At 41.3% G+C, this 144,179-nt stretch overlaps 4 protein-coding genes across 5 annotated transcripts; 2 read left to right on the forward strand and 2 right to left on the reverse strand.

Moving 5' to 3' along the window:
- Positions 1-6,153: 6,153 nt before the first annotated feature.
- On the forward strand, positions 6,154-22,379 carry HSP90AB1 (heat shock protein 90 alpha family class B member 1). The gene is made up of 12 exons (XM_083349460.1): positions 6,154-6,307; positions 8,361-8,507; positions 10,365-10,571; positions 11,632-11,791; positions 13,110-13,243; positions 13,854-14,177; positions 16,254-16,419; positions 18,342-18,532; positions 18,896-19,043; positions 20,359-20,627; positions 20,755-21,088; positions 21,812-22,379. The coding sequence occupies exons 2-12, from the start codon at positions 8,361-8,363 to the stop codon at positions 21,919-21,921; spliced, it is 2,190 nt and encodes a 729-aa protein (XP_083205586.1). The 5' UTR covers positions 6,154-6,307; the 3' UTR covers positions 21,922-22,379.
- A 3,189-nt stretch (positions 22,380-25,568) lies between these two features.
- SLC35B2 (solute carrier family 35 member B2) lies at positions 25,569-46,273 on the reverse strand. Of its 2 annotated transcripts, none has more exons than XM_083349461.1 (4): positions 46,175-46,273; positions 32,909-33,105; positions 31,151-31,311; positions 25,569-28,021 (listed from the first exon to the last, which is right to left on the reverse strand). In XM_083349461.1, the coding sequence occupies exons 1-4, from the start codon at positions 46,183-46,185 to the stop codon at positions 27,083-27,085; spliced, it is 1,308 nt and encodes a 435-aa protein (XP_083205587.1). In that variant the 5' UTR covers positions 46,186-46,273; the 3' UTR covers positions 25,569-27,082. The 2 variants fall into 2 exon arrangements, with proteins under 2 accessions (XP_083205587.1, XP_083205588.1); XM_083349462.1 differs by having other exon boundaries at positions 32,909-33,102; positions 46,175-46,254.
- A 3,417-nt stretch (positions 46,274-49,690) lies between these two features.
- NFKBIE (NFKB inhibitor epsilon) lies at positions 49,691-81,614 on the reverse strand. The gene is made up of 6 exons (XM_083350369.1): positions 80,928-81,614; positions 59,241-59,343; positions 57,021-57,249; positions 56,816-56,904; positions 54,960-55,208; positions 49,691-52,833 (listed from the first exon to the last, which is right to left on the reverse strand). Exons 1-6 carry the CDS (start codon positions 81,311-81,313, stop codon positions 52,759-52,761), a joined length of 1,131 nt encoding a protein of 376 aa, XP_083206495.1. The 5' UTR covers positions 81,314-81,614; the 3' UTR covers positions 49,691-52,758.
- A 29,923-nt stretch (positions 81,615-111,537) lies between these two features.
- TMEM151B (transmembrane protein 151B) lies at positions 111,538-125,112 on the forward strand (the record flags this gene model as incomplete). The annotated part of the gene is made up of 2 exons (XM_083353367.1): positions 111,538-111,633; positions 123,676-125,112. 2 exons carry the CDS (start codon positions 111,538-111,540, stop codon positions 125,110-125,112), a joined length of 1,533 nt encoding a protein of 510 aa, XP_083209493.1.
- Between the last annotated feature and the right edge of the window lie 19,067 nt (positions 125,113-144,179).

Consider the following 144,179-nt stretch of genomic DNA (forward strand, 5'->3'; position numbering starts at 1 on the left):
TCGGCAGTTGGGTCGGATGACTCAGATGAGGGGGAGGAGGGGGGTGTTGAAGAACTTGCTGATGATGGCTTTGAGGCTCCGCAGAGCCCCCAGCCAGGCCCCTCCCACCTGGTGGAGACCCAGCTGTGTGAGCCTGACAGCATGGATGAAGATGACCCACAGCTGGCCCTGTTCAAGGACGCCCGACGCAGGAGGCAGTCAAGTAGAGAGTAAACAGAGGAAGGCAATGGGGCTTCTCGGAAGGAGGGAGAGAGAAGCCACGCCCTGAACTCTTTATAAAGGACTTGTGTGGGGAGGGCTGGTTTGCTGAAAGCAACCGCTCAGATAGTGTTTCAAAGCTCCGGTATCTTGGTTCGTGTCTTGTTTGTTTTTGTAATAAATTTGGCAGACGTATTCCAGCCTCCTGCCGTCTGTAAAGGGGTTGCCTTTTCTGCAAGGCCAGTAGCAGGCTGGTACAGAACATCTAGGGAGTGAACGACAGCAAACAGGACAGATGGAAATGGGGCTCCATGGGGATTAGCCCTCAAGTTAGCTTGTATTCTGACAACCTCGCCTTCTTTCTTTTTTCTGATCCTGACTCTTCCACCTATTCCTTTAAGAGGCCTTGCTTCTTTTTGTCCCTGGAGCACGCTGCCGCCACCACCAACTCCTCCAAAAGCCCCTCTCTCTTCCTCTGGGCCTGCCGACAGCCTCATGCAGTTCCTTCGCTCCATAAGCTCCAGGTCCTCTCCTCGTCTGCCTCCTCTGGAAACAGCCCTGATTTGCAATACAATCCATCACTAGGCCAGCAGTCAGATCTTGCTACTGGTAGAAAATATTCAAACAGCGCCAACGACTTTTAACGGTCTCACCAACAGTTCTAAAACAACTAGAAACTCGCCATGCCAGCAAGGATTGTTGGTTGTATTGTCGTATGTTACCTTAGTTCCACCATGTTGCTCAAACACATTAAAATATTCCTGATCATGTGGCCTATACTAGCCCTTAATATCCCTCCCAAAAATATTCGCCTTCAAGAGCCAATGCAGCCACAGCCATTCCAGGCGCCGCCATCTTAGAATGTACTAAGAAATACTCCACAGTGGTAACCTGTTGCTTGAGCTATTGCTGAACCTGGGTCTCCTGATCTTCTGAAAGCCCAAATGAGAGAAGACCAGTACACCTAGGCCCAGTAACTGCCTAACTGGTGGAGTAGAGGCAGGGCATGGAACGAAGCTCCTAGCAGTCCACTCACCAAGCAGCCTAATGAGGTCTTTTGGATAGCAATTTATCGGGCTTAAAAGGTTTGTTCTATCCTTATCATAACCCTACTAAGGGGTAATCAACCATATGTGGCTGCAGCATTTAATACTATCTCATGGAGTAAGCAAAATAGCATCAGGTAGTCAAAATGCCACCTCTTCAATGCCTTTACATGACAAGCAGTTCAAAACTGCTATCAGCTTATCTGCTATGCTAGATGAATTTCTTGCAAAGAATAGAATAGAATTAGAATAAGAATTAGAAAAGGAATAGAGTTAGAGTTAGTTAGAGTTAGAATAGAATAGAATATGGAAGGGACCTTAGAGATCTCCAGATCCCTGCTCAAGCAGAACCTATAATATTCAGTGTCATGGTGATACCATGGCCATATAGCACGGGTGTCAAACTCGCCACGTCACGTCATGTGTCACAACATATTACGACTCTTTTTCTATTGCCGGCATTGGGGTGGGCATGGTTTCGGCATGGTGAGACTGGCCCATGGGCCAGCAGTTTGACACCACTGCATAGGAACCGATTTCCAAAATACTGGTTTTAGAGGCCCGGTGAGTCTCAAGACATATCTTGCAAAGCATGAGAAGGAGTTGCCTGTAGCTGCCCAGCACCAATGCAAAATAGCCATGGAAGGCAGTTAGCAAAGGAAGAGAATGAGGTGTGGCCACAGTTGTCTTCTAGTCCTGAGTATCTTTTCCCGTTACAATAGTGTGATTATTTCCTCTGCTTCAGGACCGGAATATCAGCAGCGAGATGTTCCTGTCTTTGCCTCCGAGACGTTAATTTTTAACCCAGCAGCTCACCCAGTCAGACAGGCTTGCTTTACCTACAGAAATTGCTTTTCCTGCTACCATTAAGTTGCAATAAAGAGCCCTATTCCCGAGGGCATCTGGCCACACTAATGAGGCATGCAATCAGGAGAATCCAGGATACTTAACAAATAAGCATACAACGGTGGCCAACCACTATGTTTCAAGCAGAATTTAATTGGCATATTTTCACTTCCAGGACATGTAGCATCTCAGGATAGGCAGAGCAACCCTTGGCAGTTCCGAGGGAAAAGCCAGAGTGCTGTGATTTCCAACTGGCTTTTCCAAGCTTTGAAAGCTTCTGAACCACCCTAATGTTAGATAGAGCCCGCCTAGTTAAGCTGCTCCACTTAGGAGTTGCAATGCAATTCCTTATTTAAGAAGAACTGGGGTTATTCTTCCTCGCTTTTGCCCCTTAATTTCATGTCTCAGGTTGACATCCAGCTGTACCGCCGGGTCTACGGGGGAAAAAAGGGAGTGCACACTGACAGCTTCCCATTGAACCTCAAGAAAGGCCAGGCTGGGAAATGAAGCGCCCTTCTCTCTCCCGAGGGGGGAATCTCTTGCCCTGCCGGCCCTTGACGCCCTTCTGGCTTTTGCAACATCAGCTGGAGGGGGCGATGCAAAGGGAATGCTCCCTAGTGCAGGGGTAGGCCATCTCGGCTCTTTTATGACTCATGGACTTCAACTCCCAGAATTCCTGAGTCAGCATAGCTGACATTTTTATTGTCCTTAAGTCAAGCTCAATGCATAAAGTAATATTCATGATTCCATATCACTTACTAGATTAAATAGGTGTACCTGAAATGAAGCTACAGGTTTTTTATTATATCTTATTAGATATGATGCATTACACAGTGACTTACTATAAACGTTGTGGGACATACCTCTAACTGAAATCTTCATATGCCACTTCATTGGGTACCTTTATTCCTCATTTTTCATTTTCATTTCCATTGTTAATTACTTTTTTCCCTTAGGCAATATTGTGCTTTTCAAGAGGATTTCTTTTAGAATACAGACTATATTTCTAGAAAATAATACTTTGTATTTTGTGCATTTGGCAGGGATAGACCTTTGGGGCAAGTAAATAATGCAGTTTTGATCCAATTGGTGAGATTTTGTATGTGCAGCAAGTATCATTTAATTTACAAGCATAGCTGACTCAGGAATTCTGGGAGTTGAAGTCCATGAGTCATAAAGGAGCCGAGGTGGCCTACCCCTGCCCTAGTGGGTGCACCTGCCCAGGCATCAAAAGCCCAGGAGGCAGCTAAGGTGATTTTTAAAAAAAAAAGAAAAAGAAAAAAAGGAGAAAGACAGATGAAGCTAGAGCTCCCTCAGGTGGCGATAACGGGAATTTCACGTTCTCGTGGGAAGGGCGGGAAAAAGGGCGGGAGGTTAAAAAAAAAAAAAAGCCGACTGTCGAAACGCAGCAAGGCGGGAGGGAGACTTCGCGCAGAAGCTACGGTCTCATCACCCACCGGTCGCCACCGTCTCCCTGCGCTAGCGTGGGAAGGATCTCAGAAAATAGTCCTCGACCGGCCTCCCTGGCCTGAAGCACGCCGAGCCGAGCCGTTTGGACGGACCCTGCTGGATGGCGCGCCCCGTGGGGATAACTCGAGGGCTTCGCGGAGAAAGTTTGCTTGAAAACCAAACGCAATAAAAAAAAAAGCAAAACGTCTCTGAACGGCGCCCAGGGCTTTCTCCAGCGAGGTCAGGCATCTCTGGCAAGAGTTCGGGGCCAGCTTTTCCAAGTCAAAAAGGTTGTGACGGAAGAGCCTTTTCCGTCGCAGTCACGCGAGCCCCATTTTAGGTCCCATTTTGACCCCCCCCCGCGCCGCCATCACTGCAGAACATCACTAATAGGAGATCGGAGAAAGTCTCCGCCCACCGCCCGTTCACCTTCCCTTAAGAGAGAAAGACCGGTGGGCCCCACAACAGACACACCACGCGATTAAAAAAATCCTTTAGATTTACAACAATGACCAGCGTTAAAAACGGATTCGGGAGCCATTCCATAGACCCCCCGTCAGGAACATTTTCAAGTTGATTTATTTTTTTTTAATCCCATTTCTCTATGGCAGGAACTGTAGAACTACCGATAATTAAAAATAGAAATTCTGTAAACGTTTCAGCCTGAGCCTTTCAAATCCGGCAGTTTTGAAACGATAGAAATTTTCATATTTCAATATTCTTCTCCAACCATTTCTTTTGTCTGTTTGTTTAAATATACAAGTAGCTGGTAAGCAGATAGAATAGCATCTTTATACAGCCAGGGTGCTTGTATAAAAACTCTGTATTTTATTACGCATTTTAGAGACTTGGAAGTCTACCCATACACCACATTTGTTATTGTGGGGGTCCTTGGAGTTTGGATGTTTTCTTGAAGATGTTTTATTACCTAACTGCATAACATCATTGCAGACTGATGATATTACCTAGATTGATAATGAAATATCTGCCGACAAGCACTAAAAACTTCACAGTGCAGCCCTGAGCTATAGATATTCTCTTTCATTGGAAATTTAAGTTATTGCTGAGCAGATCTCCTTCATCATGTGCTAACCAGGAATATGGATTATTGATTTCCGGCTGCTATTCTGCTGGTAGACAGGAAACTGATCTATAGTAACATTGTTAGGAAGGGCAATTACATCTGCAGTGAATTGTTACAGCTGGAAACACTGGGAAAAAGTTGAGGTTGAAAGTTACCAATCATAAAATGAGCTGAGGAATGGGGCTGATCTTTTAAGTGCAGCACATTTAGTCTTTCTGGTCTGACTGCAGAAAGGCTGAAGACTGGTGGAAACTTGGCTGGAGTGGAGGTGGCTGAGATTTTCTGATCTCTTTTTGTTTATGGGAAGAGAATTAAGAAGGTTAGGTTGAAACAATGTAACTTGGGGGCCCTTTGTGGCCCATAACCTCTGCTCTGAAGTAAAAAAAAATCAACCCAAAGAAAATGGGGTGAGATTTTAAGGGTGTTTATGTATCTAGAAGGATTAAGAAACCATTTTTTGCCCTTAAAATTTGTAAAATTGAAAAGAAAAAAAAAGTCGATCTTGAAAGTTTCAAATAGTATCACAAAATGCTCAATTCTGACATCCAGGTTTCTAAGCCCTTAAATTGCCAACCAAGTCTGCTTAGCAACAAACAAACCCACAGATGTTCATTCAGGGTTGGCTTCATAAAATTTTATGGAAGCTTACATTAGAACAAAGCTTCCATTTGTAATCCCCCCTTTAATACAAATGTTTTAATACCAGGTGGATTTTATACATTATAGATCATGGAACTGTCCATGAAATCATACCCTAAAGATATGTATGTAGGGCATTTCAGGAAAAAAATGGAATAAAGAGTACACTACAATTTCATTTTGGGGGGGTAATTTTAAAATGCATTGCAATTGCAATAAATAGACAGAGATTGCATAGGATACTGCAAGCTGCTCACTTAATTTCAGCTTAGTATGTTAGGTAAATCCAGTCCACTAAATCAGTTTATAGTTCAGTGTATTGTAAGCTGAAATATTTGGGTTAAACACCAGTAAGCACGCATGTTGTGCAAACCTAGCTTAAAGTGCTTAGTTTTCTGGGAAAGCATCCCCATGAATTAAATATTATTTTCAAGTAAAAGTAAAAATGATTAATTCATCAATCAAAGCACCTTGAAGGCGAATGAAAATTAGGTTTCGAAAAGCTACTGATATGGGCTCTTATAAAAAGCGGAGACAGTGTGTGCGCCATCTGAAGAACAGCACTCCCACCTTGTGGGAAGGATTACACCTCGTCCGAGACGATGCATCCATCGCTCGTCGAAACAAGAGGGAAAAATAAACTGCGATTTCATACTCGGATGCAAACGGACGCCCGCTTTGTGGGCTTTAAAAACGCGCCGCTTTTCAGCGTATAAGCGAAATGCGCGGATGTTAAAAGAGATCGGAACCCTCAACGATCGATCAGTCGGCTGAAATGATGTCTGCCCGTCCTTAAGACGACAAGAGATGGCATCACTGCAAACCGGAGAAGAACAAAGACGGTGGCCGTAGCCTCCATGAGAGGGTGCTGTCGATCGCGGAAACAGGCCCTTTTAAGGCGGACGGAGCAGAGGCTCGAAGGCTTTGCGAGAGCAGGCTCTATATAGGGCCGAGGGAGGCGACGACAGTTCCTCTCCAGGCTGCGCCGCGCTCTCTGTCGGAAGGTCACGCCGTGCTCCAGGCTCGTCTCCCGCCGTCGACCAAAGTAAGCGCGGCCTCTTCCTCCTCCTCCACCACCACCACCTAGAAACGGAACGTCGAATATTCTCTACGCTTTACAAAATGGAAGCGGGCCGGAAACGTAACCCCCCCACCCCGCGGGCTGCCTCGTTCGCTGCCTCCGGCGCAGTGAGGAACCGACCGGGAGGCCGGTGCCCGGGGCCACGTGCTCCCGGGCGCCAGAATTACGAGCGGAGCGCCTCGGGCGGCGGCTCCTAGCGGCGCCCGGTCTCAGCTGGCGGGGCTGGCTCTCGCCTAGGTCAGGGGTAGGCAACCTCGGCTCTTTTATGACTCATGGACTTCAACTGAAGTGCATGAGTCGTAAAAGAGCCGAGGTTGCCTACCCCTGGCCTAGGTCAAGGGGTCGGCAACCTTGGCTCTCATGGACTTCAGCTCCCAGAATTCCTGAGCCAGCTGCGCTGGCTCAGGAATTCTGGGAGTTGAAGTGCATGAGTCATAAAAGAGCCGAGGTTGCCTACCCCCTGGCCTTAGGTCACCGGCATGGCCGCCGGTTCGTGTTGATGCACGCGCGGCCGCGGTTGGGCCTAGTCAGGCGGGCCAGCCTGCCATGCTGGTGCGCGGAACCCCGGATTAGCGTCCGCTCACCGGCACGGTTGACGATTATCCGCCTCCTCGCGAGCAGGGAGAAATCTCTGCCTCGAGTCGGCGTTTGCAAAAGGGCGGCTTTTAATTCCCGTTCCTCGCGAGCTGTAAAAAGGTTGACCTCCAGCCTTACTTAATCGATGCCTGCTCTAAAATGCCCGAAACCCCGATCTAGATTTTAATTATTTAATTTAATTTAATTTTCATTTTATTTATTTTATTTTATTTTAGCCTGCCGCCTTCGGCTGGTGTGTCCTTGCTATTTTCGGTAATAGCCGTGGAGAGATTTCAGCGGGATTAGAATTAGGAAGTCAAAAGAACAAAGGGGGAAAAAAACGGAGGTTGGATCTCCGGTCGCCTTGCCAAAAAAAAAAACCCACAACAACAACGTATTGTGGTGCTGCTTCCTTTTGGAGCTTTGCTCTCTTTAAAAGGCGAAATAATCCTGCCTATAAATAATCCTTGTTCGAGGGTTGTGGGGGGGGGGAGGGGAATTTAGGGTGAAGGATGACAATGTGTTGGAAGTCAGTCAATCTAAATCTAGATTTAAGCTGGGCTGGTGGAATGTGTGGCTGACCTTGGGGAAAGAGTGGAAGAGATGCTGCTTAGGAAACAATCAGACAAAAGGGGCAGGAACACACACACACACCCCACATCCCCCCCCCCTAGTTTAATGGTCACGCAAAGAAATTTAGGAAAGATTGTCCTAGGACAGTTAGGCAACCTTGGCTCTTTTAGGACTTGTGGACTTCCACTCCCAGAATTCCTGATTCTACTCCCAGAATTCTGGGAGTTGAAGTCCACGAGTCGAAAAAGAGCCAAGGTTGCCTACCCCCCCCCCTCCTAGGATCAAGCAATTAAAAAGCAGCTGTGGGAAGCTTGTGCTTTCAAACTTGCAGATTATGCTAATGTGGCTTTACAATAAAATGGAATTAAATCCCCTTGCCTGTCTCGATTTACCTGGGAGGGCTGGCAGCTCGTCTGGAACAGCTGAACTTCAGGTTTCTGGTATGTTCTGGTTTTGTAAAGATGTTGTAACAGAGCTAAAAGTTCTTCTATAGCACCATGCTTGTTGCTAAAAGTAATTTTCTAGGGCCCTGGAGGAGATGGGAGAATAACTAGGGTTATGTTTTGTGCTGGAGAGGGCTATTGCCACTTATTAGTAAGAGTCATTTATAGAGAGGAAGAGGAAGGCATGCTTGTTTGCCGTCTGCATGCACATTGTTATTTTCAGTAACCTGTGGCTTGGTTGGTTCAGCTTGGGCTGAAATAACAAGCCTATCTTAGGTCTCAGCCCTCCATCTTTAAAGAGGGGCAATGCTAGAGGTCTGCCTTGCAAAGTGGTTGGCTATTACAAACCACAATATAAGATGCAACTTTGAATGTTGTGTAAAGAGATGTGAGTATTAGAAAGGGTGTGAACACTTGTTTTCCAGATGCCTGAAGAAATCCAGCATGGTGAAGAGGAGGTGGAAACCTTTGCCTTCCAGGCAGAGATTGCCCAGCTAATGTCCCTGATCATCAATACTTTCTACTCCAACAAGGAAATCTTCATGCGGGAGATAATTTCCAATGCCTCTGATGTGAGTATACAGACTTGGAGCTGGGGCAGAGGAAAAGTAGAAGACGAGTGCAGGGAAATTGGTAATACTTGGGAGTGGATTGAGTAAAACTAACATTTAAATCGCATCTCCTTGTAGTCCTTTGCCCTGATGTCTCAAGGGATAGGAGGTAAATCCAACCCATGCAGAAGACACCAGGTTGGGGGAAAAATATGACAAGTTATCTGGACAACAACGTAATATGAAACCCAACTATAATATCACACTATGGTGTTGTTCTGATTATTGGACTTCAAAACGGTGTTTTAAATATGATCAGAGAAATTGGTTAAAGAACATTATTTCAGATTTAAGAAATAACTAGCTCTTTAAGGCATGTTCTATTTAAATACTAGCCCAATAAGGCATTGGTGAAGAAGTAACATGTAAACAAATGATAGATTTGCTAAGGAAGGGCTCAGGGTTCTGGTCCTCCGCTGGGCTCAGCTTAATGACCAAGGAAGCCAGTAGGTTAGTAATTTTGCATGGCTACTTCGTAGCCTTGTATTTTTTTCCTAAAAGATAAGTACGCTATATGTTTTTGCTTTGATAATACTAGAAAAGAGAGCTTAACGGTAGGTACAATAATTGCAAAAATTGCTCAGTGTGTTATTTTTAATAACAGGAAATTGAGCTCTGATGTTCTATCCTTTGTAATATAAAGGCATAAGGAAGCATGGTGACCTTAGTATAATGAAAGAGAAACCAGTTGTGTTGCTAAATGTCTGCCACTGGGCATAAAATCAAATCTAAGTAGATCACACAAACGGTCCATCTGTCTCTGTGTTCTGTTCCTATTTGTAGCCAGCCACACGTGAGAATCCCACAAGGCTGTTACAATTTTATTCCTCTGTGATTATCTCAGGTTCTATAACTTCAGGATCAGTGCCCCATCTGTTCTCTGAAAGTCTGGAATGTAGTTCCTAGAATGCTTCAAAAGCTTGCTATGGAATTGCAGTGTTGACTATATTAAATGCAGGGAGAGCAGTAATACTAATAATCCTATTTTAATTGAATCGGCATAATTTTACCTTGGCTATTTTCATTAAATCAACATAATTTTACATTGACTATCTATTCTAGCCCTCCCTATTGTTTGAAATATGGTTTCAGTTTTCAATGTAAAATCAAGCCCATTAGGGACATATTATCTAAGACTTACCTCTCTCTTTCTCATTTATGGTTTGCAGGTAGCTGTGAATCAGTTGCCCTCTCTGCCATGTTCTGTAAATATGAACATGACTTTAATGAGTGATAATTAGTGGTGAACCCTAGTGAATTCCTTTAAGCCAAGATCATCACTTCATTTTATGGTTGCAGATTTCACAGTTTCATGTCCTTGCATGTTCTTTGTTTGACATTTACTTAGTCCCTCTAATTCATTGTATGGTATGAGAGGAGGGTGAGGCATTTGCCATGTCTGATTTTTTTTTATTCAAAGATATATTTTTAAAGCAAAATATATCTTTAAACCATTTTGATTAAATTATGAACTAAACTAAACTAATGCTCATTAAATTATGAGCTAATAAAGCAGAGCTAAATTACGATCATACATTCAGTGACCGAGTGCCACTGAATTCAAAGGGATGCCCTTCTGAATGGCTATTACAATTGTATTAAGGAATATGTCTTTTTCTCACTGCTAGGTTTCTCTAGAGTAAGTATATGAATCCTTGTGCTGTTCACAGGAGACATGCTTTGGAATAGGGTTTGTTTTTCTATCCTTTTAAGGTTTAAAGCCGAAATCTTGTTTCTTGAATTTCCTTTCTTTAAAATTAGAGGTAACATTCTTGAATGATAGTTAAAGTTTCACAAAACATACATTTTATAACCTAGGCTTTGGACAAGATCCGCTATGAGAGTCTAACAGATCCCTCAAAACTGGAAAGTGGCAAAGAGCTGAAAATAGATATCATCCCCAATCCTCATGACCGTACCATTACACTGGTGGACACTGGCATTGGGATGACAAAGGCAGATCTTGTCAACAATCTGGGCACCATTGCCAAGTCTGGTACAAAAGCCTTCATGGAAGCATTGCAGGTGAGTGGTTTCAATCCAGACTTTTGGTAATGCTTAGGGCCTTCACAGTGTGATCATTTTGTCATAAATATGTATATCCTCAAAATTGGTAATCACCTGAATTTCTTCATTGGTGGATTATGTATAGGATATAGTGTATTATATGCTATAATATGGCATATTATATTATAAACTGTGGTGTAGTATTATTTATCCCTATTATTATCTTCCTTGCTCTCCCATTTTATTGGGAGGATGATGATGATTCTGTACATGCAGTGCCTCTGTACTGGAGACAAATTCTTTTGTGTGTCTAATCCCACTTGGTCAAATAAAGTTCAGTTCAATTCCACTGACTGTAGAAAGGCATTTGCTAAAAGAGGCAAAATTGTCAAGAATAAGAATATTTCAGAGCTTCGTGTCTAAAGGGTAGTGGCAAAACTAGCAGGGGCATCAAAATAGGAGTCTGAGTAATTAACAAAAAAGAGACTAAAAGTTCACATTTAGCATGCGAAATTGATTTGGTGAAGCTAATTCATTTTAAGCAAAATAGCACTATGGACATGATTTATGCTACAGGAAAAGGGTTGTTGGATCCCTTTGACTGTTTGAGATACTGCTTGGCTTGTCTGTATTTTAAAACCCTATCAAAACATTTCCAGGACAAGAAATTTGCTTTAAAAGTAAATAAGCAAGGCATGGCTTTGCCTTCAGGCCTGAGGATCTAGGGGTGACGTGGAGTTTGTGAAATAATTATGGGAGTGTCAGCCACCCAGAGTCAGATATGCAAGGTGGGTGGCTATGCAAATTGAATAAATAAAATCAAACATTACAGGATATGGAATCCTATGTCCAAGGTGTGTTTTCACACTATTGGCATAGAATGTAGAATTCTCAAAACGTATGTCAGAGTTATATCCAATTCTTACTTGGAAATGCCAAATTTAGCATAAGATGTAGCTGAACTGAATTTCCTATGATAAAACATGCTTTTGTGGCTATGTCAAAACCTGTGTTTGTACTCTAGTGTGGTATATAGGTTACCGTTGCCTTTTGTAAACGTTGACATCTCTTTCTCTAGGCTGGTGCAGACATCTCCATGATTGGGCAGTTTGGTGTGGGGTTTTACTCTGCTTACCTTGTGGCTGAGAAGGTTGTGGTCATCACCAAGCACAATGATGATGAGCAATATGCTTGGGAATCATCTGCAGGAGGCTCCTTCACTGTTCGGGTTGATCATGGTATGTTGTGATCTTTGCTTTTGGAAAACATTTGCCACCTAAAAAGTGATAGGAGAGGAGGGAGAAAGAGGTTGAACCAGGGTTTTCAGTTGCTTTGAAGTAGCCGGAAGATTATGACAGCCCTGGTCATGACTAAGGGACATTGCTGCAGCATTCATTCTGGTTCCAGGACCCCTGAGTAACAGTGATGGGATGGTCAACGTGGGATATTTTTAATATTTTCAAAAATGGATTGGTCTGCATTTTTATTGTCCTTAAGTCAAGCTCAATGCATAAAGTAATATTCATGATTCCATATCACTTACTAGATTAAATAGGTGTACCTGAAATGAAGCTACAGGTTTTTTTATTATATATTATTAGATATGATGCATTACACAGTGACTTACTATAAACGTTGTGGGACATACCTCTAACTGAAATCTTCATATGCCACTTCATTGGGTACCTTTATTCCTCATTTTTCATTTTCATTTCCATTGTTAATTACTTTTTTTCCCTTAGGCAATATTGTGCTTTTCAAGAGGATTTCTTTTAGAATACAGACTATATTTCTAGAAAATAATACTTTGTATTTTGTGCATTTGGCAGGGATAGACCTTTGGGGCAAGTAAATAATGCAGTTTTGATCCAATTGGTGAGATTTTGTATGTGCAGCAAGTATCATTTGAGACAATAACTGCTTCAGATCACTATAGCTTTATTTTCAAAAACTCTGGAACAAAGTTGCCCTAATGTTTATCCAAGCTTAATATTCCGGGTTAGGTAAAATAGCCTGAAAGAGCCAATTTGGCTATTTAGCATATAAGAACAATTTGAATACTGCATTCAAAAGGATGCAGATCTATTTTTATTTATTATTCGGATTTGAATATATGACTAATGCTGAAATGATTGGTGATGTTCTGTCTTTAGAATATTATAGTGGGAATAACTGTGAGTTGTCTATAAAAACAACTTCCTAGAGTGAAAAAGAAAACTGCTCTGTAGGATTCATACGTATGGAATTTTACATGCATGCACATTCGCTTAAAAATATTTCCAGTTACAAAACCTGGGAACTTATTTATTTTTCTTTTTTTAAAAAAGTAATCAACACTATTCAAGTTTTATTCTGTCCTCTCGAAATTACCGTGTACAATTCTGGCAATACCCTGACATTTCTCCTGTATTTGTTGGAAATTGTAATGTTGGCTTTTGATAGAAACACTTCCATTTTTAAGTTCCAGCCTGGATTGTTCAGTTTATATTCAGAATAAATAGGCACAGTTCAGTGCAGTATCTGATCCTGTAAAATGGCTCTCTCTACCTCTTCTAGGTGAACCCATTGGCCGAGGCACCAAAGTGATCTTGTACCTAAAGGAGGACCAGACAGAGTATCTGGAGGAACGCCGTATCAAGGAAGTTGTGAAGAAGCACTCACAGTTCATCGGATACCCCATCACCCTCTATGTATGTATTGGAGAGCAACAGGTCTGATAGTAAATATCCTTGCTGCTTTTAGCTCTTTGCTCTAGCCAATTTCGCATCCATGCTGCTGAAGAGTACTTCCTGATCACTCCCAAGCTTGAGGGTCTCTCTTTTTTTCCTGTGCTAGCATTCGGGTTTCGCCACATTCCAAAATAGGCTTTGAAAGTAAGTCATTGTAAGAAGAACATTGAGTAATCTTGGGGAGGGTGATCAGAGCGGTGAAAGGTCTTTCAAACAGGTTTTTTGAAAACTGCTTGGGTTCAGTGACAAAAAAGGGCAAAAGAAAAGTGTGCTACTTCATGAAATTACAGACGAGTATTATGTTCAAGGGCTCAAAAGCATTTCTCCGCTTTGAATCCGAAGTTGCACTCTTACTTAACGCACATGCACACTTCAAAACCTGCGGCATAAATCCTCAAAGAAGTGTTAGAAAGTGTTGGAAAACAAGTTTGAAGCTCTAAGGAAAGGATGTGTGTCTCTTCCTGCTTGCAGAAGACTTGATGCGAGGGATGCTATGTCTTGTCTCCCATTTAACATGCCCCTCTCTTACTTATTCAGCAGACCTTAATAACGCCTCTCCTTGTCTTTGTAGCTGGAAAAGGAGCGTGACAAGGAGATCAGTGACGATGAGGCGGAAGAGGAAGAGGAGAAGAAAGCTGAGAAGGAGGTGGAAGAAGAAGCCCCCAAAGATGAAGAGAAGCCCAAGATTGAGGATGTGGGTTCGGATGAGGAGGAGGAGGAAAGTGGCAAGAGCAAAAAGAAGACCAAGAAGATCAAAGAGAAGTACATTGATCAAGAGGAGCTGAACAAGACCAAGCCCATCTGGACCCGCAACCCTGATGACATCACGCAGGAGGAATATGGCGAGTTCTACAAGAGCCTCACTAATGACTGGGAAGACCACTTGGCGGTCAAGGTGAGTGACTCGGGTGATGGGAGTCGAACTGTTTCTGGATGTCTCTTTGAGCAGGAGGTCTCTCCCTGTTGTGATTCAGGGTCAGCCTGTGGGTTCGGCAGTTGGGTCGGACGACTCAGAGGAGGAGGGGGGTGTTGAAGAGCTTGCTGAGGGGGTTGGAGAGCTTGCTGATGAGAGCCCTCAGCCAGGCCCCTCCCACCTGGTCACGACGGAGACCCAGCTGTGTGAGCCTGACAGCGTGGATGAAGATGACCCACAGCTGGCCCTGTTCAAGGACGCCCGAGGCAGTCAATCAGGAGTAAACAGAGGAAGGCAATGGGGCACCTCGGAAGGAGGCAGAGAGAAGCCACGCCCTGAACTGTATAAAAGGGGAATGTGTGGGAGGGCTGGTTTGCTGAAGGCAACCGCTTGAATAGCTCCTGTTTCATGGTTCGTGTCTTGTTTTGCTCTGTTTTATGTTAATAAATTTGGCAGGCTTAGTTCCAGCCTCTTGCCTTCTTGTAAAGGGGTTGTCCCTGCCTTTTCTGCAGGGCTGGTAGCAGGCTGGTACAGAACACTCCCAGTCAGCAGAGAGATGTCCAAATGGTAGCTGTTGGGCTTCTTTAGAACTGGCTGTGCTTAAGGTACTGTTTACAGCTGTCTGGTAGAGCCCTGGAACTTGACACGTGGTCTTGTTTGTTACAGAATATCTTCCACAATTTTCCATTTTTCGCAGCTCTCGGAGATAACACAACTTTCAGCTTCTCTTTTGTTCCATCTGCTTTCTCTTGCTGTTGCAGCTGAGAGAATATTTCAAGGTGTTCCTAACTGTTCCGTGCTGAGAGTGTTAAAGGCAGCTCACCCTGTGAAGGAAAAACTTTTGTTTTTCCCCTCAGTGCTTCTTCCGTTAATACCTGGCATGAAAAATAAACAGTAAATGTAAGACCCTGCCTCGAAATTGGGTGAATGGAAACAGTGGGAACTGCAGCACCGGTACATTATTCTCCCTCGTGTCAGTTTTTCCGTAATGTGATATTTAGTATAGTGCTTCAAGTCGAGAGTCGTGGGCGGAGGAGAGAATGAGACTTCCTCTCTCTTTTACTGGCTTTTTTGCCCTGTTAAGGTCAAATTTAGAAGATAATATTGAAAATGAGATCTTGTCTCTGGTGGTTGCTTCCCATATCAGAGCAAGATTCTGCCGTCTTCTGGCCTTCGGGAAGAGTTGGAAGTGGGCAAGAAGAGCTTCTGATATTAAGGATGGAGGCTGCTCTCCTGCTTCCATATTTTTAAGCAGATGAGAAGAAATCCTGACTTTTCTGCTGGCGCACAAGGATATATTTTTTTCTGACCCACATTTGTGTCAGAACTCATAATTTCTTTTCAGGAGATTTTGCCACGAATGTCTTTCCAGTTTAGGGCCCAGGCCAGAATGCAGCAGTTGAAGTAATTTCTCAGTGCCCAATTAACAGCTGGACTGAGAGAGCTGCGCTGGTTGCCATTTAGCTTTGGGTAATTCAAGGTTCTGGTTCTTTAAAACCCTACATGGCTCCGGACCTGCATTATCTGTGGAATTATTTTCTCCCACATTTCTGCCATCTGCAAGATCTGGGAAGGGCACCCTTCAAGTCTCTTCATATTGCCCTAATTTAGGGCTGCAAGGGCATGCCGTTTCTAGTGGTGCCCTTCTCTCTTTTGGAAGAGTCCACAGCCCGAGGTTAAGTCGGCGGCGGCCCTGCTGGCATCCAGGAAAAAGCTGCCAAGAAGCGGCTGTTCTAGAAAGCCTTTGGCAAATGATGGTGGCAGTTGTCATAATTGGTTGCCTCTAGTGTGTTGATGGATAGGACAGTCCGCCGTTGTTAGTGGTAATAAGTTTTTGCTGTGTTGCCTTTGTTCTCTGTGTTTTAGTTTTGTGTTATTAGTCAGCAGTTGAATAGTAAGTATTACGTCATTTTGGAACTGCAGCAAATACATTGCAGAGAGGGAAGAAAAAATGTTCTTTTAAGGGCCAGGGATGGGGTGTTTCTAAGTGGATGTCAGTCAATTGGAAGTCAAGTCAGGTGCTCACAGGTGCTCGTCTGTTCTTCCCAATCTTCCCAGCATTTCTCTGTGGAGGGGCAGTTGGAATTCCGGGCGCTCCTCTTCATCCCCCGTCGGGCCCCATTTGACCTTTTTGAGAACAAGAAGAAAAAGAACAACATCAAACTCTATGTCAGGAGGGTCTTTATCATGGACAGCTGTGACGAACTCATCCCAGAATACTTGAGTAAGTCCTGAAGCCTTCCTGCATTTTTCAGCTAGAATGACAAGTTGTTTAATTAGCCTTTGGCTGGCTCATCTGCATTAACAATCACCCTTTTCCCCACATCATCCATACGTAATTCAGTCACCCACTAATCCAATCAGGACGCTTTTAGTAACAGACAATGACAGTGATCAGGCTCCAAATCAATATCTTGGGAATACTCAACTTATGACCACAACTGAGCTCAAAATTTCTGTTGCTATGCGAGATGGCTACTAAGTGACCATTTTTCACACTTAACGACTGTTGTAGCATCCCCATGGTAGGCGATCAAAATTCAGACACTTGGCAATTGACTCACAATTTGTGACGGTTGCAGTGTCTCGGGGACATGCGGTTACCTTTTGTGGTACCTTCTGGCAAGCAAAGCCAGTGGAGAAACCAAATTCACTTAACAAACGTGTTACTAACTTAAACAACTGCAGTGATTCCCATAACAACTATGGCAAGAAAGGTTGTAAAATGGGGCAAAACTAAAACAGAAATTTTGGGCTCAGTTATGGCTGTAAGTCGACTACCTGTGCTGTGCAAGATTGGTGGAGTTATAGTAGGCCATGTTCGACCTGTGGGATCATCTTTGCCCTGTAGCCGAGGCCATTTTACCTAATAGTGATAGTTCATCCAAAGACTGGGTTTAGCAATGCCAGTGTTCTGGATCGAAGCTTGTTGTGCTAGTGATTTAATTCCTTGTTAAGACACTTGCACTGGTCTGTTTAAGCAAATTTAGTCACAATTAACGGCCCTTTCCAGACAGTGAACTCATAAAGCACCTGGTTCATCTGAAATACCTTTATTTTGCATGTAGAAGAAGATTACAGCAGAGAAGGTGTGGTCAGGTGAAGTCTGGACGGTACTTTAAGGTCAAAAGACAGTAACAGGATTACTGTCCGCATGGCTTGTGTTCAGATGTTACAATGGAGGATGGAACACAAGGGAACAAGGAGAAGGGGGAAGTCCAACCCAGAAGGGGTGGATCCTAGTACAGCATCATGAGCAGGATAGGAAATACATCACAAAGGGGAAAGGTGCTGGTAGACCCAATTAACATATTATAATTTCCCAAAACAGCCACGTGGTGGCAGCACAGCCAGTGTCCTACTATTGAACTGCAGTCCCTTCTTTTGCCAGCCCAGTGTTCTCTATGTTGTATCATGTTTTCTTCTGATAGAACTGACAAGAGCTGATTAGTTGAAGGGAAACAAAAAGATTGGCTTCCTTTGCACATTCCTGTTTATCCATTATTCCTTCCAAAAATTTGAAGCATGTATCCCTGAATTCCTTTTGTTTAAAAACGTGTTTGGTTGGATGGTGTAGATGAATTATCTGGCCTAACCTCTTTCCTAGTATCCATCTCGGCGCAACAAATAGCATGAATAGCTTTGCCCTGCCGGAGAAAGGAAAAGATGTTGGTGTATTCGGGATGTTTTAAATTTCCATCAATCTTGGTCAGCTTGGCCAATGCAAAGGGACTGGGAGTTATTTAGAACAATTGGAATGCATTGCATGGCTTCCTCTGTAGGGATATGGGAAATGTTTTGGGAAGAAATAGGTGCAGGTGATCCAAACAAGAGAATGAAACCTGACAATAAATCCAGGTAGAACAGAGTGAAATTCCTTTGTAAATTTCTATAGCACATCATTGTTGGATGGGAAAGAGTTCGTCACTTCAATGCATAAATTCAATCAGACATGAAATGTGAACAAAATGCACTTTAGGAGAAGAAAGGATAAATATGCATGGTATTTATACACATTTGTTTTTCATCCTCAAATCACTGTAGGAGTTTAAAAACCGTTCATCAGTCTGTTCTTATCCAGATTACGTCACCGCCGCAGCTGTTTCCCCACCCCCCTGATTTTGTTTATTTCTCTTACAAACACAGATTTTATTCGAGGTGTAGTAGATTCTGAAGATCTGCCCTTGAACATCTCTCGTGAAATGTTACAGCAAAGCAAGATTCTCAAAGTGATTCGCAAGAACATTGTCAAGAAATGTCTTGAACTTTTTGCAGAGCTGGCTGAAGACAAAGAGAATTATAAAAAGTTCTATGAGGCCTTTTCTAAAAATCTGAAGGTGAGAGTTCTGCAGCACAGTGGCAGCACAGTGATTCAAACTTATTTTTTTAGTTTGTTTCCTAACTTAACTATTTATTGAGCTATGCTATCTGTGAAATCAGTACTGCACAGCTAAGCTATTTAAGGTAGGTATCATTGGTTTTTTTAAAAAAATCCTTCTGTTTCTTACATAAAAAGAAAAGGATTTATAATCGTTTCCAGCTACCGTTTTTGGTTCATTTCTGTATTTAAATGAAAATTTTGACCATATGTACGGGGTCAGGATTTGTCCTTTTTAGTTTAGATTGCCCAGTTGCAATAGAGGTGGAGAGTCTGTATAAACCCTGATATATAAATAAATAAAAACTCATGTCACCTTCAGCTGGGCATCCATGAAGATTCTGCCAACAGGAAACGTCTCTCGGAGCTCTTGCGCTATCACACTTCTCATTCTGGAGATGAGATGAACTCCCTAACGGAGTACGTGTCCCGGATGAAGGAGAACCAGAAGAACATTTATTACATCACAGGTGAGTGACAGTTCATTGGCCCAGAGTCTAGGGGTAGGCAACTTTGGCTCTTTTATGACTCGTGGACTTCAACTCCCAGAATTCCTGAGCCAGCCAGCCATGGCTGGGCTCAGGAATTCTGGGAGTTGAAGTCCACGAGTCATAAAAGAGCCAAGGTTGCCTACCCCTTGGCCCAGACTGAACATACGTCAGGAAATGCTGTTTGCCCTGAACAGTCATCTTCTTGGCCTTGATCTTAGCTTCAAGACTTAAATTGAATTTTTTTTCTAGGTTCTTGGGAAGCCTGTAATACCATCTGTATTGCCTTTCTAGATCTTATGAAGTGGTGTGGGATGGCTGGGCTCATTCTCTAAACTTCAGGATTGCAAAGACCTGACCTGAAAATCTCTAAGCAGTTTTTAATTTAAATGTTTCAAGGAAGTAGAAGGCCTTTGAGAAAGGCTTGTGAATATTCATATTTTCATCCTCCTACAAATTCTATGTGCCACATTCAAGTTTCAAAACCACCTACTTTTTCAATGCTTTGTTAAAAATGGTGACTCACTGCCAGAATCTCCTTGAATTATGTTATGGTAATACGTACAGATGAAAATCTGCAAAAATTAACACACATAATAGAAAATGAAATTTGCATTCCCAAAGCCTGGAGGTTTCTGCAGTTGGTTTACTTTGTGCTGAAATAACTGGCTTCACACAGTTTTAACAGTGGATATAAACTCTTTTTTTAGTGCATTGCTTAAAGTTACAAAAGCCTTTTACACTTTTAAAGCACCCAGTTTTATTACGAGTTATTGATTCTTTGGGTATTTTAAATAAATACTGCAGAAATATAAATAGTAAAATAGAAAATAAGTAAATGAAAGAAGGAAAAGTGGCATTGCTTCCTGGTACCACCAGGTTTGGAAAAGCGAAAGGATTTGGGGCTTTTTAATAACCAGCGTATTGAGAGAATCAACACATATTGGAATACATTTGAAGATTAGGATAATTAAAAGTATATGCTTTGAATCCTTGCCCATTCTCAAAGTTTTCCAGTAACTCTGTTAACTTGGAACTGTACTTTTACCAAATTTAAGGGCTCTTGCTTGAGACAATAGTTTCGCTAACTAGATAGATGACTAATTACAAGTAAATTTTTTAAATCTTGGAATCCTGAGCCATCAACAAAGGGTCTTTCAGCAAGAACAAGGGCAAGGTCACTTACAGCGTGGCCCTTTATGGGAGTTAATATCTAAAAGGCAACTGTGCTGTGATATTATTGGATGTCCAAGCGTGTAACTGGAGATTTACCACTCCCACCTCTCTGGCACTGCAGGGGAGAGCAAAGAGCAAGTGGCCAACTCTGCCTTTGTGGAACGTGTGAGGAAGCGTGGTTTTGAGGTGGTATACATGACGGAGCCCATTGATGAGTATAGTGTTCAACAACTGAAGGAGTTTGATGGAAAGACATTAGTATCAGTCACCAAGGAAGGCCTGGAACTGCCAGAAGATGAAGATGAAAAGAAAAAGATGGAAGAGAACAAATCCAAATTTGAGAATCTTTGCAAATTAATGAAAGAAATCCTGGAGAAGAAGGTGGAAAAGGTGAGATTCTTATGTTGTTGTCGCCCCTTAACTCTGTCGATGTCATTATGGCTGTTGGGAGCATACCTGTGGCCCCCATCATACATTGTTGTGAAGTGCCATGACTACATTTGGCTTATCTTTCTAGGTGACAGTTTCAAACCGGCTAGTCTCTTCCCCCTGTTGTATTGTCACCAGCACCTATGGCTGGACAGCCAACATGGAACGTATCATGAAGGCCCAGGCTTTACGGGATAACTCTACTATGGGCTACATGATGGCCAAGAAGCATCTGGAGATAAATCCTGATCACCCCATTGTAGAGACTTTACGTCAAAAGGCTGAGGCAGATAAAAATGACAAGGCTGTCAAGGATCTAGTGGTACTTCTCTTTGAGACCGCATTACTTTCTTCGGGTTTCTCTTTGGAGGATCCACAGACCCACTCTAACCGAATCTATAGAATGATCAAGCTGGGATTAGGTGAGTTGCTAAAATCTTATCAGGAATTTGATACTTTTGTTACCTAAAGAGGGAAAACTTGACAAGTGACTGCTTCACAATATCAGTCTTTTGCCCTGATGTTTTCACCTAGGATGAAAACATCAGGGCAAAATACTAGTGGAAATTTGGCAATATAAACAGTGGATATTTGGGCTCCGCAAAAACATAACTTTTTGATTTGGGTAAGAGTATTCCTGGAAATCTTCCCATAAATTTGTATTAAACCTTTTAACAAGAAGAAATTTCTCCTGAGAGGGTAAAGAAAACTACACGGAGTGCTTCACATAACACTGCAGTCTCGTCACATTGGCTGGCTATGAAGCACTGCTTGAAATCAGATACCAAGCTGTGAAGCACCAAAAAAATATAGCCATGATGCAAACAGGAAGTTTGAAAGACCAGATGCTCACACACTCAGTGAGTGCTCTGCCTCAGATTCATTACATGTGCATATACATTGCTCTGCATAAATGTGGAGAATACATTTGCCCGCCTTCATGCTTAAATTGTAGAATAAACTCTGAGGCTAAATGCGATTTACTCACCGCCCTTAACATTTGTTATAACCATAAAGATATTCACAGTGGGCTTTAGAATTTTAGTATATTTGTAAACCTTTAGTCATACTAAGGTCATGGATGGGTAGCACTATCAGCCAAGGATTAAAAAATAGTTTGGCTTTACTGAATACTTTCCCCCTAGGAATTGATGAAGAAGAAGTTGCTGTTGAAGAATCCACTTCTACTGTATCTGAAGAGATCCCTCCCCTGGAAGGAGACGAGGATGCGTCACGCATGGAGGAGGTGGATTAAAGAGGAGGAGCTGATCTTCCCTCTTTCCTGCCTCTCCCCCCCCCCCTTGTTCCCTGTGCCATCACCTTGCTCAGGAAGCCAGGCAGTGCTAACTGCACCCTCAAGATGGTCTGTGTCTTTTCTAAATGGTAACTAATGTGGCAGGCAGCCTCCCACATTTATTTGGTCTGTCTGCTTGTTCAAACATGCTGCTTTAGGGGGGGAAGGTTTTTGCTCTCCTGTCCATGAAGATTTTGTTCTAGTTTTAGCTTGACCACCAAACATCCATCCCATGGTAGCTGAAGTAAACACCCGGAGAATGTCCTTCCCACTAATATAGCAGTGAGACTCCTACCCACCCACCCCCAATCTCTTGCTGCTCTTTGTTGTCTTGAGAAAGCAGGGACTTACAATTTGTTCACTGGTATTTGGTTTTGTTCTACTGGAATTAAAATAAAAGAATATGGTTTACAATGAAACGAGGTGGTTGATTTCATTATTATGGTTGGTCACATAATAAAGCCAGATATTTAGACTGGGTTTGGCATTGTTATCAAGTAACCAGGAGTAGCAGATGTTTGATGGTGTTAAAGGTATTGTTGCAGGATGCAAACTGTTCCAAATAAAGATGCCTTTTGCATTTGATTGATGGTGATTTGTTAAAGTTGATGGTGTTCCAAGTGGTGCTCCAGATGCTTTGATTTCACCCAAGACATCTTATTACTATTGGTACAATCTTTGCTTTCTTTTGCCACAGTCATGCTGCTTCTATTTGCAGGTCTTTGTCTGTTATGATTTTCTCCAGTTCTTTCTCATCTATTCTGCTGTTTCCAGGTCAGCGTCCACAATTATCACTCCAATGTCCACTATCAAGACTTTTGGGTCTTTCCTTATCAACAGTTGTTAAGTCTTGGGTGTTATGTGGCAGATGCTTCTCTGCTTGAATTCTAAAGCCCCAGAGCACTGTAGCTTCTTCATTTTCTATTACTTCTATTTTGTGGTCCCACCAGTTCTTCCTTGCAGGAAAATTGTATTTCTTGCAGACATTCCGATGCAGCAGTATTGCTGCTTTGGCATGCCATTGTTTATAGCTAGCTAGGGGGTGCACTATTTCTTCAGCTTCCTTGCAGAGGCAGCATAAATATCTTTTAAAATCTGCTGTTGCATGCATTTGTTCTTAAGGCTTGGTTTTATGAAGCCAGAATTAGCCCGTCTCCTTTAATGTTACTGCTTTTAGCCATTACCAGGTCTTTTTATCTGCTTTGCCTGCTATTTTTTAATATATTGGCCATTTTTTAATATATTGGCCTATTGTTCATCTGGTCTTTCTTCTAAGCCAGTTCGGTTTCTTTGGTATTCAGTCGGCCTTCATGGTATACTAGCTTCAGTGCATCTTCTTCACTGTACTTCAAATTTTCTTCCAAGCTCTATTTTCTTCTTCAATCATCTGGTGTACTTGCAACATTCCATCAACTATTTTCTTTGGCAAGTAGAATCTTAACATCACTGCATGGATGAAGGGCATAAATTATTGTCATCATTTTTCTTGTCTTCTTATTCATGGCTTTTAGTTCTGCTTGTGTCCAGTTTACTATTCCAGCTGTTGTTTTTTCTAATGACTGGAATTGTCCAGGTGATAATTGCCTTGATGTTATTTCATCCTGTGAGTTTGGATGAACTCACTTCTAACCTTGACTTCAGTATGTTTAATGTTTGTCAGCAGCTGTATTTTGCATGTTATACTGTAGAATACTCATTTGATCAGGTATTTGTAGTGATCTTCACTCATATTCTTAATGTTATTTTATTTCCAAAAGGCATCTTGATTCTTCAGTTTTCACTGTGTGGGTAATATACAATTAAATTCATAGTCTAAGGCAGATGAAGACTTAAGAATTATTAAGATGGGGACCTAAAAATATAAATAATTCCAAGCAGAATAGGGTGGGGTTATTTTTGTAAAATTAGGATATTCAGGTCCAATAAATTCAACCTGCTCATTTTCTAAAATTTTCTCAATTTGATGGCCCCAGTGGTTTATATTACGTTCAGATCCAAAACTCTGGCAATATTCCTGATGATTTTGGCAATTTGGTCATGATGCTGCTTTTAGTCAGTTTGTGAAATTTTGCTGCAGCCATTGATCAAATGGTCAATTGTTTCATCTTTTTCACTACAAAGGAGACATTTGCTACTGTTGTTATATATTGAATGTTTGCTTTCGTACAATTTGTTGGCAAAGCTTCAGCCCCTAGAACCAAGCCTTCAGTTTCTTCTTTAAATCCTGATCTTAACCAATTCCATGTGGGGGGTTTTTATTAGCTGTTCCTTCCATATATTTGCACAGAACCACAGTAGCTTTATTTTGGATGTTATACTGTAGAATACCCATTTGATCAGAAATCACATGTCAATTCTGGATACGCAGAGGTAGTTGAGGCACTAGGCTAGAAACTGGGAGACCTGGGTGATTTGGGAAATAGTCTTGCAGCTCTAGGAAGGAGGCAAACCAATTCCAAAACACCTTGTCAAAAAAGCGGCAGGGATTTTGTCCAGGCAGTCACCAGGAGTCAAAAACTGACTCAAAGCACTGCAGCCTCTAATTTCCAATGTACTTTTGATTATTATGGAAACAAACTAAATAGGGCTCTTAAAGGTAAAGGTTCCCCCGCACATATGTGCTAGTCGTTTCCAACTCTAGGGGCCGGTGCTCATCTCCATTTCAAAGCCGAAAAGCCAGCGCTTGTCTAAGGACATCTCTGTGGTCATGTGGCCGGCATGGCTAACTAGATGCCAGAGGTGCACGGAACGCTGTTACCTTCCCACTGTAGTAGTCCCTATTTTTCTACTTGCATTTTTTACATGTTTTCGAACTGCTAGGTTAGCAGAAGCTGGGACAAGTAACAGGTGCTCACTGTTACGCAGCACTCGGGATTTGACCCGCCAAACTGCCGAACTTCTGATCAACAAGCTCAGTGTCCTAACCCACTGAGCCACCACGTCCCTTAAATAGGGCTCTTAGCCCCAAAGAAAAAAAACTCCAGCTCCACATAGACAAGAGTACCTCACTTTCTATTTACCATTCACTAAGAGATCTGCATATCTTGCTAAACAAGCAAGTGTTTTGGTGGAAAATGAAATGGTGTATATCCAAAATTGGAGCACCATTACCTTCTTTCTTTGAGGGCATTCAATCTACTTCTTTTAGTCATAAATTCCCACTTTTGGATCTCTAGCTGGTTCCCTGGTCCAATATTATAACCATTCTATCTTAGGCTTTGGGAAGAAGTGTCACTTCCACAAGAAGTTATCAATGCCTCAGAACCTTTTAGGGTGATCTATTGGTCTAAGACTCCATACAAAATACATGTAATAGGGGCTGCAACCCTATCGTTTTCAATTTCTATACTGGGTTACCCATCATACAACAATAACTTCCACTCAAATGGGTGCATAAAGAGCCACATTGTAATTAGGAATTACTGCTTATAACAACTGTTGTGTGAAGTTATCTGTCCTTATTTGTTCTTGGATTAAAGGACTAGTTCACACAATTTTAGGGTGTGAGGAAATGTTAAAATTCCCAAGCAAGGGGCTAGGTTGCTTTACCCTATGCTCAACGTAATTTACAGATTACAAAACGTAGCCTGAGCCATTTCTTTGCTGCATATTTTAAATTTAATAAAATAAGATACCGTAGTTGTATTTCAAGAAATATTTGCCCTGCACAATTTCAGCTTGGCAGTTTAAAATTGGTAAATTGGTAAAATCCAGACATTCTGGGTGGAACTGGAAAAGTAACTCCAATGCTGTAGTGAGGTTTCAGAGCAACTGTGTTTGGACATATCCATCACTCCTGTCATGTACAACTTTGAGCTACTGTTTCTTAATTCCAAAAATGATAAAAAGACCAGGGAACTGCTTTGAGCAACAACATTCAAAGTTCTCACCCTCAACAGTTACAACATGCTGAGTGCACTGTGTAAAATGAGAGTGTCTATGCCAGAGCTCTGCAATACTCAAGTTTTCAAGGGAAGCCATCTTGTTGGAAGAATACAAGACTGGCCTATTTGTCTTGTATTGCTGGTTCCTCATGTAAATTGAGAAGCTGTAGCAAATTCTGCAAAGTCAAGATGTACAGCTGTACCATCTTGTCAAGGACAATGAAAAAAAAAATTGAACCTCTTCCAAAAACCTTTAAAAAGATAATGGATGTGCTTTTCTGAACTGCTTGCTACAATTATAAATCCCAGGAAAATGTTCCAAGAATTGACTCGAGGTTCTAGAAAATGGTGGACAGTCAGCTAGCAAAATGCAAGAACCAACAAAAGCAAAACTATCTAAACTTTTCAGCAAAATTATGAGCACACCAAACTAGAAAACGCAGAGGCAGTGATTTGAAAGAGCTCACTATTTCAACAAATCAAAATCTGTTGGATAGGAGCAAGTGGGCTGCAAATGGCTGCCATTATGCAATCCCAACTAATTTGATCTAATTATATATTTAAAAAAGATGGAAAGCCGGTATGTTAAGACATCTGAAACTTTTAAATGCTGATTTTGTCCTTCAGCTTTACCTCGAGTCTTGCTGAAAAATAAAAAGGGGGAGGTGAACATCTGGCATGACTGTACCAAAATATTGCCATGTCCCTATGGCTCTCACAGGCTGAAATCTTTTTAAGTGCAGCCCCCCCTCCCCCCTCAATTATAGAAAAAGGTTACCCGCAGTAAGAAAAGTCCTAAATTTCCTCTGGGAGCTGGGCCAGGTTGGCCTTCCAATAGTGAAGTCTGGATATTTTGTTCCGATTAGAACTTTTCAAAGTTTTATTCTTGATACTCCCTTTTCAGACAGCAGGATGGGAACTGTACAAAATCAACTTCACTTTGCCCTGATCATAAATAAGCCATCTCTTTAAAAGCCACAAGTCAGGGTTAGCCTATTAGGCTCATCTCCCATCTGTTCACTCAGGAAAGGAGCGTGGTACCACTTGTTTTGAGAAGACTGCTCAGACGTTAACAGTCAGAAGAAGCACTCCTTCAAGTCAACCCAGTATTTTTTTAAAAAAATCATCTGGGAAAAATTAATCAAGCTCCACCTCTTTTCCAGCTCTTTTAAGTTCATGACCAGGATTAAGCAAATGCTTGGGATCTGGTGGAGAGGACACAGCTTTTCCTGCCTCTCCTAAACCTTCTGTACTGTGCCCTCGCCAGCAGGTACTTTTTTTGCTCGCTTCTTCATGCGATTGCGGGCATAGACACGGAGGAAAAGGGCTATGAAAACCACAGCCACTCCCAGCCCACCCATCACAGTGACTGCATGGCCATAGATGAGGCAAGAAAGCAGGATGGCAAAGGCTTGGCGCAGAGTCATGATAATGGTGAAGACAGCTGCTCCAAATTGGTTGATGGTGTAGAAAATGAACAGCTGTCCAAAAGCGGAACACACTGACAAAAGCACAGCATGGGCAGCAAACTCTGAATGCCGTGCCATAAAGTTTATGGATTCTATCAAGGCACCTTGCTCCAGCAGCGAACCCACGGTGAACAGGCAAGAAAAGACGTTGACTCCAAACATCATTTGCACTGAGGACATCTTGTAGGTGAAGAGGGCATCCTGCCAATTGGAAGTGAAACTGTCAAAAGCAATGTAGCCCCCGAGGAGGATCACGCCAGAGAAGGTCGTGACGGTGGAGACATGCTTGTCGTGAGCACTAGAGAGCAAAAACATGCTAACCCCTACTGAAATGAGTGCTGCTGTTAAATATTCCCAGTACTCGTAGCTTTTGCGTGACACCAACTTGCCCATCAGCATGACCGGAATCACCTTGGAGGCTTTGGCTAGCACTTGTGTGGGGAAACTGATATACTTGAGAGCTTCATATTGGCACCAGCTGCTGAGAATGTTGGAGAGGGAAGCGAAAGAATACTTGTACATGGGAGCGCCATGACGGGGCTGCTTGATCAGAGCACAACAGAGGCCAGCCACAGTACAGGCCAGGATCCGGTTCATGAAGACGAGGAATTGAGAATCTTTGAACTTCTCTCCTGGCTCTAAGTCACTTGCTCCATATGACCTGGTCATGACACGTTCCTGGAGGACACCCCATGTCAAATAGGAGATCTACAGAGAGAGAAGAACGGTGATTAGCACAGCGACTATCAGAGAGGAAGTGACACATGGTAACCGTCTGACATTCTGAGTGGAATCTTCTAACTCTTCTATCTATCCAGTGATGGACAAATGGGCTGTTGTTAGAAAAATGCTTGTAAACACTTCATCAGCACTAACTGAAAGCTAAAAGCTAGATTTGACCCTATTCCCTTATCCCTTACAGGTAAGGCCTAGTCTGCCAGAAGAAAAGAATTGGCAGTTAGGCAACTGACATTTAAAAAAAGTTATCAGCACCCAATAGCCTGCTTGTCATTTTGCACAGGTGTAAAATGACGAAAAGAGGTCATAAGAAACTAGAATAATTTTTTTTAAAAAAGCAAGTAACCTCCTGCTAATCAAAAATTAGGGAACCTTATTTTAAAATATCAATAGCTTATCTATGTGAGCCAAACCTTTAGGTTTAAATTAAAAATGATTGGGTGAGATGTTACAGTCTGTGCATTTGTGTAAAAGGTGAATTCACAGAATCTTAAAGATTCTAAGTTCTAGATATTGCAAATTTCTACAAGTTTTCCTAGCATTCAGCATATACCACTGACTCAAGAACAATTTGGTTAGCACACATCATGTTAACCTCATTTCATTATTTTAACTAGTTTGTACAATAAACCATAATGCCTTGGTTCACAAATAATGCTAAACGATAAACTACGTTTACAAAGAACAATAGCTGAGATTTTCCTATTGTTGTTGTTAGCTGCGAAGTCGTGTCCGACCCATCGCGACCCCATGGACAATGTTCCTCCAGGCCTTCCTGTCCACTACCATATTCTGGAGTCCATTTAAGCTCACGCCTACTGCTTCAGTGACTCCATCCAGCCACCTCATTCTCTGTCGTCCTCTTCTTCTATTGCCCTCAATCTTTCCCAGCATTAGGCTCTTCTCCAGTGAGTCCTTCCTTCTCATTAGGTGGCCAAAGTATTTGAGTTTCAATTTCAGGATCTGGCCTTCTAAAGAGCAGTCAGGGTTGATCTCCTCTAGGACTGACCGGTTTGATCACCTTGCAGTCCCAAGGGACTCGCAGGAGTCTTCTCCAGTACCATAGTTCAAAGGCCTCAATTCTTTTGGCGCTCAGCCTTTCTTATGGTCCAGCTTTCACTGCCATACATTGCAACTGGGAAGACCATAGCCTTGACTATACGCACTTTTGTTGACAGGGTGATATCTCTGCTTTTTAGTGTGCTGTCTAGATTTGCCATGGCTTTCCTCCCCAGGAGCAAGCGTCTTTTAATTTCTTGGCTACAGTCCCCATCTGCAGTGATCTTGGAGCCCAGGAAAATAAAATCTGTCACTACCTCCATTTCTTCCCCATCTATTTGCCAGGAATTGAGAGGGCCGGATGCCATGATCTTGGTTTTCTTAATGTTAAGTTTCAACCCAACTTCTCTCCTTCTTCATCCACAACAAGAGGCTCTTTAATTCTTCTTCACTTTCTGCCATTAGTGGTATCATCTGCATATCTTAGGTTGTTAATATTTCTTCCAGCAATTTTAATTCCAAGTTTTGATTCATCTAGCCCTGTCTTTCTCATGATGTGCTCTGCATATAAGTTAAATAGGCAGGGCGACAGTATACAGCCTTGCCGGACTCCTTTCCCAATTTTGAACCAATCAGTGGTTCCGTGTCCAGTTCTCACTGTTGCTTCTTCACCCGCATATAGGTTTCTCAAGAGACAAATAAGATGGTCTGGTACTCCCATCTTTTTAAGAACTTGCCAGTTTGTTGTGATCCACACAATCGAAGGCTTTAGCATAGTCAATGAAGCAGAAGTAAATGTTTTTCTGGAACTCCCTAGCTTTCTCCATGATCCAGCGTATGTTGGCAATTTGATCTCTAGTTCCTCTGCCTCTTCAAAATCATGCCTGTACTTCTGGTAGTTCTCGATCCACATACTGCTGGAGTCTAGCTTGTAGGATTTTAAGCATTACTTTACTAGCATGTGAAATGAGTGCAATGGTGCGATAGTTTGAACATTCTTTAGCACTGCCTTTCTTTGAAATTGGAGTGTAAACTGATCTTTTCCAATCCTGTGGCCACTGTTGAGTTTTCCAAATTTGCTGGCAAATTGAGCGTAGCACTTTTACTGCATCGTCTTTTACGATTTTGAGTAGCTCAGCTGGAATACTGTCACCGCCACTAGCTTTGTTGTTGCTCAGTTTTTCTAAGGCCCACTTCACTTCACATTCTAGGATGTCTGGCACGAGGTCAGTGATCACCTCATCGTGGTTATAGGGATGTTACAAGAATGAGCTTAACATCCCTGATTCTCCTATTACATTAAGTTATCTCCATTACATTAAGCTATCTCAGTTATCTCTATTACAGATGAAAATTAACTTATTTGGACCCTACGTCATCTATATTTCAACTATGAGCTAACTACGCTGTCAAGTTCCTTTACCAATTGGAGAAATTAGTGTTGCTGCAATTTGCAGGTTGTAAATTTCATTTTATATATTTATACGTTCATTTCATGCAAATTATATTGTTCCCAACTTCTGTTGTTACAAAACAGGTACTTGGCTTTCTCATAAAGGTAAACCTTAATTTAGGGCCACAACTGGGACTAGAAACCTGGTTGCTAAGCAAATTAGTCATCAAACAAGATGTCATGTGACCACTTCTGCCTACCATTGATGAGAGAGAATCATGGTTCAGTAAGCAGAGTCCCAGAAAAAGAGCAAAGGATGCCCTGAGGTGGGGATGGCCTGATCCAGGCAGTGTGTGAGTTGAGGATGTGGTGCAAACTGCAGCCTCCCCTGGAAGCCTCAGCCATCTTCCCTTCTTTCATTTTGCACAAACTGCAGCCTTTTTGCAAGTACACTGCTCTCTGTCATTCACACATTCCTCCTCTGTCTCTTACCTGCACTGCACCCTTCTTCACTCCCATACACACCATGTCTTCCTTCCCTTTGCCCACTCACACTGTGCCCTCCTTGCCTTCTTCGCTCACTCTCTCTGCAGAGAATCTTCTGCAGACTCTCTGTAGTTGTAAGTAAAGAACTATCTGCAATTTCCTGTCAGTCTCAAAACTGGGTGATCCAAAACTGAGTGATCTAAAGCCTATCTGTTCTTTACCTGTAAGCCAGTCGCACAGAATAGCAGCTTAAAAACCTGACGGGCTGTAGATGACTCTACAGTCTCATTTCGAGCTGCTGAAATGGCATCATCCTGATGCACTGATTTGGCCTCATTGCCAAAAACACAGGATTTGATTACTGGAAAACAAATTCCACGGCCTAAGAAAGAAAAAGAAAAAAGAAAATCATCTACAGCAATCAATTATCTCAATGGCTAAAGGTAAAGATTTCCCATTTCCAGTTTTGTCCAAAGACATTTCCATGATCATGTGGCCAGCATGACTATATGCCGAGGCACACGGAACCTTGTTACTTTACCACTTTATTGGTACCTATTTATCTAGTTGCACTTGCATGCTTTCAAACCGCTAGGTGGGCAAAAGCTGGGGCAAGTAACAAGAGCTCACCTCATTGCACAGCGCTCAGGTTTCGAACCCAGGCCAACAGCTTTCCAGCTGACAAGCTCAGCATTTTTAACCGCTAAGCCATCGCCCCTTTCATTAATGCTAATTACAAACTTATTCCTACCAGCACTATCCATGTTAATCCAGTTTTATTTTCATTTTCTCATGTTAGTTGCTCCTGCCAAGATACATTTTCTTTATTTCTGGTGATATAGAAAGCCAAATTCATATTCCATGTCTCTTACCAAAATGGTTGCAGGAAGCAAATGTTACTCACAGGGCATAATAATAAAACAATTGAAAAAATAAAAAGATACAACTGAAATTACTGGACAATAAAATTTTCATTGTGCTCTAGAACACAGTACACATTTGGATGGGAATTTCTTGCACAGGGCACTATAAGAGGACTCTTTCCTGTTAATTTAAATGTGCAGGGAGCATCTTAATAGAATGGGGGGGGGGGGGAAACCAAGCAACCAAGTCCACTCCTTTGCTACTTTTATAATGAGATTTCCATCTGGCTGAATTTTGCCCACTTTGGCAAGCTAGCATTCACATTTTGCATTACCAATCCAATGGGGAGGCTACCCATGCATAGAATACCGCCACCACATCCACTCTTATCCAGAAAGAGTATAATATGTGAACCAGCTGGAGGCAGTAAAAGGTAATTTTATAACATCTACCAAGGTCATCTAGGTCTCTAGGACAATGCAGACTTGAAGGAAACTGTCAAGCGGTAGGTACACTTGCTGTTTGAGAGGATTGAGTACACTTATGCCTCGGGGCATGGAAGTCACCCATTCAAAGAGCTTCTGTCTTCCTGCAAGTCGGTTTCAGTTTTATTCACGTCATCTTCCCCACTAACCATTCCAACCACCAGTTCAGTACCTGAACAGCTTTATATACTTAACTGACAAAAAGACAGAAGGAGATGCATCCTATAGGTCCGTGATGGCGAACCCCTGGCACACGTGCCACAGGTGGCACACGGAGCCCCCTCTGTGGGCACGCGCACCGTCACCCCAGTCCTAGGCCTTCAGCTGGGTTTTATAAAACCTTTTTGCTTTAGGCCTCCACTGCCGTGCGCAAAAAAAAAAAGAGGTGCAATCAATTTCAACTTCTCAAAAAAGATCTCGCAAAGTTGGAATTGATTGATTGAACTTTTTAGTCCCACGCAGTCTGCCATTACCACCGCAGCCACGCCCACACAATTGGCCACGCCCACCCAATGGGCCACACCCACCCAATGGGCCCCGCCCACCCAATGATACATAAGTGGGTTTTGGGTTGCAGTTTGGGCACTCAGTCTCTAAAAGATGCAAAAGATCACTGCTATAGGTACTTACCTGTTTCAAGGTAATTCTTCTTCTTAAAATACTGTATAAGCAAAAAACCTGGCACAAGAATGCTTGCATAACCGGCAGCATTGACCAAAAAACGTAACAGCCAAAAGTCTCCCCAGGAATCCTGGTGAACAAGGGGGCCCGCTTCATCTGCAGCCACCGTTTGAAGAGCAGTTAGCGCAAGAGACAGGCAGAACCTGCTGAGAAGAACAAGTTAGCCGTAAGACAAAGGAAATCCACGTATCTCCCTAAACCAGGAGTAGGCAACCTTGGCTCTTTTATGACTCGTGGACTTCAACTCCCAGAATTCCTGAGCCAGCATGGCTGGCTCAGGAATTCTGGGAGTTGAAGTCCACGAGTCATAAAAGAGCCAAGGTTGCCTACCCCTGCCCTAAACACAGGAGGGGAGAACACAGAAGGCCTTCTTCCTCTGCATCTCTCTCCCTCTCCTCTTTTACTGGGCAAAACTAGGATAGCATTTACAGGTGGCCCTCAACTTACAACTGATAGTTCATTTAGCGGCTGTTCAAAGTTACAACGGTGCTGAGAAAAAGTGGCACCACCGTTGCAGCATCCTCACGGTCACGTGATCAAAATTCGGGCACTCGGCAACTGGCTCATATTTACGACAGCTGCAGTGTCATTTTTTCATTATTATTTTTTTGCAACCTTCTGACAAGACAATGGGGAAGCCAGATTCACTTAACGACCATGTTACTAAATGAAGAACTGCAGGGATTCGCTTAACAGCTGGGGCAGAAAAAGTCGTAAAACGGAGCCAAACTCACTTAACAAATGCCTCACTCAGCAAAAGAAATGTTGGGCTTGGTTGTTGGTCGAGGGCTACCCGCGTGCATTTTTTTTTCCCCAACAGATTTTCAAAACAAGTATTTCAAAACAGCTTTCAGCTTCCAGCCACACGTCTCAGCCATATTTGCACCTTAGACAACGCATACTGGAACAAGGAGGTCATCCCGGAAGTAAGAAGACCTTCCTACAAAGCAAACATTAGTAGCTGGAGACAATCACAATAAAAAAGTACAATCCTCACCATAAAGCTCACTATTTCCAGGCATGTCAGTGAAGGGGGGAGGGGGGAGAGTATTAAGAGCTATCTCTCAAGGGCAATGGAAAATAGCACCGGTTCTTTCATGAAACGATTGTATAGCTGCTAGTACAAAACCATACCATCTCTCTCGCTCCGTTGAGCGTATCGGTGTGGACCTCTGGGACTTACGATTCAGCAACTTGTGCATGAGTTCTGGAGGAAATCATAACGATGTATTTTCAGACGTCAGAATGAAATTAAGATATAGCAGGGGAGTAACATCTGTCTGTTGTGTAACTGCGTAATGGACCAGCCAAAAGAAATATTACACTATTCAAAAGGGGTAACTAGATTAATGTTGTACAAATATCCTCTATTGCAGACATGTCAAACACAAGGCCCGGGGGCCGGATCCGGCCCGCGAAGTGGTTTCATGTGGCCCGCGAATCCATCCTGGAAACAGTGAGGGAACGGCCCCCACTGCCTTGGCCCTGGCCCAGAGACCCTCCTTCTGCCAGAGACCCTCAGATCTGTCCCACTCTTGCCCAGGCCCCCATAGGCACCCTTGATGTGAATGATGTAGAGCTGGCCACGCCCACCCAGTAGGCCATACGCACTCTAGCCACGCCCACCCAGTAGGCCACACCCACCCTGGCCATACCCACCCAGCACCCTGAGGGTAACCGCAATGCTGATGTGGCCCTCAATGAAATTGAGTTTGACACCCCTGCTCTATTGTTCGCTCATCCTGTTCACTGAGTAGCACCTATCCTGATGAGAATTTTACAGCAGGCTTAAGGTTAATGATTGAAAAAATGCTGGAGACGGCAGCATTGAGTCTCCTCCTGAAATCTCTACATTCTCCCTCCCCCACACACACACACACACCATGCAATAGAGGCTTGGAGTTGTCCGTTTGCCTCCCCTTCTCTTTTCAGAATAAACCACCACCCAGAAGCAATTTCCCTCAATGAAACAGCTTATTTCTGAGCAGGCAGAGAATTTCTGCCTAACATAGTTTACTCCGCTACTGTACCAAATCCTGAAAGAGCTTTCAAAGCAGATTATGCCTCTAAATGAAACCGCAGCCCCTTCAACTGTTCCAATAGCACTTCCCTTTTCTTCCCATTAACAGTCTTGGGGAGACATTATTTCATTGCAAGACCTTTCGCAACAGAAAAGTTGCAAAAAGATACAACAGAAGCATGGTTTTGAGAAAATATCAACAGGAATTTATATAGCCCATGTCACTGTGAGGTTAATTTCAACATCTCTTGCATTATCTTTCTGTAGCAAAAATATCCAAGAAGGCAAAAAAATAACTGATAGATAAATGGTGAAATCTTCAAAATTCTGTTTGTTTTTTTAACGTAAACTATATTTTTGCAACTCCTGAAATTCCAACATTCTGGAGGGGCTTGAAGAGAGCAAGCATTACCCTGGATGAGAGACAGAAAACACTGGAGATGGTCCCTCCTAACAGTGAGAGCGGAGTAGTTCCCTGGACCCTAGAGAGACAGGAATGGCCTCAGGGAATGGAGGAGGAGGGAAGTGTTCGAGATGGTTGGAGCAAGACAAGTGGCCACGCCAAAATGTCTTCCCAAGCAGAGCAGTAGTTGAAAACAATAGAGCGGCTAGAGATTTTCAGAGATCTGCTGTACATAAATACTATTAATAAGTAAAAAATATTTGGCAGAATTTGTTGTTCTTGCCACACAGCAACTGAATGGATGATATTTATTTATTTTATTAGATTTATATACCGCCCTTTCCCGAAGGACTCAGGGCGGTTTACAGGGTATTTAAAACCAAACCAATACAAAAGTTAAAAACAATTTAAAAAGATTAAATTATCCCTAAAAAATAAAAACCCCAGTTAAAAATTCTCAGCCTGGGCCGGAGAGCTCGAAGAGCCAGGTCTTCAGGTCCCGGCGGAATGACCGAAGGTCAGGGGCAGTCCTAAGCTCCACGGGCAGCTGGTTCCAGAGGGCAGGCGCACCCACAGAGAAGGCTCTCCCCCTGGGTGTTATCCGCCGGCAATCTTTTACCGGCGGCACCCTGAGAAGACCCTCCCTGTGGGAGCGCACTGGGCGAAGGGAGCTTGATGCTGGCAGCAGGTGTTCCCTCAGATATCCTGGACCCAAGCCATTTAGGGCTTTATAGGTCATCACCAGCACCTTGAATCTCACCCAGAGGGCAACCGGAAGCCAATGCAGCTCACGGAGTAGAGGTGTTACATGGGAGTATCGGGAAACCCCCATCACAATTCGTGCCGCCGCATTCTGCACCAGCTGAAGCCTCCGAGTGGTCCTCAAGGGCACTCTGTGCTTGCGGCTCTGTGAAACTCCGATAATAACTCCTTTGTGATACATTGCACAAGGCTTGTGTCTAATATTAAGAATGTATTAAAATTATTCTAGTTTGTATCAATGACAGAGTACTGGGTCTGGTTGTGGGATAATATGATTTAAATTTCCTATTTGACACCGAACTGAAATAGATGGTCTTGGATTTGTAACACTGTATCGAATATACATAGAAGGACGCAGTGGCTTAGTGGGCTAGGATGCTGAGCTTGTCAATCAGAAGATCGGCAGTTTGGCGGGTCAAATCCCGAGTGCCGCATAGCAGAATGAGCGCCTGTTACTCGTCCCAGCTTCTGCCAACCTAGCAGTTCGAAAGCACGTAAAAATGAAAGTAGAAAACTAGGGACCACTACGGTGAGAAGGTAACAGTGTTCTGTGCGCCTTTGGCGTCTAGTCATGCCGGCCACATGACCACAGAGCCATCCTCAGACAAACACTGGCTCTTTGGCTTTGAAACGGAGATAAGCACCGGCCCCTAGAGTTGGAAACGACTAGCACGCATGTGCGGGGGAACCTTTACCTTTATTGAATATACATTGCATATTCAATACAATTTGAAAGAACATAATATAAACATCTAACAAGTGCAGTGCATCAGGCAAAAACAATATGTTCCAGTACTGGCCAGCCAAATATTTATGGGAATCTCACAAGCACAAGATAGCATCCCTTCCACTCAGGCCATCCAAAACCCAAAATGAATGGTTATTAGTAGCTGGCATTGGAAGCCATATAGAAACATTATAACTAGCAGTAATTGATGGCTTTGCTTTCCATGCATTTGCCTTTTAATGCCATTAAAATTATGGGCTGTTACTATGCTTTATGGCAGCAAACTTCATAATCTGATTTGCAGTCAAACGTTTGGTCAGGTTTCATTTTACTGACCTGGAATACCATTTAGCTCAGTATCTGGAGAGTCTGACTAGGAAGGAACAGACTCATTTATGAGTAACCATGAGCAGACCCCACCAATCCAGGAATGGGCACAACTGGTGCACAAGACTGCCCAACCCAGGGTTTCTCCTTTTTCAATCCTAGATGCAATAAGACTTTCTCATTCAGGTCTGGCACACAATCTGGTTTTTTTTTCCCTGGATTTGCAACTCTTCTCAAAAAGCAGGTAGCAGATATGACTAGGACAGTCTTTGCCCAAGTCCATCATGTACATCAGTTATGCCCATCCTGGACCACAAGATCCTCCAGATACTCATGCCCTGAATACCTTTTGTATGGGCTACTACAATATACTCTACATAAGGCTGCCCTAAAGACCATTCAGTTGGTCTAGTTGGGAGTTGAAATCCATGAGTCATAAAAGAGCCAAGGTTGCCTACCCCTGGTCTAGACTGTGGTGCTTCTGCTCTGCGAGTTACACTGTTGCCAGTTAGTTTCCAGATGCAATTCTTGGTTACCAGCTATAAAGCCCCTATGTCACAGAGTGTTGTACAAGGTGCAGTGACAGAGAAAGCCCACTTCCTGGATCCATCAGAAAACACTGTTTGATTGATGGGAACTGGAGAATGCCAAGAAGGGAGGAGGGGAGATGGGGTGTGTGTACTGATGTTGGTGTGACATAAGGCTATGAAAGAAACAAAAAAATGAACTGTCTGATTGAATAGGATAGGCAGAAATTACCAGTGATAACAGGTCCTCAGATGGTCAGTCTCATTTAAGCATCTTTTATAGCCACCCTTATGTCACATTAACATCAGTACACACATACACCAACATCCCTCTCCCCAAAACCCCACAACCCCATGTCAAGTTCCAGGTCCCATCAATCAAACATTGTCATCTGATGGGATCCAGGAAGTGGGCCTTCTCAGTCACTGCTCTTGTCGTTTGGGACAGCATTCCTCCATAGATTCATATAATTCCCACACTGTCTTCATTCAAAAGGTCATTAAAACATGATTTTTCTCCTAGGCATTGGATTATAATGGATGGAGGGGCGGGTGTTCTCGTAGGATTTTTTTCTGTTGAGCTGCCTCTTCTGGATGTCTTTTATCTCCTTTCTGCTTTCTGGTGTTTTGTGTTGCTTTTATTCTTCTAAGCCATCCAGAGTCATCATGAAGTTGGGTCATTTTATAAATCTAATAAATAAATTCGATTACTCTCCATTTTATTATTACGAGAGAAAATTTCTCAATCCATTTTTTCAACACTACATGTAATTATCAACTGTCACCACCATCAGCCCTCCACATACCATTCATTTACTATTCTGAAAGCCCCAGTTGCTCTAAATCAGCGTTTCCCAACCTTAGGAACTTGAAGATGCGTGGACTTCAACTCCCAGAATTCCCCAGCCAGCTATGCTGGCTGGGGAATTCTGGGAGTTGAAGTCCACGCATCTTCAAGTTCCTAAGGTTGGGAAACGCTGCTCTAAATCACGGGTGTCAAACTAGATTGCATCACATGACGTGTGACTCTAACTCTAATCTATTACAGTGAGGAAAAAAGTATTTGATCTTCTGCTGATTTTGTACATTTGCCCACTGACAAAGAAATGATCAGTCTATAATTGTAATGGTAGGTTTATTTTAACAGTGAGAGACCGAATAAAAATAAAAAACCCAGAAAAACACATTTCAAAAAAGTTATAAATCAATTTGCATTTTAATGAGTGAAATAAGTATTTGACCCCTTCGCAAAACATGACTTAGTACTTGGTGGCAAAACCCTTGTTGGCAATGACAGAGGTCAGACGTTTCTTGTAGCGGGCCACCAGGTTTGCACACATCTCAGGAGGGATTTTTGTCCCACTCCTCACAAATTTTCTATGAGATTAAGGTCTGGAGACTGGCTAGGCCACTCCAGGACCTTAATCTGCTTCTTCTTGAGCCACTCCTTTGTTGCCTTGGCCATGTGTTTTGGGTCATTGTCATGCTGGAATACCCATCCACGACCCATTTTCAATGCCCTGGCTGAGGGAAGGAGGTTGTTACCCAAGATTTGACGATACATGGCCCCATCCATCGTCCCTTTGATGCGGTGAAGTTGTTCTGTCCCCTTAGCAGAAAAAACACCTGCAAAAGCATAATGTTTCCACTCCATGTTTGAAAGTGGGGATGGTGTTCTTGGGGTCATCATAGCAGCATTCCTCCTCCTCCAAACACAGCAAATTGAGTTGATGCCAAAGAGCTTGATTTTGGTCCCATCTGACCACAACACTTTCACCCAGTTCTCCTCTGAATCATTCAGACGTTCATTGGCAAACTTCAGATGGGCCCATACATATTCTCTCTTGAGTAGGCAGACCATGAGGGCGCTACAGGATTTCAGGCTTTCATGGCGTAGTGTGTTATCAATTGTTTTCTTGGTGACTATGGTCCCAGCTGCCTTGAGGTCATTGACAAGATCCTCCCGTGTAGTTCTGGGCTGATTCCTCACCGTTCTCATGATCATTGAAACTCCACGAGGTGAGATCTTGTATGGAGCCCCAGACCAGGGTAGACTGACAGTCATTTTGTGTTTCTTCCATTTGCGAATAATCGCACCAACTGTTGTCACCTTCTCACCAAGCTGCTTAGTGATAGGCTTGAAGCCCATTCCAGCCTTGTGTAGTTCTACAATCTTGTCCCTGACATCCTTCGACAGCTCTTTGGTCTTGGCCATGGTGGAGAGTTTGGAATCTGATTGCTTCTTTGGACAGGACTCTTTTATACAGATAACAAGCTGAGATTAGGAGCATTCCCTTTAAGAGAGTGCTCCTAATCTTAGCTCCTTACCTCTATAAAAGACACCTGGGAGCCAGAAATCTTGCTGATTGCTAGAGGATCAAATACTTATTTCACTCATTAAAATGCAAATCAATTTATAACTTTTTTGAAATGCATTTTTTTGGATTTTTTGCTATTCTGTCTCTCACTGTTAAAGTAAACCTACCATTACAATGATAAGACTGATCATTTCTTTGTCAGTGGCAAATATACAAAATCGGCAGGGGATCAAATAATTTTTCCCCTCACTGTATAAACTAGAAGAATTCTAGAATCACTGGTTCTCAGCAAAGAGAATGAAACAGCCAAATAATGGTTCACCTTTGTTCTCTGACTAGCACTTCCCTGGCTAATGAAGTTTACAATACTGTTTCTCTATTCCAGCTTTCTGCAACAGACCAGTTAGTGTTACAGGTAAGCTCTTATTTCTGCCTGGCTGGCATCATCAGCTTCAGCATTAGACACGAAAGAACCTTTCAAAATTTCTAACCCACAAACTTAGCAGGAAACTTGAGCTCATACATTCATGTACTGTTTCCCATCTAATTGGATATGCATACTTTTCATGCCCCAGTAGTTAAGGGCAAGGGATATTTGTAATAAAACTTGCAGTCCCTTCCATTTTAGCCCTTCAGGCAACTACTGACATGGTAGATTACAAATCCTCACAGACTCAAATTCCAAATGCCAATGCCAAATAACCAGGGAAAGAGTAAAATTTCCTAAAAATGACCTCTTGTCCTTAAGTAGCCATTGTGTAACTATAGTTCTATGGATGCTTTATTAATCTCTTATGTAACAATCTGAACAAGAGTCAGAGTAGTTTAGGAATAGCAAAATATTTACAAATTCTGTATTAATACACACATATGAATGAAAGGTGAAGCCTGGTTTCAATTAAAGAGTTCAAGTATCAAACTGGAACATTAAAAACATCAGAGTTTGATTTGATCAGACTGGAGGCTATTTAGTAGGACATTATTCTCTTAAGCAGATATGCTTCAGGGACACTCATAAAAAGGACCTGAACATCATGCTATTTCTGAGAGTGAGATGGGTGGTGCCTAAATTTGGCAAATAAATAAATAAATAACTTCTCTACTCATTCTCCAGAAAAGCTACTTAGAATTTCAGAGCTAAGATATAATAACCAACTCTCCTCACTATTAGAAACCATCAATTTGCCTAGTCCCCCTTGTTAAACTCATACAAGTAGACAGATATCACTAAACGAAAGCAAATTTCATAGTCTAACTAGGTTCTATGTGAAATAGTATTAGTAATATTGCTCTAGATTAATGCAGAGTATAAATATAGGATCTTGTAGTGTTTCCAATCAAGTTTTAAAAAATTAACTATTTACTTCATCACGAACCAAGAGAATTCTTTCACTCTAAGGAAATCTGTTGTGTAATTTTTATTTGACTTCCAAGACTAGTTCTAAAATATAGCTTAAATTTGACGAGATTCCTAGTTGAATTAAATCTGTCTCTACTGCTGAGATATTAAAAATACAGCACAAAATTTCATAAGCTCCAAATGTAATTCTCATTGCTGCAATAAAAAGTTACAGTGGATACAGTTGCCAATTTAGTATTGCTTAATTTTTATAGCATAGTCAGACTTGGTTATCAGGAGCAATCATTATTTGTTGCCACAATTACGAGTTACCGTATTTTTCGGACCATAAGACGCACCGGACCATAAGACGCACCCAGTTTTTAGAGCAGGAAAACAAGAAAAAAAATTCTTTCTCCCTCTCTCTCTCTCCCTCTCTCTTTCTCTCCCTCCCTCTCCCATTGTCCCTTCCTTCCTTCCTTCCTTCCTTCCTTCCTTCCCTCTTTGTCCTTCCCTCTCTGCATTAGAGCAGTACCCGCGGAGGCGGCCCTGCAGCCCGGCTTTCTCTTGCAGAAAGCAAGCTGAAACGGAGTGAGGGAGATTGCCAGAAATGCGAATCGGCCGATCTCGCGCTCCTGCAAACTCCCTCGCTCGGTTTCAGCTTCCCTTGCTACAAGAGAAAGCAAGCTGAAACGAGGCAGATTGCAGCAGTGTGAGATCAGCTGATTCGCATTCCTGGCAATTTCCTCACTCTGTTTCAGCCTGCTTTCTCTTGTAGCAAGGGAAGCTGAAACCGAGCGAGGGAGAGTGCAGGAGCGTGAGATCGGCGTTTCTCAGCACGTGCCGATTCTTGCTCCACTTGCAGAGGTTGGGGCTGGCCATACGGATCACCTTCGGACCATAAGACGCACCCTCGTTTTCCCCCCCACTTTTGGGGAAAAAAGTGCGTCTTATGGTCCGAAAAATACGGTAATCACTGAAAGCTGAAATCACCAGCAAAGGATAATTTAAAAACAAAGAAAATCTAAACCAGAGGTGTTAAACTGCTGGCCCACGGGCCAAATGCATCATAGCGAAACTGCACCCACCCCATTGCCGGCAATGGCAAAAAAGTCGTGATATGTCATGACACGTCACGTGACGTTGCGAGTTTGACACCCCTGATCTAAACTAACAACCCATGAAAAACTGAGCTTTCCTATGATTGGCATTTTCAACAGATGGGCATTCTGAAGTGTGAATGCAAGAAACAATGCAAGGTTTTTTTACAAAAAAAATCACCAAAGTTGATTCTCATAGCATAAGAAGCCAAAGTTGACAGAACTTTGAAGAAGAGAACATGTAAATATATACATAAATGGATTTCATGTGACAATGAATCAATAGTTTCTTTTTCTTTATTTCTTATAGCTCTAGAGAAATCCAGAGTTTACAACACTATGGAATAAAATAAGCGGTGTCTGAATCAATAAAAAAGAGGGTACTGTGAACAAGAGCAAAAATGAATAGTTCTATAAATTTACATATACACATATAACACCAGTGCAAAGCCTATAAATATTAAGTAAAATTATTCGTCAAAACCTTTTCTTTGATGTTCCACAATAAAAATAACTTCCAAAACCCGCTAACACAAGTTTGTTCTGAGTGTGTTAGGAGTATTTTGGATGTTAGTATATGTAATATGGACATCATGAAATATTAATGGGTAGCATGAGAATGCATGATGAGAGGAATTATGCTGAACATTCAGATTAAAAGGAAAGATAACATTTGGAAGGTTAACTTTAACATGATTGATTCAGGGTACCATGTGTTCTAAAACTATTAAAACTAGCACTATTCATGTTAAACTAAACTTTGATATTAATAAATCAGGCCACTTAACTTGGGTGCTAATTTTATGGTGCGTGTATGTGTGTGTGTAAAGTGAGAGCCTGTGTAGTACAGTGGTTACGTTGCTGGACTAGGAACAGTGAAACAGAGATTCTAGTCCTCTCTTAAGCATGCAGGCTGGCTGGATGAGTTTGTGCCAGCAACTCTGTTTCAGTCTTAGAGTAGGAAGCTGAGAACCATCTTTCTACTAAGCTACTCTGAATCAGCATAGTAGATTATGGTTCATAAGCTTCAATGAAGATGGCTTCATCCTGCAGAGGACTAATTCAGGCTGACAGTAATAATATAAAATGAATCTTCTTTATATTCATGAAATTCAGTATTCATTGAAATTTGTTTTTCACTTTCATTCAATATAAGTTATTAGATAAAAGGGTAGAGGTAGCAAATCTTCTCAGTGTTGGCACTGTATTTATCTAATATGTTCCATAAAGAGGTTCATCCTATCCCTTCTCTACTAGATTGTCAGATGTCAAGTGATTATAATATTCTTTATAAGTATGTTTGCATGGTACCAAATTTATTTTGTATTTTGCTACTGGTTGTTGAGTTTATATTATTTCAGAGGACACGTTAATTTTTCTTTTAATCTGTTTTTTACTGGGGGATTTGTCAACAGCTTTGCAGCTTTGTGTAAAGAAAGTAAGATTCAAATATGGTTAAATCTAGCGGGAGACTGTTTTTGTGTTTCTGTAAATATATGTATTTCAGATCTAATGTTGTGCTAAGGCGTTGAGTGTCACTTGCACAACAGGCATAACTGTTGTTGGCAGAGGGGGTGGGGAAAACAAGTTGTACAAACTCCAAAATTACAGGTAATTAACCCAATAAATTCAGATAAGGCTAGATTTTTTTTCCTATCTAGAGCAATTCTTGTTTGGGGCTAAACTAATTCCCACCAGTCAACTAGTCCTCCCCACAAGGTAAACACTTTTTGCCTCTATGTCTTTTAGTTATTCTTGATTACTGGCAACTCCCTGGATAAGTAAGTTTAGGGTTTAACACGAGAATTAACTATCCCTTCCAACATACAGGATCACAAGAAAGAGAGATCTTATAAAAACAAACCTTTTCTTTACAACAATGTAATTCTGTAACCATTTCATTCCAGCAGCCACTTGGAAGGGGGGAAGGTAAAAAGGAAATAGAAATGGGTATTCCAAAACCTGTTAAATAATGGCACTGATCCTGCTGTTGCCAACAGAGAAGTTCCTCATCCCCCTTCCAGAGGAGAAAAACAAGAGGCAGGAAGTGGTAAGGGTTGCAACTGCCTCCTAATTCTCTTTATTTTTGGCTGGAAGGACTAAAAACTTGGCTGCTAGTCAACAAAATCCATTGTTGCATACAATATATGATACCAATCAAAAGTGACTGAATTCACTGGAGGACAGGATCACCAGGTTAGCCATGACATGTAAATAAAGCTTGTAGGATCCAATCAAACTATAGTCCTTGGCAGGAAAAAAACTGGATTCAAATCTCTTTAAAAACTAAGTGGCCTTGAAAAGGTGATCCTCTGGTTTTTCCCCTCTAATAAATGAAGGACTGAATGAAAATCAGTGATCAAGTCTCAGAACATATGCAGTACAAAAATTACACTGTCAACTTTGAGTATCATAGAAACCTTTTGGAAGAAAGGTTTAATATGTAAATCTTAACAATGAAGCCTCAACAAATAAATTTAATTTGTTAGTAATCATGCATTAAATTATACAGGCATAGCAAATACACTTTAATCACATCTTTGCACACCCAGACTAGCAGAACATTGTTTTTCTCCCACTGAAATTTTTAGCTATGTGACACATGGGTAATTCATAAATTACCTAGATTTAAAACTCTTGTTCCACAGGCTGTATTTGCAATTACTTAATGTGGGTCCAAACCACTGTCCTATTCAAAGGTTACAGCCCATCCATTCTGTTTCTAAGTTCCTACTTGTGCTTTTAGTAGGACAGAAGGTTGTTAGGAACAATGCGTAATTTGCAATTACATGAAATATTAAAATGCAGCAGGAGTCCTTTCAGAGCAGTCCAGTTTAACGGTACAATTATCCGCCCAGCTATTCATCAAATTCATCTGACCTGGTCTGATGGGTTAGGGTTGGGGTTTTAATATGTTGTAATGCTGTTTTAAACTGAGCTCAATATTTAATCATTTTTTAACTTTTGTATTCCGCTTTTTTTTTATATTTATTGCCCTGTACACCGCCCTGAGTCCTTCGGGAGAAGGGCGGTATAGAAATATAATTAAATAAAATAAAATAAATAAAATGACGCCGAAAGGCCAAACCTTGAACAAATGCGACTCTGTAGTCTCCATTCTTTACTACTGAACGCCGATTTCATCCCGCGTCCAGTCGGAAAAAGTTTAATCGCCAGCCACGGCTACTATCCACCTCCCGATGTGAAAGAGGGGGAGAAAAAAATGCTACCCAAAGTGCCCAGTTTCTATGGCAGCGTTTCCCAACCTTAGGAACTTGAAGATGCGTGGACTTCAACTCCCAGAATTCCCCAGCCAGCTATGCTGGCTGGGGAATTCTGGGAGTTGAAGTCCACGCATCTTCAAGTTCCTAAGGTTGGGAAACGCTGTTCTATGGAAAGGTCTCCACACCGCACACACAACCAGAACTGCTCTCAGCCTTGCCAGTGACAGAGAGAGTCCCCGTTAGATTCTCCCAGGGTTGGGGATGAACTAAGCATCCCGCGCTTTTTGCCGGGAGCGGCAGCCACGCCGCCACGGTCTCTTCTGCTCCCCGAGGCACCTCCGCCCCTTTTGCGCCCCCCTCCCCGCCCCAAACACCGGCTTCCTTGAGCTTTCCAGATTGCAGGCGTGGGTCGGCGCTTCCTCCCCTCGCCAAGGCCCTCTTCCTCCCGCGCCCGCCAAAGCGGCCCACCTGCGGCCCATGATGCCGGCGAGGCCGGTGCGCGGTGCTCCCAGCACTTCTTCAGGTCCTTCGAAAAGGGCCGCGCCTCCCTCCCGACGCCACAGGCCAAGAAGCAGCGCTTCGTCCGGCCGCTCGCGCCTCAAGAGCCCCCCCCCCACAGCGCCACCTACCGTCCGGAGGCCCCAGCAAGGGACCCGGTTCCCGAAGGGGAAGGAGCCCCGCGAGCGGATGATGGAAAGCCGGGCACGACTGGGACGGAAAGTGAACAGGCGGCCCCGAGCAGGAGGGGAGCGTTTCCATTTTACGGTACGACTCGGGGGGGGGGGTGCATTTCCAATCAAGGTCTCTCTCTTCCCCCGAGTGCTCGCTTTGCAAGAAGCAAGAGTTGCTTTGTTCCAGAGGTCTTCAAACTCGGCCCTTTTATGACTCGTGGACTTCAACTCCCAGAATTCCTCAGCCAGCATGCCTGGCTGAGGAATTCTGGGAGTTGAAGTCCACGAGTTGAAGTCCACTCGGCCCTTTTATGACTCGTGGACTTCAACTCCCAGAATTCCTCAGCCAGCATGCCTGGCTGAGGAATTCTGGGAGTTGAAGTCCACGAGTTGAAGTCCACTCGGCCCTTTTATGACTCGTGGACTTCAACTCCCAGAATTCCTCAGCCAGCATGCCTGGCTGAGGAATTCTGGGAGTTGAAGTCCACGAGTCATAAAAGGGCCGAGTTTGAAGACCCCTGCAAGGATGCTCACAAACGGCCAAGTCCGAGATGACAAGACGGCGAGCGAAAACAACGTCGCCCGTCCAGATTTGAAAGGCCGGTTGACTTTTGCACCCAGTAGCCAGAGGTTCTGCTGTTCAGTCTGCCTCTATGCCTCCTAAATTCATTTTGTTTCATATTTAGCATTTCTGATACCAGTGAGAGTAAATGCACTATTAATTTGGCATAGCTATGGCCTTCGCTTGCTTTTTTTTTCTCCCCCAGAAGAAATTGAAGTGCTATTGCTATACAATACTCTGATTCTGCTTAGCCTGACTAAGCAATAGAGAGCTCCAGACTCTCTCTGGTGGCCAGTGAGCATCTATTTTACCAGGTCTCTACTGTAGGTCAATTGTATTTCTGAGCTCCTGTAAACTTATGCTTGTGTCTTCAATGAGAATGGCTGATTATTGTAGTTACTCTTCTGTCTCCCTTTAAAAAATAAAAATAAAAATGTCTTTGATTTTCCAAAGTCAGGCATAACCATCCTTTCCTAACTACAAGGAAGCCAAAATGACAGAACATAGTTTAGGACAGGGGCGTCCAACTCAATTTCATTGAGGGCCACATCAGCATTGCGGTTGCCCTCGGGGGGGGGGGGTATGGCCTGGGTGGGCGTGGCCTACTGTGTGGGCGTGGCTAGAGTGTGTATGGCCTACTGGGTGGGCGTGGCTAGAGTGCGTATGGCCTACTGGGTGGGCCTGGCCAGCTCTACATCGTTCGCATCAAGGGTGCCTATGGGGGCCTGGGCAGGAGTGGGACAGATCTGAGGGTCTCTGGCAGGAGGAGGGTCTCTGGGCCAGGGCCAAGGCAGTGGGGGCCGTTCCCTCACTGTTTCCAGGATGGCTTTGGGGGCCACATGAAACCACTTCGCGGGCCGGATCTGGCCCCCGGGCCTTGTGTTTCACATGTCTGGTTTAGGATATCACACCCTTTCCTACTTGCATGGCAATGTCACAGATAACCACGTAAAGGGCAAAGTTTACATCACATTCAATTCTTTGCCCTCTCTTCTCACGGCAAATACCTATAGCATCAGGTCTTCTTCACTTATTCCTGGCTTCTCATTATGTGTCCAAAATAAAGCTTCATTTTTAGGGTGCTCCCAGTGAGCAGTCTGATTTTACTTTTTTTTTTAATTCCATTTATATCCCGCCCTTCTCCGAAGACTCAGGGAGGCTTACAAACTTAGCAGTAGCCTTCATTCTATGTATACGCCTGCTTATTAGGGCTTTCACACCTCCCCCAAGCGGCATTATTACAAAGTCAGCTTAATTGCCCCCAACAATCTGGGTCATATTTAAGTATGAGAAAATTTAGTACTTAAATTTAGTACCTAAATCAATCTTCAGATCACTGCCTAAGCCAATCAATTGTTGAAATTTATCAAAGCTTTCGGTATCTTATAAATGGCATATACTACCTAATAATGTAAATTAAACCATACAGGAAGAATTCATTGTAAAAAAAGCTGGTCTCTGTATCTATCAGCCTTCTCTGGCTGTCATTATATGCATAATTAAATTGATACTGCATTATAATGCTCAAAACAAAATGTGTGGGATCTGAATCTTTACTTAATAGTAGCTGACTGTTGATTTCCCCAGCAATTACCTGCAGAAGAGCTATTGGGATGCATGAAAGAACATATTTTATTGTGGCTATGGGTGGACAAAAGAACTTTTCTGTTCTTACTGTTAAAGAGTGATGTGTGTCTCCTCTTCCAGAAAATGATGTGTAGGCATGTGAAAATGTGTGGGCCGTTTCTGATATAAGATGTGGGCAATCTCTTGGGAGTCACAATGGAATCTAAATGTTTGCAGTGACATTCTACTAATATGCTTATGTGGAGGCTGAAAGAATTTCCCAAAATGAGTAGGTTATTATATATTCCACCTACAGTTTGGTGTGCAGGATGAAAGGTCGCAGTCACCCAGAGTCAGATTACACCAAAGATCTTCAAATGTAGCAGAGAGCTTTACCTCTTTACCAAGAATATGCAGTTAGTAAGATTTTTGAAATCTTGGTTTGCTTAGGTATCTCTTATTATCATTGAGACTGCTACCATATAATGTGGATCGTGCTACTGGTACATATCTTTCTAACAAATGGAACAAATAGAAAATGCAGTATAAAAGTGGTTTATATGGTGGCATAATAGGGCTGTGGAAAATATAAAGAAAATGTCCTGCAAAATGCATTGCTGTGAGTGAAGCATCCTACAACGATCATGTAGTCTAACTTTCTGCATTATGCTAGAAAATCAATTAAATCATCAATGAGAGGTAGCTATTAGTCTCCTCTTAAAAATTTCCAGAGATGGAAACTCCACAGCTATTCCATTGTTGTACAGATCTTACTCTCATGACGTTCTTCCCTACATTTAAGTGAAATTTAGGTAGCTGCAGTACTCTACTTATTATTTCTCTCCCCTGAGTCATTAATGCTGACTCTTTGAGTTTAGCTATCCCTACCAAGTAGCTATTTTTCAGATGAACTAATGCTGTAAATAAGGTCATATGGAGAATGTAAAAATGTAAAAATCAGAAGCAATATTTACATCCCTGAATTATTTATTAATGCTACTTCATCTTCAAAAAAGTTGTGAATTTTTTTTTAAAAAAAGCCAAGTAAAAAAACTTCCAAGTCACAAGTGGCAAAATCCAGGTTTGCAGGATATAATTTGTTTTTAAGTTGACCTCAATAGTCTAGAAGCCAGAACAGTCATGCAAAATAAAGGCACAGGCAAGAAGATATTAATTAATTTATTAAATCAATATATATGGCTGTCCTTCTCACAGATCAGATGCTGGATAATAATACATTAAAATAATATTTAAAAAATCACCCCAATATCAACAAAACACAAGAAACCTCTACACTGGTGACCAAGAATCAGTACTTAACATCACAATAATACCTGATTTCACAGGCCATCTAACATTTGTACTCTGCCTTACAGCACATTCAGGTGTTCAGTGCTTTGTGAAAGGCTGGCAGGGTTGAAGCCAATCTATTCTTGAAAAGAGGGGGGGGAATAGAGTTTAAAGGGCAGGTGCTACACCAAAATGGCCGGCTTCCTACACCCTATTTGATGGCCTTGTTTAATTGAGAAAACTTGGAGCATGCTTTGAGTTTCAGATCCTACAGGAAGGAAGGAAACAACCAGGGAGAGGGGTTCTGCAAATAGCCCTGTCCCATGCCACAAGTTATAACTTAATTTATAAGATAAGGAACACAGACTCTCCCGAGTACATTTGTCCCTGCCTGGACAAATCCTTGCAGATTTCTTGGCAAGAAATGGTTTTGGCAGAAATGGTTTGCTCCTTCGGCTCCTTCCTAGAGCTGAAAGAAAGTGACCAGCTCAAGGTCATCCAGCTGGCTTAGTACCCAAGGCTGGACTAGAACTTACAGTCTCCTAGGTTCTAGCCCAATGCCTTAACCACTGTACCAGCATTTGCTCCCTGTCCATTTATCACCAAATATCTAGAGATTATCAGTAGAATCCAATCTATCTTTTGGGCATCCCTGAACACAATTCTTTCCATTGGGTCAGGCAAGGAACCTATACAGTGTATAAGCTGTCATTTACTCTTAGATCACAAAATGCACAGTGATGTTAATTTCTGTGGATATAGGTTTACTCACTATAAGTACAGGTTGAACTGCTGCTTCATCCAGAGAATTAAACCGTTAGCATTTACAGAGAGATCTAGATTTTAATTTCCTCAAACATTCTAATTTTGTCTGTTTTACTCATACAAAGCTGCAGAGATCCATTGAGACAGCAGAATATTTTGACTGAAATGCATTTATAGTATACGTATAATCTTGCAACTTGTGGTTGGGAAACAAGCACAAAAGGAAGCTACCATTACAATCAACCACAAGATGGTAGCATATCTTACATCTAAGCAACTTACAGAGCCCTATCTGAAAAACAGTTTTATTTATTTTGCAATACTTTCTCTTCACCAGTCCAGCTGACCCTCAAATTCATAGCAGGGGATTCTTCATACACTGTGGTTTAAATCTGACTTGTACTTTTCCTTGCAATTCCGGCTGAAAGACTTGTCCCAGATAGAGAATATATTACATGATGAAAATGCATCTAGACCAACACATAAAAGCAGGATATTTATTCACTTTAAGAACCTTATTTTGTCACTGGAAAAAGCAAAAGTGGGGGGAAAAAACCAAAACCAAATGCATCTAGAAACCAACACATAAAAGCAGGATACTTATTCACTTTAAGAACTTTATTTTGTCATTTGAGAAACAAAAGTGAAAATGAAAAAAAAAATGACTGGGAAAAAAAAGCAAGAAGCAAGGCTGTAAAGTTAGAAAAGGATATAAAAATCAAGTGGGAGTGGGAAGGGGGTGGGGTGGGGTTGTGTTTTGTTTTTTAAAAATAAAATATATTGTAAAAACTTTTTAAATAAAAAAAATCAAGGACCTCTTTGGTAGAAAATCTTTTGTAAAACTGCCATTTCTTTTTGGAAATAGTTTCTTCTCTGGAAAAAAAGGAAAACCCAAAGCCTCTCCCTGGGACATCCCAGTTCATTGCGCCATCCAGGATTTGCCACAGTTACAGAGAGCCACTCCCAAGTAGCAAACAGAAGGAGGGAACTGGGAATTTCCCTGCTCCAGATTAAAGTTTCTATATTAGAAACTCTATTTCTTTGCTCTGACAACCCCCAACGATTTTCTTACTAATGGCATGATCTATGTAAAGTGTTATCAGATTGGAGACCACAATCAGCAAGGGCAGTGCTGTCTCCCAACAAATGCTTAGATTTGACAGGTCATGGCTTTCTAACCCACAGTGGTTCTGCATGTCCTTTCATGATAGTAATACCTTACCTGCCTATTTAAAATGTAAAGGAAATCTTAAGCACCTATGGCTTGATGCAAGCGTATCCAGTCATAAACTGAAGACAACTAAATGCAAAGCTTTAGAATGTGGGAAACAATTCCAATTTATGATAAATGCTTCTCCCATCAATTAAAACTGGAAAAAAATGCCCAAATGCCACTCATTAACATCTCTTTTGCAGCTTATGTTCAAAAGAAACGTGGAGAATGGGAACTTTCAGTCCCTAAGGAAGGGTGGCAGACCCTCATGACTCAGTAAGTTGAACTCAGTTTCAAAGTGCAAGGTCAAGTGTCCAGCATAAAGCTACCTAAATAATCCAAGAAGTTGGCACTTCCCTTTACAGCAGTAGTAGCAAATTGAGTAGAACAGTAATTGACCTTTGCTCTCGCCCTGAGAACATCAATTATTCCAAGGCAAAAGTGATTAAGACTCTACTTGACTCTATGAGCTTAGTTTTCAGGTTTTGTCAATCCCAGAGGCTGCCAGCTGAAACAACACAACATTCTGGTCCTGACAACTCTGTCCTGCCTCCATGGGAGGCAAAATCAGAGCTAAAGGGAGATGTGGGGCAATTTGGTGTCTAGACACTGCAACTGAAGAAAAGGAAAAAGAGTGAAATCTGAAATACCTATTCACAATATGATGTGTAATGCAATTCTTAAATAATTTCTCCAAATTTAGATAAACCAGGAAGAGAGAACAAGAATTGTACCACTTTATCCAAAGCTTGTGTCCCTTCAAAGAGGCAGCATTTCCACATTCTCATTCAGCATTTAAAGTCAAAACATACAAAGGAGTTTTCCTTTCTCACACTGGCTCCATAGTCTCGGAAAAAAAGGCTGTGGTTGTCCCAAGGCTCACATTACAACAAAAAAGAATGATTCATTGGTGGCCTGCTGTGCCACTGCCAGCCTCCAGCAGCAATGTTATCCTCCTCACAAGGTTAACTTTCCCCTTTAGATGTTAGGATGTTCGGCTGGAGCACATCACAGGCTTTCCGGAGATCTTCAGGTCATCAAAAGGCAAAAGCGTAAGGATCTGTCAACAAAAGCCAAATAATGATAAGGATTACCGGTCAAGAAGGTCGTGTACAAAAGAGCTAGTATTGCCATTTTAACACGGAGAAAACTCATCCTTGTGGTCGCTAAGAGTGACATTGACTCCATAACTTGACAGTGCATAATTAATCATGACTTCATTGAGGGACAGAAACACAAAGCACAAACAGCTTGCAAAGATTGTCAGCCATCTAGTGTGGTCAGACAGAGCAATGAATTCTGCGGTTAAGCCTTTCTACCCATTATGCAGGAAGATAATTTGTGATATTTTTCCTATGAAGAGCAGGATATTCACAGGAAATTTACTACATATGATCCCTTTCTATGTGTTTTGGGGACAAACATATTCCTGAAAGAAAACACCTCTGAACAGATCACCTATCTGAACACCCAAAGCTTTCCCAAACAAGGCTAAATTCATCTATAGGTAGTCAGGTAGTCTTCAACTTATGGCCACAACAGAGCCTGAAAAATAAGTTGTTAATTTGGGGCAGATATTAAATAAGACATGTGACCAGGACACTAGTTTGAACTGTATCCTAATGTATAAAAATATACTATTTTTTTAAAAAATATTTTTATGATAATCTAGCAACTTCCTCCACATCAAGACCATGAGTTTTATTATTTATTAAAGAATAATAATATTTTTCTAAGACAGGGGTCTTCAAACTTGGCAACTTTTAAGACTTGTGGACTTCAGCTCCCAGAATTCCTCAGCCAGCGTGGCTGAGGAATTCTGCGAGTTGGAAGTCCAGAAGACTTAAAGTTGCTAAGTTGGAAGACCCCTGTTCTAAGATGTCAAGAACATCAGACATTAGGCATTGATATCCTTTCTTTCCTAAAGGAGATCAGGCTTTAATGTTTTATTTTACAAGACTACCTAGGAGCTGAGGTAAGTCAGACAATATGACAGCAAATAGCTAAAGTGACAGGGAAGTGACAGGAATCCACTCTCTTAAGTACAATGCAGAACTCTAACCATTTTCTCTTAGAAGACCCCAGAGTGGCCCTCATCTCTGCACTGGGTTGGGCTTCACAGCATGAATCTGCATATGTAGGTGTCAATGTTTGCAGCCATGACAGTAGGCTAAGGGAGCCCAGTGACCTTTGACTTCCATTTCTATCAATTGCCTGTTTATTAATAATGAAGACAAACACTATTCGGCTTCAGAGTAAAATCTGGTACTCATTTTGTCCTACACGGAGCTCTGCTTTGCTTAGATCCTCATCTTCCTGATGTAGGAAGAACATCAGTTACCACCCTGATTCACTGCAGCTTAATTGATGACATCTGCTTATCCTGCCCTATGTCATTGCTTAGAACTGAAGAGGCTGCCATGATGGCAAAGCAGTGGCAACCCCAGAGGCAGACTAGCCAGTTTAGCAGCTCCTCCCTGCACGTAGCCTTTAAGATTAAGATCAGATAGATGTGAACTGCAACTTGGAAAATCAAAGATACAAAGAGGATCATGGAAACAAGAGACAACTGCTGTTACCAGAACTCCCAATTCTTGCCTCTTTGCTAAACATCATGTGCTAAAACGTAAGAACTACACAACTGGTATATCTGCCTTACTTTCAGATTGGGAGTAGGCAACCCACAGCTACAATTAGCTTCCCAGCACCCTGAGAGTGTGCTGATGAAATTCTGTAGCAAAATGGTCACATTCTAAAGGTGAAAAGTTTTGCAATTAACATTGGGACTGGGAAACTTCTACAAAGGATACTGCTTCTATTTATGCTCTGAAAACCATTCAAATACAACTCAAAATTGACATTTTTCATCTTTCCATTTTTTTTGCCTCGGTGTTGGTGTTTAGTGGAGGAATGAAAAGCCTCTCGGGTGGTATTAGCCCCTGCTCTTAAGCCCTTCAGCCTCAAAATTACATTCTAAAAAAATGACCAGTTCCCCTTTCCAATTCTTAACCTCCCTTTCAAGAGGCCAAATATTTAAATACTCCATGTTGTGGATGGCTTCTTGCCTACTAGAAAGTGGATAGACTGAAGTTGGCTTCCAGACTCTCAAAACGATGTTCCCTCTTATTCTATACCCGGCTCAGATTACTTGAATCTATTGCAAGTCATTCCAGGAGAAACACTCACATCATCATTGCCATCTGCCAGATCTTGAGCTGTCTCATTTTCCATATTCCGCAATAAGGTATCTGCTCCCGAATGGCAGAGGATTGCAGCAATGGCAGCATCGTTCCTGCCTACAGCCAGGTGCAGTGGGGTGCAGCCATTGTACATCTGTGAATCCACCTGGGCCCCCAATCGCAGGAGTTGTCTCACAGCCATCTCATCATGATTCTCCACTGCCAGATGTAGGGGTGTCTTTCCACTTGTGCCATCCTGAGAGAGCAAGAGATGGGGGAGTCAGTTATTTCACGAGATCTCATGAGCAAAATTCCAAAGAACGTCCCTTTCTGGGTAGACACAGTAAGAAACCTAGATTTCCTACTGCAAAAGCCTGCCACTTCTTGGTCTTTGAGTAAAAAAGATGTCAAGGTAATGATTTAGAAGCTAACCAGCTTGTATAATGTGAGATGAATGATGCAATGTTAGGAATGACTCAGCAGGAGTCTGTATCCCTTTAAGAGCTTGAGTATAAAAGGGATGGCCTTGTTGGTGTCTTTCTCTCTTGTCCGTTCCCTGCTGTAATTGCTGTGTATTGGAGTTTGCTGAATGACCAAGTGTATGTATCTTGTTTCTAGTGCATATTTGTAGATAGTGTAATATAAACCGCCATTTAATACAGACCATTGCTTACTGTATTTACTCCTGGGTTACCTCAGTGCAATAAGACTGTGCATGCTCTGACAAAAGACAACAGTGAAAATCAGCTCCAAACAAAATAAGAGAAAGTTCCTTTCTGGGCCATGGTGCAACTGAGAGATTCTAGCAAAATAAGAAAAGTTGAAAGTTCCTTTCTGGGCCATGGTGCACCTGAGATTCAAGCAAATTGCTCAAAGCTAGAAGAGCCTATGGTAGGGATCACAGTGGCATAGCAGTTCCTAAGTCAAAACTAAGTCAGGCATTCTCTTCCTGGGGATGCAAAAACTGAATCAGGAGGCTCCACTGAACTCCTATTCGCACACCCATCCAATAGGAAGTAATCAGGATTGTACATAATTCTGAAATGATCATGACTCCTTGGAATTGAATTTGACTCCTGGTGACTATGATCACCTGAGTGTCGTTTGGTTAGCAGCAATGCAGAATTGATTTGTTATTGCTTTATTCCAGGATGCTTTTTTTGTTGTTGTTGATTTGTTTGTTTGCTTCCCAGTCATCTCCACAGCCAGCCAACCACCTATCCTGATTTGAACCTGTTTAGCTTTCTAAAATCAATCTTCTGTGGATGGCATGTAATCACTAACTAAATCCAAATTTCACTCTAAAGAAGGTTTTATCCTGTAAGTTGAAAATTTATCCTATTTCATTTGCACAAAGGAAAGAAAGAGAAGATAGGCAATGCTACAGCTCATTTTTTTAACCTTTTATTCAGTTGTGTCCAATTCTCAGTGCAATTTAATTGGCAAGGATTTTCAGAAATAGTTTGCCATTGACTCCTTTCTAGAGCTGGGAGAAAGACGTGACTGGCCCCAAATCACCCAGCTGGTTTTGTGCCCAAGGCAAAACTAGAACTCATGGTTTCCCAATTTCTAGCCTGATACTTTATCCACTATATCAAACAGTAGATATAGAGAGTGCGACTGAAAAGGTGGAAGAGGGGATAGAGAAAGGCTAATTCACCTATGTGAATTAGCCTTTCTCTATCCCCTCTTCCACCTTTTCAGTCGCACTCTCTACATATTTAGTATTAGCCATCTCAATGCTTCTTACAAAGACAGATTTTAAATTCTGCCAGCATGCAGAATTTTCCACTCAGTAAAAAAATTTCAGAATTGATATACAGCACATGAGAGATGGAGCTCTGCTAGATGTTCCTAACTTACCTGCACATTAATGTCAGCTCCATTCTGCACCAGCAATGCCATCAAGTGAAGGTTACCTTTCAAGGTGCTGATGTGAAGACACGATAAGCCTGGAGTAAATAACATAAAACCCAAACAGCTCAAGAAACTTGTTACAGTGAAGCATTTAAGCGCTTACTTTTAGCACTCATCAGACCCAATGTGATCACTCCGCACTCTCCTTTACCTTGCCAGTTCTGAAGCTGCAGATCTTGTAGACTTTTTCTAGTCTGCATATCAGAAACTGATTTCTTCAAAGGCAGCAACAGCTCAACACATTCCAGACTCTGCTGCTCACAGGCCAAGTGCAGAGCAGTGTTCCCATTGCGGTCCTGCAGTGCCGGGTTCACCCCTTTCAGAATGAGCGCTTCCACCACTTCGAACTGCTCCAAATACACAGACAAGTGAAGCGGAGTCTGCAAATAGCAAAAAGAAGAAAAAAAAGAGGAATGTGGGCTGGAGAGGCATGGAGAGGCAAGGCAGGTATGCATACAAATCCAATAAACAAACTTGGATTCACATGGATTTTAACTGCATCACAAAAAAATGTAAAATTCAGCAGCGATGCAAGGTTTAGGATCTTGAAAATAAGATGGACAATGCCTAGGCCCGGGGTTCCCAACCTCTGGGCTTTGGCCCAATACCAGGCCTTGAATCATTCAAAACTGGGCCACAGAAGTGGTGGATAAACGTTCGTGTGCACACTCCATTTGCTTGAGCAGCAGATGCACATGCCCACCACTCATGCAAATGGAGCTGCGTGCGCATGCTTGCCCACCACTTGCGCAGAACCATTCCCTCTTCCCCCCCCACCCCCGCCTCTGCCGGCCCACAAAGGTAGAATGGTTGGGAACTCTGGCCTAGACAATCCTCTAAATCCAGAGGTTGGCCCTTAATATAATACCCAGTGATTAGAAGGTATCCATATTCATAATTGATTCTTTATTCCTTCCTGTGGTTAGCAAAATTCAGAAAAATCTATTCAGAATAAGAATCTTTTAAATAGCCAAATAATGAATAAGGCTGATAGATCTTTAGTGTTCTGTGTTTTTTAAAAAACAAAAATCACAATAAAACTTATTATCTACTGTAATATGAGGCAAAGAAGGACACTGATGATCAAGGTTATTTTGGAAGTGTCAGGGTTCTAAAAGAGATTTTCTTTATAATTTTTGGTTCTCTTTACATACTAAATTATTCTACATTGATGTGCTATTGTAATTGTCAGCACATGAGAGGTTAGCAGATGCGTCAGACTTGTAAAGTCATTTCTTGTGTTATTTAAAGAAACTTGGAATCTGTGTGTTTACAATGTATTTTATATTCCTTGTTAAAATAAATATGACACTTGTATAATACTAGAAATCAAGATAAGCAATTCATAGATGGATTAATAAAGGAAACTGTGAGATTTAGCACTGGTTCTAAAATTTATTTATCAAATGGTCAGTGGTCAGTATAGCTCAAATAATAATGATCATCCTTAACAAAGGGGTTATTAACTATTTAAGAAATCATAAAATTCAGATTATGTCTCAGCCACCTGTTTTTGGTATTTAGATATTCTATTTCAAGAGGAAAAATAAGGCAAAAAATAAGGAGCTACGCAAGCTTAAATAATATAGGTTAAATAATTTGGAGTATCCTGGTGAAAACATTTATTAATTGATTTATTATTAATTCTGGAGGAAAACGAAGGGCCTATACAAGCTTTCAATTCTGTCTTACATTGTTTTGCTGATGAAGACACCTTTGTATATTTTGTTGATTGATTGTGTGCCATCAAGTCGGTTTTTTGACTCCTACAAAGCAGTATTCTCATCCCAGTACTCATCTGGATTTTCTCTCCTTAATTAGACCTGAGTTTTAATCCTGCAGTCCTGCTTGTTGTGTTATTTTACTTTACTTTTTTTTACTTTTACCTTTACCTTTACTTTACTTCAGTTTCCCAATGACTAGGTAGGTTTATTTCCCCAATGACTTTGGGTGGCTTACAATTCAAAAAACATACCATAATCAAAATACTAAAAACATGTTAAAACAATCAAAACAGTAGAATGTTTTTTTTTATGTGAAGGAGACCATTAACTTCTGAGTGTTACAAACCTTTTGGCATAAGAAATAATAGAACAAAATTTCCAAAGAGTGTTACAGTTAAGTGGAATAGATCTTTATGTTTAAAACACCTTTAGAGTATAGACAAAAATATTTATTTATTTATCATCAAAAGCACTTTAACTTCCAGCCTTAGATTATTTATTTATTTAATTAGTTTTCTATACCACCCTATTCCCGAAGGACTCAGGGCGGTTTACAGGGCAGCATATATATTACCACCCTGCAACTTGCTCTCTTCCATCTAGAACAGAAGGAGCCCTGATCTTTCTTCATGTCTCTTACCACCTACTTGGAACAAATCATTCTGGAATTCCAAAACCTCCACGGGCATTTGGGCAATGCAGCAGAATGTGATAGATGGCATACAGTGGATGATTGCCAGGTGCAGTAACCTGAGAAGGAAAAAGATTAGTCATGCCAACCTGTAAAAATAAAGAATGACTTCCCTTCAAGCAGAGAAAACATTCTTACATAGCAAAGCCCCAGTTGCTGGTTTACATTTAGCTCTTAGAAGTAAATTAGCTGTCTTGCTTATTGGAAAATTGAGTCAGACCTATGCATGTGTAGTGTAACAATTTCCACATTACACCATTTCACAAGCCAAGATGTACTTTACACAGCAAAAGAGGTTTACTGTTTGCAAGGTGTCAGCCATTCATTTTTCTGGGGAGCTCTAGGAAGAAGAGACAGATATCTCTAAATGCATAGTAATCCATCAAAAAGTGAGGCACACATTCTCAAGAACTGTCCCAACAACTTAATAGAAAATGCCAAGAAATAAATACAGGGCCCTCAATATTCAAACCTAAACTGCAAGCCAAATATCTGTTTGCTTTTAAAGCACACATACGGTGCAGAGAGAGAGGGTGGGGAGGGTGAGATCCTTCTGGTTCAAAGACAGGCAGCAAAAATTAAGTAATGCCATGCAGAAAGGTTCTTTCATTCTGTCAATTAGATCGCATTCAATTTCATGGAAAAGGGAATTTCATTTCAAAGGAGAAAAAAAAGTTTAGTAAAAGTTCTGTCAGTGAAGATTGGTATTCTTGCACTTACTGAATAACAATATGGCTAAGGGGTATTTTTGAGTGTCTGATCCTTCATAGTAAATTGTCTTTACAGTGATCTGTAGCTTTTCTGATTACTGTTTGGTAATTACATTTTAACAGAAATGTGCCTCTTCTTCAGATTGGGAAATTGATTGAGCAGCCAGCCAGGAGACTTCAGAGTGATGAAAGAGGTATAATAGAAGTCAGCTGTTCTTGTACCACCCTTTATCATGACCAGCAATAAAAATGCAACCCAGAAAAATGCAAGAGAAAATTTCAGCCTTCCCCAAAATACGGTAGAAAAACAGAAACTTTTTTTTAAAAAAAGAAACTGCAAAATGGTTATAGCCCTGGATTGTTTTAAGGCATGCATGGAAAGGACTCAAATTTCTTCAACTGCCTTACAAGTAACATCTAGCTCTTGTTCAATGAGAAAGGGCAAGAGAAGAAGTGGTGGTATAAACTCATCTACAATACAGTACTTAGTTATTGTAAAATAGCTGAGCAGGGAATAAGTCTCAGTCAAAACAGCAAGGCTGGATTCCAAAACTTTACAGGAACTCTGGCTTCCCCACTCCATCATGATTACCCAGAGAAGGGCAGATGACAAAGGCAGTAGCAAATGTTACATCTTCATCAAGGATATCAGTGTATTAAGGGGAAATGATGGTTGCTGTAGTATTCTATCTTAAACACATGGCACAGAGGAAACTCAATTGTCCCTAGGTACAGATGCTTCATTCTGTTATCTAGAGATTGCATTCCAGAAAGAGAGTTGGCCACTATACCGCTCCAAACTGCTTTCTCCATCTTCCTATATGGTAGAAAGGCTGTCTGTCTATCTATCTATCTAAATCAAAGTTTATTTTTTCCTCCTTTCCCTAATACATCAGGAACGTTAAATCAGTTTAAAGCAGGGGTCAGCAAACTACATCCGATGGGCCAAATCCAGTCCTCTTCCTGTTTCTGATTCTGTCAAGCTCCTTCGGGTTGAAGGGAAGGGGCACAGGGTGCCTGGTTGTAGTCTATCAGCAGCTTCCTTGCTTGTAGGCCAGTGCCATCCAATGGCTACTGTGCTCCACGGTCTACAAACCTGCCAACTGTGCCTGCAGAGGGAGAGGAGGGACAAGACCTGGTCCTTTATTGCAGGGGTCCCCAGTCCGTGGACCGGCACCAGTCCACAGCATGCCAGCAACCAGGCCGCACAAACAAGCAAAGCCCCATCTGACGGATGTAGGCAGTACATGAAACCACACCCCCTCCGGTCCACGGAAAAACCTCTCTCCATGGAATGGGTTCCCAGTCCCCAAAAGGTTGGGGACCTCTGCTTTATTGTATAGAAAAAGTTTGCCATCCTCTGCTTTAAAAGCTTAGACTACTAAAGGACAAGCAGAGAAAAAAGAAATGTTAGTTGTACACATGATGAAGTTATAATCAGATGGAGGTGGGTTTTAGTTAGCTGTACCACCGCCTATCCACTCATACTTTACCATTTAAAGCCAATTCTGCTCATTTTCTTAGCATACAGTACCAATGGTCATTTTAATAATTTTATGCTAGATATGATATGCTAGTGTCCTTTTATAAACATGCTTTTCTAATAGTTAACATGCAACTGAACTCAGGAAAACTCAATTGAATCCTGTATATGCAATATGTAACTCCTGTCACAATTTGATAAAGTTGCTATTAAAAGAATAAAAAAAACCCATGAACAACAGCTGCAGATTAGAAGACAGATATTTGAATAAGAAAATGAAAAAATAAATAAGGATGCACACTGTACAAGGCTTGTTGGAGAGGGACTTACACAAGATTCGGAAGAACCTAATATGGCTAATAAATCTATGTCATATCTAATATTTTCAGTTTTTTTAAACTATTTAGCTACGAGCAGAAGAAATAATAAATGTCAACTGAAACAGATCTAAATTACTGCCCAATCAGATATAAGTATAGAGGGAGGGGGTAAAAACTTCGTAATCTTTTTAGTATAGAAGTTATACCAAATATTAACTAAAGTATGTAAATAAGCACAATATAATGAGTTGTTACTTTTTTTAAAAAAAATACTGCTGCTTTCAGGACAAGCTCTTTTTTTAAAAAGAAAATCACAGTTGTTTCCTATCTCCAGAAATAATTTCAGAATCAGTGCAAGATGCAATATTAGCATACAGTATGTCATCTTTTTTTAAAAAAAGGATACTAATATTAATTTGGTTCATATAACATTTTTCCCTGAAGTTAACCGACTTTGCAAAGATCACGGTGCACTTGCAAGTGGGTATTTAAAATCAAAGATTCATTTTTATTGTACATTTTTAAGCCCTTTGGTGTCCAAGGCATGTAAAAAAGGGGGATTTCCATCGAAGCAAGGGGAGGCCATATTTGCAGTTGCTGGAAAGGAAAGGAGAGGAGAAAGGAAAGGTGGTCAGCCTCACAAGTATCTAAAACAGTCCCCTGTGTGGACATATTATGGGCTTTTTCTTTTCTTTTTTGAGCTGTGCATAAAAGCATGAATGCTCTGCTCCATAAATAGAGCGGCTGCAGTTCAGGCAACCAGCCTGGGGGAAGCCCAAGGTCACATGGTGTGGGGAATTTCCTTGCCCACAGAGTTGCCTCAGCAACAGGATGGGGAGGGAGGGAGGCCAAAAAGCAGCCAATGAATGCACAGCTGCTTTTTCCAGCAGACCCAAATTGCTGGGGGGAAACAGAAAGGTAACCTTGCTCTGTCGGTGGCATCTACTTTGGCAGTGCTAAAGTTATAAGACTGCATTGAAAAATAAACCCTCCCTTCACAGACAATGGTTTGGGTTTGGGTTTTGCATAGCTACTGTCTTTTGCCACAGAAGTTTGTGAGGTTTGCCACGCAGCTGCACATTTCTCCAGGACGGCCTTCCTGGAGTTAAAGGCATAAAAATAAGAATAGTACCAATGAAGGAGAATATTTGTAGCTCAGGGTTGAAATGAGGGGTCCTTGGTGCTCTGTGAGCTTCCTTGTTTTGTTGCAGACGTTTCATTACCCTAACTGGGTAACATCATCAGTGCTAGTAAGGAGTGCTGTTTGCTGTCGGTTTATATTCTGGGGTTTCCCCTGACTAGGCTGCTTGGTTGGGCTGTTTACTAATGGCTCTGTGGCAGTTTCTTGATTGGGGTGCAAGAATAGGGTGGTTTTTTTAAAAAAACAACAACCCAAAAGTTGGCAATTCTGATTGTTCTGCCAGTCCCCTCAGTGATCTTCTCAAGTGCATGTAAAGCAGTATCTGCAGATGATCAATGGAAACTAGTTACGAATTTTTTTAAAAAACCCCATATATGGTAGTAAAAGGGAAGCTTCTGTGGATTGCTAAGTGAGTCCACTTCAATCTGGAGTTTTCCAGAAGATAGACAAATAACTGCCAGAATTCCCTGCCAGCATTCCTCTCCTATGCTGCATGGTAATTATAGTCCAACATATTTGAAAGAATCTGGGCTGGATCTGATCTGGGCTCTTTCTTGGCCATTATTGCCCTGTTTTTCAGTCATGGCATGGACTCCCACTTCTCCCAGAGAAGTAAGTCCTTGGTTTTAAGATCACTTTTTTCTAATCTGTTGTTTACCTGAAAAGCAGGATGACATGCAGCATAGACTTAGGGATATAGTTTACAACATCACACTATACTTTTATCACTATTATTCATTGCAGAAGCAGTAAAGGGGTGGAAGTGACACCGCAAACAGGAAGGCAATGGTTGAAATAAAGTTGCTCTAACTGGAGCTGGGAAGATTCAGGGTCAAGTCCCTTCGTAGTTATAAAGTCTTCTGGTGATTTGGGATCATTCATTCTCTCAACTTAGGAGACTTCACCACAGAATTGTAGGGCTAAATAGGGAAGTAACAGTGGGATGTGGGGAGGGAAGGACCAAGAACAATTATTATATCTCTTAATCTTGTACTGTATGTATTTATTATTTGTCCAAGTAGTAAATATAATTTGAGGGGGTCCAGTCTTCTTTGGCAGTCTATTGGAAAAGAAAAAGAAAAGAAGTTCCAAAACCAAAGTTTTGGAAAAACCAGGTTTTGGAACCAGAGGAAAGATGACATAAGTATATATCTCCATGAAAGGGGACTCATCTTTCCAAATTATCTTCAAGTCTTGGGATCTGACTTATTATCATGCCAGGAATCAACTGGTTCACCATCATATTATCCAAGGAAAACTACAAATGGAGGGGAAACTAATATGAAACAAATTCTTTAAACAGCAATAACCCATTTTCAACTATGTCTCTGAACAGCTTTTTCAGAAAAATAGGAACAAAATTGACCCAAGAATTTTTAATAACCTGAGCAGAATATTGTGTCAATCAGAGACCTCATTGGAGCTAAAAACAGCCTAGGAAACAAAATTAGTCAGAAGAGGGGTGACTGGGGAGGGTACATTCTTATTCAGGAGGAGGTAAGGGCTGAAATGGACAGAGCAATTATGCAAAGTTAGCAGGGCTGAATTATGCACATGCTTGAAGCTGGGGTTTTCTGGGGTTTAGGGGAAGGAAAACTTTAGTTCATTGGTTTTCTTGTTTAACTGCTCCAAGCCTATTTTAAGTGTACTTATGTCTCCCATCCTACAATGGTAAGACAAAATGCATCTTCAGTTTTCAGTAATCATACCACTGATGTTCGACAGTGCTGTTGGAGGGAGTTCAAGGAACCCTAAAAAAAGGACTCTGTACTTTGCATTAAAATATTCTCAAACCAATTCAAAGCTAAAATCATACTAGATATGGATGTTTCTTCAGACAGCTGGATGATAGCTAGAAGATAGCTTTTTATTAAGGTTTTTTTTAAGTAAGGTAAAAGCCAATATAAACTAAGGGAAAGAAAAGAGAAAAATCAAAGAGTGCAAGAAAGAAAGAAAAATAGAAAAGAAAGAAAAAAACTAAATAGTTGTTTTTGGTCTTCTAACTAATGAAAGTTGTAAAGTATAGGTATACATTTACCTCTTACTCTATCATTGTAACATAACTCTCTTCTTTTGATCATCTATTCTGCCTAATCATCTGAACCATAAACCATAAGTTCATTTTTTTCTGTTTCATGCACAAGCCTATAAGGGGTTTTCAGTCAGCAGTAAAGATAAATGTTGTCTCTTCTCTAATCAAAGAGAAGCCATTTCTGCAAGTCTCATCGTCTTCACCAACCATTCCTCCCTTTAGATAGTTTTCACTCTTAAGCAAATAATAATCTTGCTATACTTGACTTAAATAAAAACAAAGTTCCCGTGACTTTTTTCTAAGGTCCATTAGAACAGGGAATTTCCAAAGCAATTTGAAGTGAACTTTAGCCACTGGCTCCTTTATCTGGCAGAGTCAAGCTTAGCAATGCAAGAAAAACAGGATTCTGTGACTTCTCCAAGCATACCCACACAATTAGCAAGACCAGCCAGCTCTATTTTAAAAGAAGACTGGGCCATTGCAAGTTTGGGGGGATTTAAAGGGGAAGCAGCTTAGGAAGAAGCCGATATGATGCTATAGTACCGTAGTTAAGACTATAAGAAGTTAAGTCTATCAGTAGACTAGGCCTTGGAGACTCTTCATCCTTGAAAGTCACTATCACTAGTGACATTCTCTCTCTCTCTCTCTCTCTCTCTCTCTCTCTCTCTCTCTCTCTCTCTCTCTCTCTCTCTCTCTCTCTCTCTCTGAGAGAATCATAGTTGCGTGCCCCTCATGCAAGGCTGAAGTGCCAAGTTTTGGCCCGTTTGCAGAAGGCCAGGAGAGTGAGAGTATGTTCCATAATTCAGGGGCAGCAGCAAAGAAGGGTCTCTTCTTAGACCCTGCCAGTCAAAATACTTTGAAGGGTTCGGCAGCATACCTTCCCTGCCTAATCAGATGAGATGAGCTGATGCGACAGGGCAAAGTCTCTTCCATTGGAAGCCTGGCCCTATGCCATGTAGGGTTTTATAGGTAATAACCAACACCATGAATTGGACCTGGAAGCAAATCAGCTCCCAGTGCAATTTGCAGAGCAATTATGCTACATGTGCTCTTCTTTGGGCAGCCAATATGGCTTACCTGGCCACACTCTGCACCAATACGCTAGAAAAGCAGCGACAATACCCAGCTGCTCACTTTTCTCTTTGATTTGCAAAAGCAAAAAATTACATGTTTTGTTAAAGCACATAAATATCTCACATGCACAATTATCTGATTTCAAATACTTTTTTTTCTCTAGGAAAACAACTCTAGTTACTATCCAAAACAGAGGACATTTTTTGCCTGAGTAAAATGCATGGGATAAGTGCATCTGCAGAAAAGCCGCAAACTAAAGTGCATTTACACTAAGACAGTGAGTGGGAATGTTCCGGTGCCTAAGTGGGAAGCCCCTGATCAAACATATCATGAGGCAAGAAAGGGTGGGAGTGAAGCTTCAGCTGCTGTTTACTTGACCTTACCCTGGATATTACACTGTGAAGTGGGAAGAAAGAGGAACTAGCGATTGTACACCTGCTACCGAATAACCCAGTTGCCAGGCCAAGGTCGAAGCTGTAATTCCGCCCTCCCAAATTGGCTGAGTGAGATGAGAGGTGGAAGAGGAGCCCAGTTCTACTACCTGTATTCGCTATGCAAAGCTGTTAATGTAATTTTCTCATCGCTTTCCATCTCCTTAGCCTAGTGGCATGGAATCTGTGTTGATGGAATCCAAGAATAACATCTACATGAAACAGGCAAAGTCGGATGGCATTGTAGTTTCGATAAATTGCCAGAGGCTTTCAGTAGATCAGCTACAACGCTATCACTCAGAGATCAAAAAGCCGGAAAAGATACAAGCCTCCAAATTTATGAAAGGCGACTGGAATTCAGTTGAGGCTGGATTCCAAGTCCCATGTATTCCTCTATATCCTTCCTTTCTGAGACAATCTTCCAACATGCAGCTCACTACTATTCAGATTACAAAATAGCAGAGGTGCATTCAGCATTGATATTCAGACAGTAGCTCAGCAATTCTTGGTGTATTTCACAACTGAATAGTCTGCAAGAAATGTCAACTTCTTTCTAATGGCACTGTGGTTAGAGGAAGCCAGCCTTAAGGCAAAAGGGATCATCTGTACAGAACTGTCTGTTGTCGGGGCTACAACACAGGGCTTAAAATTTTGAAAGCAATAATTCCAACACATCTTTGAGATTGGTGTATTAGAGATTACTAATGCAATGTGTGGAGAATTGGAAGAGATTAATCAGGAGCCCTCTCTTATTCTGTTAAAAGTTTATTAAATAATATCATAGTAAGTCAGGTATTATTGATTCTGATTGGCAAGTGGACTCTAGGACCCCAGACACAGTTATTTCTACCACCTACTATTTCACCCTAACTAGAAACATTGAGCACTGAGTTCAGGTTGTTTTGGATCCAAGACAAATGTTCTACTGATTCAGTTCTGAATTGGTTCAATTCTGTTGGCTTAATAATATATGTGAAATTAGAAGTACATACAAGCCTTCCCAATATATATGCCCCTGGTTGTTTTAGCCTTCAATTCTCATTGGACTCAGCCAACTTAAAAAATACAAGAAATCACATTACTAAAAGCAAATTGTATTATGTGATTCTCCTGAAACTGGACAATACTAACATTTGAGCCATTAACAATAATAGCAAGAAAACAAAAGGAAGGAAGTATTGAATTTGTTGTTTCAACAATCATCTCTCGCAAAAAAAAAGCAGAAGGGGAATTCCATGCTTCCTTTGTGTTAATTTTTTTAAGGTCATCATTCTGACCTCTTCTGCAAAGGAATGATATTTTCCAGTAGTAACATTTGTAATATTTTAGCATTTATAACTCTTGTATCAGGAAATTTATATCAGAAAATTAGGGTCAACAGCACCTTTCACAAACATATTTACCGGTATGTTCTTTAAATGTCAAAACTATTTCAACCAGTTTCTGTATTCATTTCCTCCAATATCCTTCTCATATTCTGGAAACTTACATTCAATTTAGCAAAGAACACATTGGATATGTGAAGTTCTAGTGAGGTTAAATGTAGAAATAAATATTTATGAAAGGTGCCTACATCTTTGTTGGATAATGTGAAAAGAAGGAACTTGAGATAAAATGCAACCACATTAGAAGGTATAGGAATAGTGTCATATTTGATTTATTGTTGAAGTTTTCAGGAGTATCCTACTTTTCATATTTTGTTTGTTTATTAAATTTATACGCTGCCTGTCTCACTATCCAAACTAACTCTGGGTGGCTTATATCACTGTGTAATTACCATGCTACACATTAAATTCTGGGAAAGTGCTATATATGCAATCAGACTATGGATTACTGTCAACAATAAACAGCTCTCTAGCCTTATGGTGAATAGTGAGAATTTAATAAGTTTTCTCACTGAGTCACTGTCAGTTATATAACAAGTAAAGACAGCAGCAGGCCTATAAAAATAGCAGGTGGTGGTAATGGTTGTTATACCAGCCTTGTAAATAGCAGGAGAGTGTATAATGAGTCTGTTTGTTTGTGTTGTGCCTAAGAGTCAGTGTTGACTCTTGGTGATAAGTCCCTAAAAGTTTTCTTGGCAACATTTCAGAAGCAGTTTGCCATTGTGTTCCTCCTAGGGCTGAGGGAGAGGTGCCGGCCCAAGATCACTCACATGACTTTCTGTCTAAGGTTCCTGGTTTCTAGCTCATTGCCTTAACCACCACACCAAACTAGTTCTCATGACTATAATTAAGTATGCTAAAAGCTTAGACTACTAAAGGACAAGCAGAGAAAAAAGAAATGTTAGTTGTACACATGATGAAGTTATAATCAGATGGAGGTGGGTTTTAGTTAGCTGTACCACTGCCTAGCCACTCATACTTTACCATTTAAAGTCAATTCTGCTCATTTTCTTAGCATACAGTACCAATGGTCATTTTAATAATTTTATGCTAGATATGATATGCTAGTGTCCTTTTATAAACATGCTTTTCTAATAGTTAACATGCAACTGAACTCAGGAAAACTCAATTGAATCCTGTATATGCAATATGTAACTCCTGTCACAATTTGATAAAGTTGCTATTAAAAGAATAAAAAAATACCCATGAACAACAGCTGCAGATTAGAAGATAGATATTTGAATAAGAAAATGAAAAAATAAATAAGGATGCACATTGTACAAGGCTTGTTGGAGAGGGACTTACACAAGATTCGGAAGAACCTAATATGGCTAATAAATCTATGTGATATTTAATATTTTCAGTTTTTTTAAACTATTTAGCTACGAGCAGAAGAAATAATAAATGTCAACTGAAACAGATCTAAATTACTGCCCAATCAGATATAATTATAGAGGGAGGGGGGAAAACTTTGTAATCTTTTTAGTATAGAAGCTATACCAAATATTAACTAAATTGTGTAAATAAGCACAATATAATGAGTTTCCAACTAATATATGTTATTAAACATGTAATATAACATATAACTTTGGCTGCATTTGATGAAGTGAGCTGCAGCTCGTGACAGCATTTCTCTTTTAGTAAATGTTAATGCAAAAAGCTGCTACCAGGCTCCTTCTGACAATTCGTGGGGATCATCATCACCAGATGTTCTTAAGAGTTGAGCACAGTTAACTTTTTGTTAAACTTATATGCCAGCTACCTCTCCATAAGTGACTCTAGGCGGATGTACAGATAATGATGCCATAAACCACCTAGGCTTTAGAAACTAGCAGCAGCTCCAGTTCAGTGAATTGCGGTAAGAAGCAAGCACACAACCACTGCAGTTCTCAGTTAGAATATAATGATTCCAACTGGCTGTCCAGTTAAAATCCTGGCAGCCACCCTCTATAGCAGCATCAGTTTCCAGACTGATCTGCAAGGGTAGGCTATAAAGAGACGGGACGCTAAAAGCATGTCTCCTAAGAGCTACATGCAGCTTCCAGGCTGCAGAGCATTCCTCACAGTAATCCACTTAAGAGGTCCCTAAGCCATGGAAGAGTCCAACCAGACTGCCCTTTTGCAGCTATAGTGGTCATCAGTCCACCTGACAGAACACACAATAAGCAACAGGTATTACTTGGAGCTCAAGGCTGATCAGGTAATCCCTTCTCCTGTCAAGGATAAACTATCCATAATGCATATCCCAAAGTGCTTTTCAAAAGGCAGCTGCACTTTCTTAGCTTTTTTTTCTTGAAAAACAAAGCACTGGGAAAACAAAGGTCACTTTTTTGAAGACAGCAAAATCCACTTTATGGACAGAGAGGACCATTAGTTTAAAAGAGGGGTAAAAGAGACCATCTATGAACAGTCCTCCCTCAACAGAGGGAGGGAGGTAAAATGAGGTAGGTAAAATGAGGACCCAGATTGTTGGGGGCAATAAGCTGGCTTTGTAATAATGCCGCTGGGGGGGGGGGCGAAAGCCCTAATAAGCAGGCATATACATAGAATGAAGGCTATTGCTAAGCACATTGATTTGTGCTTAGAGTGTAAGCCACCCTGAGTCTTCGGAGAAGGGCGGGATATAAATGGGATAAAAAATAAAAAAATAAAAAAACAGAGGGGGAGGAATACAATGCCACCTATCGCCTGTCTACAACATACTCCTTTTAGCAATACCAAGAAGGCTCCACACCCATTTGCATTCTGAGGGTACAGATAAACCCCCAAGAGGCCTCAACGACTCTCAGAGAGCTAACCACCAACTGACCTTCGAAGTTTCTAAGTGCTAATGACCAAATGATTGCAAAGAATATCAGTCCTTCCATTCCCCATTATTCAGTCAGAACTGAAGAAGCTTCTTGGCTGAGAAGCGAAACATTTTCAAGCAATAACGAAGAAAGTTCAGTTGCCTTTTGGAAAGCCACCTTTGGGACAGCCTGGATGTCCCAAAGGTGGATAATCTCCTGGATAATCTCCATAGACATATATAAATAATGCATGTCTTGTTGCAATTCAGTTAATGTTTATGATCCTCAAAGCCAAATCTAGGAACTTCCATAGCCCAACTATCATGACACACAGAAATACAGCTAAATATCATCTGCCGATACCTCACTGCAATTTTTTAGTTTTGTATAATATTAATCCTTACGTTAGCATTATATGTTAGAAACCAGTAATTACATATAACACTATGGGGTTATGAAAATTAAAATGAATTTGATGGAGCATTGCAAGCTACTAACCACATTATATTTTCTTTTTCTTGAAAGTAATCTTTCAAATAGGAACAAAATTATTATGTCACCATGCCATCCCACATTTATCATCCAGCAATATAACACAGAGCAAAGTTACATTCCCATCTTCCTCCAGGTAGGGATCATCCATCAACCAGGAATTTGTAAATTCCAAGTTAAATTGAAATGGAATTAGAAAATCTGCAACAGACAAAAGCTTCTGCAGATAAAAAGCTAGATAAGGCCAACAGCCAATATTATCCAGCAAATTAAATCCTACATAGTAGTAGACCACTGAGATCTACTCAGGAAGTTCCCAAACATAAACAGAAGGATAATAGTGTCTTCCACAATGCTCCCTAGCAGCAGTTATTTATTTATTTATTTATTTATTAAGTTTCTAGACAATAACAGCAACAGCACTTAGCCTTATATACCTCTCCATGGTGCTTTACAGCCCTCTCTAAGTGGTTTACAGAACCAGTACATTGCCCCCAACAATGTGGGCCCTCATTTTACCAACCTCGGAAGGATGGAAAGTGAGTCAGTCTTGAGCCAGTCAGGATCAAAACTCCTGCCAATGGAAATGCAGAGTTAGTGGCTCAGTGGGTTAGGACGCTGAGCTTGTCGATCAGAAGGTTGGCAGTTTGGCGGGTCGAATCCCGAGTGCCGCGTAACAGGGTGAGCGCCTGTTACTCGTCCCAGCTTCTGCCAACCTAGCAGTTCGAAAGCACGTAAAAATGCAAATAGAAAAATAGGGACCACTACGGTGGGAAGGTAACAGCGTTTCGTGCGCCTTTGGCGTCTAGTCATGCCGGCCACATGACCACGGAGACGTCCTCGGACAAACACTGGCTCTTCGGCTTTGAAACGGAGATGAGCACCGGCCCTTAGAGTCAGAAACGACTAGCACACATGTGTGGGGGAACCTTTACCTTTACCTTTACTGCTTTCTAACCACTGCACCACCACGGCTAGATTCTAGCAATTATTATTTAGGTGTCTTGTTCATATGACATGGTACACAACAGATGTACAAAACATTTCCTTCTAGGGATGTTTCACATAGCATCTCATTTTTTTCTTTTGGACCGTACCAATCTGGTCATTTCAGGGCTGGCAGTCCAACAATTTTAAGTTTAATTATCAATTGATTGATAAGGACAGGCACCACATGTGACCTGCCTCTGCATACTCATCCTGTCTTCCCCTCTTTTCTTCCCCATCTCAACCCAATTTAAATCCTACATTAGTGTAGCTACTCTGTGCACTTGATGAAGTAGTACCCCATGAAATTTTATTCCCTTTAATAACATTTGTTAGTTAAAAAAGTAACACTAGATTTCTGATTTTTTTTTTGCTACCACAGGCTACCACAGATCTCCTTTACAGTAATATGAAATTTTGCTCAGCTTTCTGCACAGTCAAGAAAACATGTAGTGTACATGGCTGAGAACTTCTAAATGATTTTATATCAATCCTTCATACACTGAAAATACTGTGAGGTTAGCTTTGTTTTCCTCTTACTGCCCACACATTTACTAGCCATGTGAAGTGACAACACATGTAAAATATTTGCATGTAAATACTAGCATATTAGCATTCTCCACATAACAACACATTCTGATTGACAATAATGTGAAGGATCCCTTAAGTCAAATATGCAGTGAAGGGGGGGAAGGGAAGGGCTATGCAAAGTTGTCCCCCCTTTAACATTCATGGTCAAAATTTGAGTGCGAATCTCCTCCACTTAACCTTCAGTCATGTTTTGAAACTTGCAGGTATCACCTGATGCTCACACATCATGGTTTCTATCAGCTTGCTCACACGAAGACCAGATGACAAAATCCTATCTCAACTATTGTAGAGGATTACTAATTTTTTCCCCCAGAAGTAATATGCTTAGTTTACAACATTAGAATAATGAAGGGATTCACTGAAGGTAGTCAGGTTTATTTCAGTCATAAATGTATCATGGAAATAAGGATTTAACTGGAATATGTGCTTACCATAAGGCTAAGTAAAACCGTGCACATCTCTCCCAATCATATGTTCCACTTGCTGCATGAAAGCCAAAGCAGCCTTAAGTACTGTGATGTATAGGAAGCACCACATGAAAACTGAAAAAAGCCCCCAAAATGAGATTTAAATAAATCCTGTCACCTTCCCATTTCTACTCCACCTTCATTCTAGAGCAGCTGTCATGTGATTTCCTACCAGTCAGTAGAGCTACAGTGTTAGGCTTCCCTGACATCTCCTCCTCCTCCTCCTCCTCCTCCTACTAGAGTTCAAGGCATATTCAAAATAGCTACAACAGTTTCCATACAGTTTCTCAGATTACTACTTAGTTGGGGGAATCCCATGCTTTATTAAGCGGGGGCTGCATCGACTAATCCTCTCTCTGAAGCAAAGCAAAGAGCCACACTAAGATGGCCTTCTGGGTATCTCTTTAGGAAAAGGAGAGCATCCAATCCTGTTGTCAATCCCGGCCCTTGGGACAACAATCCATGGTTTTCTTCTCCTTCCTGGCACTGATCCAAGACTTTAAATTTCTGAGGGAGAAACACAAGTGGTTCTCCATATCTTTGGTCAACGAGCACTGGATATCCAATATCCAGTTGAAAGATGAACTCACACGCACTGATTCCTGGCACTATAATTGCAATTAAAATAATAATTGGTTGCCTCCTGTCAAGATTTAAATCACAGCTGCACATCTTGTTAAAAGTTACCTGGTAGCTCTCATGTTTTTCCACAACTGTCACCAATTTTCAATAGTCTACAAAAGTGCTGTCCGGGCAAATATCTGCATGGCACTGTAGTCTTTTCAATTGCTGCTCTTCCATTATTTGTTTTAGTGTGGTAAGAAAATAACAAAGCCACTTCTACTTGTGGTAGTCCTTGACGTATAAGTTTCTTTAGTGACTATTCAAAGTTACAGCGGCACTGAAAAAAGTGGCTTATGACCATTTTTCATGGCTATGACCTTTGCAGCATCCCCATGGTCGTGTGATCAAAATTCAGATGCGTGTTCAATTGACTCATATTTATGACCTGTTTCTGTGTCCCAAGATCATATGATCACCTTTTGCTACCTTCTGACAAGCAAAGTCAGCGGGAAAGCCAGATTCACTTAACTAAGTTATCAATTGCAGTGGTTCACTTAACAACTGAGGCAAGAAAGGTCATAAAATGGGGGCAAGACTCACTTAGGAAATATCTCACTTAACGGCAGAAATTTTGGCTCAATTGTGGTCGTAAGTTGAGGACTACCTGTATTAGTTGTAAGTAGAAGATGGCTGCTGGCAAACTGGTGTTTACTGGCCTTAGAGTCTTGTTGCCCAAACAGTTTGCAAGATAATCTCTAGTTTCCATGCTTAGAATAAATTGTGATCAGCCAGGTTTCTGGATTAACTCTGGCATGCCTGAAAATTAAATTCTGTGGTTTTGATAGGAAAGAGCAAGTCTATGGGAAAAATCAACTTACTACAAATGAGGCGAGATGGAACCTGATACAGCAACCTTTGACTGTACTCACTTGCCTACTTGCCTTGCTATGGGCAGTTCCTCACTTTTCCACAGGAACTCTTTAATAACCTTTAAACTAGAAAGAAGCAATGGATTTCTCGTTTAAATAAATTGCCTTTTGATTTTCTTTTCTTTTTCCTAGTAATTTCCTTCTCCACCAACTGACCTCTTCCAGGTACTGCATAATAAAGAAGATAGCCAATTTAATTGTAACCCACCTAGAGTTGCTGCGAGTGAGTCTCTAAATTTGATGAATAAAAATAAATACTGTTGAGAGCAGGTATTTGTTATTTTAGAACCCTGTCCGACAAGGTGAACAGGTTCTGTGTTGGAAAGCTGGAAGCAAACTGCCAAGCACCAGGAAAATCAGAAGATCCAGACAGCTCAGATAGGTACAGGTAGTTCTCGACTTACGACCACAATTGAGCCCAACGTTTCTGTTGCTAAGTGAAATGTTTGTTAAGTGAGTTTTGCTCCATTTTATGAACTCTCTAGCCACAACTGTTAAGTGAATCACTTCAGTTATTAATTTAGTAATAAGGTTGTTCAGCGAATCTGGCTTCCCAATTGACTTTGCTTGTCAGAAGGTTGCTAAAATGGGATCACGTGTGCCTGGGATACTGCAACCGTCATAAATATGAACCAGTTGTCAATCTTCTGAATTTTGACCGTGAGGATGCTGAAATGGTTGTTAAGTGTGAAAAATAGCCATAAGTCCCTTTCTTCAGCAATGTTGTAACTTCGAACTAAATGAACTGTTGTAAGTTGACTGCCTGTAGAAAGATTTATTGCAAGCTTGAGCTCTCTATAACAGGGGTCTTCAAACTTGGCCCTTTTATGACTTGTGGACTTCAACTCCCAGAATTCCTCAGCCAGACACGCTGGCTGAGGAATTCTGGGAGTTGAAGTCCACAAGTCATAAAAGGGCCAAGTTTGAAGACCCATGCTCTATAACAGGGGTGTCAAACTCAATTTCATTGAGGGCCGCATCAGCATTGCGGTTGACCTCAAGGGGCTGGGTGGGTATGGCCAGGGTGGGTGTGGCCTACTGGGTGGGCGTGGCTAGAGTGCGTATGACCTACGCATCAAGGGTGCCTATGGGGGTCTGGGCAGGAGTGGGACAGATCTGAGGGTCTCTGGGCCAGGGCCAAGGCAGTGGGGGCCGTTCCCTCACTGTTTCCAGGATGGCTTCGCGGGCCACATGAAACCACTTCGCGGGCCGGATCCGGCCCCCGGGCCTTGTGTTTGACATGTCTGCTCTATAAGAACCTGAATTCCTAGTGGGAGATAAGCGTAGTAGGAATTCAAGCTGGGCTGAACTTAGAACTCAAAGAGAACATTTCATCCGTCAAGCAAAAAAACCCCAATACAAGTATGACAGAAAAGAAACACAAATGCAGAGTTACAGGGGTAAAAGGACCCTTGGCTTACAGGGCAGGGAGAGGGGCGGTAGAAGAGCACTAAAAAATAATCACGCATTTATTTATTTATTAAATTTTTACACCGCCCTTCTCCCGAAGGACTCAGGGCGGTGTACAGGGCAATAAATATCAAAATACAAAATACAAAAGTTAAAAAAGATTAAATAATTATGCCCAATATAATACAATAATTAAAAACTATGCTAAAACCTGCGAGTCCCTTGGACTGCAAGGCGATCAAACCGGTCAGTCCTAGAGGAGATCAACCCTGACTGCTCTTTAGAAGGCCAGATCCTGAAGCTAAAACTCAAATACTTTGGCCACCTAATGAGAAGGAAGGACTCACTGGAGAAGAGCCTAATGCTGGGAAAGATCGAGGGCAATAGAAGAAGGGGACGACAGAGAATGAGGTGGCTGGATGGAGTCACTGAAGCAGTAGGCGTGAGCTTAAATGGACTCCAGAAGATGGTAGAGGACCGGAAAGCCTGGAGGAACATTGTCCATAGGGTCGCGATGGGTCGGACACGACTTCGCAACTAACAACAACAACATGCTAAAACCCAAACCCCAAACCCCAAACCCATCAGACCAGGCCGGATTGTTCAAATAAATAGGTTTTTAGATCGCGTCGGAAGGAGCGAAGGTCGGGGGCCATCCGGAGCTCAACCGGCAAATATGAAACACGTGTTTCAATTTCCCAGCTTTTTCACTGTCTCTTGAAAGGATAATGCAATGCTTGCTAAAATAAAGTAAGCGCGCCTTCCAATTTTTCTGAAGAGTCAGAACAAAAAGTTTGGTCTTAAGGATCATACATATTCTGATCCGCAAACTCTGATCTGCAGAATGCAAAATCAAAATGGGTCGTATTTTGGTATCATCAATAATGCCCAAATTTGACTTCAGGACACTACTTAGTCCCCTCTGCTGCTGCCCCATCATCCTTGAGTTAACTTAATTTACATTCATGATGACCTAATCGAAGGGTGGGAAACCTTGGCTCTTTTATGACTCATGGACTTTAGCTAGCTCAGGAATTCTGGGAGTTGAAGACCACGTCATAAAAGACCCAAGGTTGCCTACCCCTGAATCCTAACCCATCTCTTTTCAGAGGCACAGTTCATGTGCTGGCTGCCAGGCAGAAGGGGGATTTATGATAGAAACCAATTCTTACTACCAGTGCTTTTTTTGTAAAAGAAAAAGGTGCCGGAACTCACACATGTCATACAACCCGCCATGCCTACCCTACAAGGTTCCATCCAAAAAAGGTACCGGAACTCCGTTCTGAGCGTTCTATGAGAAAAAAAGCCCTGCTTACTACCACCATTTCCATGCTTTGACAATCCAGTTCCCACAGAACCTTCACTATCCTTCCAACTGACATTCAAGACTTAATTCATTTGAAAATCATGCCTCATGGCTGGTGTATTGATTCAATATGCACGAAGCAGCCCTGAACATAGTTTTAAAATCCTTTTAAGTTATCATAACAGGAATTCTCACATATCCTGCTTAGAGTTGTCTGAATGGATTACTACCGTAGCTTAGAAATAAATATTAGTAAACCTATACTAAACAGTTTCCATGTTTCTACTATCTGTCATTCCAATATAAAGATCATCACCTAACATTGACACGTGCGAGAATCAGACTGATTCACATATTATACAACAAAAAAAGTACTATTAAAAGCAGAGATATCCAACTTCGGCAAGTTTAAGACTCGTGGACTTCAGTGCTCACAATTCCCCAGCCAGCTATGCTATGTAGCTGCCCTGTTCCAGAGTGATCAGCTGCAAATGGTAGCCTTCAAGAACCAGCTTCATTATGGAACTATAAAAAAACAGGAAGTAGAGATCTGAAGCCACAAACTCCTGTTCTTTCATCATTAGAACTGTCACGAGGAAGCGATAATTGTCCATTGCTGTGAAATAGTGAATAAAAAGAATTCTAGCTTTGTTACGCCCGGATGGCCACACACCCACCAAACTAGCAGCTACTCTTTTCAACGGATCTGGCAGGAATAAGGCACACACACACCATGCTTCTTCAACATACATACAGATTTTAAGGCAGGGGTGTCAAACTCAATTTCATTGAGGGCCGCATCAGCATTGCGGTTGCCCTCAGGGGGCCGGGTGGGTGTGGCCTGGGTGGGTGTGGCCTAGTGGGTGGGCATGGCTAGAGTGCGTATGGCCTACTGGGTGGGCATGGTCAGCTCTACATCGTTCGCATCAAGGGTGCCTATGGGGGCCTGGGCAGGAGTGGGACAGATCTGGGGGTCTCTGGCAGGAGGAGGGTCTCTGGGCCAGGGCCAAGGCAGTGGGGGCCGTTCCCTCACTGTTTCCAGGATGGCTTCGTGGGCCGCATGAAATCACTTCGCGGGCCGGATCCGGCCCCCGGGCCTTGTGTTTGACATGTCTGTTTTAAGGGGTTGTGTTTTTTTTTTTCATTTCAAAGGAGGAAGAGAAGAATAGGATATCCTTTATAAAGAGAAGTATATACTGTATTTGCTCCCAGTTCTTTAAACTAGGAAAGACCACATGAAGGAAAAGCACAAATTCCACCCCCCCCTCCAGTTTCCTCATCATGAGCAAATATCTGATCAGACTAGAAGCATTCATCCCCATTCTTCCCTTAGCCTTCACCAACCCAATATTCTTCTGAGTGTTGGCTAACAAGCAGTGCTTTTTTTGTAAAAGAAAAAGGTGCCGGAACTCACACATGTCTTACAACCCGCCTTGCCTACCCTACAAGGTTCCATCCAAAAAAGGTGCCGGAACTCCGTTCTGAGCGTTCTATGAGAAAAAAAAGCCCTGCTAACAAGCCTCTTATAGCCAGCCAGCTCAGCCACAATTGAAAACTCTGCATAGCTAGAGAAAAGCACAGAAGGTTAGCACAACTAGGAAAACTAGAGATGCCCAAAGCGATAAGCAAAGCTAGTCTGGATTTCAGAACACAAGAGTGCTTCTGAAAAGGTCTAAAGCAGAGGGAGGCAGCACAGGAAGAATTTCAGGCAGAAAGGAGATAAGGACAAGAGCCTGAAGCTCTTAAAATACATGACTTTCGCCTAGCCCCAATTGCACCCTCTTCCCATTGCTTTTCAGAGGTCTTCAAACTCGGCCCTTTTATGACTCATGGACTTCAACTCCCAGAATTTCTCAGCCAGGCATGCTGGCTGAGGAATTCTGGGAGTTGAAGTCCATGAGTCATAAAAGGGCAGAGTTTGAAGACCCCCTTTTTTTTGGTCCCCTTCCTAGCAGAGAAAATAAAGCAAGAATGAACCATGGAAGCAACGGCAGCTGCTTTTTCTTCCCACAAAGCCTTTCTCCACTCAAGATTTGTGATTCACTCAGCCCCTGCCCCCCCCCCCATTTATCACATCAGTAATGCTGGAGAAGGAAGAAACTAATTTGGCAAGGGAAAGGACAAGAGACTTGGTGCAGAAGCAAGTAAGAAAATATTTCAATATTTCCCATGTGGGGTCCTCCAGATGTGTGGGATTATAATTCAAACCGGCCCCAATTCTCATGCATTCAGATCTTCTCTGAAATGTTTCCTTTTTTCTATTTAACCCCATGTAGTTGATATATTATTTAATGTATTGTTACTATGCAAATGCTTTTGGATAAGAAGCAATATAAAAAGTTATTAAATAATATATCATCCTTCACTACGTTATTTGTTCTGTTTAGGGAAACCAAGAATGAAGCCCACGCATTGCATTCTCCATGTGCTGAGGAACGAACCCCTATCTTCTAGGTATGTAAGACTAGCAATACATGTAACAGGCCAATCAGGAGAGAAAAAAAAGGTTAACTAAATCTACAGGATCAAAGCAGAGAACAAAAGGGGATCGAATGATCAAATCCCAGGTCTTAGCCTACAAAGAAAGCTATAAAAACACAAGCAGTTTAATGGCAATGATCATTAAAGTGAACATCTTAACCTCTTTACAGTAAGAGAATGGAACTAGAGCAAAATGTCAGGAAGAACTTGCAAAGACAGCTCCAACTCACTATTGCTAAGAAGCCCATCCAACTCTCCAAAGTATGCCTAGCTAGGAGAGAGTTTCAGGTCAGATCACCCTGTGTAGATTTCCTCAGCAACCTTCCCAGAGCCTCTTGCCTCTTTCTACCTGTCCGTTCCACAGAGTAGACTGTTGTCCCCACAAGAGCTGCTTCTAGCTATACAGACAGGTTAACAACACATAGGCCATTCCTATTACCAGAAGCACAAGCCAGCATTGATTCCAGGAATTTAGTAAATACATGGCAGGTTGGGAGAGGAGGGGCAGGGTTTCATAATTGTTTCTCTTCCTATCATCTGTTCCAAACCTCAGCTTTACCGTCTGTGTGTCTGCATGTTTTCACTTACAGTTACAAGCATATTGACTAGGCTTCTTACTCTATAAGATGGGAACCGACAAAATACATATTTTGATACTGGGCGAAAAACTAACTTATTCTTTTTCTTTCCCCCCAGGCAGACACAATAATTCTATATAACTACTGGATCACCTTAAAAAAAATACAGATGAGTTATCCAACTCGTAATATATTGTAACCCTGCCTCTGTCTTTCCTGTATTCTCCATCTTTGCAGATAACACGTGCATTAGGGACTGCAGGCAGGACACCTATTTGTATGGCCAACTCACCAATGTGGTGTGGAAAGCAAACCCTCCCCCCCCCTTTTTCCCTCCCTTAAGCTTCCAGGTGCCAGGGATAAGGTTCGTTACGCCAAACAAGCACACAGAGATATAAGAATCACGCAGCCACGCGTAACAACACATCGTCCAGCTGTCAAGTGCACATAGGGACGCGTCGGGGGTCACTCACGTGTCTCCGTCCTCGGATAGGAAAGCAAGGGTCTCCAACAGTTGCTGCCTGAGCCTCTCTTCCTCCTCGTTCTCCTCCTCCTTCTCGGCGTTAGGCTCCCCTTGCAGCCCGGTTAAGGACTCCACAATAGACGAAGAGCCGTAACTCGAATCGAGCCTCTCGTCTGCCGGTTCCTCTTTGCCTCGGCTGTGAGATCCAGGGATTTTATCCAACGGGATCCTCCCGGCAGCCGGCGAGCGGGGCTCTGCCTCCCCGGGCTGGCCATGCAGTGAACGGATGACATCGATGCCCGAGTCGCACTGTCCTTCTTCCAGGTACGCGCCGCCTCCGCCGCCACCTTCCAGCAGCATCTCTTTCTTCTCCCCGGAGCTCCGGAGCTCCGACATGATTCCCCAGCGCAGGAAGGGACGAGGTTCTCCCCCAAGAGAGACGGGGGGGGGGGCTGGCGCTTAGGAAACCGGCACCCGAAAACAAGGAGAAAGTGAAAACCTCGGAAAGCTCATGCCGACAACAGAGCAAACCCAAAGCCTGTGTAAAGAAACTGCAAGCAGAGCTGCCTGCTCCGCCTGGGTTCCTCCCAGCCGCAAGAAAATCCGCCTCTTCCCCTCCCGTTGGAGAGCGCCGCCTGGCGTCGCGCGTGGAAATGACTTCCTCCTCCGCTCGCCTCGGATATAGTACAACAGTTGTCCGCCCTGAGGTGACACTTGTCCTCTTCTCCTCAGGAAGGCGCTGACACGGAACTCTTTCGAATAGCCCTTGTGCATTGAGACGATGCCGCTGAGATTTCGAATGTATGGATTTTTGAGGTCGGGTGTTATACTGGGAATTCCTTTCGTTCCCTCTCCCACCCCCACCCACCCCCCGATTATAATATGTATTGTGGGCGTTTTATCGTTTTCATTTATCGTGGATGTTTTGATGTGGGAACAGCCAGAAGGCTTGACTGAATTACAGCTCTAACTAAACGGAATAAATACACGTGGGGCAAGGGCAGATGTTAGAAAGCCACTCAGCTCGGCAGTTTTTAGATGCTGAACTTAATAAATCCCCAATGATCCTCAGCAAATCTATCTTCAACTACAATAGGGTGGCAAACAGCAGAGAACTCCTGCATCTGGGTTCTTGCAGCCTTTATACAAATGAACACATGCAAATAATGCACATCTAGGAACCATTTCTCTTTCAGTCCGCCTCATGTGTTCAATATGGTATGCAAATACAAGTAGTCAGGGCTTTTTTTGTCATAGAACGCTCAGAACGGAGTTCCGGCACCTTTTTTTGGATGGAACCTTGTAGGGTAGGCAAGGCGGGTTGTATGACATGTGTGAGTTCCGGCACCTTTTTCTTTTACAAAAAAAGCACTGCAAGTAGTCCTCAACTTACAACAGTTCACTTAGTGACCGTTTGAAGTTACAACAGCACTGAACACAACTGACTCAAGACCATTTTTCACACAACCATCGCAGCATCCCCCCCCCCATGGTCACGTGATCAAAATTCAGATGCTTGGCAGCTGACTCGTATTTATGACGGTTGCAGAAACCAGTAACTCGCATGAAAATTAGAAACATTCTTCATCTTTCTTTTCATATTTTAAAAGAAAGCCCAGCAACTCCTATAGCCAGGATCAATATAGGCAAATAACGTGCAATAAGAATTCTTGCACTGCCTTAGGACCTACAGGAAACTCACTACTGCTCTGGGATTTTGCAGCAGCCAGCTCTACTAAACTAAATTAAACTGAACAACTATACTTTAACTTCACGTGTGTAGAATGAACCTGGTCCACATAATATTTTCATTGTGTTGCATAAATCCAGGAAATTGTGTTAATTGAGTAAGCATGATTCAGTGAACCATGAGGAAGGGTGACATCAGTGTCTGAGTGATCAAAGTCATCACAGTATTACCAACTGGAGCCAGAAATATCACATACCACCAAAGCAATAATGTGAATTTTAAAGTTAAAGGTAAAGGTTCCCCCACACATGCATGCTAGTCGTTTCCAACTGTAGGGGCCGGTGCTCATCTCTGTTTCAAAGCCAAAGAGCCAGCGCTTGTCCAAGGACGTCTCCGTGGTCATGTGGCCGGCATGACTAGACGCCAAAGGCGCACGGAACGCTGTTACCTTCCCACCGTAGTGGTCCCTATTTTTTTACTTGCATTTTTACGTGCTTTCGAACTGCTAGGTTGGCAGAAGCTGGGATGAGTAACAGGCGCTCACTCTGTTACGCGGTACTTGGGATTCAACCCGCCAAACTGCTGACCTTCTGATCGACAAGCTCAGCATCCTAACCCACTGAGCCACCGCGTCCCTTGAATTTTAAAGCTAGTACAAACAAATTGCTTGATCCTGTTTAACAGATTGGCACCTTAAAATCTGGTTTTAAAGTATAAAATGGCTTCAGTTTTTATCCTCTGACCTTATTGTTACAGTAATGCTGAATTGCAGAAAACAACCGTATAAAACCTTTTCTTGGACTCCCCCCTGTGTAATAATTGAAGTTATAAAATTGACCTGTAGGAAGAAGACTGAATCTGAGTGGCTGAGAGGTTAGAAGGTCTTGAAAGTAGACACAGGCTTGAATACTTAAATGATTTCTTAATCATTTAAGCCTATAGAGCAGGGCTTTTCAACCTTTTCACTCATTGTACCACTTTTAGGATATGGCAACATCCGAGTACCACCAGTCGCCTAGCAAAGTATCAAAAACTTGATGACCAAAAAAAAAAAGGAAAAAAGTGATGAAGCACAGGTAGTCCTCGACTTACAACAGTTCGCTTAGTGACTGTTCGAAGTTACAATGGCACTGGAAAAAATGCCCCCCAAGCCACAGCCGAGCAAGACACCTGCCTGTTTGCCCGGCGGCGCTCTTCCTCCTACCTGAGGTTTTCATTGTTGTGAGCATTTCTGTTGAGGATTGGCAGTGGGGGTGAGGTGGGGTGTTTGGTTTTTATTCCCCCCGTCTGCTGGGCGGTTGCAACAGGTTTTGGTCCCTTCACATGACCCTGGGACACTGTGACCGTTTATAAATATGAATCTGTTGCCAAGCATCTGAATGTAAATCACAAGACCCTGGGATGCTGCAACATTCCAGCTGATCGGTGCTTCTTCTGGGCTCATCAGAAACACCGGGATCAGCGCCGAGCTCCAGCTGGAGCCTGGCGCTGATCCTGGTGCTTCCGCTGAGCCCTGACAGCCCTGCAGCTCCAGCCATCTCTCGCTCAGGCTTGTGTGGTGCTGCCACCGATTCAGCTCATTCCCCTCCCCCGCTACCACTTTACTAGGATGGTTGTGTACCACCTGCCAGGTGCCAATGTACCACAGGTGGTACCTGTACCACTGGTTGAAAAACCCTGCCATAGGGCACGGGTGTCAAACTTACCACATCATGTGACGTGACGTGATGTATAGCAACTTTTTTTGCATTGCCGGAGCTGGGGTGGGCATGGCCTCTGTATGATGCAACCAGCCCATGGGCCGGCAGTTTGACACCCCTGACCTAGGTGTTTTGGCTTGTTTAAGTACAAGATATTCATGATCCCATGAACTCCCATGAACTTTGACGTCCATGCCAAGATTCAGAATCTTTCTGAGAGTGAGATAAGCTGCGTTTAAATTTGATAAACAAATAAGACCAATTTGATTGATGCAGCTCTAGTTTGCAATGCCTCCTTGTAAAACTTTATGCAATTAGACCCAGCATACCTTCCCTAGCCATCTTTGCTGAACCAAGTGAAATTAAACACATACTGGACTAAGGCTTGGCTGGAGTGAGTAATGCGCTTGATGAAGGCCAGTGTAGTGAGACTGACTCTTGAGAAGACAAACTGTAGGTAGTTTCTGTATCCAGAAAGTCAGAAGACGGTTTGTTTAGGATGGGGTTCCATTGTCAGGAAGAAGCAGTCATCAGCAGTCCTTGGGGAAGGGACTCACACAATTAGCTTTTTCACTGGAGGCACACATACACAGTGGCCAAGAGTGACTACTTGTAGCTGCAGCTGATTATTCTATTATATTTTTCTTTGGCTAATTTACCTTAGTGATTTCTTATTTGAATTGTTGTAATATTCTCTAAGCCATGTTTAAAGTTTCTATTCCTGCGGAGTGTAGCTATTCAGTTGCTGAATGACAAACAGAGTCAGAGCCACACTATACCCAATTTATTCTGATTGCTTGTTTCTAATACAAAGTCAAACAAATGACACTGAACAATGAACTGTATGTCTGTGTATACCAGTTTAGATTATTGGTACGTTCTAACTTATGGTAAGGTCTATGAGTAGATTCCAGAAAAGTGCGGAAATATAGGTAAGCAGGAGAAGAATATATGATTTTTTAAAAAAATCACAAAAAGATCTAGGTTCACATATTTCAGTACATCATGCTCTACTTAAGCATGGCTTTTGAATGTTTTAAATCACAATTTGTTAAGCCATAGATCATTGTTTTAAAATGCACCAGTTTATGCTCATATAACATGCTAAGTGGAAGTCAAACAAACCATAATAGATTAGCTAACATAAAATTCATAGATCATTGATTCTTTCTTGGTCTTTCTCAGGGCTGTTAGTAACCATTAATCTAAGTGTACTGTAGAAATTTCCCAAATAAGAAATATGGCTTCAAATAACTTGATTCATTAAGAATTCTTTAATTAGCAGATAAATCAGAAGGAGTCCAGGACTAGAATTATTCTCACAGGGTCATTCGTCATGTTAGCCAATTAAAATGGATGCTTGATGGAATTTGTTAGGCCTAAACTGCATTAAAACCTTTTTTTATTTATCTATCCATGTGAAAAGCAGAGAATGATTGGATTCTGAGCTAGCAATGACTGAATAGAACAAGAATAATAGAATCACAAGGTTGGAAGAGACCTTAGTCATTTATTCAAACCTCTTATGTTTCTTTATGGTGGCAAGAAGCACAATACAAATATTTTAAAATGTGTGAGTGAAAAAATAAGAATGTAGGAAATACGTGGTGGTGCAGTGGTTAGAATGCAGTATGGCAGGCTGATTCTCCCCAGAGCCTGGAGTTCGATCTTGACAGGGCTCAAGGTTGATTCAGCCCTCCATCCTTCCGAGGTCAGTAAAATGAAGACCCAGATTGTTTGGTTCAGGTAGACAAGGACTCAGAGTGGTTCACAATGAAAGAGTTTATTCAATACACATAAGTCAACTGACAACTGTCAAATGTTTCAAGCTTTTATAGTGGAACTGTTTAAACTGTAACCAATCATCAATCACTATTTTCCCGCTTCTTGTTACTTTAACCAATGGTTGCACCAGAATCTCCCGCTTCAAGAACCTACTTTTGCAACCTGCTGTTATTCATGTTAGCAACTATTTACAGACACAACACCCCTTACCCCCCAGTTGTTGTTATTTATTGACAATAATCTTTTAAATATTTGGGTGGCCTATGGACTCTTGAAGGGTATCTATTGCTATGGATACCCGAGTCGTTCCTATCAGATTGTCTGCTTGGCTGGCATACTCTGGTGGACCTGGACTCTTGGCTAACTGTCTCTGACGCTTCTCTGTTAACACTTTGTGGTTGTTGTTGTGTTTGATGATCAGCTATTGCTGCCCTACTCAGAGGGGGCAGTTCCCAGTCAATTTGACTGTGTTGTTGTTGGTTACCTGTGGACGGGCTATTTTGCATTTCTGCTACCCCACTATCTGGCGTGTTGTTATCAATAAGCCTTGATGCAAAGTTTCCCCCGTGTATACTTTGATCCCCTTCAACTGGCATACAGCCAATAGTTCTCTTTCTTAGCTGATCTATATGTCTTTTGCTGATCCTATTCCCTTCCCCCTCAATAGTGTAAGACAAGGGACCCAATATCTCAGTGACCACCCCTGGGACCCATTTGTCCCCTTGTGCATAATTCCTGGCCCAGATTAGATCCCCAATTTTGAATGATCTGTTTGGAATGTCCAGTTCCGCACTTGATGGAAGTCTGTCAGGATGTAACCTGTCCAATTTGGTGGTTAGTCTCTTCCCCCACCTCATTTCAGCTGGGCTTTTACCAGTAGCCGTGCATGGGGTCGTATGTTGGGTCAGCAAGAATTTGGCCAGTCTTTGGTGCCAGTCGCCACGGATGATTCTCTTTAATGCGTCTTTTGTGGTCCTCACATTCCGTTCAGCCAAGCCGTTGGTGGATGGGTGGAAGGGTGCTGATGTCTTGTGTTTAATCGAGTTGGCCCTGAGGAAATCCTGGAATTCAACAGAGGTGAATTGGGGCCCATTATCTGATACAATTACATCAGGTAACCCGTGAGTGGCAAAGAGGCCCCTTAAAACTTGTATTGTTTTACCTGAAGTCAATGAACTGACGGGTACTACCTCTAGCCATCTAGAAAAACTGTCTACTACTACAAGGAAGGTTAACCCTTGGAAAGGTCCAGCGAAATCAATATGAATCCTGGACCAAGGATTCCTGGCTAACTCCCACTTATGAGTACGTGTGTGATGCTGCTCAGGCCTAGAACGTTGGCACAAATAGCAATTAGAAACGCATTCTTCAATGTCTTTGTCTAGTCCTGGCCACCACAAGTGGCTCCTAGCCAATGCCTTCATACGTACTATTCCAGGGTGCCCCTCATGTAGTTCTAATAAAATTGTGGCCCTGTGGATTTCGGGAATGACCACACGGTTTCCCCACAGCACACATCCCAAATGAGCTGACAGTTCGTCCTTCCTTCTAAAATAAGGAATGTACTTGGCATCCGGGTTAGTATTTGGCCACCCACTAAGGACCCAGGCCATAATTCTCTTTAGAGTATGGTCATTATTTGTTGCCACAGCTATATCTTTAGCGGTTAAAGGCCAGTCAGGAATGTCCTGTAAGGACATTATTTGTCCCACAGGGGCAGGGTCTTCCTCAGTGATATTTAATGGCAGTCTGCTAAGGGCGTCAGCATGTCCTATGTCCTTGCCCGGTCTGTGTTGGAGAGAAAATGAATATGCTGAGAGGAAAATTGACCACCTCAGCATTCTGGGTGACATAATTTGGGGTGTCTGTTTATCCGTGGTAAACAGTCCCAATAGGGGTTTATGGTCAGTGAGTATAGTAAAGTTCCTACCATAAAGGTAATCATGGAACTTTTTTACTCCTGCCACGATTGCTAATGCTTCCCTATCTATCTGCGCATAATTCCGCTCTGCTTTGGTCAGCGTCCTGGAATAATATGCGATTGGCTTTTGAATACCTTGGTTGTCCAAGTGGCTGATAACAGCCCCCACACCATAAGGTGAAGCATCGCACGCTAAATAAATTGGTTTATTTTCAATAAAATGGGTTACTGTTGATTGGCTGGAAAGAATGTCTTTTAATGTTTGGAAACTAACTCTATGTTTGTTAAGCCATTGCCACGGGGTCTTTTTATCTAAAAGTCTATGGAGGGGTTCTGCTATGGCAGCTTTGTGTGGCACAAATGTATGGTAGAAATTTACTAAGCCAAGGAAGGCTTGTAATTCAGCCTTATTTTTTGGTTCTGGTGCCAATTTAATTGCCTTGATTTTGTCAGGGGTAGGATGAATTCCATTTTTGTCTATCCTAAATCCAAGAAATTCAGTGGACTTAACCCCAATGCAACATTTTTCCCTTTTTAATTTCAGTCCAGCCCTCCTAAATCTTTCCAATACCTGTTCTAGCCGCTCTGCTAATATTTCTTCATTTTTTCCAGCTATCAAGACATCATCAAAGTAAGGGCATACACCAGGTATGCCCTTTAAGGTCCTCTCCATCACTTCTTGAAAGATGCCTGGAGCTGCTGCAATACCAAATTGCAGTCTGTGGACTCGGAACGCCCCCTTGTGGGTAACTATCGTCTGAGCTTCTGCAGCCTCTTCAGAAACAGTTAATTGCAAGTACGCCTGCGCCAAGTCTAACTTGGCAAACATGGCGCCGTCCTGTATCGTGGCGAGGACCTGCTTCACCGTCGGGACCGGGTAAGCATGTTTTTTCATTCCGAGGTTTCAGGGTGGCTTTGTAGTCAGCGCAGATCCTCACATCCCCGTTAGGTTTAAGGGGTGTGACGATCGGCGTTTCCCACAAACCTCCCTCGACTGGTTCTAAGACGCCTTGGCCTACAAGCTTGTCGAGCTCGGCCTCGATTTTTTGCTTCAGGGCGAAAGGCACCCTTCGGGCCTTAAGCCTGATGGGTTTAACTGACGGGTCTAGATTAAATTTAATTGGGGGCCCTTTGTATTTACCTAGAGACCCATCGAATACGTCTGCAAATTCATTGCAGACTAATTCGAGGGTCTTATTTTTAATAACTGTATTTATTCCCCCGATCCAAATGCCCAGTGCAGGGAACCAGTTAAAGCCAATTAGACTAGTCCTCTGGCCCTCAGTAACTATTAAATCTAAAACTCCCTTAAACCCCTTAAATTTAACACTAAGTGTAATCTTCCCTTTAATTTTTATTGGGGTTTTTTGGAAATCGGTTAATTGAATTTTTGTTGAACTAAGTGGAATTTTTCTGCCACTTATTTGTTCAATCCTTTCCAGGGTTTCACTGGATATTATGGACACTGAGGCCCCTGAGTCTATTTCCATTTTGCAAGGAACCCCTTGCAAATGGACTATGATTTTTAATTTTCCTTCTGGAAAATTATTATTTTTCCCTTTCCTACTACGATTGACTCGCGCCACCTCCCCGCGGTTCAGAATTTTAGCCCTCAGTCTAGGGGTCTCTTTGCCACTATAGTAAGGAGTTATCTTACCTTCGGGCCACATATCGACTTCATGAAGGCGACTGTCGCGTGCACGACTCCGGCAGATGGCTTGGATGTGGCCGGTCTTCCCACACGATCTACATCTGGCGGTACGGAATCGGCAAGTGGCGCGGGGATGGTTGCCCCCGCAGCTGCCGCACCGGTTGTCATTGTTGCGCGGTCTCGTTGTGGAGTCTCTCCATGGTCGTTGGGCCACTGTCGTTTGTCGTTGTGGAGTTGCGGGTTGGTGACGGCGGTTTGGTTCAGGCCCCTCACTACGGGATGGTTTTGGCGCCATTTTCCCGAATCGTCTGGAGACTTCGGCGATGTCGTCTTCCCATTGCTGGTCCACCTCCCCGCAGTCCACAAAGCCTTCTTGGTTGATCTCGGCAGATGCGGCCATGCTACTACGGGGGGGGGTCGCAATACCCGGTGGATTCGTACGTTAATAGTTCGTCCAGCACTTCTTGCAATTCGCCGGTGGGCTTGGCGATTATTCTATTTTGCAGCTGCTCGTCTCGCAAGCCCAGTACTACTCGGTCCCGAATTCTTGTTTCCAAGTTGTCATACTTGCATCGTACTGCGGCTTCCCTGACGGCAGCGACGAATTTTTGAATTGATTCGCCCGGTCTCTGGTTCCTTTTTTCAAAAATACGACGCCAAAAGAGTTCGGATCTCCTAGGCGTGAAATGTACTTTTAGTTTAGCTAACAGGTCAGCATATGGAACACTTGAGACCGGCTGTGGTTGACACAGTCCTACAGCGATCCGATATACTGGTGTGCCGCAAATTGTCAGTAACGCTGCCGCCTTTTTTCGGTCGTCCGTTATCCCGTTCACAAGCAGGAACCCTTCGACCTGTCCTATATATTCTTCCCAGTCCTCTGGGAAGTTTGGGTCGAATTCTTTCAAGGACCCGATTTGCGGCATTTGGAGGATTTTTCTTTATACCGCCGCGGCCGCTTGGTTGACTGTGACTTCTTTCAAATTTGCCACCTTTGCGCAGCTGTTCGCCGAACCTTCTCTGGTCTTCCGTCTATCCCACCTTCGTCGCCAATTGTTTGGTTCAGGTAGACAAGGACTCAGAGTGGTTCACAATGAAAGAGTTTATTCAATACACATAAGTCAACTGACAACTGTCAAATGTTTCAAGCTTTTATAGTGGAACTGTTTAAACTGTAACCAATCATCAATCACTATTTTCCCGCTTCTTGTTACTTTAACCAATGGTTGCACCAGAATCTCCCGCTTCAAGAACCTACTTTTGCAACCTGCTGTTATTCATGTTAGCAACTATTTACAGACACAACACAGATTGTTGGGGGCAATAGGCTGACTCTGTAAACCGCTTAGAGGGCTGTAAAGCACTATGGAGCAGTATATAAGTCTAAGTGCTATTGCTATATTAAAAATAAGAAAACATTATATTATATTTATAATAATCTTATTATGATAGCCACACCTGTACATTCAGTATTTCTGACCTCCCAATGCCATCTGGTAGCTGTGGGCATAGGATATTGTGCTAACTTGATCAGAGCAGGCTTCCAACAGCTGGGAAAGGCTCTTTGAAAAGGCAGCACATTTCAAACACACAATACATAGTCAAACAGTTCAACGTTTGCCTTGGCAAATATGTTCCCAGCCATAGCTGTCATAGCAAAAAAAGTCTCAGATGTGGTTGCTTGATTCCTCTTCAAGGTCCCCCTTGATGGCTCATGCAATTCTGTTGGCTCTTCTTCCTCTTCACTTCTCTCAGCCATGATCCACCCCCAGGTGACACACAATGGGGCACGTCTCTTCCTTGATCTTCTACCAGCCATCAAATGAAAAAAAAATCACAGATGAAAACAGATTAAAAGTTACGTTCCTGAAGTTCCACTTTGGCCAAGCTACCAAAGCCACGAGCCCTCTCTCTTTCGACATGTTGTCACTTGTAGTTTTTTGATCTCGTCCTTTATTTTTCTTTTATCTGCTTAGCCTACCTCTTTCTCATGAGTAAGCTTTCTAGTGCTCATAAATTAACAGCTTTGCCATTTGTCACTCTTGAACAAATCCGTTTCCCATTTGATCTTCTCAGGTTGTTTCTTCTTCTAGGCCAGGGGTGTCAAACTGCCGGCCTGTGGGCTGGATGCGTCATGCTGAAACGGCACCCACCCCAGCTCCGGCAATGAGGAAAAAGTCGCCGATATGTCACAACACATCACGTGACGTGGCGAGTTTGACACCCCTGTTCTAGGCTAATCCCTTTCTTCTCTTCTTATCCATTGTTTCCAGGCTAACTTCTTGTCCTCTCTTTTCTCTTCCTGGGGATCTGTCAATGCCTGGGGGAGTTCCTTCTGTGCACAATTTCACAAGTTTTATGTCCTTTCCTGAATTCTAAGTATTCTTTCTCTCAGTTCTTTGGAAACAATGTCCCCATCCTTTGGGAAGCCTCTGATATCCTTGCAGACTTCACGGTGTCTGCTAAGAAGCCTCTTATCTCTTTCCACGATCTAAATGTCTATTTTTCAAATATCTAAAGAAAAAGCACCTTTGGGACCCCCATGATCTAGTTAGTTTTATTTCCTCCCATTTACCTGTAATATCCAAGGAGATGCAGTTTCCTCCGTTTCTGAGTTCTTCCCATTACCATGCTAGGCACAAAGATTCCTATGTTAATTTCCTAAATTCTCAAAAAACCTGCTTCTCCTAGGGAGCACATCTGTTGTTCTTGAAAGATGTTTGACTGGCATCTAGGAGAGTTAGGTTCATGTCCCATCAGACAGTGGGGGGAGTTTGGACCTTTCATTCTCTCTCAACACCATTTACCTCCTAGTGCCATAGTCATGGGAAAACAGATTAGCCCTTTTGTATGCTGCCTTGATCTCTCAGAGGAATCAGGCTATAACATACTGTTTAGATATGTGAAATAAGTAAATGAAAGGCCAGAGGCAGGAGATGTGAAAATACTCCAAGGAGAGGGTGATTTCTGTCAGGGATGCTGATGTCTCTCCTATTCAGCTCCTTGGAGGTGGTTCTCTGAATTTGAGAGACAGAGATGCTGATTGGCACACAAAACACAACTCTGGTTATTCTGAGTCATAATTTTGTTTTCCTGCTGATGAAGTAAAAGTATTTTATTTTCTACTCTTTTCTCTTTAGGGCAATATTTTCTATGGGGGAGTTACAGTCTGTGTTTGAGAGGCCACACTGCCAGAATTTAGGAGAACTGGGGCCACCATCTCTACTTTCTTTCTGCTATCATTTTTTTTCTCTTTGCCTCCCCCTCTTCCCTTTCCCCAACCTCTCACTCAGCAAGCTGCTAGAGAAAGCACAGATTGCTCTTTCCAGCTACTATAACTTGTAGAGCCACTCACCAGTTTGATGACTTTTTGAGTAGCTACATCCCAGTAAGGATACTTTCCAATTCTTTCAACCACTGTTCCCTCTAGTTGCCTCTTGGGTGTACAAAAAAAAATATAAATCTCTACCAGCCCCTTACATGTCTATGGAGATTCTCAGAGCTGAAGAAGCTTCTTAGATGAGAAGCAAAACATCTTCAAAGAAAAACAAGGAAATCCAGTTGCCTCTTTAAAAACCACCTTTGGAACAGCCCCTTAGATGTTAATAGACAAAAATATCAGCAAACAAATAACCTGGCTAGCTAGCTAGCACTCAGCAAATCTTTTTGTGAATCTTTCTGTGGCTATATATTAAAAAAAACACCAACCACCACCATGTAAGATATGATCATTGACAAACAACTACACATGAGGTAATGGTATGAGACAATTGTTAGAAGAGCAAACACAGTTGTTAGCTACATCAGAAAAGCCATTGTATCAAAGATATATAAAATGCTTACAAATTTCTTTTAACTGTCTACCTAGAGTATTGTATACAGTTCTGGGCACATTTTCAGAAGGATATTGACAGTATAGTTAGCACACTATAGTTATAGTTAATATAAGTTCAGAAAAGGACCACAAAGATGACACCGGAACTTGAAAGTACACTTCTCTACAAACAGGCTGAAGGAATTGAGGACATTAGTTTAGAGAAAAGGAGAGATATAATGAAGTATTCAGGACCATAAAAAAGTGCCACAGGGAAAATGGTCAGGAACATTTTGCTGATGCCACAATATTTGCCAATATTTAGACCTCATTTAGGGACGCGGTGGCTCAGTGGGTTACGACGCTGAGCTTGTTGATCAGAAGGTCGGCAGTTTGGCGGGTCGAATCCCGAGTGCCGCGTAACAGAGTGAGCGCCTGTTATTCGTCCCAGCTTCTGCCAACCTAGCAGTTCGAAAGCACGTAAAAATGCAAGTAGAAAAATAGGGACCACTACGGTGGGAAGGTAACAGTGTTCCGTGCGCCTTTGGCGTCTAGTCATGCCGGCCACATGACCACGGAAGACGTCCTCAGACAAGCGCTGGCTATTCGGCTTTGAAAGGGAGATGAGCACCGGCCCCTAGAGTTGGAAACAACTAGTACGCATGTGCGGGGGAACCTTTACCTTTACCTTTTAGACCTCATTTAAATATAAGGAAAAACACCCAGTTTAGATACAGAGGTGGTGGCTTCTCCATCTCTAGAGTATTTTTCAGAAGAGGCTGGATAAATCACCTCTCAAAATGGTTCAAAGTAGCTTTCTTGCATATTTCAGAAAATTGAAGTATAATATAGGATTCTTGTGGTCTCTTTAAATTCCATAATTCTATTATTGTTTCTTTGAATAAAAACTATACTAGATTTTTTTGCTAGCAATTAAGTCCTACAGCCTACCAGCAGATGGCAATCCACACTAGGAAAGGAAAGCAGAAAAAAGCCTGTCATAACTTTTACATGCAGAATATATCTACACAGGACAAATGTGTATGGAATATTGTGGTAATTACTGTTGCATGCAGAGTTATATTTTTCTACATTAATAGTTTGGTGAACATTATATATAAATGTGGTACCCATGTGATAACGGGGTTATTGAAAATGTTAAAAAACAAGTTATTATATTGCCCGTTTTATGCTAGTACATGGTCAGAGTTTTTGAATTTATCAAAGGTTCTGATCATTCCAATCGATTCTATTTAAGTTTTTTACTCTCAGATGTCCATAACTTTGTTAACCAAATGTAGCTAAATTCTGCTACAACATGTGCTTAGATTACAGTCCATAAATTAAAAGTGGCCTTTATTTTATAGTGGGATTACGTGGAAATCTCTTTCTCTCTCTACACACATGCATCCGCGTGCACCCACAACCCCCTCCCCCTCACAGGCACATTCTACTACTTGTCTATCACTAAGCTTCTGTGGAGCAATTGTAGCATATTTTCATAGTGATCATCTTTCTTGTTGAAAACTAATGAAAGAATCAAGCTATTTCCAACTGATGAATGCCTTTCCTAAGATAACTTCAGTTTTCATAATTCATCACTCTTATTTTATTCAATAGCTGGGATCTGCCAGATATTCTCCTTCTTGCTCTTCTGCTTGGGAGGAATGGATGAGATATCCTTAGAGTGTCTGTGTCTTTGATGCTATAATGGAGTTGGTGCCATGGGAAGTCAGCCCCCCCCGAAAGAAATATTTTTGAGAGTATTAAAAGGCAGAATATTATATTTCCCCAAAGGATCTTAAAGGCAGAAACCAACCCCCTCCCCTAAAATCAACAATCCCACACACCAAAAAATCCAGCCACAGGACATAGTCATCAGCCACAGCCCCAGGGAAGCAGGATATGATCTTTGGGGCATAACAGAATTAACCCACCACCATCAGAATACCAGAAAGGCACACTGAACCTCAGGTCAAAGTTCATGTCACAGGAACAGCTCCAAACAAAAGCCTAAGAAGTTATAAAAACCCACCACTCCCTACTACATGTGGTCAGCTTTCCCAGAGTCAAATTTGTGTCTGGCTCTCCTCTTCAATAAACTACAACCTTCTTTCTAAAGCAATTTCCATTCTGATTATTCCCAGCTTGGATTGGACTCTGATGAAGATTTTTCTTTCAACAGTGCCATAATGCTTTTACCCTTCCCCTTGTAACTATTGGATGACGTATGAAGAATTCTGATTCCACCAGTCAGACATGCTCCTTCTGCGTTCCTAATCTCATAAAGAATTGGGCCAGGATGTTTCATTTAGTCCACAGCTGTCTCAGTACATATCTGTACATCTACAGTAACAGGTACTGGCATCACAGCCCTGCACCTTGGTGCAGTTCATTAACTTCAACTGACTTGGAATCTCATTGTGTGAATAAGGTTAGCAGCGAGATATGCCTTAAGCATAATGGGACTGCCAGTATTTTACTTTTAGCCTAGACTGATAGTTTTGAATTACTTCACATTACATTGTCAGGATGATAATCCTGCAAAAGTATTACTCTGATGGTTGTGGATTTTGAATTTCCTTTACAGGTTAAAAGTAGTAGATGTCAAGCAAAAAAAGGTAATCCTCATTTCTGGGTGATGTTACAGAATATGCAGAGTATCCTACATCGTTCAGCATGCATGGAAAGGCTGTCAATAAAGCAGTGCTTAATAATAATAATAGTAATAATAATAATAATACTAATAATACTAATAATACTAATAATAATAATAATGATGATGATGATGATGATGATGATGTTGGAAGGAACCTTGGAGGTCATCTAGTCCAACCCCCTGCTCAGGCAGGAAACCCTATACCATTTCGGACAAATGGCTGTCCAGTCTCTTCTTAAAAACTTCCAGTGTTGGAGCATTCACAGCTTCTGGAGGCAGGTTGTTCCACTGGTTAATTGTTCTAACTGTCAGGAAGTTTCTCCTTAGTTCTAGGTTGCTTCTCTCCTTGATTAGTTTCCACTCATTGCTTCTTGTCCTGCCTTTGGGTGCTTTGGAGAATAGCTTGAGTGCCTCCTCTTTGTGGCAGCCCCTGAGATATTGGAACACTGCTATTTATTTATTTATTGGATTTATATACCGCCCTTTCCCGAAGGACTCAGGGCAGTTTACAGGGTATTTAAAACAAAGATCGATACAAAAGTTAAAAACAATTTAAAAAAGATTAAATCAATCCCTAAAAAAATAAAAACCCCAATTAAAATTCTCAGCCTGGGCCGGAAAGCTCGAAGAGCCAGGTCTTCAGGTCCCGGCGAAATGAACGAAGGTCAGGGGCAGTCCTAAGCTCCATGGGCAGCTGGTTCCAGAGAGCAGGCGCACCCACTGAGAAGGCCCTCCCCCTGGGTGTTATCCGCTGGTAATCTTTTACCGGCGGCACCCTGAGAAGACCCTCCCTGTGGGATCACACTGGACGAAGGGAACTTGATGCTGGCAGCAGGTGTTCCCTCAGATATCCCGGACCCAAGCCATTTAGGGCTTTATAGGTCATCACCAGCACCTTGAATCTCACCCGGAGGGCAACTGGAAGCCAATGCAGCTCGCGGAGTAGAGGTGTTACATGGGAGTATCGGGAAACCCCCTTCATAACTCACGCGGCCGCATTCTGCACCAGCTGAAGCCTCCGAGTGGTCCTCAAGGGCAGCCCCATGGAGAGAGCGTTGCAGTAGTCTAAACGGGAGGTCACGAGCGCATGAGTGACTGTGCGTAGGGCATCTCGGTCCAGGTAGGGTCACAACTGGCGCACCAGGTGAACCTGGGCAAAAGCCCCCCTGGTCACGGCTCCTATATGGTCTTCAAAATTGAGCTGTGAATCCAGGAGGACGCCCAAGTTGCGAGCCCTATCAACGGGGGGTAACACCTCACCCCCCATCGTTAAAGGTGGAATAGTCTGGTTAACCTGAGATGCCGATATGCACAGCCACTCAGTCTTGGCAGGATTGAGACGAAGCCTGTTTCTCCCCATCCAGACCTGGACCGCCTCCAGGCAATGGGGCATCACGGCGAGGGCATCGCTGGGTTGGTTCGTGGTGGAGAGAAAAAGTTGGGTATCATCAGCGTACTGATGATACCCCACCCCGAAACCACGAATGATCTCACCCAGCGGCTTCATATAGATGTTGAACAGGAGGGACGAGAGAACCGACCCCTGAGGAACTCCATGCTATCATGTCCCCCCTTGTCCTTCTCTTCATTAAACTAGACATACCCAATTCCAGCAGCTGTTCCTTATATGTTTTAGTCTTCAGTCCCCTAATCATCTTTGTTGCTCTTCTCTGTATCCTTTCTAGAGTCTCGACATCTTTTTTACATCGTGGTGACCGAAACTGGATGCAGTATTCCAAGTGTGACCTTACCAAGGCATTGTAAAGTGGTATTAATACTTCACGTGATCTTGATTCTATTCCTTTGTTAATGCAACCTAGCACTGTGTTGGCTTTTTTGGCAGCTGCAGCACACTGCTGGCTCATATTTAAGTGATTGTCCACTAGGACTCTGAGATCCCTCTCACAGTTACTATTATTGAGCAAGGTACCCCCTATACTATACCTGTACATTTGGTTTTTCTTGCCTAAATGTAGAACCTTACTTTTTTCACCAGTGAATTTCATTTTGTTAGATAGCGCCCAGTGTTCAAGTCTGTCCAGATCCTCCTGTATCTTAAGCCTGTCTTCTGGAGTGTTGGATATTCCTGCCTGCTTGGTGTCGTCTGCAAATTTGATGAGTTCCCCATCTATCCCCTCATCCAAATCGTTGATGAAGATGTTGAAGAGCACTGGGCCCAGAACAGAGCCCTGGGGCACCCCACTACACACTTCCCTCCATGTAGATGTGGTTCCATTGAGGACCACATGCTGAGTACGGCTGGTCAGCCAGCTACAAATCCATCTGGTGGTGATTCTGTCTAACCCACATTTTTCTATCGTATCAAGTAGAAGGTTGTGATCTACTTTATCAAATGCCTTACTGAAGTCCAAGTAAATTATATCCACAGCATTCCTCTGATCCACTAATTTTGTCACTTGGTCAAAGAATGCAATAAGATTTGTCTGGCATGATCTGTTTTTGACAAACCCATGTTGGCTTTTAGTAATGAATTTGTTTGCCTCTAGGTGCTTGCTGATTCGTTGTTTTATCTTTTCCAGAATCTTCCCAGGTATTGAGGTCAGGCTGATAGGTCTGTAATTTTCTGGATCCATTTTTTCCCTTTTTTGAAGATGGGAACTACATCAGCTCTCTTCCAGTCCTCTGGTAGTTCCCCAGTGCTCCAGGATCTTTGAAAAATATAGTTCAGTGGTTCTGAGATCACATCTGCCAGTTCCTTGAGAACCTTGGGATGTAATCCATCTGGTCCTGGTGATTTGAACTCATCTAGACTGGACAGGTGCTCACTTATCATTTTGTTGCCTATCTTAACTTGTGTTTCTATTCTGTTTTTTATGGCACTATTTTTGATAGGTTGGTTTGTTTTTTGCCTTTGTGTAAAGACAGATGCAAAAAATGAGTTAAATAGTTTTTCATCTGAAAAACGTGTGTTTTTTTGGCATTAGCCAAAAAAACTACCCTGGAAGTGTAGAGTTGAAGAAGAGTTATTTAATTATTATTTCAATTCATTTGGCCACCCATCTTAAATTCATGACACTGAGTATCTAATAATAATTAAAATAACATAAAAACACAAAACAAGAAGCAAAATTCACAGTTGAGGTTGAAAAATCACCAACACACATCAGCACAACTGCGGCACAGGATCAGATACACACCTGGATCCCCAGGCCAGATGGCAAAATCATATCTTGATGGCTCAGCAGTTAAAGATGCTGAGCTTGACAACTGGAAAGCAGACAGCCGGGCTTTGAGAATCGAGTGCTGTGCAATGGGGTGAGCTCCCAATACACGGCCCCAGCTCCTGATAAGGTAGCAGTTTTAAAGCATGTAAATGCAAGTAGATAAATAGGTACCACTTTGGTGAGAAAGTAACAGTGTTCCATGCACCTCGGTGTAGAGTAGAGCTGGCCACATGACCACCGAAATGTCTTCAGACAATGCTGGCTCTCTTGGCTAAGAAATGGAGATGAGTACCCACCCACCCCCCTAGAGATGGATACGACTGGACAGGGGAAAATCTTTTTCTTTATCTTAGGGTCAGTGGCGTAGCGTGGGTTGTCAGCACCCGGGGCAACGCAAGTAATTTGCGCCCCCTAACCCGTGGAGTGCAGGAAGATAGTGGAAGAAGAGACTCACCGCGTGGAAGCTCCCTCCCCCAGATAGTTCCTCACTCTCTCTCCGCACCGCACCGCACGCCTGAGAGCTACGAGTGCGAGCGCGTCCCCCCCAGATGTTGCGGCCGGTGCGGCCGGCCCCCCCTGCACCCCCCATGCTACGCCACTGCTTAGGGTCTTGAAGAGGGCCAACAGGATCAGGGCCAATTTAAATAATTTCAGAGGGGAAAAATGGAGAAGCACATTTGCTTTATTCAATAATAGTTGACATGAAATTAGAAGCTGTGAAAATGACAAGTTCCTAACTTCTATAGGTATAGAAGAGATTGGACAGAAGCTCCAAAGCTGAACCTTGCATCAGGCTACATGAATAAGTAATGAATTGGATGTTACTTAGGTAACCAGCTGTTCCTGGAGCTGATGACATTTAAACCATCAGTTTGTATTCTCCAAATTGTATATTCTCCATTGACCACAATATCATGGCATAATTATGAACCGGCCTCATTTAATCATTGGAGGTCTCATGCTTCAATGGATTCTGTCCCCCATCTCCTTCCTTCCTTCCTTCCCTTCCTTCCTTCCTTCCTCCCCCCTCCCTTCCCTTCCTTCCCTTTCTCTATCCTGTTGCATACCTTCCCTTTTAACAAAGGTTGGGATGTGTTCCCCAAGGCTTCTACTGAACTTACTGATACCTAATTCTGATTATTGTCTTTAGGTCTGTTCCATGTCAAGACAGTAAATTGCAACCTTATATGGCCATAATGTAAGTGTAAGATTTCAAAAGATCTCTTGTTAGTGTTCTTCATATTTTCCAACCAAACTACTGTAATTAACACTTGGGGGTCTGCGTTTAAAGTGAATTCATGATCTCCAAGATAAACCTTGAGTCTTTCCATTGCATATTTCAAAGCTTTTGCTTTTGAGGAAAAGTTAGGTATAAATGGTCCATAGTACCTCACAATTGCCAGGAACAGTTTTATTTCCTTCTTAGTAGTTCAAAGCTGTTTTTCCTGAATTATTACATCTTTTTCCCTTCTGTCTTAACAAACTATGTAACCCAAACAATGCAGTTCAGAATAACCCAGATGATTCTTGGCTGGATTAATGGTTAAATCAGATTCAAGACTGGAAATAACGTTCTTTCACCACTGCTTATGTTCCAAATAGTGCTGTAAATCAAAATATCACCCAAATAAGCTTGACATTGTGGTTAAAGCCTCCGATCTAGATTCTAGATCTAGGTCCTAGATCAGGGGTAGGCAACCTTGGCTCTTTTATGACTCGTGGACTTCAACTCCCAGAATTCCTGAGCCAGCTAGCTCAGGAATTCTGGGAGTTGAAGTCCACGAGTCATAAAATAGCCAAGGTTGCCTACCCCTGTCCTAGGTATAGGACTGATTCCAGTCCTGCTTTAGGCATGAACCCAGCTCGCTGATTTTGGTTCTGTCACTCTTAGTCCTAGGAAGGAGGCAATGGCAGCTCTCAGTCACTCATGCTCAGGTCACGTCCTGAATGGACTACTGAAATGTGCTTTATAAGGGGATGCCCTTAAAAGAGTATCTGGAAGCTTCAGCAGTGCAAAATGGATTGATGAGGCAGTTATGTGTATTTCAAGAACTGCACAGGCTAGACCTCTGCTTCACAGGCTGCAACGGTTGCCCATTTTGCTTCCGGGTCCAATTTAGGATAGTGGCTATTACCTTTATTTATTTATTTATTTATTTATTTTATTTGTATACCGCCCTTCTCCCAAAGGACTCAGGGCGGTGAACAGGGCAATAAATACCAAAAATACAAAAGCCCTACATGGTATGGGACCAAGTTATTTGAGGAACTATTTCTTCCCAGTTATAGCTATCTGTCCTATTAGATCCAGCAGAAGGGGCACGTTGCAGATCCCATTGGCCAGGGAATTTTGTCTCAGATGGGACCTAAGAGGAATGCCTTTTCTGCCATAGCCCCAAACCTATGAAACTTCATACCCCCTGAGGTGAAGCTAGCTCCGGCTTTGTTGGCCTTCCAGAAGGCCCTTAAAATATGGTTCTGTCAACTGGCCTGGGGATATCATGATAGAGTGGAGTTATATCATATAGGTCTGCTATATGATAGTTAATTGAATGCACTCTTATATGCTTTAACCCCATTTTTAAAATTTTATTTGTAAATTTTCCATTTAAATTGGTTGTTTTTAATGGTTTTTTAAAATTATTTTACTAGGAATGCCAGCCAGAATCATTACATGAGAGGGACAGCTAAACAAATGTGATAGATAAATAAACCACTTGTAAAATTGCTTCCAAAAATCCATGGACTTGTTCATGTAATTGCCAGAAATCAAGACTGATTTGAAGTCACACAAACAGGAAAAGCTTTCTCTGCCTGGATAAATATTGTCCATTTGTCTCTCGAAGGCTGCAGGTATGCCTTGACAAACAGAAAGCATTTTTGTAAACTGGAACAGTTTTAGAGGCTTTGCAAAAGGTTGTCTTTTCCTTAGAGCAAGCTTGAAGGATTTGGCAATTGGCTTGATTTCCTAAGTAAAAAAGAAAGAATTTAGAACTGTCGTCTCTAACACGATGGCCCACAAAAGCCCTGGGACTACATATTATCTGGAAATGCATTTAGTTCTAACTGATAGTCTTTGATTAGTCCGTGAGAAATGACACTATGTTTATTTTCTATACGTTTGATCCAGCCAATAATTAAGAGTTATCAGAAAGAGCCAAGTTACTGAAAGTTCAGAACAGAAGTGTCAAGCATCACACCCAGGCTAAAATTACACGTCTCCATACACTAAATTGTACTTTTGAAAACTTCTATACACAACTTGGAAAGAGTAGAAAGTTTATGTATACAAGAATGAAGCCTGAAATACAAGAGTTGATTTCCCATTACGGTGCCAACATGCCACAGACTTATGTAGCTGAAATCTAGGGCTTAAATTCTAAGGATACTTTCTTTCCCTTTCTGGATGCTTAATGGGGAAGACTGAGATACGTTTAAATAACATGTTCCAGTCTCACCAACCTTAGTCTTAATTGGAGAAATTAATCCTCTGATTCCCAAATAAACTTCCATTATCCATTCTAATATAACAGCAGAATTTATGAAGCCAGACATATCTTTATTGTCAAACCAAGGATCATTAGGAAAATGGATTCAGCCACTATATAATTTTCTGATTTACTAGCTATAGTCTCATGAATTAAGAGTGGAATATAAATGTTGTGATAAATAAAATAAATAAATAGAATACTTTGTTTGATTGAGCAAAAGAGTAGATAATTTCCTCAAAGAAGCTGGGTTTTATTTATTATTTGTATTCTATAAAACCAAAGAGAGTGTACAGAAGAGGACAGCTTAAAGCAGGGGTGTCAAACTCAATTTCATTGAGGGCCGCATCAGCATTGCGGTTGCCCTCAGGGGGCCGGGGTGGGTATGGCCAGGGTGGGCGTGGCCTACTGGGAGGGCGTGGCTAGAGTGCGTAGGGCCTACTGGGTGGGCGTGGCCAGCTTTACATCGTTCGTATCAAGGGTGCCTATGGGGGCCTGGGCAGGAGTGGGACAGATCTGAGGGTCTCTGGCAGGAGGAGGGTCTCTGGGCCAGCGCCAAGGCAGTGGGGGCCGTTCCTCACTGTTTCCAGGATGGCTTCACAGGCCACATGAAACCACTTCACGGGCCGCATCCGGCCCCCGGGCCTTGTGTTTGACATGTCTGGCTTAAAGGGTCTGCTTAGCAATTTCCAAGCAGGTAGCTAGATGTATTATTCTCCTACTGTCTTCAACTTTGAACATGTGCTAAACCCCCAAATATTTAGACAAGAGACAAAGCTACATTGGTTTCATTTGTAATGATGTATCTACTTCTGTTGTCCTTCTTTGGTTTTCTGTTTTCCCCTTTCCCAATAAGCTCCTACTCCTTTTGATATTTACATATTTGGCTTTATCGGTTGAATAAGGAAGTTTTTCCTTAAAACTTTCTGTGTAAGACTTTAACACTTGCACAATTTCCCCTTATTTCAGGATGGGCATTAGGTTTGTTAAGTACTGTATTTCAAGATTTTGGGGCAAGACCTTCCAAAGGACCTTCTTTTCCATTTTTCCTTAGAGCTCAGCTAGAGGAAGAAGTCACCGGTAGAAGGGTAATCTGTTGTGTCCACAGTTAATGGGAGTGGTTTCCCAAGGCGGGAAAACCGGGTGCAGTTATTGGTTGTTACATTCTCGGCGGGAGATTCTGGGCCGGGGATTGGTTATGTTTAAAGGCACCTTAGTATATAAGATAGGGCTCAACGGCTGTTAGCCAGTTGACCCATGTGCATTCAACAAAAGTTCCCTTGTTCAACCTCGCTGTCTACGCTCGTCATTCCGGACTTAACATAATCTATTAGAATGTGTTAGGAGAGCTAGATTGACAGGTAGCAAGCAGCCTATCGTAACTTTTCCAGGAGAATCCATAAAAATTATAAATGATCCACCATTCCCAGTTTGTAATAAAATGTTTGGAGATTTTTTTCTTCTCTCTCTCTCTGTCTCACTCACTCACTCACACACAAACACACACACACACACACACACAGAGAGAGAGAGAGAGAGAGAGAGAGAGAGAGAGAGAGAGAGAGAGAGAGAGAGAGAGAGTGAGTGTCAGTCCCAGGCAGCAGTAGTAGACATCAGGAACAGTAAGGTAAAGGTAAAGTTTCCCCCGCACATGCGTGCTAGTCGTTTCCAACTCTAGGGGCCGGTGCTCATCTCCGTTTCAAAGCCGAAGAGCCAGTGCTTGTCCGAGGACATCTCCGTGGTCATGTGGCCGGCATGACTAGATGCCAAAGGCGCACGGAACACTGTTACCTTCCCACCGTAGTGGTCTCTATTTTTATACTTGCATTTTTTACATGCTTTCGAACTGCTAGGTTGGCAGAAGCTGGGACGAGTAACAGGCGCTCACTCTGTTACGCGGCACTCGGGATTCGACCCGCCAAACTGCTGACCTTCTGATCGACAAGCTCAGCGTCCTAACCCGGTAACTGATGGCAAATTTGAAACAGAGCAGCTCTTCTAATACTTGGTGGTTGTGGTGCACAGTGTAATTTGGCTCCCCATTATTGTTATTCTCCTGCTAGCATTAATTATTAGTTGGAACCAGCAGTAACAGCAACAATGTGATTTCCCTGTGGCTTTAATTGTGTATATTCTATTACATATACCACTTAGGAAAGGCAGACATTCTTATATGTTGGCTATGCCCTAACCTGCAACTCAGGAAGTTGACAAGCTATTATAAAATTATTGCTGTCAACAAATAAAGATCCATATCTATAAAACTCAAGTTGCAATTATATTTTGAGTGCCTGTTTGCATAATGATCTAACAAATGGCTTCAGACAGGCAAATTCAGTTCAGCAATAATGCATCAATTAAAGTAGGCACTTGAACATCTAACTCTATAACATGTATGAGATGGTTACTAAGGAAACCATGCAACAATCTCAGTATAAAACTTGAGACATGCAAAGGAATGAAAACAATAGGATTTATTTGCTAAGTGGCATTGCTGTTCCATCTGATTCTATTTCTTATCAGGAATACCAACATTTTACTACTATCTTAATAAACATTTACTAGAGCCGGAGTCACTGCTGCCAACCTCTAAGAAAGAATTGTGTCTGAAGGAACAAAACAAATGGAAATATGTGGAGACAACGGGCTAAATTTACTCTTTACAAAAAGGGTGGCAACAGTGCCACCAGGGAATATAGCTTCTCCCATTGCCCAGAGACTGAACACATTTCCTTTGCAGATTAAGTTGTAACTTTAAAAAGTTATTAATATTACCATTTTGTATTTCAGGAATATAGTCCTATTGGGAAGTCTGGGACAGCAGAAATGAATCTCCATATGGCTCACAGATCCAATGTCTGTAATAGAGGGGAAACAAGGAGATTTGGATAACAACAATAATTACAACACTACTACTACTACTACTACTACTACTACTACTACTACTAATAGTAATAATAATAATAATAATAATAAAGTTGGAAGGAACCTTGGAGGTCATCTAGTCCAACCCCTTGCTCAGGCAGGAAACCCTATACCATTTCAGACAAATGGCTGTCCAGTCTCTTCTTAAAAACTTCCAGTGTTGGAGCATTCACCACTTCTGGAGGCAGGTTGTTCCACTGATTGTTATGTCAGGAAATTTCTCTTTAGTTCTAGGTTGCTTCTCTCCTTGACTAGTTTCCATCCATTGCTCCTTGTCCTGCTTTCAGGTTCTTTGGAGAATAGCTTGGCTCCCTCTTCTTTGTGGCAGCCCCTGAGATATTGGAACACTGCTATCATGAAAGGGATTTTATTCTGTCCTTTAGCTGTTGTGTCAATGCAGGAGCTGCTTTTCTATGGGTTGTTTCTATAGTTCTGTTGCTCAGAGCAGTGCCATTGGGTGTACCCTGGGGGAAATGAGTTCAATGCTACAGTTGTAATGTTTGCGACGTAGAGAATGCCCAGCCACAGGAAGCAGAAAGGAACTAGAACTTTCCTCACAATATTCATGTATTAAAGGTAAAGGTCCCCCCGCACATGCGTGCTAGTCGTTTCCGACTGTAGGGGCCGGTGCTCATCTCCGTTTCAAAGCTGAAGAGCCAGCGCTTGTCCGAGGACGTCTCCGTGGTCATGTGGCCGGCATGACTAGATGCCAAAGGCGCATGGAACGCTGTTACCTTCCCACCGTAGTGGTCCCTATTTTTCTACTTGCATTTTTACGTGCTTTCCAACTGCTAGGTTGGCAGAAGCTGGGACAAGTAACAGGCGCTCACTCTGTTATGCGGCACTCAGAATTTGACCCGCCAAACTGCCGACCTTCTGATCAACAAGCTCAGTGTCCTAACCCACTGAGCCACCACGTCCCTATTCACGTATTAGGTAGCTATAAAAATATATTTCTCTTTGCTTTCAGGCATAGGCACCACGGCCTGTCCAACGTAAAATACTTCCGTAAAAATAATTTCATTATATTTTTCTGTATTTGTCTGAAATGGTATAGGGTTTCCTGCCTAAGCAGGGAGCAGGGGTTGTTGTTATTATTTAATTTAAAATATGTGCATTCTAGGGAACTCAACCAGAAGAATCTTTCACATTCTCCTTGTTTTTCAAGTTCAGCTTGCATTTCACTTAAGGAGAGAGCCTCTCCCTCTTTCTATCAACCCTAAGAGGACACAGGCTACGTCTTTCTAGGGGAAGGAAAGGGGCACTGTGGCAAACTGAGGAATTTGCTACAAGCTTCTCCAGCTTGCCATCGTTCCCATGGAAACACTGGGAATGAAATCCAGCTCCACCTTCCTTTTAATGGTGAGCTTTCTTATAAAGTAGATCACAGTAAAAATGCCGACAGTCCTTTTGGCCAATATGGAAAAGCAAGAGGGAAGAGGTTTATTAGAGTCTGCTAAGAATCTCATAAAGTGAGCTGGTATTTGGCAATTACAGAATTCCTTCCTGGGTTTCTATAAAAATACTGATTGGAGGGGAGGAGGAGGAGGTGTCAGCTATTCATGACAACCTTGAAATGATAATTCAGAGTGCTCCTTACAAACAGCTTGTGCTAATTTATGGCTGATGCTGTTAGAGTTGAGATATGAAAAGGGAGGGAACTCGCAACCAAAAAAAGCTGTTGTTGAGAAACTACCCAATCTCACTCACTTAATATTAAAGATAGCCAGGGGTTGCTGGTTTCCATTAATTCCCTCCCCTCTTGGAAAATCCATTGAGGATGGAAAACTAGGCTGGCTCAAAAGACTGTTTGACCCATAGCACTAAAAGTTCCTTACCTGGAGTCCTTGGGACCCACAATTTGCTTTCATGAAAGAGTCTTTTGAAAGAAATGTGGTACTATAGAGGTGTGAAAGCAGGGAGAAATAAAGACACCAACTTGTTAGAGAGTTGCAGTTAGGGAAACGGATGAAACACAGTCTTTTCTTCCCTTTTAAGAGAAATGGGCAAGCTGAACTTTACATTAAAAAAAAAACCATTTTCTTGGAAGGTATACTCACATCCTAAGTCACGCTAATCAAATTGAATTTCACAATCATGATTATTTCAAAGTAATCTCTCCACCTAAATCCCCCGTTGCTATTCCAACATTAATTGAATTCCCCATATCCCCAACAGGAGCTGACAGATGAGTAAATCACAGCCCCATTTCAAATCAGGGAGAACAATTGGTGGCTGCTTTTCTCATTGGTAGGAAAATCTACCAAGCAGTGCACCTAATCTCGCCTTGCAGTAAACTATTAAGACAGCACTACTCACCAGCCTCCTTAACAAAGCAGAGTTGAGATTGGCTGTGTAGGCAGAGCATATTTATGCTGGTATTTTTGTGCTGCCTCACAGAGCACAGTGGATTAGACTGACTATTTAGATATGCCCTAGGATTGAATAAGAACTTCAACAAATACACTGTCATCCAGAGTTCAAATAATTTCCAGGGTTGAGTGGAGTTCTGAAACAGAATATTTCATTTTAACTTCTACTCACCTCTTGTATTCAATGGGATATGACTAAACTACTTCTAACCTCTGCAGATACACAGCTGTTATTTGTCAACATATGACATTACAAATGAAAATAAAGAAGTAATGTTCTAATCAATTCTTACTCATTTTGGGATATAAGCTTAAAATGAAAAATCAAATGCTGAGCAGTCACAGGAATATATTGAAAAGTATTATTCTGGAAATGAGGCTTCGTAGCTGCAGGAAAAAAACAGACATAGGAAACTGTTTTACTGATTTAGAAATTGCACCATTCTTGAAATTTTGAATACTTAGAATTAGAATACAGGAGAACTGGATGGAGAATTTTAAGGGTGGAGAGCCTAACTGAGGCATTCAAATTCACAAATCTCAGATACGGCCTTCCTGCAAAGAAGATGTAGCGTATTCTAATTCCATTTAAATCAATATGTAGAAATATGTCAAGGGGATAAATCGTGCCTCCTCCTTATCCCAAATGCAAATAACATTAATATTTATGCCACAGAACCTGGTGACCAACCTCAAAATAGCCGCAAGGAAATCCCCAAGCAGCTGTCTACCCACATTTCAACTACAAGAGTTTGGAGCAGTATCTCAACCTGACAACTCCCAGTATTCCCCAGACAGAATACTCTAGAATATTCCTGATGGAATTACCTAGCAGGGAATCAGACCCTTTGCAGGCAGGCAGGCAGGCAGGCAGGACTAAGCTAAGAGCCTTGGTGGAGCAGTGGGCTGATGCCTCCTTAAGTAACACCAGCTGCCTGCAATTAGTGCAGGTTCGCATCCCACCAGGCTCAAGGTTGACTCAGCCTTCCATCCTTCCGAGGTAGGTAAAATGAGGACCCAGATTGTTGGGGGCAATTAAGCTGACTTTGTAATAATGCCGCTTGGGGTGTGTGTGAAAGCCCTAATAAGCAGGCATATACATAGAATGAAGGCTACTGCTAAGCTTGTAAGCCGCCCTGAGTCTTCGGAGAAGGGCGGGATATAAATGGAATTAAAATTAAAAAATAAATAAATAAAATAATACCTTTCTTTCAGAGTTTTAGCAAGGGAGTCCAGGCGTGGATGCATCAGATCCTCTAGAGCTTACCATTGGGTGCTCATCTTAAATTCAAGTAGGAAATTCTGTCTGCATCATGCTGTGAACTGTGGCCCATCTGTTTTTCTCCATCTTTCCCCAGTGCTCTTTCTCCCAAGTGCCCTGAACTGAATTATCTCACTTCTGGGAGTTCCCTGGAGTGCTGCCTTTCTATTTTCTTGTTGGCAGAGCATAAGCATAGTCTACTCTACACCCAATGATTTTTCTGAATAGAACAGAACCATGTTGCATGCAGCTGTTTTTGTATTCAGTATGTTATTGCTCCCTTATTTTTTGGGGCTGAGATCTTCTCTTGCTGTCCACCCTGGAAAGAGCTGCTATAGATTCCTTTTTGTTTGGACGGTTTGTTTCAATATCGTCCTCAGGGGATTGTGCTCCTGTTCCTGTATCTTTCAGTTCTAACCTGTGCAAGTTGCCTTTTACTTGCCACTGATACTGGAGGCATGTGTTCTAGCTTTATGAACATTTAGAAAAACAATTTAATTTCACTTTCCTCATTGTATATGACTGTGGATAGCTTCAAGGGTTAAATGAACAAATGAAAGTACCCTTAATGGAATAGACCAATTATACAACATAAACTTACATATCATATATTAAGGTTCATAAATAACGTTGGATGATGAGGAGGAGGAGGAGGAAGAGGAGGAGGAGGAAGGAGGGAGGGAGATGGAATGTGTTATCCTGGCCACTAAGATTTCTATACTTTTGTTATGGTTCAGAAGCATCTGGCTGAGTATATGTTGAGTTGCAATTAAATATGCATTTCTTTTATTAGTGATCTATGTATGCACTTTCTACTTTTTCTGCCATGCTGCATACCACTAAATGCAACTTCACCTCCCAAAACATTTGCCTGCTCTTAGCTTTCAAACTTATTTCTGGAATTGTAAAAGCTACACACTTGACTTTTAAAATAAAAATGTCTAATTTTTTTCTACACAGATTCAAAACTATGCAGAAACCACCACACAATTTTTGGTTTCCATTTCCAGCTGAAAGGAACCTTTTGCAGGCATTTCACATGTGCATCTTTGACACGCAATCTCTCATGTCCGAGATTCACTGTTTTCAGAACTAGATTCCGCTTCTGTGGCTATACATACATCTGGCAGGGTGGCTATTCATTTTGGCCACTAATGGAGCCTTTGGGACTCATCCTTTCATCCGTTTTGACAAGAACTGTAATTGTCCGCAGCGAGTTGGAGAGCTGATTTAGCAAGTGAGCTAATTCTATAAGACAGGCCATCCATTAGTTATGGGGCTTTGTCTATAAAACTCCTTCAGAAAGTCTTACCGAAATATTTGCGCGCGCGCGCGCGCGCGTCTGTGTGCGCGCGCGCGCAGGAAATCGGGTTGCCCTCTTCTACAAACGGAGCCGCACGTTATTTAAAAACTTGACTGCCGTGAAGGAGAAACTGAAGAAAAGAGGGGTGCGCAAGATCTATCGAGCCCACTCAGGCCTGTCCCCCGAGTCCCCTGGACTCTTTCCCCCCCTTCCACTCCCCGGCGAGGGCCTCGGAGGAGGGAGCTGAAGAAGCGAGCGCGAACAACCGGCTGCGGCTGCTCCGTGTCTACCGCCCAGACAGGCGGACAGACAAAGGGAGCGAGAGCGGCAAACTGACTGGAGCTCCGCTGCCTCAAGGTCACTCGCGCCTGGACAGAAGAGGAAGAGAGGCGCGAGGACGTCGAGGCGCCCCTTCCTCGCCGCCTTCCCTTCCCACTTTGCGACCCCCAATGTTTCACCTGGGCAGCTGCCGAGCTTCGCACCAGCGCCTCTCCATTTCCCGCCCCTTTTCCCGCCCCTAGCCATCCCCGTGCGGTGCGTGCACGCCGGCGGGCTGCGTGAGCTTCGCTTGGGCTCTCTGCCGAGAGTCCCTCAGGCGCGAAGCCGCCGAGTCCGCGGGGCAGGCGCTGCCGTTGGGAGGGTCGCGTCGACTCGCCGCGTCGCTTTTCCTCGTGGTGCGGGCAGCCCTCTCCGCAGCCGGAGAGCCCCGGATTGATGGAGGCGCCGAAGGCTGCCGCGTTGTCTCCGCCGGGCTGCCGACCCCGACGCAGCCGTTCGGGTGGCGCTTGTCGGCTCGCCGTGGCGGGATAATGCGCCGCCGCCGTGCCTGCTGGTCGCCCATCCGAGAGGCCCCCCCAGTCGGCGCCATGTCCCCCCCAGCCTCGGCGGCCGCGGCCAGCAGCAGTGAAAGAGGCAGCAGCACCTCAGTGCCTCAGGAGGAGGCGGAGGGAGTCCGAGAGGAGGTGAGGAGGACAGAGCGGAGGCGGCTGCTCTCGCCGGGCGGCCGGTCGGTCGGTAGCAAAACACGCCGCCGCCGTTAACCGTTTGCATGTGACGGTTTTGCACGACACGCTCGTTGCATGGCGTTGTGCTTCCCTCCGCTCCGACAGAGGGGTTGCTTTGCAAGCCCGGCGGGAACTGGGCCGGTGTTTTGCGGACACAGGTACGCAATCTTCCGCTTGCACGGCTGCCCTCCGTGCTTCCCTGTCCGTTGCTTCTGCAGCGGACGTTCCTGCGACCGCAGCAGGACGTCTCGGTTCTCCCATGGAGACCCAGAAAGCGCCCGGGAGAAAACAAGGTGATGATTCTTCTCGCCTTTCTCTCAAATTCTGTGTAAGTTGCCTTCCCCGGGGTTCTTTACCTACGGACCGAAGTATTCATTTCATCTGTAAACCGGTCTAATAATAATGATGACCGTCGTATCCTGCCCCTTTTGTGTCTTTTGAGAATGGCCTCACCGATTAAGTTATCTTATTTGTGAGCCAAAAGGGAGGTTTCCATATCTACAATGCGTCCCTGAGAGGAAATTGGATATTTTCATTGGATTAATCTTGAGCCTAGTAATAGGATTTAATGAGGCTGGATAAATTCATCCAAGGGAGAAGGGTGCCACAGCTGACTTGGGGTAAAACAGTGCAGTTCCATTTTTATATATTCTGTCTAGAAGGTGGCCGAAATTCGTTAAGGAGTAAACATCTAAAATTGGCTGTGAGGTAATGTTTTCTTCCTGAGGACAAATGAAGCATCCAAGGATAGTGAGTTACATGGCAACAAAACAAAGCAGCGGAAGCATACAGTGGAAAATGGCTTCACGTATTTCACTGTTGTTTATACCAGTAGTTTCACATTTATATGTAGAATTAAGCCATTTTGCTGCTCTCTGAATTTGTCACAAATATTGGCGACTCACTTCAGTTAACGTTAACTGCAGAGCCTAAACTCCTAACAATCTTTCAGCAAGATGTGATACTTTTTCAGTTAAAGCTCAGTGTTAACATAAATGCTAAATGGAAACCACAACATTTGTTATATGATGAATAATTTGTTATATGATGAATAATATGATAAGCTAAACCCAGGAAGAAAAATGGGTAGCTAGGAAGTAAAGGAGATGGTTGCCTTCAATGGATCCATGCATTAGTTTTGGATAAAGGCAACAAGGCTTTTCTGATTACATCTCCTGAGACGATTGGGTTGCATCTGGGACCTTTTACGTGCAAAGCCTGTGCTCTGGCATTAAGCCTCTTTCTTATTTTTTTTGCCGTGAACTTTTCCTTTCTTTCAGAGCATCAGGATAAGGTTGTAACAAGATAGGTTGCAGATGGAAATAGCAGATGCAGTGGATGCTTTTTGGCAAACCTGACACCGAATCTGACTGCAAAGGATGAGCTCCAAATGACATAAATTCCAACATTCCTTCATTTAGTGAAGTATAGGAAAGAAGCTGATACAGATGCTATCTTTGGCATGCTTTTCTCCATTGCACAGTTAGTTGTGGCATCTCTTGTATGTTTATGCACACACTTAGGTACACCCGCTTGTACATTGGGCTAGTTAGTGCTATGTAGTTTACTGATGATCTGTCACCTCACTTTTAGGGGGGGGGCAAAGAAAAAGGTGACATTCTCTCATTGACTTCCAACATTCTGAAACATTCTTATGACTCTCTTGTCGTCTTAGTTACAGTGCTCTAACTGAGAGGTCCCCAACCTTTTGGCCACCAGGGACTGGTTCCGTGGAGAGAGGTTTTTCCGTGGACCAGTGGGTGTATGATTTTGTGTGCTGCCTGCATCCCACTTTGCCTGCATCCCACTTTGCTTGTTTGTGCTGTCTGGTTGCTGGCATGCTGCGGCCCGGTACTAGTCCATGGACTAGGGGTTGGGGACCCCTGCTCTAACTAGTTTTCCCCTTATACATTTATGGATAATTCTAAATAGTTGTCTACTCTTGTGACAAAAACAAACTACAAAGGAAGGAAGGAGATGGAGATACAGTATGTAAAATACGAAATAATTTTAATCCAATCCAGACTTTACTCTAAAAATGAAAAGGAATAAAAATTTTTGAGGGATTAACTGGAAAGCATCATCTCATGGCACAAGAGAATTCTGTGAATGCAAGTGAATGAGTTTGGCATGTAAGGCATCAGACTAGAAACCAGGAGACCATAAGTTCTAATCCCACCTTAGGCACAAGTCCAGTTGGATGACCTTGGGCCAGTCACTTTTTCTCAGCCCTAGGAAGAAGACAATGGCAACTACTTCTGAAAAACCTTGCCAGTAAAACTGCAGGGATTTTTCTAAGTCTCCAACAATTGGACATGATTGCATGGAAAGAAAAAAAAAGATAAAATCTGAGAAAGGAAGGACAGGAAAAATATTGCATTAGTTAAGACGAGAAATAACCACTGCAGTTTGACTATTTTTCAACCTTTCATTTTAATAGTATGATTTCATGTAGACTTGGGTATTACTAAGTCCATTTAACTAATTTATGTGTCCGTATGTTTTGCATATGATTGGCTTAGAAGTTATGACCCTGCGGATAAGAACACTGCTTCCTCTCCACCATAAAATTATTTATATTCAAGTGTGTATGTGTGTGTGTGAAAATCAATGCAGACCAAAAAATGTAAATAGATGAAAACCAATTTTAAATTGTGAGATCATTTTGTAATAGTAGATTAATGTTTACCCTGGGCTGAAGCTAGGTTTTAACCAAAATGGTGTGACTCTATCAAATCTTCAAGGAGAAAATTTCCCATTTGGGGATGGGTACTTTTGAATAAGTGTTGATTCCTGGCAATTGTCTGGATGACTCCCTGTAGGCTTCTTGGCAAGATAACAGAAGTGTTTTGCGCTTCCTGCTTGCTATGGTTGAGAGAGAGCCTAAGGCAGGACTACAATCCACAGTCTCCTGGCTTCTAGCCCAGGGGTCCCCAACCGGTCTGTGGCATGCCAGCAACTCTTCTGCACAAACAAGCAAAGGCCCATCTAGTTGGAGGAACATGGGGGTAGAAACCACAATAATGTTGGAATTAAAGCTAGATTGAGTTCATGACTGTACACAGAAGGCTAGGAATAATAAATAAGTTGAGTTACTGTTACGGTAACTTCTATCGTTTCTGTACTGCACAAGAGAAAACTGTTCTCATTTTCATTAGACTTTACAGAAGAACCTGCTTAATTCAATGTAGATAATAACTAGGGCTTGTAGTCTCTTGTGAGAAAAAAAAACTAAGGAGAAAAATAATTTCAGGAAACTGGGAAGTAGAAAAACGAACCTGACAAAAGTTCCTGTCGCTTTGCCAGCCTAGGGAGATACCTTGTATTGCCAATTGTTATAAATGACACTGACTTTTTCAGGAACCTCCATGTTGTTGCTTAAATCAGATAAATACTGCAGAAGGATTACTACTGTAGTGTATCTTAATCATATTATTTGCACACACCAGATCAAAATAATAAACTCAAATTGCTAGTCCATTATATCTTTTACCTACTGGTTAACAAATTTCATATAGTGATAACACCGATTTTGCTTTTTTTTGTAAGTCTTTCCTTAGGCTAATAAGAAATTAAGCTATTTTTTTCAAAATTCCTTCTAGTGCTCAAATATTATCAAGGTAAAACCAAGAGCTGAAAATTGGAATGAGTTATGATTTAAAAATTGGAATTTAGGAAACCATTTTATACCAAATTAAGGTGTTTAGTCCACTTGGCTCTGTATTATTTATACTATGCCTGCTCTGGAGTTTGCCAAACAATGAAATTGGACTTTTGCATGTATTCTGTAATAGAGTTTATTTATTTCCCTTAACAATGTTTTTTAATTCTTTTATAATATTTTTTGTATGATTTTCTCCTGTTTAATAAACAGATAATCATTATTCTTCCACCCCTTTTCTTGGGTCTTTGAGTGAGATTTAACACCTGATGGTTGCCTCGATAAACATTTCATTAAAACTTTTACAGATAAGAAAATGGGAATAATATCAAATGCCACTTAAGAAAAGCAGTTCCACATGCTGTGTCCATATTGAATCCACAAATATTGTCTTTCTCTTGGTGCACTTTTAATTTCTCCAGTGCAAATTATGCCATGAATAGAACTGACAATCTTTGAGAGAAGCATATGTTACTGTCTCAGCAGATGCTTAGTAACTGGTCTCTTCTGCAGTTAGAAGCACTATAATAACTTTGCAGTAAATTAACACAATTTGAGACTATGGATTATGTAATACAACTTCCTTAGCTTCTGACACGAGGGACCAATCTTTACAAGTTTTCTGAAAAATGTAACATTTTTCTAGAGCTGATTGAAGGAAAAGAAGAAGCAATTATTTATTTTCTGTTGGGAATTTTATCACTGAAAGGAAGGAACGAAATGTTTTTGTAGTTTCAGCAAGCAAATGTACAGGTAGTCCTTGATGTATGACCACAATTGAGCCCAACATTTCTGTTGCTAAGTCAAATGTTTGTTAAGTGAGTTTGCCTCATTTTATGACATTTACCACAATTGTTGAATGAATCACTATAGTTGTTAATCTTTCTTTCTTTCTTTCTTTCTTTCTTTCTTTCTTTCTTTCTTTCTTTCTTTCTTTCTTTCTTTCTTTTCTATACCGCCCTATTCCCGAAGGACTCAGGGCGGTTTACAGGGCAAAGTTAAAAACTGTTAAACAGTACAAAAGTTAAGATAACGTTAAAATTAAGATAGGATTAAATAACAATAGCCCAAATTTAAATTTTAAATTTTAAATTTAAAAATTTAAAACCCCTCAGTCCAGGCCAGATAAATCAAACAACCAGGTTTTTAGGTCCCGGCGAAACGAACGAAGGTCGGGGGCGGTCCGGAGTTCCACAGGCAGGTCGTTCCACAGGGCAGGCGCGCCCACAGAGAACGCCCTCCCCCTGGGGATCACCCGCCGGCACTCACTGACCGGCGGCACCCTAAGGAGGCCCTCCCTGTGGGAGCGCACAGGACGATGGGAGATTGATGCTGGCAGCAGGTGCTCCCTAAGATAACCCGGACCCGTGCCATTTAGGGCTTTATAGGTCATCACCAGCACCTTGAATCTCACCCGGATGGCAACCGGAAGCCAATGCAGCTCGCGGAGGAGAGGTGTTACATGGGAGTATCGGGAAACTCCCATCACAATTTTTTCATACAAAATGAATGATTTTTGTCCTCTTTTGCAAAATTTTGGATTTGGATTTTGCAAAATTTTGGATTTGGATTATCTGGATTGCAGAAGTCTGAATTGCCAATAGGTGATAGTAAAGAAGTAACTTACATTATAGTTCTACATAAGAGCCCTGGTGGCGCAGTGGTTAGGATGCAGTACTGCAGGCTACTTCTGTTGACTCCTGGCTGCCAGGCGTTTGGCAGTTCGATCCTCACTGGCTCAAGGTTGACTCAGCCTTCCATCCTTCCGAGGTCAGTAAAATGAGGACCCAGATTGTTGGGGGCCATATGCTGACTCTGTAAACTGCTTAGAGAGGGCTATAAAGCACTATGAAGCAATATATAAGTTTAAGTGCTATTTATTTATTTATTTATTTATTTATTTATTTATTTATTTATTAGTTTTTATAAACCGCCCTTCTCCCGAGGGACTCGGGGCGGTGTACAGAGGAAGGAATGTATACAGATTGAACAATAAAAATAATAAGAAACACTAATGAAAACAAACTGGGACCCCAATTAACGCTATCATGCCAGGCCGGACTGCTGGAACAGGAAAGTTTTTAAGTCGCGACGGAAGGTACGGAGGTCAGGGGCCATCCGGATTTCAGTTGGCAAGCTGTTCCAGAGGGCTGGCGCACCCACTGAGAATGCCCTCCCCCTGGGGGCCACCAGCCGACATTCCTTGAGTGGTGGCACCCTGAGGAGGCCCTCTCTGTGGGAGCGCACAGGACGGTGGGGTGCTGACATTGGCAGAAGGTGCTCCCGTAGGTAGTCCGGACCCATGCCATGTAGGGCTTTGTATGTCTTTGTATTGCTATAGCTATTGCTATTTGTCAGGATATTTCTTAATCTAATACTCTGGTATGCTTGGTTTTCTTTGGAATTATGGTTGGACACACAGTCACATAGTTGGGTTGGCATTTTTATCCACCTAATGAATCTTTCCCAAGGACTTAGGAGAGGCAGATGTTATTGTTTGATGTTTATTATACACAACAATGCACAATCATAGCTCCCAGTTCTTTACTGCTCAACTGTTCATTACTGCTGAACTCCAATAGATACTCCAATAGATACTGTTCTAGTTCTTAATCACATTTAGACAGAACTTTTTTTCTCTTTGACTTCTCCATTTGAGCCTAGAGTGTGCAAAACAGGACTATTTGAAAGAAGTTGCTTACTACTATCTAGACTTTCTAAGAGAGCTCCTTTTCCTGACATCTTAAAAAATGCAGGAACTTTATACTGGAGTGCCAACAAATACTGCAAATGAAATATGTTTCTAACTTAACAAAATATTAGAAATTAAGTATGTGAAAAAGGGTGAGAATGTGTTTGTCAGCAGGATAGTTCTCCAAAACAGTAGGGGACCTAATTACGTTTGATGGGGAAAGCCAGAAAAAGAAAAGTTGAGGTTGAAAATGGGTTGTTTCCAGCAAGAAAAGGAAGAAAATTCTGGAAAAAATATCTCAGTGCAAAGGTTGCTGGTTAGTAGTTTGTAATGCTGCAGACTGCTCCATTCTAAGCCCCCCCCTCCTTCCTGGTCACATGACCTAGATTTCCCTCTTTTTCCAGTGGACACAAATATAGAAAGCAGAAACACACACACAAACTATCAATACATATAATCATAATCATAATAGTAAAGTTGGAAGAGACCTTGGAGGTCATCCAGTCCAACCCCCTGCTCAGGCAGGAAACCCTATACCATTTCAGACAAATGGCTGTCCCGTCTCTTCTTAAAAACTTCCAGTGTTGGAGCATTCACAGCTTCTGGAGGCAGGTTGTTCCACTGGTTAATTGTTCACACTCTGATTAGTTCTTGGGGACAAAGCATACAGTACACAAAAACAACTTATTATTTGGTTGCACAGAGGAAAATACAGTTACCTCCTATGATCATTGCTGATCAAGGAGTGGTAACAATTCCAGAAGGTTGCATGGCATATTTTTGCTCTCTTGTTCCTCTTTCCTACCTAATAAAATATTGGAAGGAAATGATGTAAAGGGACTTAAGATTCTTTGTCACCCTTCTATTAAACATTTCAACTTTTCATCAGTGTGAAAAGTTATATTTTCCATCAGTAAATTGATAATAATATGTTTATTTACCCAATTTTTTACACCAAGTTGACCAATGAGAATATTCCCTGAGTTACTGTTTCTTATTTCTAGTTACTGTACCACGTATAGTTCTATATTTGTTTCTTCAGAAATACGGTACACCTAGTTAAGGAGAAGATAATTGAAGGAGTTTGGCAGTGTTTATTATGTACATACTGTATGTAATATGTCCAAAAAATGAATTTAATCATTGATTATTTATTAACATACCGTATATACTTATATTTTTTGTTTATTCACAGGAATGCCTTTTATTTCTTGAAATTTGGCACTTCTATGTTTTCCTGCCTTCTGATTTTTCAATCCTTCAGTGTCATTGGTTCAGTAGACTTAATTATTTTATGGATGTGTTTGAGTCAGGTTTTCTGGGGTGGGTCTCAAAGTTGTGAAAGTTGGCTTTGGCCTCTTTTACATGCCCATCTTCCTTGAATCATTGTCCTTAAGAAGGAGACATGGCAGTGGATAAAGGCATAAATATGTGCAGTGGAGGTTAGGGGAAAAAACACATATTTGCATTAAAATAGCTTTTTGAAAAATAATTCAGACTACATCTCCACCACTTTAAAAATCAGTTTTCACATATTAAATTGCAGGTTTGGTTCATATAACTTAGTACTGTCCACATCAAAGCGCCTACCTGACTTTCAGTTGCAGGCTAGACAGTATATTTTGAAAACCAATTGGAAGGAGGAAGCAGAACAAAAATTTAAATGTGATATGTGCTTGGTTTGTAAGATTACAGTTTAAAAGGTCTTGTGACACTTTGCACATTTGATGGGAAGTGATGGCTGTAAAAGCAAACATATAAATTATGCTTTGAACCTTTTCATTTAAGAATTGAAGGCAAATAGCTTGTGGAGGAATCTTGTTAAAAAATCTTGCTGTTAATAACTAGACCAGGATGCTGCATTTTGCAGAGAGGTAATGTGGCAGATTTATAAAGCAATGTTCCCATGTCTATAATCACACTCAGAAAATGTGAGAAATACAAAAATAGAACTAGCACCATCCAAGACAAAGAAAAACAGTGGCTTGTAATTTAGCAATGCATATACACTACTTGTATGACTGTTATGATGCTTATTTTTAAGCATCTTCCTAATTGTACATTCATACTGCATATTAATCCTAGATAAATATGGCCAGTGAAATATGGAGGGGAGTCATTATAAATCAAGAAGATCGTAAGTTTAAATGAAAGATTTTAGGGTATGAATCTGTATGAGAATCTGTAGGGTATGAGAAAAATCCTAAATGTGTGTTTTTCATATAATATTTGCCACCCCCATATTAGAAATAAAAGAGGGGAATAGATAGAAAATGTTATCTAGAAATATCTTTATAGTGGACAGTTGGGGCTGTAGGGTGGAGGACTAGGGGTTTCAGACATCCTCTCCCCAAATAGACTTCGCACCTAGCTCCCACTTCCCGCTGCAGGACGACTTGTTGCGGGACAGCGAGCCAAGGCCAACTCGCCATGGGACAAAAGTTACACTAATATCGAAGAAATAGTGGAATAGAATAATTAAAGATAGGATGCCAAAGAATGGACAAAATGAAATGTGAATGACAACAATTAAAACATTTTAAAAATTATTTTAAATAATTAAGTTGAATTGTCGAATCGTCTCACAGCGAGTTGTCCCATGGCGAGTTATCCCACGGTGAGTTGTCCTGTGGTGAGCTAACTGTGGCGAGTTGTCCCATTTCACCACTGCCTCACTTAGCGTCCACCCCTGATCCTAGTGTGTGTGAGGGATGGGGCTCTCACAATCTGTGCTGCCATATTTATAATTAGGAGTTAAAAATCCAAATAAAAATGCAAATATGAGATAATAATATGTAATATAAAGGCACATAACTAGAGAATTCAGCTTTTCTGCCTCCTTGAGGTAGCTTAAGTTCCCAAGTAATAAACCAAATCGAATTATTTTTTAAAAAAACCCTGATGTAAACATTTTTAAAAATCTTACATAGTAAAAAGTTTTCAGTATTGGGAGAGATCATTTAAATAAGTGACCATGTGAAACAGCAACTGAAAAGGAATTTAAGAATAAGAATTTCAAAAGAAAATACTGTGCAGACCAAAGGATGCTGCTGCTCTGATCTATAAAAAGAGGAGATAAAACATTCCAAATTAACTTTACTGATTGCGAGGAGGTTGTTAAAAAAATTATATATCTTCTCGCACTTGCTTGAGCTATGATTCAAGGTCAATATAAACTCCAATTTTTCTAGCTTGCACAAAAATAAAAGTAGATTTAACACCATACAGAAAACAATTAACCTTTTGCTGATTTCCTGCCTAGACAAATTCACCTTTTTCTATAAAAGTTGAATCCTCGTGAAGTGGAGAGCCTCTGCTTTCTTTTATCTAGACTTCTAAACTGGGAAGATAGTAAGTTCCCATCTATGTCCAGTCTCAGAGTACAATCTTCTCAGTTCTCCCCTTTGTTTTAAAAGGACAAACCATTTTGGTCTTCAGTAAAGTGAGGAGCTGAGGTAACTGGCTCTATCGTGTACATGACAAAAAGCATGTCTCCCTTGTGGGATTAATGATCTCATAAGATATCTTGCAATCTGCATTACTTTGAAAGTCTTAGAAGGGGACTATGCTCACAAATGTTATTTTATTTATTATAATCCACTTACTGTTTTACATTGCTATTATATGCTGAATCCTAGATAGATAGGGCGGGATTATTACCTTTAACAAAGAAGAGTTATTTACAGTAGAAGGTCTATTTGTTTAAAACATGTTTGTTTATGAGTCTATGGACAAAGACTGCAAAATCCTCTTTCTTATATCGTGTTTGCCATCCACATTCCTATAAATGAGACATAGGAATAACAGAAATAAATTACATTCACACATCTCTGAACCTACTGCTTAGGTGCAAACTAGGATTAGAAATTCAGTTTATAATCAGGAAGCCCAAATAATTGTGTCAGACAAAAGAAAATCATTTTTTTTCTGCAAACGGGAGAGCAAACAAAACTTCATGAGTGGCCAAGGTTTTCTAGCCATGTGTACAGTAACTATTTACACCATATAAGGAGGCACAGTTGTAATTTTCTGAGTTTTTAAAGTTTTGTCTACTATTGTAAGGCTAAAGAAGCCAAGTATACTTATATAAACTATTACATTGCACAAAATCCAATTTCAGTACTTGGTGTTTCACCCCCAGATTTGTGTAGCACCACCAGAGCTGCAAAAAGAGGTTTATAAATTGCATGCAGCTCCCTGGATCAGGATTACTCACTTCTGTATCAGGCTAAGAGAGAGAAAATGAGGTGCCAGAAGTGGAAAAGAGATGTCAGAAAGAAAAAATGCAGCCCACAGAGTGGTCCTGGACAAGTTACTGTTACTCCTGTAAAGAATGCAGTCCTCAGTGAAACAGAACTGTACAATTTCTTGCCTGTTTACCAAAAGAAATTAAGCTTTGCAGTAGTGGTGAAAATTATGAAGGATTGCAGTCTGCCATTTTCCCCTTATTAGTTGACATATTGAGGCTTTACTGTTTCTTTATACAGGTAATCCTCAACATACGACCACAATTGAGCCCAAAATTTATGTTGCTAAGTGAGGAATTTGTTAAGCGAGTTTTACCCCATTTTACGACTTTTCTCATCACCTTTCTTAAGTGAACCACTGAGGTTGTAAAATTAATAACCTGGTTGTTAAGTGAATCTGGCTTCCCCATTGACTTTGCTTGTCAGAAGGTTGCAAAAGAGGATCACATGAGCCCGGGATACTGCAGCCTTCATAAATATGAGTCGGTAGCCAGGTGTCTGAATTTGATCACATGATCATGGAGGATGCTGCAGGTTATAAGTGTGAAAAATGGTCATAGGCCACTTTTTTCAGTGCCTTTGTAACTTTGAATGGTTACTAAATGAACTGTTGTAAGTTGAGGACTACCTGTATTCCCCTGGGATACATAAACGTAGAAAGACAGAAGACTTTAAATACGCTTGCTCCATAAACATATTTGATTCCATAAATACCAATAGCTGAGATTACTCTTGAACAGGAGTTTTCAACCTGAAGGCAGAAAATAGCTGGACAAGAGAAAAGTCCAATTGTTTCACAATTACAGCAAAAAAATGACTGCAGATTGTCAGAGTGTACTCATATTTTAGACATAAACTGGTAGAAAAATATCCATAAAAGAAGAAGTAGGGCTAGGAAAGAGGGAGAATGGGGCAATTTTTCCCCATCTTCCTGTGAGATCCAATATTTTAATAAACCAGTCACAAAAGTTTTCCATTTAGGCTGAAAGAGGGTAATGGTAGACCTGGCAGATCAAATCAACATGCACCAATCATTAATTTCTTCAGAGCTTGGGAGAGGAATGTTACAATCTTCTACTGTAGTAATTTGAGGATGCTATAGTAATTTGAATGTGAGTTCTGGGAGACAATTACGGTATGTATAATATAACTTCAGTTCTCCTGCTCCTCATGCCTACAAGCTGAGAGGATTTATCCCCGAGTACCACTCTCATTGACGCTGAGAATGCCCATCTGTGACTCATTCTGTAGTTAATGCTAATGCTAATTAAGACCATTATGCAGTTTTCTCAGTTTTCCTTTCTTTAGCTATATAGTAATCATTTTTTTCCTGTTTTCTCTCTGCTCTCTCCCTGCTCAATTCCACGATATCTACGATGTCTCCTCATCACGCAAAGCAGCAACGGCCAGTGAAGCAGTCGCTCAGCAAGTCACTCTGTCGAGAGTCACACTGGAAGTGCCTGTTGCTCTCTTTCTTAATGTATGGCTGCATGGGAGCAATGACTTGGTGCCACGTAACAAAGGTGACCCGGTTGACATTTGATAGTGCTTATAAGGGAAAGTCCATGATGTATCATGATAGCCCTTGCTCTAATGGCTATGTCTATATTCCTTTGGCCTTCTTAGTGATGCTTTATGTGGTCTACCTGGTGGAGTGTTGGCACTGTTATACTCGCAATGAGCTCCAGTACAAAGTGGATGTGGACAGTGTGCATGAACGTGTCCAAAGGATGCAGCAGGCCACACCATGCATCTGGTGGAAAGCCATCAGCTATCATTATGTCAGAAGGACACGTCAGGTCACCCGCTATCGCAATGGGGATGCTTATACTACCACCCAGGTGTACCACGAGAGAGTCAACACCCATGTGGCAGAAGCAGAATTTGATTATTCTAACTGTGGGGTGAAGGACATTTCAAAAGACCTCATTGACTTGGAGAATTTCCCGGCCACTCGGCTTCGCTTCACCAAGTGCTTCAGCTTTGCCAATGTAGAATCTGAGAACTCCTACCTGACTCAGAGGGCCCGCTTCTTCACAGAGAACGAGGGGCTAGATGACTATATGGAGGCAAGGGAAGGCATGCACCTTAAGAATGTGGACTTCAAAGAGTACATGGTGGCTTTCTCAGACCCAGACAATTTACCTTGGTACGTTTCTCACTATGTTTTCTGGGTGGCTGCTCTCCTGACTCTGTCCTGGCCCTTGAGAGTCTTGAATGAATATCGCACTTCTTATGTCCACTACCATGTAGAAAAACTCTTTGGATTTGACTATGTGGCAGTAACCCCAGCCGAAGAGCGTCCTTTCTGCCGACGGATGCCTCGAGTCAACACAGTAGACAGTACAGAACTAGAGTGGCATATCCGCTCCAACCAGCAATTGGTGCCTAGCTACTCAGAGGCTGTCCTTATGGATTTGGTAGGCCTGTCTGGTTGCACTACTTACTCCTCCTGCCATTATGGCAGTTATAGGCAAAACTGTGAACAATGCCACAGGACTATAAGTAGCTCTTCCATCTTCTCCCGTAGTGCTCTCAGTATCTGCAATGGCAGCCCCAGAATCCCCTTTAGCAGCAGTCGCTTCTCTCTGGGCCGCCTCTATGGCTCACGGCGCAGCTGCCTTTGGCAAAGTCGGAGTGAGAGCTTAAATGAGCAAAGCTGTCCAACTGAGCAAACTCGCCTGTCCAGCCAAGTCACCATGGAGGAGGAAGAACCTCCTCCTTACCAAGATGCTCTCTATTTCCCTGTCCTTATTGTGCATCGAAACGAGGGCTGCCTCAACCATGATCACCGCCACCTCCATCGGAATGGATCCTGTGTGGAGACCTCACTCTGAAAGTGTGACAGCTACTTAAGGGAAATGCCCTGACACACAGATAGGATGGCTGGGCAGGAGATGGGTTAGCAGAGAAATATTGGTATCAGCCTATCTTTGTGAGTGTGAAAGTATTCCTCCCTCACATCTTCCCTTAAACAACAACTACAGCTTTTGACTCCATGTAATCAATCTGATGTGGAGCAATTGACACCATCATAAGATCCATGGCTCAGAATTACAGACTGACAACCAGAAGCAAAAAAATAAAGGGGGTGGGGTGAGGAGGAGATACTAGGGTTTTTCCTGTTCCATTGCCCAGGTCACCTTAACAGTATCTCGCTGGATCAGTCCCTGACTCACTTTTTTAGAGTTGTATTTCATCAGAAGAATCCATGACAGTGTCGCTTTTCCTCTCAAGCAAGACAAGTAATTGCACTGATTCTCCAGGCAAAAACATCTGAAAGAAAAGCTTCCTTTTTTCTAGACCACGCTTCGACTGTTACATTGTCCTCAGCTCTGGGGACCATGAGTTCTTAAGAAGTTCTGATGTTTTCCATGTCAGAATCAGCAACTAATGGGTAAAGTTCAAAATGTTCACAGTACTTATTCTTTTCTGGTGATAGAAAGAAAAGAAAATTACCAAGGAAAACCCAGACTTTGATATAATGCAGTGTTGAATTCAAACCCAAGAGAAGCCCCAATATTTAAAGTAAGCCACTGAGACTACCATGTATATATTACGCATGTCAAGAAGTTGTGGAGGTGACTAGGAGCCCTAAGACTAGGAGTCCTAAGAGAGGAAATTAGTTGTCATGAAGTTTCTCAGGTAAGAAATTTGGTGATGAGGAAGGATCTAAGAGATTCAGCTGCATCATTTTTAATGATGAAGAAACTCATTAGAGCGAGACTGATGGATATTTGTGTAAATTTTACTGCAAATCAAATCAAATCAATTTTCTGCTTCCTGATGTTCTCTGGAATATGAAGGGAGGTAATCCATACAAGAGTGATATCTGAACAGTTGGGCCCAGTAGCTTTCTACTCCTTTGTGAAGAAAGTACACGGTCATTAGCCTATTATAGAACCTCCTCACTTCATCCATTCCCAAGCAAATATCTTGATGGAGTGTCAAACATGTATACCCCCTGATTGTTGGATATATGTGTTTGACTTGTGCCATATTAGGACAGAGTACTGTTGTCGCTTAGAATACTAGTCTAAAATCCAAACATTGGTTAGCATACTTTCTCTAAGAATCATTCATAGTAGAGTAATATTTTTCCCAGGACTAATTAAAATGTGGCAGAATAATAAACATTCAAGTTACTCACAACTATTTTCCAATCTGGATATTAAATAACCAGGTTGAGAGCAGGAGTAAAAAAAACCTGGACGTTATAACTAGGATGCTATGCTATTTTCCTCCCAGTAATATTATCTATCTACACACACTAATTTTGAGGGCTTTATTATGAGAGCCAGTATTACATATCACAGTTTGTACAAGTAATAGATTTTGCATCTTAAATAACAGAACTCAACTTTACATCTAGCCCAGTCTATAGCACGTTGCTAGTATTTCAAATTATTTATGTCTGAAATGATTACTTCTTTGGGAACAGATTTCATGGCCTGATTTGCTCCTATAGTGACGGTTTGTTTTTCTCATTTCTAAACTGGGTTCTTTCAGCAGTATCTTAATCTCATTATTTCTCCTTCATTGATTAAAGTGAAGAACAATTAACTCAGCTCCTCCTTTGACTTCGCTATTTAACTGCACCATCTTGTCTTAATTTTCTAATCAAGTTTTTTCTTCTCCCTTCCCAAAACTTAGTACTTCTATCATTTATTATTTGATAACTGCTGTGCTATGCTATATTGTTACAAGATTATTGTAGACAAAACAGCATATACATTAGAGCACACTTTGACTTTTTTTGTATAAAGTGCTTTGGATCTTACACAAGTCTGAGTGCAGCACTTTATGTTATTTATTAAAACACCAACTTTTTTAGACTTCTACGTCATTTCCCCTCCAATGATGCAGCTGCTTTAAAGAATCTACTCGGTAAAAGTTAATGCAACTCTTAAAATATAACCACCCTTTTTTCTTAGTTCATGCCTGAAAAAAGCACTAATGAATAGCAGAGAGGTGTTGTACCCATGTTAGAAGCACTTCTTCCAAAAGGTGAGAGCAGATGTATCATCAGTGTTGGAGTATTTGCACTGTTTTCCCCCCACTATTTATACATAACTTGCAATAATTCAATCTATTTTCCCTTGTCAAACCTAACGACTTTGGTATTTGGTACATTATTATAAGATCCATAAGTCTTGTTACATCATACAACTGATCTAACATTTTCTGCAAATTATTTGGGTTCTCAGGAAGCCACGAGGCATCTTCTGCATATAAATTATACATAAAGTATATGTACAGTTACATCTCCAACAAACACACTTCTACTATTAGAACTACTTTTCTGTATACTTTTCTTCATGAATACATTTAACAACCAAACAGACCTCACACATTCTTATCCTATTCCTAATTCCTAATATTGAACCATTGAACTTGCCACGTACGGATAGTTCTTGACTTGCAACAATTTCTTTAGTGACCAAAGTTACAACGGTACTGAAAAAAGTGACATATGATCACTTTCATATTTATGACCTTTGCAGCATGCCCATGGTCTCGTGGTCAAAATTCAGACGCTTGGCAACTGACTCATATTTATGATGGTTGTGGTGTCTTGGGGTTATACTGCACAATCCCCTTTTGCGACCTTCTGACAAGCAAAGACAATGGGGAAGCCAGATTCACTTAACAACCATGTTATTAACTTAGCAACTGCAGTGATCCACTTAATAACTGGCAAGAAAAATCATAAAATAGGGCAAAACTCACTTAACAAATGTCTCACTTAGTAACAGAAATTTTGGACTCAATTGTGGTCGTAAGTTGAGAACTACCTATATTCCATTTCTCCCTTAGCATGTTTCATTTCCATTATAGCTGCTGTTATTGTAATCAGCAACCAATAATCAGTGTCATAGTCATGTAACATTTCTCAGTGACTTGCTGAAGAGTAAAAACATTTGTACATCCTTTGCCCAGCATATAAGGCTGCATTATATTTATTAATTTTAGGATATTGTCACCTCTTGTATCCTTTTGATTATTTTATAGAAGATCTTCTGTGGCACATTTAATCACCAATATTTTAATACTTTTTACATTAATTCTTGCTACTTTTCCTTTTGTAAAGGGAGACAATAACAACATTCTTATAACAATCTTCCATACATTCTTCACAGAGTTGCACATAAAGCGTTGCACAATTCCTCTGTAAGCGAACCATCTCCATGTTTCACTTACATCTCTCCATTTTTCAGCACTTTTATAGCATTATCATTCCTTATCTTCAGTTTAAATTAACTACATATTTAGATTTGTATTCCTGATGTATTATGATTCCATATTATCCAAATACTCAGAAATATTCCTTCCAGCATTCCCCCACTTTAGTTTCATTCAATGTCATTTGTACCACTTTTGCTTTTAGTTCTGTTACTCTTGTGGAAGCTCCTTGTTTTGCCTTCTTACCCATTTTCAAAACAATCTTATGTCCATCAAAATTGCTTTGCATTTTCTCTTAATTGTTCTTTCTTTTTCCTAGCATTTTCCCTTAAGTGCAGGGTCATTTTTTTTCCAGATCAACCGAGTGTTGATTCATTGGTTGTGACAGGAATTGACTGGCTGGATTGTTGCTCAAACCTGAATTTATGGACTGAGAGTGGGTGAATAGCCCAAAATCACCTAGCCAACTTTCATGTTTAAGACCAAGTCCTGTCCACAAGTTCTCGTGGACTCCTGGTTTCTAACCTGGTGCTTAAATCACCAACTGGCTTTTGACTAAAATATATACATTGTACTATATTTTTTCGCATTCCCATTCTTTTACATGCTTTTTTCCTCCTCAGCCACAGCCTCTCTCTTTTCAGTTGATCATTTTATCAAGCATCTTTTTTCATACTTCTTATTAGTATAACTCTACACATCTCTGTAGTGCTCTGTAATTAAGCTGCCAAGAAATTTTTGATTGCAATAGGATAAAAATGTGAAATGACTTTTATTGTTCCAAGCACCGTTCACATCTTGTTTCCTTATGTCACCTAGCAGAATAATTAATCCCCTTGGGTTGTATTTATTCAGAATACTACACAATTTCCTTAGAACCTACTTCTATTTTCCCCATATTCCCTGGAATGTAACATGCAACTTTCTTTACATTGGTTAAATCTTACTCTTTTATCATTGAGTATTCTTATATTCCAAGTTACAATCTTTCATAAGCTATTGTCACCAGATGGGCCCATTTATATTGATCTCTTTCACTTATCACTAATTTGGTGATTTATGCCTTTCACTAATACTTTTTAATAACAGACATTATGAAAACCGGATTAAAAGTTATACCACATGCAATAGGGCAATACTAGTCAGTTTGGGTGTTTTTGGTCAGTATGTTAAAAGTGGCACTGAAGTTGTTGATTTGGTTAATTATTAAAATTGCTTACATACCATCTATTTCAAAAGATTTATTTATTTATTTCTCATTTATTATTAAATGAGAAAAATTTGAAATCCCAAAATTTAACAACCCTAAACATGATAGCAATCTTAATTCATAAGCATTTAAAACGTTGTAAGGATCAACAAGTAGGTACTCTCTGTCTGTGTTAGTGATCAAATGCCCATCTAAATGAAATGCTTTTCCTGGAATTCTGGAAAGGTTCCACTTGAGGCCCATCTCACCTTTGGAGATAAAGTGTTTCACAGGATCAGGACAGTAATAGAGAGCTTTGTACTCTAGTTACTGCCTTTTTACCACCAAATGGATCAGCTGGGAAGAGAAGATACTAAAAGTATCTGGGAACTGAGCCATGAAATACTTGGATATTTAAGACAAGACTTAAGACTTAATTAAGATTTAATAGTGATTTTGAACTGGATTCCAAAGCTATCAACGACCAATATAGCAAACATACTTCTAATACTATGCTGCTAAATGGCTGGGGCAGAGTGATCATCAAAAGTAATACCAAGTAGGGTTACAGTCTAATCACATAAGGGTGTGAGTTACCATTGCCTCATTATCAGAAAAGACCAAAACTGGTGCAGAGCCAAAGCTTGGCAAAGGCTTCTCTGGTCACAGCCTTTAACTGATGCTGAAATTGAATCTATGAGTCCAGGACAGCCTCAAATTGCAGACATGGCTTTCATGAGGAGTTTGTCCCTGTTAAGGGCCAACACTGAGATGAGAGGCTCTCCAAACACATCACAATCCTGTGCAAGATAGGATTTCTAATTTACAGATCACCTTGCCACCCAGCATATTTGCCCAATCTCTCATCTGTTCTGTGGAAGCTCAGAGTGTTGCAGGAGGAATGACAGCAGGCACATTTTCTTAATTTCATAGGTTAGCTTTCAGTTTTAAACAGAAAAGTGATTTTTAAAATGCTATATGAGGTTAGAGATGATCAACACTGCTTTTTATAAATCCAGACATGTCCAATCAGTGACCTGGTTCATATATTATGTTGAACTAGAATATAGTATTTGGTTGAGCTGGATATTGTATGATTCCAGCCAACTGTGACTTGTTAAGCAAGCCATGGCTTGGTGTGTATTAATGCAACTGATAAATGATTAGTCAGATGAAGGAAAAAGAGCTAGAAGCTACCTTAATGAACCAAATATAATTATATTGCCCCCTATAAGAAAGGTTTTGATAATTCCTATTCAGCTATAAAGTCTTAAGAACCAAGACTCAAATAATCTCATGCCTGCAGTCTTGAATTCATGGAAAAATAGCAAGGATTCATATGTGATATACTATATAACCCAAACTGATGCAAGATAAACACTGGGGAAGAAAAATAATTGTCCAGTTAGTTTTCACAGATGTTTATAATGTTTTGATTGAAGTAAATATTAATATTTTCTGAGATAATTTAATGGCAGCTATTCATTAAAACACTTCAGTTTTCTTACATGTTGTAAGGATTTTGTGCAGATATTTTTTTAAAAATAATTATTTTCTCTTCTCATACATAATGTCCTTTTAATACTGAGGACTAGTGCTGTAGCTAGCCATTCCTAACTTTGAGATGGGTTCCTAATTCTTTATCCCTTCAGTCCCCACATGTTTAATTAAATAATTTATATATCTATATAGACAAAATTAAAAAGTAAAGCATAAATTATTTCTGCCCCAATACACTATATTGGAATGTATTTGGGACTGATTTGTGTTTAAACACTTGAGCAGAAGAAATCAAAAAGAGCCACAACTGAATTTATGAATCAAGATTAAAATTTAATCATGGGCATCGCCACAAATTCTGATCTGATACATACTATGAGAGCCTTTATGCAAATATCGAGCAATAAACTGTACTTTTCAAACATGATGTACCAAATGTATTTTTATGAACAAAGCAAATTTCATAATGCATTTTGTAACGTAAGCAACAAGGTAAGTATATCTGTAAAGTTGTCTAAACATTTAAATGTTTCTATTTTCACCTATATGTAATTTTGCTTGAAAAACAAATCATGTTTTTCCTTTCAGTTTGCTTTTACATCCCTCTATTGGGTCTTATAAGAAGGTGCCTTTAACAAGTCAGCTTATTGATTCACATAGTGCAGTTCTCTCTGCAAAACATTTTCCTGGACTGCCAAGTAGAGATCCTTCCCAACAACATTATGGAAAAGTTCAGCATACAGTTATAAACGGCATTTGAGAAAAAGAACGATATGGCTGATCAAATTGTCAGCATCATTTGGTAGTTCACACTAGCTCGTGGACCTCCAGAAAAGAGGGTAGAAATTTAGGTCTCTGCAAATCGATTGAGATGCTTCTCCTTTTCTGGCAGAAGTGTTCTTTGCATGGAGGGTCTAATCTGAAACTCAGCTGCTTAGCAGCTTTGAGGAACATATTCAGTGAATTATAGGTAAAGAATCTCATTTGCACAGTTCACTTAGGAGATGGATTCACATCAATAACGTAATTCCAAATCACTGGGAAGACCTGACATTTTAGTCTGAGAAAAATCTTTTCAATGTTGAAGGAGAGCTTCCACTGGACAGATTATAAACTACCTAGGTGAGAAGGTCAGTGTTGTATGGATTTGTGGTGCTCTTGTACTTCCCTTGCAGGTTGCACCCCTCTTCCTAATACTTGATTTGAGTAGAGATGTCTTTATATGCTCACCCGCTGGCTCGGGTAGCATCACTAGCAACAATAATGAAATGGCAGTTGCTAGTGAGAAAGGTAGTCTTTGATTTACAACCATTTGTTTAGTGACTGCTCAAAGTTACAATGGCATTGAAAAAAGTGACTTATGACTGTTTCACACATACGACTGTTGCAGCATCCCCATGCTGAGGTGTTCAAAATTCAGGAGTTTGGCATCTGGTTCATATTTATGACGGTTGCAGTGTCCCAGAGTCATGTGATCACCTTTTATGACCTTCTGACAAGCCAAGTCAATGGGGAAGTCAGATTCACATGTGTTGTTAACAACTACAGTGATTCACTTAATTGTGGCAAGAAAGGTCGTAAGATACGGAAAAACTCACTTAACAACTGTCTTGCTTAGCAACAGAGATTTTGGGCTCAATTATGGTCATAAGTCGAGAAGTACCAGTATTAATCATTCCTGCAATACCGTAGCTGATCAATGAAGCTGAAAGATTTGTCATTGATTTAGATGATAGATTCATTGAATACGAAAGCAAATTATTTTTACCATTGCTATCCTGTTTCAGCCTAAAGAGGTGGATCTTAGAGTCTAGATGTAGACTGTTTTCAGTTTAAGCATTTGTGGCTTGGCAAAAGATGTTCCACAATCCTGATGCATTGTTGTAAAACTGGATAGTACTGATTTACAATCTATGTTGTATAGCCAGTAGTCTGCATAGCATACAAAGGAATTTTGAAGTCACAGTTGGAAAAGATGCAAAATAAATTGCTTAACACCTAACAGAATAGCAGAATTGGAAAGGGACCTTGGAGGTCTTCTAGTCCAACTCCTTGCTCAGGCAGGAAACCCTATACCATTGAACAAATGGCTGTCCAGTCTCTTCTTAAAAACTTGCAGTGTTGGAGCACCCACAACTTCTGGAGGCAAGTTGTTCCACTGATTAATTGTTCTGTCAGGAAATTTCTCCTTAATTCTAGGTTGCTTCTCTCTTTGATTAGTTTCATTTCAATTTGGCATTGTTTCTGTTTTATAATATGACACATTTTAGTATCTGTTTCAGGGTCATAATCCTGAAGTGAAAAACAATGTGGAATTTGTGTCTATACATTAATTGTATGTATGGAGACATACAATGTCAAATAAGCATTTTGCTGTCTTTTGAACATGCAAGTATATTTATCATTCCTCTTTTAAGAAGACAAAATGAGTATATGCTGACAATGTACCAAGAATTTGAAGAAGAACCTGATTGAGGTGGCTGTTAGTATGTAGAACTGCAGTATCTTACATAGCTTCTATTCAATATTCATTGCCTCTGTAGTTCCAAGCTTTAATTCCTATATTTTCTACTCTTCCTTGTTTTTGCCATGTTAGTATTACTTATAAAATGATTTGGAATTCTTGTAGCAGGATGAAGTATGCATTAATTAATTAATTAGACTCCAAATGGTTCCATTTATTTTGTGAATATTGCTTGCCCATTTGATACATTATCAGTAAGCAAGCCGTACAAGAACTACCGAATGATCATGCATAAAACCATAGCATTGAAGGGGGACATTGAGTCCAACTGCTTGCTTAGCACAGAAATCCTAGTACCGGTATAATCATTTTTGACGGCTGTCTTGCCTCTGCTTCAATAATCCAGTGGAAGGGAACCCACCACTCCTCTGAATAACTTTTTCCACTTTCATATTGTTTCCTCTATTCGGCATCTTTTTCTAACATTCATTTGGGCTATGCCCTCTTGTAACATAAAATCTTTTCAAGTATATGAAGAATATCCTTCAATCCTTGCAAGGCTAAACAATGCTTCTCATTTTCCTTTACTGCTGCTTGATGGATTTGGAGGATTGTTACCATAGCAGCATGTATGCCATGTAAATAATCAGTGATCATTCCTATGAAGAAACAGCAGTAAATAAGAGCAAGAGGACATCTCCTAAGAATGATAATCATTTGATGATTATAGATAGCTGTTAAGGTTATTGAATAGATGTCTCCCAAAGTGATAGTATAGTTAAGCATCAGTGATAGGATCATAGGCCTTTTTTACAGTACTCCTTAGTTCAGAGGTCACCGGCCCCTGGCCCGTGGACCAGTACCGGTCTGTGGCATGCCAGCAACCAGTCCACACAAACAAGCAAATCCCCATCTGTGGGATGCAGGCAGCACACAAAACCACACACTCTCCAGTCCATGGAAAAACCTTTCTCCATGGAACCGGTCCCCGGTGCCCAAAAGGGTGGGGACCTCTGCCTTAGTTGGAGACATGCTAATGCATACAAAGTCTACACAAATGGCTCTGCAAAGTTGCAGACAGAAAATTGTACTGGTGGAAGAAGTGGTCTACCAAAGAGGGGGAAATCTGGTCTGAGAGGAACAGGAAAATGTCACATAGATACAACATCTTATTTAAAAATAATTGTGTTCTTCATTTTATTAGCATGTCATGTTTTCCCTAATCATTTAAATATAGCAGCAGCTTTACTTAATTTTCTTAGTGAGAAAACGAATGACAGAGATTTGCTGCCTGCAAATGTGCAGGCAAGCATGACAAGGTACTTGTCTTCTTTGCTTTCTTGTGATTGTTACTATCTGTCACCTTCTTGCAAACAAAAAGGTGGGTCAATACATAGCAGAATTATGTTTCCTTATGCATCTTCTGGTTGTAAAGGAAACAGAATAAGATCAGAATAAGTCCAGAATAAGATCACCGGCAGACATAATAAGGTACGTGCAGAGCTTCCTAACTTGAGCCTGCTTTCTGAAAAATGATATTCAGCATTCAATTAAAACAACTTAATCTGTCTAGACTTGTAATTCTGTTACGTATTATCTCTTAATTGGAACATCTTAAAATAATGTAACTGGAATGAATGTGAAGATCATGTAGTCCAATTGCTAAACATTGACTAGTACTTAAGTGTCCCTGAGGTGGGCTCAAACAGGTGCCCTTCATATTACAGAATAGAGAATAAAAAGATTGAAAAGGACCTTGGTGGTCCAACCCCTATTTGAGCAGGAGACCCTATACCATTTCAGACAAATGGCTGTCTAATCTCTTCTTAAAAACTCCAGTGATAGAGCACCCACAACTTCTGGAGGCAAGCCGTTCCACTGATTAATTGTTCTAATTGTCAGGAAATTTCTCCTTAGTTCTAGGTTGCTGCTCTCATTTGTTACTTCTGTATTTATCATCTGTAGTTCTTTCAAGGTGATCAAGTGATTTTGATCCTGTTCATCTTACCCAATGTCTTCTCTTTTCCATCAGTTCTCATCGAAGTATCAGAATATCCACATTTACGTCTGCTAATAATTGCCTCTAGACAGCAATCAGATTTTATCTGAGCGAGAAGTGATTTAATTTTTCTAGCACTCCTGGATCATTTATTAGTAAAACTATGTATTTTCTAGATGTTGCGTTTGGCATGTCTTGTAATTTGCAACGGGATTTTTCCAATGGCTTCTACCATAGCACCTATAGTAGTAAGGACATATAGTTGCATAGCATTGACGTTCATAAGATGCTTATTACTTCTGATAGATATGATCCTGTCATCCACTGAATTTTACCGAGCACTTACTTAACAATGCCTTTTTAAGTATCATTGCCACTGCACTCCTTCGTATGATCTCATGCCTTGAATTATATTATGTATAAAGATTCGTATCTGATTTGAAGTGGCAATTCTGGTTTAGTTCTGTTCATTTATTCCTTAAAAGTCCAATTTAATATGCTTCATTTCCCCAAACCATGTACCGTAGTTTTCTTACCAACAAAACAGAAAGGGTTTGCTATTACTCTTTCCCGCGTTCTTTCTTCCTGATGGCATAGCTTTTGTATTGATGGATATTGTAAACTATTAGTAATCTTTCTGAAGTGGTAGGAATAAAATCAGTCAAACAATAATCTTAGGGTCACTGAAGTTATTGAATCCCCTTCCTAATTCAGTCATACTCTCCTATGGTGTAACTATCTAGTCTATCGGTTTTCAGAAACAGCTAAGACACTTGTATTACCTTTTAGGCTGGCTAATTTATTATTAAACGTAAGCTTATGCAATGATAAATGAGTGAGTCTTTTAAGATACTACAAGAGTTTTAAGATTTTTGCTGTAAAAAAACCTAACAAGCTACCTCTGTAAACTGCTCAGTTTTCCAAGGCATTTTTTTCTTCCTTTTCAACAACTTGAAATATTGAGAAGTTCTTCCTAATATAGTCACACTGCCCCTTTTTTGGTTTATTAATTTGAATTGGGTCCTACTCTTGAGCGATTCTCTGAAAGCATAATATGTTTGAAGAAAGTTATAATCTACCTCTAATATTTTATGGAAACAGAATCAGTCGGCCCATGTGGAAACTGGCTGGAAAACACACACCCCTCAACCAAATGCGTGCAAAAGCTTTTTTTTAACCCTTGTACCTCCCAATTCAGTGAGAGTTATTTGAAAAACTAAGGCTCAAATAGCTGTTACACAGAAAGTGGTTCTTGTGCTGTTCGATAAATTGAGAAAATCCATTTGCAGTTTACCCAGAATCTTTTTATCAGAATGAAAATAACTCCTGTATTTTCTATCTTTTCCTCTTCAGAGATCAAACATCTATTATGAACTGTGTTAAAGTATCCCTTGTAAAGAAGGAATAATATTACTAGCAAACCTTGGCTAATAAAAAGCTAAGTGTTCTGGAAAAACAAAAGAGATACACTATTCCAATTTGCAATTGATAGGTATTTTTTCTTAGTTTGATAATTGTACATGGCCAGTTGATCTACATTATCAGAATCTATTCATGGCTGAAAACTCTTCTGCATCATAAAATGACTAGAAAAAAATCTGAATTGTCAGCTAGATTTTATGGCTTTAAACTGTTTTCCTATGGTTATTATAGAACACCTATTATCAGAAGCAGTATAATAAGGAAATAATTGCTTATATGGCAGTCAATAATTTCACCATATTAATCAATAACAGGTGTCTTCAAACTTGGCCCTTTTATGACTTGTGGACTTCAACTCCCAGAATTCCTCATCCAGCACGCCTGGCTGAGGAATTCTGGGAGTTTTATTTTATTTATTTATTTATTTTAATTCCATTTATATCCCGCCCTTCTCCGAAGACTCAGGGCGGCTTACAAGCTTAGCAGTAGCCTTCATTCTATGTATATGCCTGCTTATTAGGGCTTTCACACCCCTCCCAAGCGGCATTATTACAAAGTCAGCTTATTGCCCCCAACAATCTGGGTCCTCATTTTACCTACCTCGGAAGGATGGAAGGCTGAGTCAACCTTGAGCCTGGTGGGATGCGAACCTGCATTAATTGCAGGCAGCTGGTGTTACTTAAGGAGGCACTAGCCCACTGCTCCACCAAGGCTCCACCAAGTTGAAGTCCACAAGTCATAAAAGGGCCAAGTTTGAAGACCGCTGATCTATAGTGTCTACATTAAGATTGATATGAAGATTGACCATACTTTAACACTGAGGGTCTCATTTAAGTGTTAACTACTTAAATTATTTTTCAACAGTTAGGACTATCCTGGCAGAAATTAAGAATTAAATGATTACTAGTGGTGTTTGTAATAAAGTAAAAGATAGCTTTGTTTATTGAATGACAGATTGAATTTTCTCTAATGGGATTTTTAAACTTTTAAATTGATAATTAGTATCTTCAAGTAGGCTAAATGTGCCCTGGGAAGTAATTCTTACTATTACAAATGGAGCATCTTAAGACAGATAATTTTAATCAGTGGTTGTTCCTAAGTATGAATTTGAACACAGAAGCACAAAGCCATATTTCAATTGTAACTTAAAAAATGATCTTTTTTTAAAAAGAAATCAATGCATAAATTTATTACAGGAAAAAGTCCAAATAAATTTTCTTCCGCAACTAATACTGATCTGCCATTTTGATACATAGACTTGATATGGAGGAGAAATGTAAGCAATTTATTTTGGTTTATTGCCTTTAAAGAATATCATGTAAAGACATAGACACACAAACCATTTTGGGCTTGAAATCTTACCTAGCTCAAATCTTACTATGATATGGACAAACAAGGCTGCATTTAGTCAACACATGTCTGCACTCTTCACAAGTAGATTGCTTTGTGGTTTTTTTTAGATATTCTCAGATAAACTCCCAAACTATTAAATCACATCCACATTATGAGGAGCTGCACTTACCCTGTCTGTGTGGTTTGTAATCTTGGACCTTTTTTTGAATGACTAATTATGTTTCCTAGTCAGGTGTATAATTTAAGTAATAAATAATTTTACATTTTCAATAAGCCAGCCTGCCTCAGCATTAAAAAATAAGTTGTTGATGGTGAATACCTAATGTTGTAGATGTGTCTCAGGGGGATATTTTGTACTTGCTGCTATTGGCATCTTTCTTATTTTAATGTAACCCCTGTAGTTTGGTTCACTGTGGTGTTTGGATGTGTTAGAAAGGGTACAAACACTCTGGATTTTGAGGACTATAGGGTTGTATTCATAACAATTCTAATACAACTGCTGATGCTACTTGAGATAACCTCATAAAGTATCCTTTCTGATCTGTTAATGGCTACAACATCAAGCTATTAAAAGCCCCATTGACCAAGGAACATGTAGACAGACGAACAATGGTTAGAGACTGGTTATTAATCCCAGAGAGAGAAGTAACAGGATATGTATTCAATTCTGACAAAACTTTATCTGTGAACACTGAGAACTGCCATTCTTTGTCAGTATGTTGGTATGACCTAGCCTGTCTCTTTCTCTGTATGTACAAACAGTATATCACAATGCTGCCTTTTTGTTGGAAATATCAAAGTACAAAGATTGTAAACCAAATTAATGTAATAAAAATTCTAGATGATTCCAGTGTCTAATGTGTTTGTGTGTGTGTGTGTGTGTCCCTTTTTAAATAAATGATGCAGACATGTATCTTGAAAATCAAGAGATGGAGAAATAATTTAAAAGGAAGAATTTCTTCCTGCACCTGGGGAGTGGGTAATGGTCAAGTTAAACCTAATGTGTTATGAAGATCTGGGTGGAAAAATGCATTGAATTTTGCTTTCTGTTTGTATTTCCAGATCTTGGTTCAGTTACACTTTCAAAATTATTCTTTTAAACAACAATAGTAATAATAGTCTACATGGATCTGATACAAATGTTAATTGTAAAAAGACAATCTTATTTCTTTTTTTTTTATTGAAAAGTTTTATCATACATTTTATCTTTAACAATCCCCCCTACCCCTCCCCTATCCCTCCCTCCTTACCCCTCCACCCCTCCCCTCCCCCCCGACTTCCCAGAGCTAAGTACAAGGTATTAAAAACAAAAAAAAAATCATAAACATCCATATGTTAACAACCATGAACTCTAAAATCTATCACTCTCTAGCTAATATAGGATAACTACAAACACTATTAATATAAAATATATTAAAAAAACAGAAAAAAAAGGAAAAAAGAAAGGAAGACTTATTCAAATGCTACATGAAACTTCTTAGTCCCATATTTGTTCTGGATATACTCAATCCATTTTCTCCACTCCATAATATAGCGTTCTTGCGAATGATCTTTCAAATAAGCCGATATCTTTGCCATCTCTGCCAGGTCAGAAACCTTTAAAGTCCATTCTTCTATAGTCGGCAATTCCTCCTTCTTCCAATACTGACCTATTAAGAGTCTTGCTGCCGTAATTAAATTCAGCGTCAACTTAGTGTCCACAACTGTAGCATCTGTAATTATTCCCAACAAAAAAAGTTGCGGACAAAACTTTATCCTTTGCTTAAAAATCTTCTGCATATTCCACCAGATTTTTATCCAAAACGCCTTAACCTTTTTACAAGTCCAGCATATGTGAAAATATGTTGCGTCTTCGTCACCGCACCTCCAGCATTTAGGCTGATAATTCGGATACATACTTGCAAGCTTTTTAGGATCTAAATGCCATCTGTAAAACATTTTATAAAAATTCTCTCTTAGATTTTGAGCTTGTGTGAATTTTACGTTCCTCACCCAAATCCTTTCCCACGTATCCATTGTAATAACTTCTTGGATATTTTGGGCCCATTTAATCATACAATCTTTAACAAGTTCTGTTTCTGAGTCAATTTCTATCAATGCAAGATATATCCGTTTGATATGTGCTAGACCCTGATTTCTAATTTGCTTTATCAGATTTTCATCAGTCATTGTAAAACCAATTTTCTGATCTTCTTTCCACCTGGCCCATAACTGAATATATTGAAACCAAGTTTGAACAATCTTCTCATCTCGCAAGAGGCTATATGGTTTCAGACACCAGACATTTCTTTCCAAGCTTAAAATCTCCTTATATGTAGTCACATCATGTTTAAAACCAACATTTATATTTTCTATTGCGTGTTTTGGAATTGCCCACAATGGTATCTTGCAGTCTAACTTATGTCTATACTTCTTCCAAACTCTCAACAATGCCTGTCTTAAAATATGCACTCTAAACACATTATCTACCTTCTTGTCATACAACAAATATGCATGCCAGCCAAACAACAAGTCGTGGCCCTCAAGATTTAATAATCTCTCTTGCGTCAAATTAATCCAATCACTTATTCCTACTAACGCAGCAGCTTCATAATATAGTTTAAGATTGGGCATTTTAAGACCACCTCTCTCACGAGTATCCTGCATAATCTTAAGTTTAACTCGTGGCCTTTTCCCTGCCCAAACAAATTTATTGATACCTCGCTGCCATTCCTCCAGATTAGAATCTTTCTTAAGAATCGGTATCATTTGAAATAAAAATAAAAATTTAGGCAGGACATTCATTTTCACTGCTGCGATCCGTCCCAACAAAGACAATTGCAATTTTTCCCAACTCTCCATTTCTTTTTGAATTTTCCCCCACATAGTTTTTCATAGTTATTTTTATATAACTTTGTATTAGAGGGCGACAGAAGCACCCCCAAATATTTGACCCTTTTAACAATCTCAAATCCAGTTAATCCTTCTAAGAGAGCCTTTTGCGAAGCTGTCATATTTTTGGCCAGAATTTTGGTTTTTTGTATATTAACTTTAAATCCAGAAACCTTCCCATATTGTATTATTATCTCCATCAGGTCCACAACAGAGTTCTCCGGCTGGGTCACTGTAACAACCAGATCATCTGCGAAGGCTCTCAATCTATAATCCTGATCTCTAATTTGTATACCCTTAATTTTTTCCGAGTTCCGTATTTTAACCAATAATATCTCCAATGTTAACACAAATAACAAGGGCGATAACGGACACCCTTGCCTTGTGCCCTTCTCAATATTACATGCTTCTGTCAGGCTATTATTAACTATAATTCGGGCAGTTTGTTTTTGATATAATGCCCTAATCGGTTGTAAAATTTTTTCCCCAAAATTCATTTTATCTAGAACTTTCATCAAAAATTGCCAATTCAGTTGATCAAAAGCTTTTTCAGCATCTAAAAAGATTAGCGCCACAGGGATCTGGTTGTTCCTTTCCAAAAACTCTAACACATCAACTATATGCCTCACATTATTTTTCATTTGCCTACCACTAATAAACCCCGTTTGGTCCCCATGAATCACCTGTTGCAGAACCCTCATCAGTCTATTAGCCAACACCTTAGCAAATATCTTGTAATCTGTATTTAAAAGCGATATTGGTCTATAATTTTTAACTTGAGTAGCATCTTGGTCTTCCTTCAGAATCAAAGAAATAAAAGCAGTTCTCCAAGACGGAGGCACCTTTCCCCCCCTCTGAATTGTCTGGAACAGTTCCTTTAACGGTTTTATCATCTCTAATTGTAAATTTTTGTAATAAGCCGCAGTCAAACCATCCGTACCTGGTGCTTTGTCCACCTTCAATTCCTTAATTGCTATAAGAATTTCTTCTTCTGTAATCAATTGATTAATCCCCTCTTTTTGTGCTTGCGTAAGAACCGGGATGCTAGCATTCTCCAAATATACATCAATGTCTTTTTCATTAATCTTCTCCTTAGCATATAATTTAGAATAAAAATCCACAAAAGCATCCTTAATAAGGTCCTGTTGAAACACAACCCTTCCTTTATGCTCAATTTTGTCTATATTAGAGGCCCTTTGCTTTTTCCTCAGTCTATAAGCTAACCATCTACCTGGTTTGTTAGCGTTGCAAAAGGTGTTATGCCTGGCAAACCGCAAATTGGTTGCCACTTGGTCAGCCATTAATTTATCAAATTGTCCTCTTAACAGCTTAATAACCTCCTTAGTCTTCACATCCTCTGGATTCAAAATCAAAGCCTTTTCTTTTTCCTTTATTTCATTCTCCAATTCTTTCCTCCTGGCTTCCACAGCGCGTCTATGTTTATTGTTCATATATATCAACACCCCTCTCATATAGGCCTTGCTAGCATCCCAAACCATGTCCATAGAGGTGCCCTTATTCATATTAATTTCAAAAAAATCCTTCATCCGCTGTTTACATTCTTCCACATTTCTCTGATTTCTAAACAAATTCTCATTTACGCGCCACGAGCTTCTATCTCTATTCTCCTTATTAATCTCTAGCCAGACTGGGCTATGATCAGAAATAGTTCTTGCACATATCTTCACCTTCTTAATCCTTGAAAAAAAGTCATTAGTCAACAAAATAAAATCGATCCTGGAAAAAGATTGATGTCTATCAGAAAAAAAAGTATAATCCTTTTCATGCAAATGTCTTTCACGCCAAATATCTCGCAGTTCCAAGTCATCCCTCATTTCAAAAAAGGATTTAGGCAGTCTGGCATGACTTGGGACGCGCTTAAAAGAGCCAGCCTTGTCCATCTGTACATCCAAAACACCGTTCCAATCCCCCATAAAAATAAAAGATTTATAATCCAACTGAGTAAGCTTTGTATGAAGTAAACTAAAAAAATCAGCTTGTTGTTGATTAGGAGCATATAATCCAACTAAAAGCGTCTTTTTACCTTCTAGCAGCAACTCTATCATAACGTATCTTCCTTGCTTATCTGCTTCAATTAAATCCGCTGTTAAAGCACTTTTAACATAAACAACCACTCCATTTTTCTTATTCATTGCAGAAGCAACAAATTGCGTGCCCAACCTTAAGTTCGATAAATACTTTTGGTCCACAACCCTAATATGCGTTTCTTGCAAACATATAACATCTATCTTGAATTGTTTTAAATATTGAAAAACTTTCTTCCTCTTCTGTGGTGAATTTAGTCCATTAACGTTCCAAGTTAGAAATTTAGTTGCCATGCATATCATCCCAAAGCTGTTGGAGCACTTCTTTAATAGGACTATCTTTTTTAGGCCGTGCTCCTCCCACTGCTTGGCTGTAAGTACGTTTTGGAAGTTCCATAGACTTCTGCTGATCTTGTTCTTTTATTTTTTTTGCTCGTTTTAAAGCAGCACGCGTCACCCTCTGCTCTCCAGGATCAGCCAAAGAAGTTGTAGCTTGATCTCCTCCAGCACCATTCTCCTCTGTCTGTCCAGCTTCAGCCTCTTGATGTTCTTCTTCTCCAGATCCCTTTGCAGCTTCCAGAAGTGGTAGTGGGGTTGCTTTTAAAACGTTATTATAAAAATCACGCGCCTGTGTCACAGTGGCCAGACGGTACCTTTTACCTTCATGCATCACCACCAATCCAACTGGGATCTCCCATCTGAACCTTATATCACGTTGTTTTTGCTCTTGCACAAGAAATGCAAAATCCTTCCTTCTCCTTAAGATCTTTGGAGGAATTTCTTTTAAAACCAAAACTTCTTGATCAGCAATCACAACTTTAGTATCATAGGCAGCTTGAATAACTTCATCTCTAGTTTCCCTCTTTGCAAAATAAACC

This window comes from Vipera ursinii, assembly GCF_947247035.1.
Source record: "Vipera ursinii genome assembly, chromosome: 1".
Classification (NCBI taxonomy): domain Eukaryota; kingdom Metazoa; phylum Chordata; class Lepidosauria; order Squamata; family Viperidae; genus Vipera; species Vipera ursinii.

What these genes read in the sequence shown, in the direction of transcription:
- NFKBIE (XM_083350369.1), bottom strand. Translation starts at nt 81,313, where the DNA reads ATGTCGGAGCTCCGGAGCTCCGGGGAGAAGAAAGAGATGCTGCTGGAA. An exon ending in GCAGCTTCAGAACTGGCAAG is followed by an intron (nt 56,905 to 57,020) that starts GTAAAGGAGAGT and finishes TATTTACTCCAG; the next exon opens with GCTTATCGTGTCTTCACATC. An exon ending in GAGCTGACATTAATGTGCAG is followed by an intron (nt 55,209 to 56,815) that starts GTAAGTTAGGAA and finishes TTGCTCTCTCAG; the next exon opens with GATGGCACAAGTGGAAAGAC.
- HSP90AB1 (XM_083349460.1), top strand. Translation starts at nt 8,361, where the DNA reads ATGCCTGAAGAAATCCAGCATGGTGAAGAGGAGGTGGAAACCTTTGCC. An exon ending in GATACCCCATCACCCTCTAT is followed by an intron (nt 13,244 to 13,853) that starts GTATGTATTGGA and finishes TTGTCTTTGTAG; the next exon opens with CTGGAAAAGGAGCGTGACAA. An exon ending in AAGACCACTTGGCGGTCAAG is followed by an intron (nt 14,178 to 16,253) that starts GTGAGTGACTCG and finishes CAATCTTCCCAG; the next exon opens with CATTTCTCTGTGGAGGGGCA.
- SLC35B2 (XM_083349461.1), bottom strand. An exon ending in GAAGAATTACCTTGAAACAG is followed by an intron (nt 31,312 to 32,908) that starts GTAAGTACCTAT and finishes TTTCTTTCTTAG; the next exon opens with GCCGTGGAATTTGTTTTCCA. An exon ending in TCTGTGCGACTGGCTTACAG is followed by an intron (nt 28,022 to 31,150) that starts GTAAAGAACAGA and finishes CTCTCTCTGTAG; the next exon opens with ATCTCCTATTTGACATGGGG.